The sequence below is a fragment of the Phyllostomus hastatus genome, unplaced genomic scaffold, assembly GCF_019186645.2.
Source record: "Phyllostomus hastatus isolate PE091 unplaced genomic scaffold, TTU_PhHast_1.1 phas_contig_198, whole genome shotgun sequence".
Classification (NCBI taxonomy): domain Eukaryota; kingdom Metazoa; phylum Chordata; class Mammalia; order Chiroptera; family Phyllostomidae; genus Phyllostomus; species Phyllostomus hastatus.
The window spans coordinates 6,230,993-6,368,294 of record NW_025333715.1 but is presented as its reverse complement, the minus strand read 5'-3'; the positions used below and the strand labels follow the sequence as shown (position 1 = coordinate 6,368,294).

At 60.6% G+C, this 137,302-nt stretch overlaps 3 protein-coding genes and 5 non-coding genes across 11 annotated transcripts; 3 read left to right on the top strand and 5 right to left on the bottom strand.

Moving 5' to 3' along the window:
* Positions 1-40,327: 40,327 nt before the first annotated feature.
* Positions 40,328-47,009, bottom strand: RPL3 (ribosomal protein L3). Its single transcript, XM_045835105.1, has 10 exons — positions 46,830-47,009; positions 45,655-45,847; positions 44,749-44,917; positions 44,043-44,178; positions 42,761-42,947; positions 42,168-42,328; positions 41,575-41,676; positions 41,096-41,191; positions 40,617-40,736; positions 40,328-40,428 (listed from the first exon to the last, which is right to left on the bottom strand). The coding sequence occupies exons 1-10, from the start codon at positions 46,830-46,832 to the stop codon at positions 40,384-40,386; spliced, it is 1,212 nt and encodes a 403-aa protein (XP_045691061.1). The 5' UTR covers positions 46,833-47,009; the 3' UTR covers positions 40,328-40,383.
* LOC123816287 lies at positions 41,307-41,399 on the bottom strand. Its single transcript, XR_006785253.1, has one exon. It is a non-coding gene; the product is annotated as a small nucleolar RNA U83B (small nucleolar RNA).
* Positions 42,605-42,698, bottom strand: LOC123816286. The gene has a single exon (XR_006785252.1). It is a non-coding gene; the product is annotated as a small nucleolar RNA U83B (small nucleolar RNA).
* On the bottom strand, positions 44,179-44,232 carry LOC123816290. Its single transcript, XR_006785255.1, has one exon. It is a non-coding gene; the product is annotated as a small nucleolar RNA U82P (small nucleolar RNA).
* On the bottom strand, positions 46,281-46,344 carry LOC123816284. Its single transcript, XR_006785250.1, has one exon. It is a non-coding gene; the product is annotated as a small nucleolar RNA SNORD43 (small nucleolar RNA).
* An 8,078-nt stretch (positions 47,010-55,087) lies between the features above and the next one.
* SYNGR1 (synaptogyrin 1) lies at positions 55,088-82,191 on the top strand. 4 transcript variants are annotated; one of them, XM_045834720.1, is made up of 4 exons: positions 55,088-55,304; positions 71,517-71,754; positions 72,998-73,143; positions 78,503-82,191. In XM_045834720.1, the coding sequence occupies exons 1-4, from the start codon at positions 55,206-55,208 to the stop codon at positions 78,656-78,658; spliced, it is 639 nt and encodes a 212-aa protein (XP_045690676.1). In that variant the 5' UTR covers positions 55,088-55,205; the 3' UTR covers positions 78,659-82,191. The 4 variants fall into 4 exon arrangements, with proteins under 4 accessions (XP_045690676.1, XP_045690674.1, XP_045690675.1 ...); XM_045834718.1 differs by having other exon boundaries at positions 78,441-82,191; XM_045834719.1 differs by having other exon boundaries at positions 78,437-82,191.
* Positions 82,192-99,720: 17,529 nt separating this feature from the next.
* Positions 99,721-121,960, top strand: TAB1 (TGF-beta activated kinase 1 (MAP3K7) binding protein 1). The gene is made up of 11 exons (XM_045834716.1): positions 99,721-99,800; positions 109,383-109,519; positions 109,841-109,994; positions 111,002-111,088; positions 111,608-111,746; positions 112,593-112,706; positions 113,248-113,359; positions 115,085-115,229; positions 116,776-117,001; positions 118,026-118,188; positions 119,781-121,960. The coding sequence occupies exons 1-11, from the start codon at positions 99,768-99,770 to the stop codon at positions 119,986-119,988; spliced, it is 1,518 nt and encodes a 505-aa protein (XP_045690672.1). The 5' UTR covers positions 99,721-99,767; the 3' UTR covers positions 119,989-121,960.
* Positions 102,502-102,638, top strand: LOC123816285. Its single transcript, XR_006785251.1, has one exon. It is a non-coding gene; the product is annotated as a small nucleolar RNA SNORA2/SNORA34 family (small nucleolar RNA).
* Positions 121,961-137,302: the final 15,342 nt, after the last annotated feature.

Sequence of the window (137,302 nt, the reverse complement as noted above, 5' to 3'; positions counted from 1 at the left end):
CAGCGCACAGGCCTGGGTCGCGGGCCGGGTTCCAGGCTGGGGACGTGAGAAAGGCAGCCGATCGATGTTTCTCTCGCACGTCAAAGTTTCTCCCCGTCTCTTTCTCCCTCCCTTCCCTTCTCTCTAAAAATAACAATAAATGAATACAAGGACCTGTTGGCTGCTGTGTAGTGATGGGACCCCAGGGAGGCCAGGGGGGAGGCCAGCGTCACCGCATCCTCGGACAGGAACAACCGCTGACTGGAGGACGCCTTCAGGGTGGACCTGCGTCCATCCTCTCCTGACTCTCTGAGGCCCAGAGAGGGCCTGTGTCTTGCCCAAGGTCGCCCAAGGAGCCGGAGCTCCGCCTGGAAAACCTTTTGCAGCAGGTAGTAAGAGGAACCTCGCACCCAAAGAGGACGCGTCTTTTCAGGAATCCCATGTCTGAGACACCACCCCTGGCCCGGGGCCCCGCTCTGTGGGCAGCACGGCCGCCCCAGCCCAGGCTGCTGCTGGGGTGGGGGTGAGCAGGCTGCAGGTGCACAGTCCCTGGGGGATGGGCGGGGGTCTGCCGGGTCTCTGGCCTGGCTCCTCCCGCTTCCTGTGGACAGGTGTTCTGACCCTGGCCCCTCCCACAACTCTCCCCTTCCGTAACCCTCACCCCCATGCTCCTGCCCCGTGCATCTCCCAGAAGCCCCTGCTCTCCTGCTCTGCCAAGAATCTGGGGTTGGCAGGGAGTTGCGGGGGGCCTCTGGAATGTCGCTTTCCGGTGCCAGCACCAGTGTGCCAGCCTTGGCAGAGCCCTTGGGGGCGGATGGGGGATCACCGGATCTTGTCTGGAACGGGGAGGCTGGCGGCCACGAGCCACGGAGGGGAGGGCCGGCCTGCCTGCCTCGTCTCAGGTGGGGGACATCCTGTACTCCCGCCGCCCTGAACTACTTACTGGCTCTCCACTTACCATCCCTCCCGGAGTGGGGGAGCGGGTCTCCTAGCAACACTGCCCCCCATCACACTCTTCCCTCCAGCTGCTCACACCCACAGTGCCTCTAGGTTTACACTTGAACCCTGCTGGGGGAGGGGGGAGGTAGTGCTCTGTGTTGGAGATTCCTGTTAACCCTTCGGTCCCTGGGTGTGAGGGAAGAGCTTTGGGCTGGTCTGGGTTCCAATGCCATCTCATCAGTGACTGCCTCTCTGGGCCTCAGTTTCCTCGTCTACAAAATGGGGACAGCCCACCGTGCAAGGACTTGGTGTGAGATGTTAATAAGGTAACACCCCCACCCCCCTCCCCACATACACACAGGCCCTGGCTGTTTCCCTCCCTCCTCTTCCCACTCGCACCCGGCTTTCCCATCCCTGACCATTTTGGAGAAGTAGAAAGCTCCTTCCCTGTGCCGGCCTTCGGAGGGCCTGGGGTGGGAGCAAGGGAAGGGGGAGCATTGGAGGGCAGGGGACGAGGGGCACCTGGTCAGGTCCTCACTCGGGAGTCAGGCAGACCCAGGCGTGCGCGCTGGCTCCTGCACTGACCAGCAGCGTGGCCTTAGGCAGGTCACTGCACCACGCTGAGCTTCGATTTCCTCGTTTGTCTGGGGTGGTTGGGGCACTGCCACGATCATCAGTCTCATCAGCTGGCGGGGAAAGAGAGGGTATTGGCGGAAGCTCGTGGCCCTGCAGTGGCCCCGGGTTGTCGGAAGCGTCTTTTGAGGGCGAGGGGCAGCCTTGGTGGCCAGAGTGAGGCCGCCGAAGGCAGTGGGCGGGCACCCAGACACCCTCCACCTGCGCCCCTCGTGGCAGGAAAAGCTGAGGAGCCGGGGATCCTCTGGGGACCCCCCACACTCCCGGCTCTGCCGGTGGTGGTGCCGGGTGAGGCCTCTTCTTGCAGCCAGATGCCCTTCAGCCCGGGGCACGGCCGCCCCCTCCTCCGCGCTGCCAGCAGGGTGCGGGCCAAGATGCCTTTATTTTTAAACCCGAGAACAATGCCTGGCCGGCACAGCCTCCCGCAGAGGACAGAGGGATTGAGGGCGGGCTGAGAGCCGCACGTCCTGGGCCAGGGCCAGGAGCCTCACCTTCAGGCGGGGCCGAGGGGACACGGAGCCAGCTCTCCCTCTGGGAGTCTGCAGTCTCGGGTCCTCCCTGGTCCCCGTCCCCCTGGCTGGGACACATGGCCCCCGTCACAGGCGTGGGCGAGGCACGCCTGCTGTGCTCAGGCCCCCGCAGCGGCCAGGCCCAGGGGCGGCTTCAGGACCCAGGGCACCTGCCCCTCAGACTCTTCCTCCACCCTCACGGCCCCCCAAGACCAGGCCGAACATCGTGCCTGCAGGGGAAGGCTCCCCGCCCCGCCCAGCACCCGTGATGCGCTGCTGCCCACTCACACCTCTCTCTGCTCGTGGCGCTCCAGGAAACTCCTGAGTCTGTGCCGCAGAGGACGGTGCGCCTGGCGGAGACCGGCGGCTCCACACTTCCAAAGGGCGGGCAGGACGGATGGAGCAGGCGGCAGGGACGCCTGTCTAGTCCCCGTTTGGCTGTCAGCCCCAGCTTGACCTTGAGCGGGGCCCTTATGGTCCCTTGTCCCTCAAGTTCCTCTTCTGTGAGACAGAGGTAACAACCCGCCCTGCTCCCACCTCAGGGCGGGAGAGGGCTCCGTGAGCTCTGGGGTGCTGGGTGCACGTGGGGCACGGGGCCTCTGGGTGGGCCAGAGACGCTGGAGATGGGTGTTCCCAACACAGGGTGGTGTCTATGGGGAGCCACAGACACCGGACCCCAGGGCCAGGCAGCCTGGCTGCAGACCCCAGCTCCCCACTGTCAGGCTCAGACTTTGGGCACCCCCCTCCCCGGCACCTCGGTTTCCCCATCTGATCCATGGGACCATGAGAGCACCTGCCTCGCAGGGCTGATAGGCAGATGCGATGGAATGGGTAAACAGTAAGTGCTCACGATAGAATGCGTAGACAGTAAGTGCTGGATGGCCTTAGCTCCTCCTGTGTGTGCAGCAGAACCGAGGTGAGCCTGTGGGCGTGTGTGTGCACCAGCCCGTATGTGCTTGTGCCCGCAGAGAGTGTGGAAGCCACAGGGTGTGTGTGAAAGAGGACGAGCACCAAAACTGGGGTGTGGATGTGACCTCGGGCCGGAGTCCAGGGTCAGCGTGTGCGCTTGGTGGCCTAGGAGAACCCGTGCGCCCAGGGCGCGTTCACAAGGACTGAACCAGCTGGAGTCCCCTCACCCCCACCTTGGGGTGGGGGCACAGGAGCATCCGCGTGTCCCCTCCCTCTGGTGTCCCCTCCTGCTGGCACAGGGCGCACCGGGCCCCTCTCCCAGGCTGCAGGGAAGTCGCTTCCAGGGGACAAGTCTGGGACAAAGCAGGTCACCTGAGACCTTGACATGAGCATGGCCTCTCCTGTCTCCCAGCTGCTCTGATGTTCTGCGTAGCACTCCCGCAGCTCTGTTCCCTGGAGTAACTGTCTGCTGCCTCCCGCCCCTCCCGTGAGGACGGGGCTTTGTCCCTCCTGTCTGCCGCTGCGCCAGGCACAGGACGGCCGCCGAGGGGCCTGGGAAGGTTGTGGCGTCGCTGCCGTCGTCTCTATCCGGGTGTGATGTGCACACCACAAAAGTCACCAGCTGTCAAACCTCAATGCGCGCAGTCGTGTAACCTCCTCCTCAATCAGGATGTGGAACATTCTGTCACTCTGGCAGTTCCCCCATGCCCCTCCGGCCCAGCTGCTGACAGCCACTGGCCTGCCTTCTGACGGGTGGCGTTGCCCTTTCGAAAACCACACGCCTGTGTCCACGGGGGTGGGGCTCAGGCCGCCGCCGCCACATGGGCCCTGGAGAGGAGGGCCAGGGCGATGGAGGCCCCTGCAGCACGGGGGAGGCGACGTGACAGGCCCGACCCAGGGAAGGTGGGGGAGGGCCGCCTGAGGGCTGGGCTTGAGAGGAGCCCTCGGGGCCAGGTAAGCGTCTGGTCCTGGAGGTTGTGGCCAGGTGTCCTGAACGAGCAGCTGGCTAGTGGCTGAGCCGCCCCTTGTGGCTTGGCTGGGAGAGAGCACATGAGTTCATGGGTGTGCACACACAAGCATGCCTGTTGCACATGCGTGGCCACGGGCTCGCATGTGCACACACACACACACACAAAGGAGGGCATCCCAGGCCCAGCCAGGTGGCACAGAGGGGGCAGGCCCCTCGAGGCACAGCCACCCAGCACCTGTCCCCACCTTCTCTGTGGAGGCGGCCTCTCCAGCTGCTCGCGGGGGCGGGGGAGGGGGCACGGGGCTGGTGGGACACGGGGAAGGGGCGCTCCAGTTCACTGAGCTGGTCCCCGGTCCCGGTCGGCAGCAGGCTCGTGTCCAATCCCGACCTTCGGGTGTAGCTGGCACCCGCTCCCTCTCACAAAGGAGGAAACGGAGGTGTGAGGAGGCGCAGCACTGTGGTCACATCCCACGGCGACAGCCCTCCAGCGGGCATCCCCAGCCCGTGGCGGGCGGCATTTCCCAGAGAGGACCGCAGCCATATTTTCCACCCCACGCCTTCTCACAGTGGGACGCTGTTGCTCCCCCACGGAGACACGCTTCAGCAGCTCCCTCTCCTCGAATCTGCGTAGACTTGAACTTGCCCAGGGAATGCCGTGGCTTTTGAGCCTGGTCACAAGATGCAATGCAGCTTCTGCGTGGCTCTCCTGGGACGCCAGCCTGGGCGGCGGGGAGCCGCCACTCGGGGAGGAAGCCCCGCCAGCCCACGTGGAGAGACCCAGTGGCGAGGCCCCGGGAGTACGGGAAGTGGGGAGACGCACCCCGCCAGCCCCTGCTGCTCCCACCCTGCTGTGCCAGCTGCAGCCACTGCCTGCAACTGCGTGAGAGACCCCCCCAAGCCAGACCACCCAGCCAGGCCCATCCCAAACCACTGAAACGACGAGAAATAACAAAAAGATCGTTGTGGTTTAAAGCTACTAAGTTTTGGGGCGGTGTGTTACGCAGCAGTGGTTAACTGGAACCCGACCCATTACAAACCCCGTCCGGCCAGTGTTCCAAACTAATCCAGAATCCAACTGCTTCTCACACCGCCCCGCACCTCCCTAATCCGGACCGCCAACCTCCCCCGCCTCGACAAATGCAGGAGGCTGCCGGCCGGCTGCTCCCCCGCCTCCTGCCCTCCGCCCTGCAGCCTGTCCTCCGCCAGCAGCCAGAGCAGGCCTGCGGAGCGGGGACCCCTCTGCTCAGAGCCCTCCCCGAGGAAGAAGGGGTTCCCATCTTCCTCGAATCCTGCCAGCGACCCGCAGGCCCCACACGGTCCGCACCCACAAACCCTCTGACCTCGGCCCCCCTCACTGCGCTCCAGCCGTTTCCCCAAACACATCGAGCCCATCCCTTCCTCAGAGCCACTGAGCCTGCTGTTCCTCCTGCCCCGGGTTCCTTCTCCCGCGGGTGCCCGCCCGGCTCACGGCTGTCCCAGCGGTCAGCGCTCGGGTCAGACGTCCCCTGTTCCGTGAGGCCTGCCCGGCCGCCCCCACCCCGCCAGGCCCCCGTTCTCACCTGCTTTGTTTTGTTCTCTATTGAGTCCCCCTCCCAGGGAGGAGGACAAGCTGTATCTCAGTTTTTTGTTGTTGCCTTCTTTTGTCATCACATGAGCTCCCTGCCAGCCGCGACTTTGTCTTTACAGCCTTACCCTCTGTGCCTAGCGCAGGGCCTGGCCCACGGCAGAGCCGCGGACGGCCGTCCAACGGGTGGGTCGGTGGCTTCAGCACCCTTCCAGTCAAATGATAGCCCTGGAGGGCAACAGGGTAGAGAATGTGCTGAGCCTCTCAGAACGGGCTGCCCCCTGCCTGCTCAAGGGGCACCCTCAGGCCCCAAGGGAGGAAACCGAGGCCTGAAGAAGGTTCAATCAGCGGCAAAGGCGCAAGCCATCATCAGAGGCAGAGGTCAAGGCCGTAGAGCATCCAACCCTTCCAGCGCCTTTGAATTCAGATTTCCTGACCTCAAGTGCCAAGGCTGCCACTGGCAAGCCAAGGAGTTACCTAACCTCTCTGTGCCTCGGTCTCCTCACACCTAACGGGGGGTAGGCCCCCACTCAAGGCACGGTTCCTAGTTGATAGTTCTGACTGTGTGTGTTTTCCTTAAAGATCCAGAGGCTGGTTCAGCTGCGGGCCCCGCCGTCCTAGGACTGGCCCCTGCCTGCCGCATTTTGGAAACTGAGTGAGCTACTGCCCGGAGCACGGTGCCTGGTACACGGCGAGAGCTCGGCGCTGTGCCTCGGGGCCCCACGTGTGCGGGACTCTGTGCACGGAGCTGGGGGTCAGCGGTGAGCAGCAGGCCAAGCCCCTGTCCCCGTGGGGCTTATGTCCTGAGGGGGGCCGACAGTGGAGGACTGGGCAAGGGGACCGTCGACAGCAGGAGGTGACGAGGGCAGTAGTGAACCCTGGGGGCAGGGAAGACGGACGGGGGCGGGGTGCTGCCGTTCAGAGGGGGCGGGAGACTTCTCCGAAAAGAGTGACGTCTGAAGACGTGAATGACTAAAAGGAGGAAGCCACCTCCGGCGGTGGGGACAGTGGGGACGGCAGGTGCCGAGGCCCCGAGGCGGGAGGGAGCTGCACACGCTGGAGAACCGGTGACCAGGGCAGCAAGTGAGGAAGTGAGCGGCGGGAGATGAGGTCAGAGCGGCCGCTCACTGGGTCCACTTCCCTCTGCTCCCCCGGCCTTGGGGGGACTAGCCCTGGAACGACTGTCCCTTCCCCACCCCGGCTTGAACGGGGCCACTGCTCTGCCACCAGCGCTCCTGCCTTGTGACCTCAGCCCCACCCAGCCCCCAGCCCCCACTTCCCCTTCCAGCTGTGACCCAGAAAGGCAGCAACCCTGTCCTTTTCTCAGAGGCCCCTCCCCTCTCTCCACTCCTCCCCGAGGGTGGGCCTCAGGCAGGGCATGAAGCAGCTGACCCTCAGCCTGTGGCTGACTCCCTCCCGCCTGCCTTCCCACCCCTCACCCCCCCGCTGGCCCTGGCAGAGTCAGATCCCCGGATCCGAGCAGCCCCTCTCCTCTTCCGCCAGTGGGGGGTTCCCCAAATGCACCCGCCATTCCCTGGGCCCAGGACGCCCTTTCTTCCCCTCCTCTCTCCAATCAAATCTCAGCGGTCTCCTCCCCCTGGTAGTCCCTGTGTTATGAGCAAAAGATGTGTCCTGCTCGTCCCTGCACCCACAAGGCCAGGCACAGGGCTTGGCATCAAGAAGAATCTTAGCGAATGAATGAATGAACGAATGAATGCACAGGGAAGTTGTTCCAGTCCAATCAGCCTGTCACTCACTGGCCTGTGTCCCCAGCACTGGGCTGGACACAGAAGCCAGGATGACCATGACAAGCTCACTGGCATCCATGTCCAAAGAGCCCATTCCCCTAACCCAGGGGCCGGCAGCAGGTCTGGGCTCTGCACTACTTCGCTGTGTGGCCCTAGGAAGCCACTGACCTGTGCCCAGCTCCTCGTGGGCCAGAGCAGCAGCTGGAAGAGGCTGCATGTCCTGGGACATGCACATCACAGCCACTAGCGCGGACTCCAGCCAGACGGTCTGGCTTCAAACCCCGGCCCGCTCCCTTGCTGCAGCTGTGTGACCTTGGGCACCTTTCTTGACCCCTCAGAGCCTCCATGTCGCCCTCTGTGAGTGCCGGAGGGCATCAGGGCTGGTCCCACAGGAGGTTCAGAAGAATCGCTGCCACGGCCCCCGCAGAAAGCCCAGCCTCGGGGAAGCGCTGGGCACGCACCCGCCCCATGGTTAATGGGGCCGTGATGAGGTCTGAGGCCCTCGATCTGCGTCTGCAGGGCGGAGACAGGTGTGTGCACACGCATCGGCTACGTGCCAGAGCAGGAGGCGGGGAGTGTCCCAGACTGAGAGTCTGGGGTTCCCGGTGGCACCAAGGACGGGGCCGACTCTCACCCCCAGGCTGCGTGAGTGTGCAGGCCGCTGGTGCACACACTGCCTGCCCTGAAGCACCCTCCACCCTCGTCCCCAATGCCGGACCCTCGGAGGGGTCAAAAGGGACAGACAAGTGCTGAGAGGAACCGGAGGTGATCCCACCACGGCAGGCTGGGCTACCTGCTGGGAAATGCCCCACCCGACCCCACCCTCTCCCCCTCCCAGGGAATGAGGGACTGGATGTGAGGCCACAGGCCAAGGTGAGAGGCTCTGGACAGCCCAGCCCGCAGCGCTGCCTCTCGGGACTCCTGAGTCCCCGCCGGGAAGAGCCTGGAGGAGACGGCCTCACTCAGACCAAGGCAGTTCAGGAATCTTAGTGATCTCCGTGTCCAGAGCCTCTGGCGCAGGGGAAGCCGGCGCCAGGAAGGCTGAGTAACTCGCCCAAGGTCACACAGCAGTGAGGGAAGAACCGGGACCCGGGATTCTAATCCCCCACCATGCTCCCCGCCCCCCAGGGTGATGTGCTTCTGGAAATCACCCCAGTTCTACTTTCCAAAATGAGTCAGCCACATCCGTACCTCTACGGGGGCCAAAAACACCCCCAGGGCACCCTGGCGAGGAGGCTGACCCCTCGCTGAGGTGTCTGATATCAGACCTGGCTTTCCCAGGAACCGATGATAACCGTACCCTGTACTTCATCCCATCCGAGTTCCCGAAAGGCCTTATAAAGCCACATTCTGGCCTTGACCTTGCTGCACCCCTGTGAAACAGGGAACCGGGCCCTGTTTGGCAGGTGATAGCACGGGTGCCTGGAGGTGTGGGGACCCTGGTTGCCCAGGGTCACACAAGCCGCCCTGATTCTGATCCTTGGGGGGCCAGACCCCCAAGCCCAGGACCCTCTCTGGCACCCTGGAGGTGAGTGTGACCCCCTTTCTCAGAGACCTAGGCAGATCACAGACAAGCAACCACTTCCACCCCCTTGTTCTCATTCTTTTTTTTATTTCATGGCTTTACCCTCAAAGCAACAATACATGTCCACTTATAAAAATCTGAAAAATGCGTAAAAGTCAAAATAAGGAAGAAAAATCACCCCCGCAACCCCACCATGCAGAGACAATCATTGTTAAGGTTTGATGTATTTCCTTCCATAGTTTTTTTGTGGGGGGACTTTTTTTTTTTTACAAAACACGGCTGAGATCATACTGTATATTAAACGAAAACAACAAGCCAGTGGCATCCTGCCTTTCTGACTGGCCTTTCTGTCCCGGGCACATTCCGAGATATTCGCCCTCCGTTTAAGCCCGTTCCTTTCCTCTTTCCGGAGCCTCGTTTTTATTGGCTGCCCGGGGATCTGCCAAAGTGGAAGTTCCGTGGTTTACTTAGCCGCTTCCTCCGCGTCGGACATCTTCAGTGGTTCCAGTTCTCTGACGCTGTAACTGATGTGTTTTGGTAGAGCGCGGCCCAGAAAGCTTTCCTTTTTCCACACTGAGGGGCAGCTCCAGGGCCGCGATGGAATCACTGGGTCAGTGAGTCATGTGCGCGGCGGGCGGACTCCGGCGCTCTCTGACGGGCCTGCCTGCGCCCTTCCACCGGGAGCAGAGAGAGGCCCCACGAGGCGCCACGAGCTGCCACTCAGCCGGGCAGCGGCACCTGCGGTCCTTCCTCTGCACCTCACCTGTCTCCAGCATCGTGTGTCCCTCTGACCTTTCATTCATTCATTCATTCATTCATTCAGAGGACACGGTGCACCTACTACGTGCCAGGCGCGGGTCTAGGCCCTGGAGATACTGCAGTGAACAAAGCAGATAAACGAACCCCTTACCCTCCAGGTGTTGCAATCCCAAAGGCTCAGAGGGAAGGAGCAAACAGGAGGAAGGGCAGGTACACCCTCCCCTGCCTTTGCATTTGGTCATATGCAAGTCAAGGTGTTCATTTGCACACCAGCGTCCTGGGCCTTAGAAAGCCACCTCCTGGTCCTATTTGATGTCAGAGGTGAAAAGGCAGAGGGTGACCTCTGGCAGCCCCACTTCAGAGTTCAGCCCAGTTTTCCTGAACCCCAAATTATCTTCGAAAATTTGGCCTTTCCTTAAAAACTGGAAGATTTCACAGGAGCCTGGATTTATGGCATCTCCCGAACGCCACACCCCTGGCCTTGCTGGGCCCGATCTCACCTGATCCCTGGGCAGCAGTGCTCAGCTGAGGCACCCCGGCTGCCCAGGACTAGACGGGCCACCCTGGCCCTGTGACCGTCCCTCCCACCCACCTTCAGTCCACCGGCCTTTCTTAAGGGGAGTTGGGCTGGAGGGGCTCGGTGATGAGGACAGTAACGATGATAACACTATGATGAGTAACAAGAAGGTGAGGCTCTTGGGCCAGGTGATGGGCTGTGACAGGCAGGATTTGACCAGGGCCATGCTGCTCCCGAGTCTGGCCTTTTGAATGCACCTGGCTGGTGGTGTGGCATGGAAGCCGTCAGGTACCAGGAGCCCCGCAGGCGCACAGACGGCCCGGCCGTGGCCAGAGGAAGGCCCAAGGGGTCCCCAAGGACGGCGCAGGTCCAAGGAGCAGCACTGGGAAAATGAGCCTGGCAGCCGGAAGTGACGAGTCAGATCAGAGATTTCCTGTTTTTTTGGACCTGGGGTTCTCTGTGCTCAGAATGCCCTCTCCCTCGTCCTCGACCTGCTTCATGCTTCCTCTTGCCCAACTGATATGCCTCCTCCTCCAAGAAGCCCTCCTTCCTGGGGGAGGTTTGTAACTGGCTCCGGGGTCCAGAGAGGGCACAGGGCCTGGCCAAGTGAGAGAGACAGAGGCACCAGCAACACGCACATTCTCGAGTTCCCACAACCCACCCCCACGGGAGACCCTCACTCCCCAGCCCCCAGCCCCTGATTCTGCTCTGTGTGGGTTAGGACAGACAGGGAGAGTGAACAGCAGCCCCAGGACCGTGGGTGGGGCTGGTGGCCTTGAATCCTGGGTGCGCGTCCCAGCTTCGCCACCCGTTCACCGCATTCCTTAGCCTCCCTGCGCCTCGGTGTCCTCCCCTCTGAACCAGACTGCAGCGGCCTGTGCCGCTCCCCGGCACGGTGAGAGGTGGCTGGCACGGGCCTGGCGTGGACGCCCCAGGGAGAGCTCCCTCCTTTAGGGCGACTGAACAGGGAGCTCGCACCCCGGGGTTCATAGGCTCCCGGGACACCAGGGCTCAGAGAGCCACAGCCCCAGCTCCCACTGAGCAGCTGAGGAACTGAGCCCGGGAGGCAGCGGGGCGGTGGGGAGGCCAGGCCTATACAAGCCCCTTGCCCCCACCCCGCTCACTCTCACCCACTGCCCTGGGTCCTGGTCCATCCCCCAGAAGGAGTTTCTGAGTAGAAGAGACTTCGTGACCCAGGGATGCACAGCCCCCACCTGGCCCCGCCTTTAAAGGGCCAGTGTGTCTTCTGTCCTGAGCCCAGCCCCGGCGTGCTCCCTGAGCCTCAGCCTCTCTGGAAGGAACTTTCCCCCCAGAGACCGCCCGCCCACCTTCCCTGGCCCCGGAGGGAGGGGGTGGCTTCCTGGCCTGAACAATGGGGCCGGGATGTCCCTCTGCCTGTGGCATGCAGGGGTGTGGGGCGTCTGATGAGGATGCCATTACCACTCAGGGAGCCCGGGGAATGTGGAGGCGGGGACGGCAGGCCCGGGCTGGAGGCAGCAGCGCCTCATTCCTGCAAAACGGACAATGACAGAACGTACCCCCCCCACCCCAGGGTAGTGGTGCAATCCACCCGGGCCTTTCTGTGAAGGGCCTAACCCACCTGGGTGGGAGCAGGATCCCCGCACGTGGTGAGGCCGGGCGGCGAGGGCAGCGGCCACACACAGCCAACCCGAGTCAGAATCCCGCTCTGCTGCTTCCCTCGATGTGGCCTTGGGCGGGTCCCTTCCCCTCCCTGTGCCTTCGTTTTCTCATCTGTAAAATGGGAATAAGCACAGCACCTCTGCAGAGGGGAGGTGAAGGTTAACCGAGTCAACCTACAGAAAATGCTTCCAGGGCCCCCCGGGCCTGAGCACTCACCGCCAGTAGCATCCCCTTACCGTCCCCTTATGGTCCGTCTGAGCTTCCGGCGGCTGCTGTAACAAAGGAGCACACATGGGGTGACTCAAGAACATGTTTTCTGATCTTACGGTTTTGGAGATCCAGATGTCAGCAGGGCGGTGCCCCTTCTGGAGGCTCCAGGGGACCGTCTCCTTCCTGGCCTTTTCCGGCTTCTAGAGGCCCCTGCATTCCATCGTCAGAGCGGCTGGCTGGTCTGTTTCTGCCCCACGTGTCCTCTCCGACTTCGGCCCTCTCCCCTCCCCCTTTTTTCTTTTCATTTAGAACGCGCTCCAGCCTTCCAGAGTGGTGAGGGTAAATCAGAGTTCACGTGAGCGGGTCGCCCAGACTCCCTCATGTCGGCATCTGACATAACTGGGCTACGTTGACCCGAATGAGCTCGTTAGCGCTGATACGCACACCCCAGTAGCTACAGACTCCATGCAGATGTCGTCAGCCGTGCCAGCGGCCCTTTCCCTGTTCCAGACCCCGTCCAGGGTCCCACGCGGCGTCTGGTCATCACCACCGCGGTGATGTTCCCCACTCTGTCCGTAGTAGGTGCTCAGGGAGGGTGTTCTGAGTGAGTGTTGGGGGGACGTGACCACCCTCTGGGGCCCCTTGCTCCCCACCCCATGTCGGGGCCACTCAGACTCACTTCCATCTCCCTCTGTGGCCTTGGCGCTGTAGCAGTGCCCCCCCCCCCGATTTCTGGGGGTGGGGGCAGCAGGCATGAGGGGGGCAGAACAAGAGGGCTTTGAAGCAGCTCTATCTCCGGAGGGAAGTGGAGGAGATAACTCGGCTTCTCACGTTCCCAGCTTGTCCCAGACCGGAGATAACCCGGGGGGGACAGGGTGCCCAGAGCCCTGCTAACAGCGGGGCCACCCACCTGCCCCTTGGGTCTCCCACGACCCCCCAGCACAGACTCCAGGTGGAAACCTGAGGAGCCACTCGGAAGGGCCACCTGAGACAGGCAGAAGATAAGCGGGGCCAGAGCGGGCAGGGAGGGGGACCAGTCTCCAGCGTCCCTGCAAAATGACCCATGGGGTGAGCCACCCTTCCCTAAGCCTGGTTGCACCCATACCTCCCCCAGCAAAGTCACCCTGACCCAGCCTAACACACAGCCCCTACCCAGAACCCTTCAAAAGCACCCCGTCCAGCCCTCGGGGTGACCAGTGGAGAAGCTAGAACCAGAGAGGCTGGGGGTTCTTGTCCATGTCACACAGCATCTTGATAGTGGAGTGAGGGCTTGAACCCAGATCCTCCCAGCTGCTGCAAGTTCCTCTTCAGCACAGCGGACATTTGTCCTCGAACACCAGTCAAATACAGCGAGAAGAGGGGAGGGTGGTGCAGAGCATGAGGCCTGGATTCTAGAGGGTGGGGCATGGACCTGAGAGGAAGGGGCACGTGGTGTGGGCAGGAACCTGGGGCCGGGAGCAGGATGCCGGGTTTCTGCCTCTTGCTCTGCAGCCAACTCACTGGGGCAGCTCGACCCAGCCCCTGGTGTCCCCGTCTGTGATGGAGATGACAATGCCCGGCCCCTCACAAACACTCAGGCCTGGCTCTGGCTGCGGCTGCTTCTCTCTCTCTGTCTCTCCTGCTCTACCTGGAGCTCCAGGAGGGCAGGGCTGAGCGTATTCAGTTCTCAGTGTGGGTCCCGGCTCGTGGCATCCACCCCTCCAGCAAGTGTCCTGAGGCGGTGACCATGCTGTGGTGAGTGCTGGTAGCAGGAAGGCACCGGTCTGGGGAAGGGCAGCACTCAGGGCTGGGGGGATGACGGACGAATGTGAGTGAGTGAGTGAGTGAATGAATGAATGAATGAATGAATCCATCAGTGAATCAATGAGTAAGTCTGTTCAGTTTCTGTACCAGAGGGGGCCTCTCAGCCTAGCTTCCTCCCCATCCTGACCCACCCCCACCCCCTTTTCAGCTTCCTGCCTCACCCCCAGGCCCACGGGGAAGCAGCAGGTGGACAGTGGGAAGGACACTCTCACCAGGAACAAATGTGCTGCTTCCCACGGACAAGCGGGCAGCCCAGGCTCCGCCCGCCTGCTCTCCAGCAGCCTGAGCGAGATCTCGCCGCCACAGGCTCAGCACCTCCCCGTGTTCGGTGCCCAGGAGTGCAGGCTGGCTCTCGCCCCAGACCAAGGCCCCTGCCCGCAGCCCACCCTGGCAGGCCAGTGACTGCCGGGCAAGAGACCCAGGGGTCTTGCCTTCCGTGAATTCACTTGTAGCACCAAACCCGATGCTCACAGCAGGATAAAGGCCTGGGTGGATGGGCAGACTGAGGCCCGGAGCAGGAGGTACCTCGTGCAAAGTCACCGGATGAAACAGAGGCAGACAGGAGCAAGACTCAGAGCTCAGTTCTTCAGGCGGCAGCTCCGCAGGGGGCGCCTCACACCCCCTGCCCACCCCCTCACCCAGTCACCCGCACGCTCCACTCCCACAACTTCGTGATGCCGGGGGCCCCTCTCCACCCCACCCCCAGATTCAGCACCCCAGCACGGACGGAGGCCCGGATCTCGCCAACCCTGCCCCTGTCTCTTCTCGTTCCCATCCCTGAATTTCAATTTCCTCATCGTCATTGGTGGAGCTGATCACGTACAAATCTCGCGATGTTTTGAGAATTGATGAGACGCTGCTGTTTGCATAGGCATTTCCCCCATATATGGAAATGGCTAATAAGCACATGAAAAAAAGATGGACGTGATTAGTGGGTGGGGAAATCGAAATCAACTCCATGATGAAATAGCAGTCCACACCCACCAGGATCGCTGTAACCAGAAAGACACACAGTAACAAGTGTCGGGGAGGGTGTGGAGGCATCGCAACCCTCGCACAGGGCTGGTGGGCATGAAAAAGTGATTCAACCACGTTGGAAACAATTAAACAGTTCCTCAAACTGAAATAGTTACCAGATGACCCAGTAGTTCCCCACCTAAATATAGACCCGAGAAAAATGAAAACTTTTGTCCACACAGAGACTTGAACAGGAGTGCTGGGGCGGTATTCTGCATCACAAAGTGGAAGCAACCCGCACGCCTGTCCCCGGAGGAGTGGATAAACCGAATGCGGTGTTGCCACACGATGGAACGTTACTCAGCCAGGAAAAGAGCGAAGCACCAACACGGCCATGGCGTTGTGCCGAGGGAAAGAAGACAGTCACGAAAGACCACACGTTGGGCGATCCCGCAGATATCACATGTTCGGAAGAGGCAACCCCCTGGAGATTAGGTTGGCAGCTCCACGGGCAGGGTCTGCCCATGGGCGTTGGGTTTCTGTTGGGGACGATCTAAAATCAGATCGTGAGGATGGTTGTACAACTGTAAACATGCCCCAAACCATTGCACCCTACACTTCAAAGGAGTTGGCTCCATGGTATGTGAATTGGATGTCGATAATTCTGTTCTAACAAATGAGCAGCTCCTAGCCCGCCTGCTGGGGGTCTACGTGGAGCTCAGGGAGGGGCAGCAGCGAGAACTGGAGTGCTTGTTATTTGCATCATCGTCTCTTTTGTTCTTTACACCAAACACCCTGTGAGGTGGGCACTCGGCAGGGTGTAGCAAAGTAAGGTTCTGCGGGGAGTGGGGTGTCCGACACAGGAAATGAAGGAACCCCAACTCGCCCTGGCCTCCCGGACAAACGAGAGCAGGGTGGGGCTGCCAGGGCGGCATCGCCAGGGGAGGTGGGCTGTGGGCACCGTGAGCTGGGTGTGCACGCTCCAGGCTCTGTGGTAACTGGAGGCGGGGGGGCGGCTGTCAGAACCCCCAGAGTCCGACTGTCCTGCTGTTCCCAACTCCAGGCCTCTGTTTTCCCATCTGTCTGGAGGGCTCCAGCAGAGGTTTTCAAACTGTGTTCCAAGGCACCCTGGGGCCAAGAAGAGGTTTCAACCACCCCTGAGAGAGGGTCCCTGGAGGCCCCTGGACTCCACCCACATCCCTACCTCCCTGCAGGCCTGACCCACCCCTGAGGGCAGGATGTGGCTGCCAAACGTAGGTGGGGAAGAGGAAGGCGTGGGGGTCGTGAGCAGGAACCCGCATCCTGAGGACCAGGAGATGGGAACTCCAGGTGCCTGCAGCCCTGCTTCCGGCTCCAGCCCGGAGAAGAAGCCTCAGCCGCCGCTTCCCAAGATGCAGCCGCCTGGCTCGGAGCCCAGAGCGCGTCCCGGAAACTGTGCCGGCGTTTCCGCTTCCCTTCTGCTGGGGAGACACGCCGGAGCCTCTGCTCTGGGTCTGCACCCCCGGGCCTGGATCCCTTATGGCTCCCACTGCCGAGTCCCAGACACTTCAGAGGGCGGAGCTGGGCCTGTGCTGGGCACTGGGGACTCCGTCCCTGGGGAGTTCACAAAGCCCCCGTGAGGCTGACAGGACTTGAACCCCAGCATCAGAGGCCCTCCCTCAGAGGAGGCCGACGAGATCAGGCAGGGATGGATGCGAGTGAACAGTGCAGAGGGGAGGGGCTGGGGGCCCAGCCCAGCACCCTCGCCTCGTGCAAAGGGGTCTCACCAGCTGTTGCCACAGAAAACAGAAATCTGAATTTTAACATGAAATCGCCAGATGTTGGAAAAACTAGGGGAGTGAAACACACCCCTGAGCAGAATACAGCCCCAGGGGCCGCTGGTTAGCAACATTATCTCATCGATGGCTGCAACCAGCAGCACATGGCTCAGAAAACTAAGGCTGAGTTAAGAGGAGCAAGACGTGCCAGCCTCCCCGTGGGCTGCGTCACGGAGCCTGGGATCAACCCGGGTCTCCCGTAAGTCACCCCCGTGTGCAGCCCAGTCACACAAACGGCCGGACGCCCACAGGCCACAGGCACCGAACTGGACGAGGAGATGCTGCGTGCCCTGAGTCAGGCACCCGCAAGGGGCGGGAGGGCGTCTTCTGCTTGCAGGGTGTGTTTAAGGAGGAGAAAAGAATGCATCTTTGCATGTATCTGGATAGGCCCATATTCAACCGTGTCCCTGGGAGAAGACTCCAGAACTGGACCAGAGAACCGGGCGGGAGGGAAGCTTTCAGGGGGTTTTTTCTTTTTTTTTTTTTTAAGATTTTATTTATTTATTTTTAGAGAGGGAAGGGAGGAAGATAGAGAGAGAGGGACATCAATGTGCAGTTGCTGGGGGCCGTGGCCTGCAACCCAGGCATGTGCCCTGACTGGGAATCGAACCTGCGACACTTGGGTTTGCAGCCTGCACTCAATCCACTGAGCTACGCCAGCCAGGGCTAGCTTTCAGTTTTTAAAATACTTTTATGTACTTTGATGGTTGGACATGTAAGTGTGTTAGCTCTTCAATAAGCAAATAGTTTTTGTTTGTTTGTTTGAATTATCCCCTCTTCTCCACCTCACCCCCCCACCTTGTAATTCTCTGAGCCCGGCACATGAAGGGGAATTTGCAGGTATCCCAGGGGCTGGGGTCTACAGCTCCTTGGGAGCCAGAGCTGATGGGGGAAGGGAGCCACCCCGAACCAGGCCGGCTGTGGGCCAAGCCCCTGCACATCAGCCTCTCCATTCTCACAAGAAGTCCGTGAGGTGAGACAGTTATAACCCCATTTTACAGATGAGGAAACTGAGTCACAGAACCAGAGTTATGGGAGCTGGCTCAGAGCTCAGGCGCCAGGTTCCCAGGGTGTCCCCGCTCCTCGCCTTGGTTGTCCCCTTTCTCCGACAAGGATTCTCAGCCTGAGGTCTGTCTCTGGCCAACCCCAGGCCACAGGCTCCTTCTCCAGGTTCCTTCCTGAGAGCTGGCGTGGCAGTTCCTGGCTCCCCCAGCCAGACCCTCGCACACCTGCCCGTCCAGCTGGGCTCAGTGCAGCTGGATTCCTTCCGGGAATGGCTCAGCCCCAGGTCCAGAGGCCATCTGCATTCCAGCCAGACGCTTTTCCACCCCTGAGCCTCCGGTCCGGGTGGGGACTGCACAGCCCCGGACAGAGCCTGTGACTGGGGAACCCCACGGTGCATCCTGCCCAAGGTGGGATGTGCACCTCAGGAATTCGTGGTGTCTCCATAGAGACAGGCCCATAGACAACACACAGCACCACCAGGAGGAGATTAGTGTCCCATGATTTCTCTGATAAGGAGACCAGAGAGGTTAAGCCATTAGCCTAAAGTCACACAGTGAGTGGGGACTTTGGGCCAGTCCCATCTCAGCAGGGCCTTGGCGTCCTCCCCCGTAGAGGAGGACAGAATGACGCCTCCTGGACTGTGACCGTGGGGAAGGCAGGGGTGAAGGACCACAGTGCGAACACGGGGTGGGGGTGGGGAGACAAACTTCCCTGCCCTTAGAATCCCCTGCTCTCCAGACAAGAAACCAGCCCGCCTTCCAGAGGGAGCAGCTGCAACACAGGGAGTGGGAAGTGCCTTCTTGGGGGCGGGCATCAACCCTCCCGAGGCCAAGGCCACGGCCAGCCCAGGGCAGGACGTCCTCAGGGGACTCCAAGAGGGGCTTTCTAGGCGGAAGTAGAGGTGGGTTCCTCAGGGTCAAGAACGAGGTCAGGGCGTGTCCATCGCCCAGAGGTGATTCCTCCTGGCCAGTTCCTGCCCTGCCCAGAAGGGCGCCCCTACCCCATCGCCGACCTTGTCTGCCGCCAGCCAGTGGTCAGGCCCGGCTGCCCAGTGCCCCCCATGCTGACTCACGTCCGCCCGGCTGGCCCTGGAGGGAGGGGGCGGACCCCACTTCGTGCCTGACCTTATCAGGCCCTGCTTGTGTCCAGTGGCCTGGCCGTGGGCAGGGCCTCAGCAGGTCCCCACCCCCTCCCTGCCCTGGCTAAGCGGGGCCTCCATGAGCTCATGGGAGCCATGGCAGGGAGGGGCCGGCCGGGCAGTGGCCCGAGAAGGGAGGAGGTCAGCAGCTTGGCTCGGGTGCCCTGTGGGGCTGCCCGTCGGCCCCCTGCCTGCTGGGGCAGGGCCTGGCACGGCTATTTTTAGTTCTCAAATGAGGAATGGTGGGACCCGGATGCAGCAGCTGCTACACGGAGTCTTTTCAGTACAGTGGCCTGCCCCGGACATGCGCACACACACGCGTGGACACACCCATGCACACGGCACTTGTGCAAATACTGGAGCACATGCATATGAATGCATTCGAGCACACATGTGCACAGAGACATGCCACACGGACCTGCAGGCATGTGCACAGTTTCTCATGTGTTCACAGACATGCACACGTGCACCTCGTACAGGCCCACCAAAACACACAGAGGCCTGTAGCCCGGGCCCACCCCAGTGTGCGCTCAGGGCCCACAGGCTGGGTGAGGGTCACTGAGCTACGTAAGCACCCCAGGGCACCTGTGTGCACACACACCTGGTCCGGACATCCCAGGCACTTGCCAGCCCTTCCCATGATGCCTCCACGGAGCTCCCTTCATGGGGCCCTAGACAGGCCCTGACCACACAGTGGAACCCACGTCGTGGCAGTGGGTAGAATGGGGGTTATAGAATCACCAAGGAGAAGGCAGTGCAGCCTAGGAAGGCTGCCTGGAGGAGGAGACCCCTGAAGGAATGAACAATAAGAGATCTGCTTGTTTTACTAAAACCTGGAGTGAGCAATTTTCTAGTGCCTATGAAAATAACAACAGCCCTGGCTGGTGTGGCTCGGTGCATTGAGCACCAGCCTGTGAACCAAAAGATCGAGGTTCGATTCCCAATCAAGGCACAGGCATGGGTTGTAGGCCAGGTCCCCAGTAGGGGGCACACAAGAGGTAACCACACATCGATGTTTCTCTCTCTCTCTCTCACCTTTCCCCTCTGTCTAAAAAATGAAATAAATAAAATATTTTTTTAAAAATAACAACAGTAGCAGTCCACAGTCATAACCGCTACCATTTATCTCGTGCTCACACTAGGCCCCGCCCCTCCATGCATCACCTTCTTTCACCGTCTCCACCCAAGTGCCGTCACCGTGTGCAGAGGAAGAGACCGAAACCCAGCGAGGTCCTGGTGCAGGGCTGGTCCGACTGACCCCAAAGCCCATGTCCGGGCCCTGCCGGTGACTTTCCTGGCCATGGGGTGTCCCAGTGCTCCCTCGCGCTGTGACACGTGACCGCAAAGTGCAGCAGCTTATAACCAAAGTGAGCGTTTGCGCAGCTCGCAGGTCTGCACGTTTGGCAGGGCTGAGGAGGAAAGGCGGGTCCCTGCTCTCGGTGGCACCCATGGGGGCCACCCACGGGGTGGGGGGCTGGATGGCCTGTTAGCTCTGTGGCCGTGAGAGCCGGGGCCCCTGTTGCTCTCCTCACAGGCTTTCCGTGGAACTGCTGGGCTCCCTCGCGGCGTGGTGACTGAGTTCCCAGAGTGAGGGTCCCACGAGGGGGACATGGCAGCTGCAGTTCCTCACACCCTGGTCTGGGCTCCGACCTGCTATCGCTACCACCATGCTGCTCCAGAGCCGGCAGCGCCCCGATTCAAGGGAAGGGGACGCAGAGCCTCACCTCCGGTAAGAGGAGCATCAGATAATCGGGGGGTGCAGCGTGGCCCCAAGGTAGGCAACCGCTGTTTAGCCCGGAGCCCCCCAGCCCCAGACCCCAGACCTCCGGCTGGGGCTAGCAGATGAATCCAGGAGAAGTGGCCCGTTCCCTCCGCCCCTCCCCAACCCTCCCCCTTCCCGTCTCCTTCCGCGCCACACACAGAGGGGCCACGGAGGGTGGCTACAGAGGCACAACTGGCCTGGCGCCTCGGCTGGAAAGGGGCAGCCTTGTGGGACAGAGGGACTGGGTGCCCAGACTGGAGAGTGCCTCACCACCCCCTGCCAGAGCTCCCTCAGACCCCGCCCCGGGTCCCAGGGTCCCCTATCTCCTCTGCTTTCTCTTCGCCTACCCCAAGGGGACAGGGACCCAGGCAGGGTCGGGTCCCCCCAGTGAGACCCCAGCACAAATGTCCTTTCCAAGGCCCCTTCCTCTTATGCCCTGAATTTTCATGATTCTGGGGTTGGAAGTATCCAACCCCACATAATCCAAGTGTATTTGCATGCTTCAGAGTCTAAGTTTTCAATTCCTTTTGACTCAGTTTGACAAAATGAATGCAATTGTAGAGGAGCTTGCCCTGGGACCCGGAAATGCTCCTAAGGAAGCTTCTGTGCTCCAGAAACCACCAGGCCAGGCGGGTGCAGAAGAGACGGAGCAGAGCCGTTCCCTCTGGTGCTGGGTGTCATCGAGAGAAGCTGGAGACCGCCTCACGTCCGTCAACGGGAGCTCCTTAAATAAGGGAGGCTGGGGGGACACAACGGATTCTCCGCGGCCGCCCCAGAGGACAAGGTCAGCTGTCGGGGTAAGATCCTGGAGCCTTCACCTAGGTGCACAGGGCGGGGCCAGAGCCATCTACGGAACAAAAACACTCTGTGAGCTGTGCGCCTATTAAGCTGTAAGAGCACACACAAGTTCTGTGCGGACACTACAGTCATTGGCACGTGGGGAGCACAGGGGAGGGACAGGCGACAGATCGTGAAGGGCCCTGGGATCGGGGGGCTGGGGGCGGTGCTGGTTTGCTGAGGCGGCTGGTAACCAAGTCCCACAGACCGGGGGCCTAAACGACAGACACACGGGTTCTCACAGCTCTGGAGGCTGACGCCCGAGGCTCTGGGCGAGAATCCTTCCTGCTTTTCCAGCTTCTGGCAAGTCCCAGCCACCCTTGGCTTGTGGCTGTGTCGCTCTGGTCACTGCCTCTGTCCCACCTGGCGTTCCCTGTGTCTTTGCTTTCACATCGCCCCCTTCTTTCTCTGACAAGGACGCTATCGTTGGATTTAGGGCTCCCCCAGCCCCAGTATGATCTTATTTGGAGATCCTTGCTCTCTTGTTCTGGGGTCCTGGGTAGACCGGAACCCCTGCGGGGCCACTGTTCAACCCTACACGCTGGGAGGACAAGCGTGCCTGCCCTGTAACTATGGATGCGTGCTTATGAATGCAGGCACTACCTGTGTCACTTCACTGCCAGTGTTACAAATTCTAAAATCCCAGGAAACCTGCTGCTCCCGAAGACCCCTCCCCTCCCAGGGTCCGTTCTCGGGTTTTTGGGTTTTCGGGGGCAGCTTCCTCAGGGACGAGGTGGGAACGGGCTAGGTGGGCGGGGCTAGTGTTTCTCCCGCCCCTGCCCCAGCAGGCCGGGTCCTCCACCCCTGGGTGATGGGCCTTCCGTGTCCCTGGAGATGACCCACTGACATTCACAGCCCAGCACCTCCCTGCGGGGGGGGGGAATCCAAGCACCTGGGGCATGGTGAGGATGCAGGGGGGCGGCGGAATGGGGGTTCTGCTTGGCACCGAGGACCCGCTCACCCATGAGGGGCCCCCCAGGGGCTTGGACATTTGCTGATCCCCACCCTTCCCCAGCCCACCCACTCCCACCCCCACCCCCTCCCTTCCTTTCACAGACCAGAAACCCAGGCTGAAAGAGGAGAAAGGGCGCAGCCAAAGTCGCCCCTGGTATTAGGAGCGTGTGCCCTGTCCTACTGCTTCTCAGCCAGAATGGAGTCCCCAGCCCTCCCCCCACCCACCAGCTACAGCCCCAGTGTTTCCACGTGAGAGTCATTCTTCCTGGTTCCCCCGGGAGGCAGGCGGCACAGTGAGGTAGATGAGGGAAACTGAGGCTCAGACTGGGCCCATCCTGTCCAGTCAGTGGTGCTGGGCTCAAGGACTCAGAACTCCCAGAGTGCCCTGCGGGTTCCAACAGACCCCCCCGTGACTGAGGCTGGGAAGAAGGCACCCTGGTCGCCGACACGAGGTGCACTCAACCGAGCCCCCTGGGTCCTGTAATTGATTAACCATCTGGCTGTTTAAAGATTGACGACAGCCGGCCGGATGGCGGGGGACAGGATGACCCATGATGGGGGCGCAGAGGAGGAGCCGACCCCTTCCCTGGTGGCCCCTGGACCGTGTGACGTGGGTGGGAGTATAAAGAAGCCCCTGGCTCTGCACCCCCATCCCTCCCTGCCTCGGCCCCTCCCCATCTCCCTTGGGCTCCAGCAGGGCTGGGGAGCTAGGGATGCAAGATGGGGCAAGAAAGTTTTTCCAAGGACAAGAATCCCGGGCTTGTATCTCAGACCTCCATCCACAGGCACGTATCTGGGCAGCGTGACCTGGGGTCGGTCACGCCCTGCTCTGAGCCTCAGTTTCCTCATCTGTAAATGAGGGCACAGACAGCAGGTTGGCGTGCGACTCCCCGAGATAACGTGGAGGCCATCGGCCCGGAGCTCCTCGGGCGTTCAGCGCCTGCCTTCCGGAGACTGCACACCACAAGTCCTGCCCTTGTGCCCCTCCTCGCCCCCATGGCAGCACAACCCTCTTCCGAGGATAACAGTCAAGTTCAAGGTCTATTCCACCCCGAAGAAAAGGGAAAGTGGCCCTTTCTCCAGGGCCGGCTGGGAAAAGTGAGTCAGCTTCCTCACCTGGGCTGATTCATACCTGTGCCGGGCAGGGGGGGGAGGAGACGGACAGACAGACAGGGAGACATTCCTTCCCATGGTGCGGACACATCCGAAGTCCCAAGCTGGCCCATCCCAGCAGACCCACGCTGGAACAGAGCGGGGGGCTCTGGATGACGCCCCCAGAGGGGGCGATGTGGGCCCTGCGGCTCAGGGAGGGGCTAGCGTGCCCCTCCACACAGCACACCAGGGGCAGCCCCACGGCCACCCTTACCCTCCCTCCTCCGGCACCGGTGACCGTTAGGTAACAGGGCCCAGCCCTGCCCCCCAGCCCTTCTGCCGTCGTCCCTCCCTCCCTCCCGAGGTGCCCCAGGGGTCAGGGAGTGAGGCACCAGTGACTCACGAGTGGGAAAGGCCCATGAAGTCACCCAGCAGCCGGGGCCACCTCGGGAGTTCGGGAGCCTGTCTGGCCCCTGAACTCGCCAGCTGGGGATTTCCCCCAGAACGGGAGCCGTCGGCTGCCCTGGCTGCAGGACGGTGACAGACGGCTGACCCACGGGGACCGGCCTCGGACGCTGCCTGCCCTGCACGCCTCCTGCCCGGCCGGCCGGCCGCCGTCCCCTCGCCCGCCTGGACTCCTTCCCCACAGCCCCCGCCGCAGAGAGGAGCGCAGGCACCTCGCACCGGCCCTTGGCCCAGGGCCCAGAGCTCTGCCCGAGTGGGCCCGGAACCATGACCGTGATCGTTTTTATTACTTGCTGGGCATTCCGCCGGAGCACTTGAAGCTTTTAGCGCTGTGGTCATCAGAAAAGCTAGAAATCAAGTGCTGCCCAGGACCAAAGGCCCCAGACACGGGGGGAGGAGCCATGGGTGCAAACCTGGGTGTGCCTGGCTGCAAGGCTTAAAGCCATTCGCAGCACTGCTCTGGGCCTCGGGGCTCTTATCTGAGAATGGGGGGATCACGAAAGCCCCCTGCCCAGAGGCACGGTCCGCATCCTGGCAAGAAACCGACATCAGGGGCTTTGGGGGAAGAAATCCTGGGGGCAGGACCACTCTGAGCGGTGGGCAGATGGGGCGGGAAGCATGGGGTTGGGGAGGAGTGCCCGAGAGCACCCCGGAGCTGAGGGGCATGACGGGGGGCCGAGGGGCCTGAGAGCCTGGGAGAGAGGAGGTGGGCAGGAAAGGGGCCCGCAGAGGGAAGCTTGGTATCCGCAGCTGGGACCCAGGAAAGGAGCGGGGGGGGGGAAATTCCCCCCCTCCTGGTCCCAAAGCTCTTGTTCTCCATAAACCAGGCTCTCGCCCGTCGGCCAGCCTGAGACACTGGGGTGCAGGTGTGGACTTAGGGAGACAATGTAAATGAACATCGTCATCGGGGGTGAAGGTCAGACTCGGGCAGTCTTCCTCACTGGACGAGGGAGTTCAGAACCAGCCTGGTCACAAATGGCACCGGGAGGACGGAGGCCTCCCCCTGGGGACAAGCCGAGGGAGGGAAGGGAACCTCGGGGTGTGAGGGGTCAGTGCTGCGGCCTCCCGGACCCCACAGGCGTCAGCACGTCGGGCCGACCGGCATCTCAGACCTTCTAAAGCAGCGCATTGCCGGCCCACTGTGTTACAATGTTTTTCATTTTTATTGCCCTTCTGGTTTACCTGAAAAGAGAGGGAAAGAAAGAAAGAGATGCCCCCCGCTGTCTCCCCCCACCCCTGGCCCTCCCATCTGCCAGGGCCTCCACGGGCTGAGCCCCACGAGAAGCCGCTGGGGAGAGCCCAGCGCCCCGAGAACCCACTGGCGAAGGCAGCCAACGGGGCAGGAGGGGAAGGGCGGCGAGAGCGTCGAGGGCAGCCGGCAGAGGATAATCTGAAAGATGGCAAAAAGGCCTTCGTTCAGCGACCCGTCACTGAGCACAGCCTTGGCCAGGCTCTGTCCCGGGCCCAGGGGACAGAGCGGTAGCTAAGACCACGACCCATCTCCACGGGGTGGCCGGGGAGGGAGGAGGCAGTGAGGGACTGGGCAGAGAGAGACGTTTTAACCCGAGGAAGTCCCTCCCTATAGGGTGACCAGGGACCACAGATGGGGAAACTGAGGCCTGGAGGGAGACAGGGACCCGCCCAAGGTCACCTAGCAAGTCAGCTGCATGGGGAAGCCCCGTGAGCCCACCCCTAGCATTCTGTCCCCCAGAGGTCACGCAGGCTTGCAGGGGGTGGGGACCGAGGAACTTCCGGTCTGTCAGTGCCCCCCTTGGCCAGTCCAGGCTCTCAACCACGTGTATCAGGGTGGGCGAGTCCAGTGAGGGAGCCCACCTTTGAGGAGCTGGCCACGGGGGGAGCCACGTGCTCGAATTCCCAGACAGGCCAGCACGTTCCAGCTGGGGTGCCACTGCGCCCCCCCAACCCCCCACCCCCGTGCCCCCACACACTGCGCCCATTGTCTGCCCCAGACACTTTGTGTTGCCACCGCCCCCGCCTCCGACACCACCCCACACCCGCCCGTTTCCGGGTGGGGCTCCACACACCGAAGCGCCCCCGTCCCGGCGCCCAGCCCCAAAAGCAGCCACGCATTTATCTTGGAACCAGGCTGGGATCCGAGAGGGGAGGTGACTTGCCCACGTCGCACAGGCCAAGATCCAAATCCCAGAGCCCCCAGTCAACGACTCTTCCCTGAGAACCCCTCCTCTCCCCACCCCCGACATCCGGTGGGCTGCTGGGCGCCCCAGCTCCCCTCTCCTCCCTTCCCGGGGGCCGGGCCTGTGCTGGCGGCCCTTTCCGTGCCCTGCCCACGTGCAGCGTCCCCGTTCCGCGGCCCGGGAAGCTGGCCCAGAGAGGGAAGGCACTTGCTGCCAAGGCCACCCAGCGAGGAAGCACCAAGATGGGACGGGGCCCACGCCCCACACCTCCTGTGGGGCACGGCCTGGCGCCAGGCAGGCCAGGTGGGCGGCACGGGGCACGCACCCGGGGGCAGGTGGCGTCCGCGCCACACCTCGCTGTGAGGACGTGGGCCCCGTCCACAAAGGCCGGCCGGCCGACCAGCCTGCCCACCTTGACTCGCTCGCCCACCGCGTGTGGGCCGACCCCCGTCCTGGGGAGGCGGGGCTGCAGGCTGAGATTCGGCGGGGAGGACTCGGGGCGGTCGGTTTGGGAGCAAATAGGCTCAGGTCGAGTCAGACACGTGCTCGACAGGCAGTAAAACCGGGGGTTAGAATATCAACCGCTACATAGATCGACTTCCAACGTCAGCCCCTGAAACGACGACTTCTGGTTGCCCTCCCCCAGTTTCTCTTTCTCCTTAGCACTCACGGCGACCCCTTCGAATGCACTGCAGACCTATTTGAACGCACTGGGACACTCATCAGAATATGCGTGCTCGTGCTCGGTTCCCTCCTGCGCCTGCTGTCCCTCCCTGACCCTCGTCCTTCACTCCCCGGGTGGCCTGACCTCTGATTTATGACAAAGTTACCCGTCTTTCTTGCCCGCCCGCCCCCACTCTCCCCTGCGAGGGCGGAAGGTGTGTGAGAGACGGGATTTCGCTCCCCTGCTGTAGGAGGCGGATGAGGGAAGAGGAGAACCTGGGCTGACGATGAGAACGTTTCAACCCGGCGCAGCCGCAAAACCGGCTCCAAGGTTACGACACAGATGCGGTCCGGCCCCCAGAGGTTCCCTCGTCCTCTCTCTGGTCAGTCCCCACCCCCTGTCCCAGGGGAACCATCCTCACGCCCTGAGGTTCTTGACCTTCACGGACACGGGGCCGCACAGGTGCTCCTTTCACGCCCTGGCTGTTTTTGTCCGTGTGAGATGCATCCGGGCTGCTGGGTGATGGGGGAATCTGTCGCTTCAGCGGCTGTGTGGCCCGTGGTACCATTTACCGGGCTGGGGACAGCCAAGCGGGAGAAGCGTGTGGGGGGGACCCAGAGTTCTGTTCTGGGGGCCGTAGGTGTGGAGCAGGCAGCTGGGCATGGCACTTGGGCTGGCGACGAAAGTCCGGATACGTCGGCTCCTCAGTGACGCTGAAGCCGTGAGAGAAGGGGAGTGGGCAACCTACCTGCACCACCAGGGAGTCATCTCGTGTTGCCGCGGACTCAGGGCTCTTTGCCAGGAGGTACCTGGTTTGGAAACACCCCTATTTCAGGAGAGGCATCGAGCCCCTGCAAGGAAGAGTGACTTGCCCAAGGTCACACAGCTGGTTAAGGTGGAGTCAGACCCCTTACTCTGCCCCAAGAAGCTTCCCTGCTCTCTGGGTGCACCAGGTTGGCTTGGGGAGGCCCAACACCCACCCAGAAGAAGATCTAGCCCACAGTGAGGATCTGGGTTAGCTGGGAGGTGCTCAGAGTAGCAGAGTGCCCATGAGGGCTTCCTGCAGGAAGCAGGCCTGGCACTGGGTCTGGCGCCTGTGGCAGGGTAAACCCCACCTGGAGTCACTGTCTTTCCAACAGTGACTTCACTGGCAAGTCAGATGGCTCTGGGCCACAGCTGAAGGACTCGGCATGCTGGGGTGGGGCCACGTGGGCAGATGGAAATATGTCACCAGCCCTGGGGCCAGCCCCCAGCAGCAGCCAAAGCCCCTGGGTGCCTTGGAAACCAGGGGAAAGACCATCAAAGTGCCCATCACCTCAGGTTCAAGCCCCTCGCTCTACAGACAGAGGCCCAGCGCCTCTCCCAAGGTCCCAGAGCCAGTGGGGGACAGAACAGGGAGGGACCCAGCCCTCTCATCTGCCAGCACAGGGCTCCACCCCCCGAGTGTGTTCCCTGGGACCTGGTGCCCAGCGGCGGGCCACTCTTCTGAGTGCAAGAGCACAGGGTCCGTGTTCGAGGGGGGCCCGGAGGCTGCGAGGCCAGGCCGATGGTCCACGCCCCCAGGAACCCACGGGGTGGGGGGCGCAGCACACAGCTCAGAGTCTTCCCCACCGCTCGCCCGTCCCCGGGGCCCTGAGCGGGTCTGCCTGGCACAAGCAGGTGGTGTGTGGGCTCTCGCCTCCGTGCAGGAAAGATTTCACAACGGGAGACTGTGAGGGTATGTTTACTAAGGCTGGGGACAGTGACACAAAGGCTGGCTTGGGACAGAGGAAGCCACCGGAGAGCCCAGGTGGGGCTGCGTTAGCTCAGGGGGACGCCAGAAAACGGGGGCGGGGGCGGGGGGTGAGCCCGGGACGAGTGGCTGCTGCCCGCTGCTCCCCTGGTTGCCAGTCTCGGACCCTCAGCGTCGAGGAGATGCTCGCTCCCCGCACGTGCCCTGGTCCTTTGTCTGGAGGGGTTTTATCTCTCCCGGAGGCAGAAACCCTGAGGGAGGTCTCCAGGGAGGGTTCGCAGAATATTCTTCAGTTCTCCAGGGGTGCCAGCTCCAGTTCATGGTCCGTTCTGATGGGTCGGTGCCAGGCGGGGGCCATCAGTCATTGCAGCTGGTCCTGGAGCTGAACTGCGACGGAGCCCTAGATGTCACCCATAGGGAGGGGGCGTCTGTGTCTGCTGCCGATCGCTCAGTTAGTTTGCTCAGCTGTCTCCGTTTTCCCATTCCTCTTGCCAAGGAATTTTCCTAGCTCCTTACTCCCCCGCCTCACACAGAGCGTGAGCGCCATGGGGACACCCTCTCTGTTCCGCCCGTGGCCGTGTCCCCAGCACCTAGTGCAATGCCCGGAACATAGTAGGTGCTCAATAAACACTTGAATCAGCGAGCGAACCCACAGAAGGGCATCGAGGAACTCCGAGACTGTCATCGCCAGCGCACGCGACGGGATCGAACACGAGGGTTGGGGGACGTGATCGAAACCCACCCTCCACCCTTCCTCCACCCAGACCGGGCTGTCGGGCCTTGGGTGTCCCCCGCCCGTGGCTCCCTCCTGCCCCCAGCACAGCCCTGACATCCAGCCTGCTCCCTGCCCCTTCCCACAGCTCCTCCTTTCCCGGGGGCTTTTTGGGAGCGATCGGGAGGAATTTCTGGCCCCGAGTCAGGGGAGGTGCCCCGGCAGGCGGGAGACAGCACACACACGCCAGGGACCGCTCCAAATTCCAGCTCCCACGAGCCTGCTGGGAGCACGCCAAGCAGGGTCAGGGAGGGGTAGGAAGCCCCTCCTCACGGCCAGAGCTCGGGGGAGCCTGGGGAAGGGCCGGGGATGGAAGCAGCAGCGAGTCCGAGTGGCCCTGGGTGGAGCCCCAGAGGCTGCCAGCTCACGGCCTCCCAGAGCCCGATGGGGAGACTGAGGCCCCCGGAGCCACACCCTGAGTTCCTGATTCTTCCCCATCAAAGATGCTGGAGAGCAGGGGGTCCCGGGGGCCAGAGGGTGGGGCGAGTCACTCTGTGAACCAGAGACCAAATGTCCAGGGAAAAGAGGGGTGTCTGAGGCGCTAGTTAACACGAGACCCCCTGGAAAGAGACCTGAACTGGCAGCAGGCGCCAGGAGGGGGTGGGTCTTGAGCTGCCCCTGCCCCTGCCCCTGCCCCTGGTGGGACCTTCCCACCCCCGGCTGGGCCTGGAGTCCCCAGTGGTTCCCTGGGGGAGCCCAGAACCCTCAGCCACTGCTGAATTCCGCGGGCGACAGGGGAGGGGTCCCAGGGAGAGAAGGAGGTGGCAGACCTCGTGCTAGCCTGCCCACCTGGCCTCTTCTGGGCCCTCCCCCACGGTCCAGCCACCCCCCCGGTCCCGGGTCAGGGCCAGGTGCCAAGAGCTCAGGCAGTGGCCCCTGCCCAGCTGTCAGCACCGGAGCGGCTGCCAACGCCCACACCAGCACACCTGGCCCGCCACTGCGCCGCCCACCCCCCTCCCTCCGCCCCCCAGGTCCTCCTCCCGGCCCCCGGCCCCTGGGGGCCTGTGAACCCAGGGTCTGGCGTCAGAACTGCGGCTGGCCGGACGCAACGTCCAGCGTCACAGTGCCTTTGAAGCAGGAAAGTTTAGAACCATGGGTTCTCACAACCAGAGAATTCCAAGACCATCAAGTATTGGAACATTTTTCACGCCACGACCAAGAATGCTTAGAACCGAATAATTTCAGAAATGCAGCATTGTGACACAAAAGATCAAAACCACGGAAATGGATTTAGGGAATTCTGGGAGCAGGGGCTCCTCGAAGCAGAAAATTCCCAGACAACAGTCCCATTGTCCCAGAGGACGGGGGCCCTGCATTCTTCCCCTCGCCCGGGCCACGGGCATCCAGGACGGGACAGGCCAGACCCAGTGGGGGCCGTGCCACGAGGGCCCTGCCTTGGAGCAGCTCACGTGGGAAGGGAGAGGGGAAGGGAAGGGAAGGGAAGGGAAGGGAAGGGAAGGGAAGGGAAGGGGCGCTTCTGAACTGACAGAAGGAACTGAGGGCCTCTCTTTGGGGCCCTGGGCTGCTACCTTTGCCGAGAGGGGGAAGGAGGAAGAAAAAATGCCATTGATGCCATAGGTTTGGGCGGCAGGTATGTGGTCACAGGGGGTGGCAGGGTCCCTCCCTCCCCAGCAACAAGAGCTTGGAATTTTCTCCTGGCAGGAAGGGCCCACCTTCTCATGAATGGAAACAATCCTTGGCATCTGGCCCCTGAGGTGTGCAAGGCCTGTAACAATCAAGCATTATTGTCCTCCCGCCCCGCCCCCCCCACCCACGCCCCAGTCCAGGGCAGAGGGGAAACCGAGGCAGGTGGGGGCGCTGTCTAAACCAAGAAGACAAAGTTGCCCCCTGCAGATTCCAGCGGTCGCCGTCCCTGACTGCAGAATGTCAGAGCAGAGGGAGTCTCGGGGCGGGGGCAGGGCCGGGGGCAGCCCTCGAAGGGCAGGGACCAGATAGGGCAGCAGATAGCCCAAAGTCAGCCAGCACACTGTAGTTGAGTCTCTCTTTGCCTCCAGGAAGGCTCACATCCAGGGCCTCTTCCTCCAGGAAGCCTTCATGGATCACGCTCCCTCGGGCCCTTTGCCCCCGGAAGACTTTGCCACTGTTCCACGCAGCGTGCTTTAACGACCCGGGCCTTGCTCTCTGAGTGCAACATTGGGTGCAAACATGTCTCCTCTACCCAGCCTCGCTGTCGTGGTGTCTCCCCATCAGCCTGGGACCAGAAGCCTTGGGCTGAAGGCCCCGTGCCTCCTACCAAACACCCGCCATGGCTCCCGACTGCCCCAGACAAAGACCACATGGCCTGGCACTCGGGTAAGGAGGGTCCCGCGTCTGCGCCCTGGCCTCCTCGCTGGGTCTCATGGGGCTCGGGTCTCATGCAGTCCCCTGCAGCCCCCACCAGGCCATCCCTCCCTCGTCGCCCACTTCCTGCAGCCCCTTCCCTCCTGCCGCGGCCAGAGCATCTGCAAGACCTCACCCGAGGCCACCTGCCGGGGGCCGAGGTGCCTCCTCTGGGCCGAGTTGGCCTTCCCTCTGCAGCCCCCACTCCACGGCCACTGGCCTTTGCCTGGGTGCCCACCCTGCGCCCCGAGGCTGGGCTGGGTCTCACCCGAGCCGGATCTGAGACCAACACCAACTGCCATTGCTCACTGAGCTCCCCTGGCCTCAGCCCCTCGCACCCCTCCTCTCATCGTATCCTGGCAGCAATGAGAAGAAATGGGCTTCTTGTCCGGTCACCCCGTTTTTTAGATAATGGGACTGAGGGACGTGGTGGCCAAAGTGCTTCCTCGAGGTCACACAGCTAGTCAGCGGCAGAGCTGGGGTCAGGCCCTGAAAGTCTGGCTCCAGAGCCCACATTGCCACCCCACGGGGTCACACCGTCCAGGGAGCGGAAGGACAGACCGCCCTTCCCTGCCGCCACCCGCACTGGGGAGTTGGAGCTCCCGGAGCCAGAGCGCACAGAGCTCCACGCCGCGGTCCCGAGAGGGCACGGCCCCTGCTCCAGAAACCCCCACCCCACGCGCACCAGCACCACAGGCAGAGAGCGCGGCCCGGAGACAGACACACGCCCTCGGCCTCTGGGGCCGGCTGCAGGAAGCCCTCAGCTGCCCAAGCCTTTTTCACTTCAGCTTTTCCTAAAATGCTTTGGGGAAGTGGCCGCCGCCGCGGAGTTTTCCCCGCTCCCTCACGCGCTCCAGACCACATCCCTTCCCACCCCGGTTCTCGGGAACCCTGAGGAACAGTGACGGAAGACGGAAGACGGGGAGCCGGTGGGGAGGAGGCAGTGAACACAAGGAGCAGGTGCAGCACACAGGCGGTGGCGGGTGGGCCCGCGGCGGAAGAGACCGGTGGTGGGCCCGGCGGGTGCCAGTGCCCGGGGGCGCCGGGCGCAGCGGTCAGCTCGGTGCTCTGGAGGGGCCTCACGGAGGGAGGGGGTCTCCACACATCTCTGGAGGAGGGGCGTTCCGGAAAGAGGGAGAGCCAGGGCGAAGGCCCTGTCGGAGGCGCGTTTTGGAGAGGAGGACGGGGTGGCCACGGACGTGCATGGAGACAGCGAGGAGGGCTGGCCCAGCGTGGGGCAAGCCGGCTCTCCCTCGGCCTCCCGTGAGGGCTCGTCAGCGTTTAGAGCAGGGGAGGGATGCATTTTATTATTATTATTGGGGTAAAATGCACGTAGCACAAAATGTGCTGTCTTGCCCTGGCCAGGCAGCTGAACTGGTTAGAGCAGCGTCCCGATGCACCCAGGCTGTGGGCGCGATGCCCAGTCAGGGCGCATGCAAGAGTCCACCGATGAGTGCACACATAAATCAGTTCTCTCTCTCTCTGTCTCCCTTCCTCTCTCTGTCAAATCGATACATTAAAAGTTTTTTTTTTAAAGTTACCATCTCAACTATTTTTAAGTGTACATTTTCGTGGTATCAAATATAACTGTGTGTATATTCTTATAACTCGTCCTGTAAAACTGGAACTCAGTATGGAGGAATGCAAGCTGACTTGAGTGTCGTCAGCACCGCTCTGGCTGCTGGGCGGAGAGCAGACCTGGGCGTCCAGAGCAGAAGCAGGGAGACCAGACAGAGGGCAGGAGAGGGTGGGGCACTGCCCCGGGGGGCAGGACCCCTGGGTTCCACCGCGGCCATGCTGCCCTGACCATCTGGGCGAGCTTCAGAAAAATCACTTCATTCATTCTAAAATTTGTCTTGTCATGCCTTCAGTCCACTGGTCTTTCAACAGATAATTGTTGAATACCTACTATGTGCTGGGTGCAGAGGGCACAAAAATAGAGGAACGGACACAGACCCGGGCGGGAAGACAGACACGGAGCCAAAAGCAGCACACATGGCAATGCGGCGACAGGCGTGGTGTGGGTGGTAAGAAGCAGAAAGAACGGTGGGGATCAGGGGAGGCTTCCAGGAGGAGGTGATGTTGGAGCCAAGCCCAAAGGGTACGCTGGGGTTACCCACAACGGAAAAGAAGGAAAAGCATTCGAGGCGGGGGAACAGTCTGTGCAGAAGCTCAGAGGCAATGGCCTCCTGCCTCTATAAAGGGCTTCCTCTCCTTCCCCTCCTCCAGGTAAAGGGGCCCAGAGGGGCCTGGGAGTCAAGCCCAGATGCCCCTTCTGTGTGCTCGCTGGGGTTCCTCTCAGTGCCTGCTTCCCCCGGATGAGGAGTGAATGGGCCAATGCGGGGCGAGCATGGGGGGCGGCGCTTGCACACAGCTCGCACACTGGGAGCTGAGCCATGAGGTCGACCCCCCACCCCCACCCACCACATCCTGGTCTGGGGAAGCGGGTCCCCTGTGATGAGGTGCAAGGGAGGGTCTCAGGGAAGACCTCTCACAACCCACCCTCAACCCCCACAGCTTGCTTCCTGCTGCACCTGACATCTCTCAGTTACAAACTCACTCCTCTGGATTGTGCTTTACCACCCTTCCAGAACCATCCACGCTTATTCAGGTTAGCCCCAGTCAGGGTGCTGCTCAGCCTTCACAGGTCAGCTCAAGCCCTCTCTTTCAGGAAGCCTTCCCTGATTGCTGCAGTGCACCGAGCCTCTCTCTATTTCTCTGCCTCGCCTCACTCGGCACTGGCCTTTGGCCTTCAGAGTCTCCACCTCAGCACTAAAAGGGCCCCAAGAAATTTTCAACCCAGCCCTCCCTGAGCCCCCGTGATTCAGTTGAGAAAACAGAGGCACTGAGTTCTCAGGGCAGCTGGGCAGGGGCCAAGCCACCCCGACGCCCAGGCCAGTCATCGCCCAGCACAACCCCCTGCCGGTGCGGACCCGACCTACTGCCAGGTTCATCCCCACGGACAGGGGAAGCGTGAGGCAGCCTCCACGCCTCAAGACCCTCTGGAAAAGACCCCTGCCGGGTGGCCGCTGCACAGCTGGTGCTCCTCGTCCGCCAGGCTGAGGGGACCTGGCTTTCCTTCAGCGACTCCCGGGTCGCCAGACCTTTACACCGTGTCCGGGTCTGTGCTGTTAAAGATAAAAGTGAGCTTCAGACATCCAAATTCAAAGCCTCCTGTACATCAGGCCTGCCCTGAGAGCCACACCAGTAGCTGGGGTTTGACGGGCTGCTGATCGCGGCGGTGGGCACCAGACCAGGCAGGGCTGCCTGCTGGCTGTGTGGGTCTAGGCGAGTCGGCCACCCTCTCTGAGCCCTGGCCTTGTCCTCTGTGACATGTCAATGGTTGTGCCTTCTCACAAAGCTGCCTCCCACTCAGCACACACCAACGGAGAGTGAGGGCTGCACCCTGAGTGTGGACCCCGGGCTGGGAGCCTGGCTGGGCACATCCTGTGCAGGGGCCCCTTGAACCCGCCCCACTGCCCTAGGAGAGCTGCCGGCAGCCCTGGCCGCAGACTGAGCCGAACCCAGCCCCTGCCGGCGCTGCCCCACCTCACGGAGCCACCTCGGCTCAGCCATGAGGCCTGGGCAGCACGACTCTGGTAGCCCCACGTGGAGGAGGGGCAGCAGCCTGTGATGAGGGGCTGGCAGGTATTCTGGGCCACATTGTGAGGAGCCTTGAATGCCACACCAAGGTGCCGCATGCCTAGGAAGTGCTTCATGAATGTTTCGTGCGCTTGGATCAATGCCTGTGCAGTGAGGAGCAGGGGGGCCCGCCTTTGACTGGACATTTCTGCAGAGTGCTCAGGACAGTGCCTGGCCCAAGGAGGCGGCAAGGTGTGAGGCCAGGCGCATGGCCTCAGGGAGAAAGTGGGGCACTGTGTTCCCAGACCCCCGATCCAATCCGCCCTTCCTGCCCCGCTCCATGCACCCCCAGCACGCCTGCCTCTGGGGACCGCCGCAGCCCGCCTGCTTTGCCGCCTGCCAGTGGGGTTCAGCCAGCGGGTGTGGTGTTGCCCGTTTCCCGGGTGGAAACGCTTCCACATGGTGCAGAGGGACTCACAGAGGAAGGGGTGACGGTGCAATGTCGTACTGGGCCCCAGTGTCACCGTGCCACTGCGTTCAGGGCCCCAGCCATGGTGGAAAATGGAGTGCGTGTGTCCTTGCTGTGCTGAGTCCAGGGGCCCTGCTGTGTGATGGGCGGGGGTCCCCTCTGCTCGGGCTCCCCACCCCCGTCATGGGGATCACACTTGCAGGACAGGGCCCAGCCCTGCCTGGCAGGGCGCCCAGAGGGTGGCGGGTCTCCACACCGTGACCTTTGCCTTGGTCCCGGTGCTGTGCCCCCCGGGCCGGGCGGCCAGGCTCCATCCTGGAGAAGCCTGTCTCGGGGTGGGGGCCTGCTGAAGGAGCCGCGGGGCCGGGGCCGAGGTGGGGGCCGGCGGGGATGGGGAAGTCGGCGGCCGGCTATCTTTAGCGCCTTCTCTCACACAGCACTTTTCTCCGCCCGGCTCTGTGCGGCTGGGGCCGGCAGGCGCCACTTCTGCAAAGTCACATGCAGGCAGTGACCTGGAGGCCAGCTGCGGGGCCAGGGCCCTGGAGGGTGGGGCTGGCGGTGGCCCGCTCCCCACCCCCACCTGTCTCCTAGCAGCCCCATCTGTCAAGCCAGCAGGGGCCCATGTGAGCCTGTGAGGGTGTCGCCCCCCCATTCCACCAGAGCCTCCAGGCCCCCACAGCTGAGGGTGGTGCCGTACGGTGGTAACACTGGTAACACTGGATTTCCAAGGCTGGGATCCCAATCCCTGCTTCACCGCTCCTGAAAGAGTCTGGCTGTCGCTCCGTGCCTCGGTTTCCTCGTTGTGAAAGCAGGAGTGGTAACAGGGGCCCCGGCTCACAGCTCACGGGGCTGTTCTGACCGCTCAGTGAGACGCAGCATCTAAGACGCCTGGCAGGACCTACTCTGGCTCTGCGACCTCCGAGGGTTCTGTGACTCTCCCTGGGCCCACATTCCCCATTGGTGCGGTGGGAAGAGCGCCTGTATGGAGTAGGGAAAGGAGCTCTGAAAGGGCTCAGCACACAGTAGGCGCTCGACAGATGAGCACCCCAATCCTTCTCCCTTGCGCTAGAATGTGCTTTACTGACCCCGACAGCAGCAGGAGGGTCAGGGTGAAGGGTGCCAGGCTCAAAGTCCAGCCCTGCCCGTTGTACACTGTGGGCCTCTGGGCAAGCTGCTCACCCCTTCTGAGCCTCAGTTTCTCACCTGTGAAATGGGGACAGTAATAAAAGCCGCCCCAAGGGGCAGAAGGCCAATGTTGTAAGGAGGCCAGTACTTAGGACGTTCCTGAAAGGGGTCAGGTATTCACTGGCTTGGGCACTGCCCTCCGGGGCATTCAAAGCCGTTGGGAGCACTGGTGATTGTGGGCCAGGGGCTGGTGGGGTTGAGCCCTGGGCAGTGTCGTGCTGCTGGGCCCAGGGGGCCGGGGGGTGCCCAGCACCTGGTAATAGCCCTGGCTTTTTAACAGCTCTGATGTGTTAATAGGCCCTGGAAGGTTCCCGGATGCTGCTTCCCTCTCTCCTGGGCTCACGGGCCTTCCTCTCCGGCCTCCGGCGAGGTTTGGGTCGGGCCCCTCTCCGGTCAGCCGTCCAGCCCTGCTGCTGAGCCTGCTGCCGAGCGGGCAGGGAACGCTGTCAGGGCTCCAGGGAACAGGCCAGCAGTCTGGACCTGGCGGCGGGAGGCGTGATGCTGGAGGCCTCAGGTGCTGGCCTGAGCTGGGAGACATCGCAGGGAGGCCGGGGGACCCACGGAAGATTCAGACAAGTGGCTGCTTGCTGAGAGCCGCGGGGCGGGGGCCGGGCACCTGGGGGTGCGGGGCGTGCGGGCAGGAGAACAGAGGGCCCAGAGGGCAGCCCACGCTGTCAAGGTTGTCAGCAGGGATCCAGGGGAAAACATTTTGGGTGAGCCCAGGAGGTGGCAGCCAGCTGCCCAACCCCCTACGCCCCGCGGCCAACCCCAGGTGAGCTCAGCGAAGTCCCTGGCTGTCCTGCCTTTTAAGGCGATGGCGGCTCCCACCACCTCCTTGTTCCCACTTGCTCAGACATTCCCAGAAGGTACTTTTTTTTTCCAGGAGGAATGGAATGAGACTCTTTGTTCAGTCACCGCAGGACTCCAGCAGCGAGGCCTGTCTGGGGGTTCCGGTGGCAGGGAGCACACTCGAGCAGGCACTCAGGGACGCGCCCTCGGTGACACGCATGGGCACGGGCCCCCGACCGCAGGCCCACAGAATGCCTGGGGACCCTGGTCTGCGACACCCAGACACCCGCGCAAGCATGGGTGAGTCCCAGAGATGTGGGGGATGACATTTACTGAGCACCTACTACGGGCCAGGCCCTGGCTAGGGAGGCAGGAGGGAGCCAAGCCCCGAGCCCTTCCGTCACTGAGGTGCCTCCCAGGAGTCTGAGCCCAGAAGCCTTTTCCGCACCGCAGGGCCTTTGCACCTGCCGTTCCTGCTGCTTGGCTTGCTCTCCCCGCGGAGCTCCAGCAGGCTGGCTCCTTAGCACTCCCGGGTCTCAGAGAGGCCTCCCCCGCCCCTCCTCTCGACCCCAGTGGCCTGTTTGGTATCTTCCCAGCACTCATGACTTCTAAGACGGCCTCGTTTGCCAGTGTGCACCGTCTGCCACCCCCAACTAGACCCTTGAGAGAGGGTCTCAAGCTCCTTGAGAGAGCGCTTGGCGCTCACCGCGGCTCCCAGCACCTGGAGGACGGCCGTGTCCAGGTAGCACTCAGGACGTCTTCAGTGGGCTTCGTGCTCACTCTCACACATATGCACACGCACACACATTGAGCTTTCACACTGCCGCCAGGAAACCATTCTTCATCTTAACCACAGCGAATCCAGCCATTCGTGCACCCACTGGGCCTTCCCCATTTGGTGCCACGGCCACCACCGAGGTAGCAAGTCACCACCAGATGGGACCGAGGCTTAGGCCCATTCCAGGTGCCCAAGGTCACACTCACTGGCCAGGCACAGGGCTGAAATGAGGATGGGGCGGGGAAATGGTCAGCATCCAGGGGGCTAAGCCTCCAGGGCAAGTGAGCCCGCCCCTGAAAATACCTTTCTGTGCACATGTCACACGTGTGGGGACATGAGTGGTGACAGCCGTCACTGGAGTTGCACCTGCAGTGCCGGGTGCATGCTGCAGTGTGCATGTTCTCAGCCTGGGAGCACACACTCTGGGGGTAGGGGTAGGGGTGGGATGGGGGTTGTTCTCTGGACCCTGCACCCACAGAACCACCACGGCTGTCTAACCCCGAAGGGATACAGCCCTGGCTGCAATGTCAGACTGGTAAAGCCCTTCCCACCTGGGCTAAGTGAGCAGCAGGGTTCCCGGGCTGGCCTGACGGTGGAAGGCCCACTGGGACAGGCAGGTAGGGCCCGCCCTGGACCTGACCGGCTTAGGTGGGCCCCATGCCTGGATGTGGCTCGAGCAGGTCCCCACAGCTCTGCCTGTGGGCTTCAGTCCCAGGGGTGAGCAGAAGACACCCTGAGGGGAGGGGACTCTGCCCCCTTTAAAGCTGGTAGGAAGGCCATCCTGCAGGGCTGAGGGGCGGGCCCAAACCGGTTGGCACCCCCTCTCACCCCCTGGTGGCTCCATCCTGAAGTGCAGCTCTGGCCCCTCCAGGCCCTGAATCCTGAGCAGATGGAAGGCACTCAGGGGTGGGGGTGGGGGGGGGGGCGCCTGCTGCATTAGCCCAGGGGCCCCGAAGGGACTTCAGAGACAGACACATGGGAGTCCCAGCCCAACTGCTGCGCTCTGCTCTCCAAGCCTCCCTCTCCCTCAGGACCCACGGCCCACCTCCCCTGGACCTCGCCCTACACGTAGGGCCTTCCTTCTCGGGGGAGCTCGGTTCACTGGGAACCAGAGGAACAATGTACACAGGGTCTCAGTCCACCAGCCCCCATTGCTACCCTCTTCCCAGATTTAAGGTCCAGGGGAACCAGAACCTGCTGGTGACCAGGCTGTGTGACAGGGCAGTGCTGCTCCAGCCATGGTCTGAGTTTGCTGGAGCAAAGCACGCCACAGCCAGGTGTGGGGAGCAGCCTCGATCCGCGGGCTGTGCCTGGCTGGCTGAGGCCAAACTGGTCCCCAGCTGGCAGTTCTGAGATCACCCGCCTGGCTGCTGTGAGCTTAGAGAAGCCTAAACACCCATTCAGGGGTCAAGCCTGGTCCATAGCAGGTGCTCAACATGCAAGTCAGCACACAGCACAGGGTGGGCACCTCCTGGAGCCGGAGAGGGGCGGACCGAGCCCAGTCCCTGGGGCAGACCCAGGCCAGAACGGGTCCAATGACCTCCTCCAGCCAGGTGAGCCCATTAAAACCACCAGGGCCCTCCCCCGAGTCCACACCGAGGTGCTTCTTCCCAGTTCCAGGTGCAGCGCAGCCTGTCCTCTCCCAGGGCCAAGGCTGGGCTGCAGGTCACACAAGATCCCCAACAAGCCTTAACTGGAGCCTGCTCCCGCGTGGATTAGCAACTGAACAGCTCAAGTGCACACCCAGCAGATCCAGCGTCTGCCCTGCCCTGCCTGTCAGCTAGCAAGAGCATCGGGGACAGCGAGTCCTTGTCACCTCTTCCCCTTCTCCACAGCTGCCACCCACGCTGTGCAAACACTTCTACAGCCGAGCCCGGCGGCCTCGCCGCAGTGACAACCATTTCACACAAAGCTTCTTTTCCCAGGCTGACTTCCAACGTCCAGGGGCAGTCCCAGGCTCAGCACCCCCCCCCCCAGGCCCAGCCTGGCTCTAGGTCCAGCAGCTGGCAAGGAAAAGGAGACCAAATAGAGCTTAGAGGCTAAGAGGTCAAGGGCAGCAAGCCTCTGGGACCACAAGGGCCACGTGGAAGCAACTAAGACGGGGGAAGATCATGGCAGAGGCAGGTATCACTGGAAAATAATTTTTATTGAGATCCCACCAGCTGCACAGTTTGCTCCCAACATTAGGCTCCTTCCTCCTTTGCAATCCGGTCTTTCTTAAGTGGTCCCTGTGGGAAAAGGGGCAGGCAACAAGGTTAGTGGTGGAGGGAGGCAGGCTGTCAGCAAGAAGAAGCCACAGCCCTGCGGGATCAGGTTCTGGGCCGGTCTCCCCAGCCCCAGCGGGGCAGGAGGGCAGGCTGACAGGGGGCAGCACCAGGGGGCCGCCCCAGCCCCGGGCAGCCAGGCAGGCGCTCACCATGAACGCCTTCTTCTCCTCCATCGTCTGGAAGCGGCCGTGGCCAAACTTGGAGGTGGTGTCGATAAACTTCAGGTCGATCTTCTCCAGGGCCCGCCGTTTGGTCTGCACCAGCAGGGACTGTGGGCCGAGAGGAGAAAGGGTCGGGTCTGAGGAGCAGGGCTTTCTCCGCACCCTCTCATTCCACAGGCCCGGGAGGGCAGAGCATCAGCTCCTACCACCCAGGGGCGGGGGGGTGCGGTGGGGGAGGCTGTGCCCAAGGAACCGGCCTCCACACGTGAACACAGGAACAAACGGCCGGCCAGACTGGAATTTCCTCCTCCCAGGACTTCAAAGACCACACTGAAGGAGCAGCAACCCCCTTGTCCTTTGAACTCCCTCCCTCACAGAGCTCAGCCTGTCTGTGGACCTCGCTCCTCGTGCCAGCAAAGCCCCGCCCCTCCTCCACAGGTTCAGCGCCACCCTCGGCCCCGTCTCACCTTGCGGAGGGTGAGCACTCGCTTCTTGGTTCCCACCACACAGCCTTTCAGCATGACGAAGTCATTGGTCACTTCGCCGTAGTGGACAAAGCCACCCTGGGAAAAGCAAGGCGGTCGGGTCAGGTCAGCGCAGCTCAAGCACAGGGCCAGAAACACGCGAGACACGCAGGACCCCTTCGGGTTCGGGGGTTCGCAGCCGCCCGACCACAGGGCCATCCTCAGAGGGAAAGCAGCGGGAATGTTTCTGCAGTGTGACTCCAGCACCGTGCCAGGCGTGCGCTCCAGACCCTCGTCACCTCTCGCCAGCCAACCCCAACCAGCGGGCGGACGACAGGCCGCTACAGGAAGCAGAGTTGGCTGCTGTGCACGGACCAGCTGAACGACCGCAAACACAGCCTCGCGCAGCAGCCAGGACCCAACAGCACGCAGCCCCAGCCCCTGGCATCAGAGGCTCTGAGAAGTCAGCCCCCATCACTCACCAGAGGGTTGATGCTCTTATCAGACAGGTCGTAATCGGTGGAGGCGTTGTTCTTGATCAGTTTGCCGTCCTTGATGAGGTAGCCCTGGCCTATCTTGTAGATCTGAACAAGGGAACGAGTGTAAACGCTTGTGAAGAGGAAACAGGGCAGGACTCACACACATGCTCCTCCCCTACGCAGAGCAGGCCGGCAAGACTGCCACTAGGGACACGTAACCCCACTAGGCAGTGGGCCAGCGTGCAAAGGACTCCGGGAAGACAGCTCTGACCTCAGCCCCAGGCTCAGAAGATATAGAAAAGGTGGCTGGCTCTAAACAAGACACTGCTCCCGGAGAGTGACAGAGGCCTCTTCAGCACTTCATGGCAAGAAAGGACAGCTCTCACGCCAGTCACGCCAAGGGCTGGGGGCACCAGAGCCACCTTTGAGGGCTGCACCTCACCAACCCTGCCACCCAAGAGCCAGGGCTATGCCCATCACACCAGCAGCTAAATCCCGGAGACGCCCGGAAGCTCCACCTCCAGGAGCGGTGTGACACGGACTGGAACCCCTCAACCCCAGGTACAGGGTCACCTTCCCACCCCCAAGCACCTCACCTTCTTATTGATCTCAGTGCGGTGGTGGTAGCCCTTCTGCCCAGCCCGGGCCACGGAGAAGGCCACCCGGGCAGGATGCCACGCCCCGATACAGGCCACCTTGCGCAACCCTCGGTGGGTCTTGCGGGGCAGCTTCTTGGTGTGCCAGCGGCTGGTGACCCCTGGAATAGACACATGCTGCTACTGGGGTGCCCGGCACCCATGCCACTGGCCCTTTCCTGCTGCGAAGGCCCACTTGAGTTCCAACAGCTGGGAAGCTCCACCCATGGACAGAGGTGGGTCCAGTCTGCATGCCACCCTCTAATGGCCACACCACCCCAGGCTGAACACCCGTCTAGCCGTGAAACCTTCGGCTCTGATGTGCAAAGGCCAGGCCCTGGAGAATGAGCCCTCAACCCGAGGTGGCCACACCCCCAGCCCTGGCCACCCGACCCCGGGCTGTTCTCAGAAGGAAGGCAGCAAGGAACGTTTCCGCAGTCTGACTCGGGCGCTGTGCCCAGCGCGCATTCCAGAGCCTCATCACCGAACGGCCGGGTCGGAGAGCCCTGCTCCCAGAGTCGGAACTCGGCGACCTGGGCCCCTGCCAAACTCACCTTTGTAGCCTTTGCCCTTGGTCACCCCGATGACATCGATCATCTCGTCCTGCCCGAACACCTGGCTCACGGGGACCTGCTGCTCCAGCCTCTCCCGCGCCCAGTCCAGTTTTTCGGCCACCGTGCCGCCATTCACCTGGATCTCCATGAGGTGGGCCTTCTTCTGGCGCAGAGGAAGCAGGCGCATCTAGGAGGAAAGGGATGCGGCTCAGCTCCGAGCTCCAGGCTCTCCCCCACGGAGGAAACCGCCTTCCCGTGTGCGGACTCCCCACTGGGTGCCGCTCCCCTTCGGGCTCGGAGGAGCCGACCCTGACCAGACGCACAGGGTCCACACCAAGGCAGGTCAACTTAGCCAGATCCCGGCACCACTTAGCCACATGCTCCTGATCCCTGTCCTTGGGCCAGTGCCTCTGGGTACTGCCCTCATCCCCCTTGGCCTTCTACTGTGCTCTGTGAGCTGCCCACGAGACGCATCCTTTGGAAAGCAGGATGGCTCTGCAGCCAACAGCATCTACTACAAGAGTTAGAAAAGGAAGGAAGTTCAAGCCTAACGCTTTCAGCTACAAGGTGCCCAGTGTTCTCCCACAGAACTTTCTTCAGCGGTGGGCCGCTATAAACCTGGGGTAACATGGCCAGCGCCAACTGCACAAGGCCACGAGCACTTAGGAATCAGGATGTACGGCCAGAACAGTGTTTGCCTAGACCGCAAAGGAGCACCCCCTCTACCCAAGGCAGCCGAGGGCTCCTGGGGCCAGGTGTGACGTGCACACGGTTTCCAGCCAGGCGCCTGACAATGCTCATCGTGAGCCACCAATTCCTTCAACCCGTTTCCCTGAAAATGGGGTATGGGCTCCTTAATGAAGAGCCAATAGGGACGCAGCGCCCTCTGCTGGCAAGTGAAAGACCAACCCGCAAGTGGGGGCGCTGGAGGTCTTGCTCAGACCGCTGTCCGGTGGGCCTTAGCCTGGCCCCAGGAACCCAGGCGTCAAGGGCAGACTGCGTCTGGCCCGTTTGCTGTATGACTTCACACAACCCCCAGGCTGCTCACTGGCCTATCTCCTCCACGAGGGAGTAAGTCTAGGAACCTGAACCAGTCTAGCCAACCCCCTAAAATCTGAGGCTTGGCACAAAACCAGCAGGAGCTGAGGGTCGACCCAGAAAATAAGTGAAGCTTCCAAGTCAATGGCACCTGCCATTCAAAGCCTCATTCGACCCAAGTCGCCCCCACGACAGGAAGCAGCAGGGAAGCTGCGTTCCCCATGGCACACCGGCAGGTGCTCACCTGGGTGTGCGCGATGACGCGGATGACCTGGCAGTACTTCTTCATGCTGTTGAAGTCCTTCTCCAGCTGCTTCTTGCCGTCGTCGTCCTGCCACTTCTTGCAGTACTTGGTGAAGGCCTTCTTCTTAGACTTATGCCTTCAGGAGCAGAGCAGAGTTGGGGAGGGGCCGGGTGCGGGCCTTCATCACCCAAGGGGTGAGAGGAAGGCACTCGGGCACCACGTGGGGATGGGGCTCATTGCCGGCTTCTAAGGAGCCTTTTCCACCGGCAAGCGGAGCCTGGACGGAGCTCATCGGGCAAAGCCGAGCGGAGCTGAGCAGAGGTCCACAAGGTTAATGAAAGTCACGCACATCCATCCGAACACGCGCTGTTTCTTGCTCCGGTCTAGCCACTGCCCAGGCAGGACTGGGGGAGTTGACACTGCTAGTTTCTAACTGGACTCTCAATACTTTCCAGCAGCCAAGAAAATCCTGAACACGGAGCCCTCGGCCAGCACCCACTAAGCTGAACCTGAAAGGTCTCGAGGTGCTGCTCCCAGCTCAGGTAACCATGGGCGCTTGAGCTCCACCCCCAGGAACTGTTCTGCTCCGGAGGCAACTAGCCCACCCCCAGAACAGCTCCTCCCCTGCTGGAGCCGAGAACCCCGCACAGGAGAGCCTCCCTCCAGCCCGGCCTAGGCAGGGTATGCACGGTGCCCCCCCACTTACCAGTTCTTATAGAAGCGCCTCTTGCATTCGTCGCTGATGTGCTCGGCAAAGACGGTTTTGAAGGTGCGGAGGCCTCGAGGGGTCTCCACGTAGCCCACAACACCCACGATCACCATGGGCGGTGTCTCCACAATGGTCACAGCCTCCACAACTTCCTTCTTGTTCACCTCTGCAAAGAAAGCCCACAGTCGGACTCGAGTGGCTGACCAGGATCCCCAACCAGGGGTGTTTTGTACGAATGTGAGGTGCTCATGCAGGCCAAGAGGTCAACCTGCTTCAGGTAGAAAGGCAGGTCACCGAGGCAGGGTGCACGCCAGCAGCCTGGACTCCCACGGCTGCCCTTAGTGCACAATTGTCTGCACACGCTGACATTTTTAACTCAAATAAAAAACACAGGACCCCCGTAAAGCAAATTAACAGCCTAGCTTCAGGTCTTGTCTATCACTGAGATCTCTGGGGCAGACAGTTTTCTCATTACCCAGGTAATATGTGAATACTAAAGAAGCTTAGTGTCATAGCAGCTCTGTGCTTGGGTAGGTACTAACCACCTGAAGTAACCAGGGCCGTGTCCTCCCACTTGGTGACTTTTCTACTTTGAACCTCACAAGCCAGGGACATAGGCATCATCCAAGCCTTTTAGGTTAGCGTACTTCCCTGCGCTGTGACTCTTGATAATTTACCCACATCCCGCTCCTTAACTTCAATGCATCCCTCCACCTACGAACGGCAGTGCCAGCCATTTGCAGCCTGAGAATATTCATCAGTCCTCAAATATATTAATCTCCATCCTGCTATCAAAACACTGTTGATCTCAGGTCTGCCCTCCGACATCCTGGCCCCAACGAGTCCGTCCCCTCCCCCTGTTCCTCACCCCCCACCAGCTTGGAGGACACAGCGAGTACATACTGGATCCTGGCCTATCGACCTCGCGCACGATGTGGGTCATGCCAGCCTTGTAGCCCAGGAAGGCCGTGAGGTGGACGGGCTTGGAGGAGTCATCCTTGGGGAAGCTCTTCACCTTCCCGCGGTGCCGGCTGCTGCGCTTCCGAGGCAAGAAGCCCAGGGACCCGTGCCTGGGAGCGGAGAACTTCCTGTGAGACTAGGAGAAGGTCGCCAACGTCAGTACTTGAGCCTGTACCTCATTTCCTGATTCCCAGCTGCCTAGATGGTCCCACGAGGAGCCTCGGCAATGCTGAACCAAGCCAGAGACCCAGCAACCCCAGGTACACGCCGAACTGGGTTTGCGACAGGCAGGGTCACCCATCCTGGAGCCGCGTTCAACTCGGCTGGCTGAACCTTCATGCCAAGTCCTCGTCCTCCTCTTACAATCTAGCAAGGTGAATGAACCACCCACTTCTTCCCTAAATCAAAAACCCGCACCACCCGATTTTAAAATAGCTTAACAGGTGCCTTTGTGATTGAGTCACAAGGAGCGACCACAAAAGGGACTTCTGGGACAAATGGCTGGGGAGCCGGCGACCCAAGGCTCCCCTGGCTGCCACGGTACAGAGGCCCCTAGAACTCGATAGAGCCGAATCAGAACATGACGATCAGCACAGAGTCTCTGTCCGCCCGTCAATCAGTTCATCATCTGCGGCTTCTGGGAACTCTAGAGGCCTGGGGAGTTGTCCTGCCCACGCCGCTGCGGACGATTCGGAATGAGGACTCCACGACCCCCGCTGAAGTGTCCCCTCCTGCCTACTCCTTTGATTTCTGCACCTCCCAGGTGAGCGCCCCCACGCCGGGTCCTGCGGGCCCGAGCGCTCATGGACTCCAATCTCGACCGGCCCTAAAATGATGAGGTCGAGACCCAGAAATAATCCGTGGCTTGAAAACTGTCAGGCCCGGCACCCCGGCCCAGCTCCCGCCGCAAGGCCTTTTGCGGGCCGGCGGGTCGGCCCACGGCCAGTAACAGGCCTCCGGCGTTTCCCGAAAATAGGCCTGACTGCGGATGGCGCCGACTACCCTGCGATCGCAGAGCAGGCCCCTGACGCTGGGCGAGCCGAGATGGCGGCGATACGCCGCGGACTCGGCCACGCCACCTCCAGAGACAAGGAAGAAGGCGCTTTAACACTACGTACCATCCTGCCGCCAAACGCCGCCGGTAGAGGTCGGGCGGCGTGCAACGCGCAAAATATAAAGCCCGGCCTGGCCCCGCCCCTTCCGGGGTGCGTGCGCGCACCCGCGGCGGACGTCGGGTCGGGGGTAAAGATATCGGTTGCCGTTTCTGCGCACGCTCGTCCTCGTCTAGCGTCCGTTGCCAGCTAGACGGGCGTTGCGCAGGCAGGAGTGAGAGCCCCCATTGCTAGCGGCTGCGTTCGGACGTAGTGAAAAGCCTCGGGAATGTTGGCGAGGGGCCGCAGTGCAATAAAGCTACGGCGGCGGGCGGCGGCGGGTTCTGTGAAACACGCCGTTGCGCTGAAGATGGCCGCGTCGCTTCTTTGCCTAGGAAATGCAGTCACCTCTGGAATTGAATAACCCAGCCATGGGCTTCAGTCCAAAGCAATTGCACACGTGCTACCCACGTCTGTCCCACATAGCAGATCCGCGTGGTCGCCATTTTGCAGGCACGTCGAGCTGGAACCATTTGCACTGCTCTCACCTACTCTAAGTTCGGGAGAAAAGGCTGAACCCCTGGATTTCTGGCTCCTAACCCAGAGCCGCCTCCACGACCCGAACTTACCTTTAATGTGTCCTGATTTCGGGCACCCCTCCAAACCCCATCTTGCCATTCCGCCCACTGTCCAGCTACCGTGGTTTGGTTCTGATGGTCTCAGGCGGCAAACACGCCTCGCGACCCGGGATCGGGAGTCCAGCTGCCCAGCCGCACGGAACTGGTCTCCCCTGCCTTCCAGAGCCTGTGCAGGGAGGACCCTCTCTGATGTCTGCGCGGGCTCGCCCCGGACGCGGGAGGCTTCTAACTGCTCTCCCAGTCCCCGGGCTCTACCCTCCAAACCTTGCTAAGAATCAAATTTCATCTTGTTACTTCCCATGCCCCCATCCCCATGCCCTCAGGAGGATAAAGCACTAACTCTTGAGGCTGCTTCCCTAATTCGTGTCTCCTTGCCGAGGGCGAGCGCCGACTCTCCCTCCTGCCACTTTGCACCTCCAGTGCACCCGGTCGAGCTCTCGGATTCTGGGCCAGGCCTTCGCTCACACCGTTGTTAAAAAACATTCTCTAACGCTCGCACCCCCGCTGAGCGGCAGCGCCGACAGGTCCTCAGCCCCTTACTGGAAATCTTTGGGGCCAGATGTGTTTCCAAATTCAGCACTTCTCCTGTTTTAGATAATTCCGTGCAATATGGCGAACATACTGTATATTATGTAATCCTCCCCAAACTCTTTGCTGAAATACACTAATTAATTCTATAAAGAAACATGAATATTTACATAAAGTGGGATAAATATAAATAGCCTCCCATCAATCAGTTTAAGGCTGAGTTAGCTGCCTAAAAAATTCAGGTCAACTTGGTTTTTGTCAGCGAATGACTTCAGGAGTTTTTTTTTTACATCAGAATGGTGGAAAGGCCTTATGACCCATATTGTCCCCCTCTTGGCAAGAAAACTAAGCGTTAGGCCAAGAAGAAATAATTTGACAAAAATCACTCAATTCATGAAGGACAGAGCTCAGGTCTGACTGACTGTAGACTGGCTTTTTCAGGACATTGGACTTGGGGTGCAGTAGCTCCTTCACTGGAAAAGGAAGTCTGGGTCCTAAGTCACTCACTCACTCAACAACAAATTCTTACTGAGCCTGCTCGCACCAGGCTGCAGGACTCCAAGGGGATCAAGATGGCCGCTATCACAGGCCAAATAAAAACTACTTATAATTGCAATGATGGTTAACAAATATTAAACAAACAGTGTCACTGGAGGTCCTGGGCAAACTATTCCCGAAAGCAGTTCCCTCTCTGCCATCATGAGAAAGGACAGCCTCAGTTTCCCCATCTGTCAAATAAGGGATTTATTCATCCAGCCCATGTACACTAAGCCTGCTCTGCCTGAGGATGACACTAAGCGGCCCCCTGGATTGGGAGAGGCCAGCTAGGAAGTGGGGATAAAGCAGGAGGGCTTTCATTATCCCACGCGGGCCGTCATGGGGGTGACCTGAAAAGGGGCACTGCAGGTGGATGTAAAGGAGAAGAATCAGGAAATGTTTAGGGTGCACACACAGAAGCTGAAAACTATTTGTATGAGTCGCTGGGGCTGGGGTGCAGAGAGGAAGCAAGTAGGGCCTGAGTCAGGATATCCATTTTGGAATATTGGGTGGGCAGAGTTACTTTTAGGAGGAAGAAGTTAATTTATATGTGTGGGTTTGGCTTCATTTATGAGGCTAGCTGTATCTTTCCAAGGAAGTGTCTAAGGCTACCCACCACGTAAGAAGTCAGGAAGTGAGGGAAGGGAAATGAGATGAAGCCAGAGAGGAATCACACCCAAACCCACACTGGGGGACTCGGATAAGGCCGGAGTAGTTGTCCCATGTGGTTCCGAGTCTCTGCGAGCCCAGATGAAAAAGATGAGTATGACGAGTCACATGCTTTGTTATAGCCACAGGATAAAAACAAACCAGGGGCCAGGAGTTCACTGTGCCCGAAATAAGACCTGAAACAAACTTCTCTGGGGACACGAGGTTCTCCTAAAAGGGCCCGAGTGGGATGCCGCCCACGAGGCCCGGAGCGTCAGCCCTCCGTGAGCCCGCGGTGGCCGTGCACTCTCGGCGCAGACCGGCGAACTCCTGGCGCCTCGCCCATCCGATCTGTGCAAGTGTTTACAAGGGGCCAGAACAAGGGGCTTGGGTTACCTGATCCTGGATTGCCGGTGTAATCCAAAGATAAAAAAACCCAGAGTCTGGAAAGAAATGGATAGACTGTGTTTACAAAAGCAGAAAAGGGTCCAGGGTTTTGCTCAAATACCCGAAGGTCAGATGTTCTCTGCGGCCACGGTAAAACCCGAGGTGCGGTCTAACCACGGTGAAGGTCAGGAGGACATGAGGAGGAACAGAACAGGGAGGCCGGGGCAGGAGAGGAGCTGAGTGAGGCGGCTTTCATCCTGAGGGTGTTTCCACGTTCACCTCCCTTGTCAGACTGGAAGCTTCCTGTGGGCGGAGACTGTGTCTCCCCCCGCCCCACGTGCTCAGACCCAGTGCAGGTCCTGGCACAGAGGAAGCTGTGGTCCACACTGGTCAGACGAGGGCATGGACACAGTAGGCCCCAGCTACAACACCACAGTTTCGCTTTCAAAGGCTGCCTCCCTTGCCCGTTGAAGCAATAATGGCCCCCTCTTTGACGTGAGCTCACATTGTGAGCTTCTGCGCTGTCATTGATTGTTGCAAAAGCCCCTGGCCCAGATGATAAGACAGGGCATTTGGGCCAGAGGATCAGATAACATGAGCTTGTGGCATAAGCACAGTCCCATGTCCCTGGGGCAGGAGCCTGGGCACAGAGCTTCTGGGTCATGAAAGACCCCACCCCCTGCTCCTCCACCACCAGCTGCTGGAGAGATGCCCCTCAGAACGGGAGCCGGCTGGCCAGGGGCGCCTGGCGGCTCCTGCTCCTGCTCCTGCTCGGCCCCGGGTTGGTGAAATTCTATGTGCCCCTGCTGGGGCTGCAGGCCACCATGGCAAATATGGCCTCTCACAGCCTCTCGGTCTATTTGCTGGGCCTCTCCATCCTATGGTGCAGCAGCCTGCAGCTGGGGGGTGGGCTCGCCCTCATCCTGACCCGGAAACTGTGCATGGAGGTGCTGATACCCATCCAACAGGCCTTGTGGCAGCCACTGATCATCGCGTGGGCCTGGGGCCTCCAGTGGCTCGCCACCCTGATCCACGGAACCTGTCACGGCATCCTGAGGCTCCTGCGGTGGGAAGCCAGCCTGGTCCTGCTCTCTGTGGCCCAGTGGGCCTACTACGGCCTGGCCAGCTTCCGCCATGAAAACAGCAAGGCCTTGGAGAAGATGCTCTGGGCTGTGCTCCAGCAGGTGACTGTATCTCTACTGGTTCGCTGCCTGGACAAGCTGTGGATGGCCCTGGGGTGGGTGGCCCAGGCCACACGGTGCAGTGGCCTTCAACCCCTGGGATGGGCCAGGCTATCTGGGGCGACCTCCAAAGACCTGGATGCAGTTACCTCCATCCTTCCAGCTACCACTGTCCCTTTCAGCCAGCGCTTCCCTGGACCTGACCCGGCCACCCTGAGCAGGCTCATGCCAGCCTCCGTCATCCTGTGCCTTGTGGGTGGGGACAAAGATGCCAGCAAGGGAAAAGGGGGCTGCGGCTTCGGGGCCACTGAGGTGCCCATTAGCACCAGGTTCCAGATCGATAGGACAAGCAAAATGGCCTTTAGGTCCTCATCCAAGCAGGCGCTCGCACAGCAAGTCAAGGTGACCTGTGTTCTCATCATTCTTCTGTATATCTATGCCGCGTCTCTCTTCGTGCAAATCTTAAAATAAATGATCCAGCATGAACTGGCCTTCAGTATGTCCCTGGACTACTTTGTCAGCGAGAGATGGAAGGCCATCGGATCTGTCCCCTGGGCCTTCACCGAGCTGGGGGCAAGGGTGGGCGGTATGCAATTTGCAAGCCACATGCGTCCCAGGGGCTGGGCTGGGGGACCTGGTCTCAGCTCAGTCATACTGTGTGTCCTGGGGGAGGTCCCTTCACCCTTCTCAGCCTCAATTCCTTTTCTGCAAGTGTAGATCCTAGGACTCCGGGGGAGCACTCACTGGGTCCTTTGTCCTGGCACTTTTATCCCTTTCACACAGGTTCCTAGCGGGGGCTGGGGGGAGGGTTGCAGCAGAATATTCATCGGTGTTCCAGGTGTGCTGTTTCAGAGTCGTGGTCTCCACTGAACGGCAGTGACAGGGCAGGGGGTCGTTATTCACTGCAGTAGGTCCTGGGGTCTCCCACTTGGTTGTGCTGCCTTTCTGGGCCTACAGCTGAAATGCAACTGATTCCTAGATGTTATCTCTAGTGGGTGGGGGTGACCTTCTGTGTCTGGCTGTAAATTTCTCACCCACTTTGTTCAGCTGTCCGTCTCAGTTTCCCTGTTCCACTTGCCAGGGAATTTCCCTAGCTGCTTACTGTCCTGTCTCAACATCAGCTGAGGTCATTGGGTGTATTCAGCTGGGGCGTGGGTGGATCTGCAGGGTTCATTCAGGGCAGTGGTGGTGATGGCTTGAAGGCTGGGCTCATCTGGGACTCTTGTCCTACGTGTGAACATGAGGTCTCGGTGATCTCAACCGAGTCAGACTTCTTCCGTGACAGCTCAGGGCTGAGAGTTTCCAGAGATGGTAGGTGAAAGCCGGTATTTTCTTAAGGCCTGGACCAGGAAAATGGCACCGTGTCATTTTATTGACCAGCCAATCACAAACTTGCTTATATTCAAGAGAAGAAGGTCAAAGAGTTTGTGACCATATTTCATTGGCCGCCCGTGTTTGTTGCTTCCCTTGGACCACAGGTGGCAAGCATAAGCCCGAAGACTGAGTCCGGGCCCCCCACCTTGTTTCATCCGGCCCGGCCCCTTGTTTCCACCAGGTGGCAGCACCGAGCTCCTTGCCCCTCGTGAAGGAGTAGTTACTTATACAGTCCTGAAATTACATTCGGCCCTCTGAAGGCAACCTCGAGGCTGGTGTGGCCCCCGGTGAAAATGAGTTTGACACCCCTGCCCTGGACTCTGAGATCCTTTTGGGCAGAAACCGTGTGCTCTGTCGCTGTCGGGCCCTCACTGGCCGGGCACACGACGGTGTCGCAGGTACACTGAACGGACGGATGTCTACATCAGCCACGTTCAGCCTTTTTCTTCTCATGGCACACGTGCACTAGTTACTACACGTCTGCGGCACACCAGAAAATGTATTGTATTTTTTGCCAACCTGACAAAAGATACACTTTTGATTCATTCACACCAACGGCTATTGTTGTGTTGGCTGTTGTCTTTTATTTTCTTAACTTGAGAATGTAAGAGAAAAGAGGTCAGTGCACCTGACTTAATGGTCAGGCATTGCGGTTTTAACCGCAGCACTCCGGTTGAAAATCGCTGGTCTAGACCAGCGTGCAATGCCGGGGCTTAGAGCTGAGCATGCGCTTAATCCGCCGAGTGTTCATTCCTCGAGGAAAGAATGGGATCGCTTGGTCATCGGCACATTCTTTCGTCAGCCGAAACGCGTTGCCAAGCAGTTCTCCTGAAAGGTACCAGAGGCAAATTTTTCAGTTTGCAGTTACACTGTGGCTCATCCACCCAAACACCGTGAATGCATTTCTGCCCAGGCAGCTCCCCGTTCCCAGGAAACAGATCTAACACCTGCTATACCAGAGCAGCCTCAAGGGGGCAGCAGAGAAGCCGAGGCAAGATGCCGCTGGGCCTGGGCTAGGACTCGAATTACCTACCCGGCAGAATATGACGAGTAGGTAGGAAGCTCTAAGCTTGCAAAGGGCTGACCTACAAAGAACAGCCAGACTTCCTCCTTTAGCCTTGCCGCTAGCTCGGAACACACACACAGACGGTGGGAGAGGAGGGCGTTTCTATAAACTGCAGTGCTCATGGAGAAGCCTGGGAACCAACTCAAAATTTAGAACTTCGTGTTTCTAAGAAAATGCCTATATACCCTTGTTGTATGAACATCTGGGATGGGGAGGTTGATAGCGTTAATAAGCTAGTTCTTTTTGCATCAGGCACTATTCTAAGCACATTTTGTGCATTGTCTCATTTAATCCTGACAATAATCCTCAGAGGTAGCTACTATGCTTCTTTCTTTTTTTTTTTTTTTTTTTCAGATGAGGAAACAGGCCCAGAGAGGAGAAGCCATTTGCCCAAGGTCTCGCAGTGACCGTGGGTGGGGATGGGAGGCTGGGGTGGCGGGGGGGGGGGGGGTGGTGCGGAGCCATGACCTGAGTCTGCAGCTCAGGTTCCTAAACACCACCCGTTCTGAGATCCAGTTCATTAGTGTGATCAAACTTACATGCTGGCAGATTAGGGGTGGAGTCTAAACTCCCCAGTCCTCACGCCCCCATGCCCAGCACCAAGCCTTGTGCAAGGCGGGCTTCAAGTAAACATCGATTGATTGAATGAATGAATGAATGAATGGCTATTAGTCATGTGACTGAATATTACTCACTGATTTGGCCCATCACACTTGCACACTTTTTTCTCCTATTTTATAATTAAAAAAATTAATTCTAAAAATAAGGTTGCGGTAATAAATGAAATAGTGGATGCAAACCCCCAGCACAGGGCCCAGCACAGAGTTAATAATACTCAATACAGAGCCTAAGATGGACATCGGCTTCTGTTATGTGTGTAAGAGGTGTGCCCTCACACCCACCACGCATTTCCTCTGTCCCTACAGGATGCAGAATGTCCTGTCATCACCGCGGTGGCAAAAGCCTCAGCAGGTATCCGAGTCCGACCTGCCCCTGGAACCAACCGAGGTAACCGGAGGCTTAGAAAGACGCCCTGAAGACCATGCAGGTCGTCAGAAGGCCAGACCTGCCTGGTGGTCCTTCCCGCTGCAGCGAGCACTCTGCCATCCAGACTCAGTTTCCACGAGACCTGGAGCTCTAGCCTCACCTGTGATGGGGTGATGGGGGGCCCAGGATCTATTTATTGAGCACCTACTGTGTGCCATGGCCTTGGCTATAGCAGCGAACAAGATAGACAAAACCCACAGGCTAGCAGAGGAAAAAATGAACAAATAATTACATAATTACTGCATTAAGGAAAGGGTCAGTAAGGGCTGAGGAGATGTCTCCTAAATAGTTGATTGCTCTCCCTCAGCTTCCACCTCTATGCTCAGTGTCTGGCCTGTCTAGGTGGGCGTGGGGGGTGCACAGACTTAGGGACCCGCATGACGTCAGGGTAAGAGCAAGGTGGGAAGGTCTTCGGGGTGGGGGCGGGGGTAGGGCTGTGTTTTGGAGGACTCTGAGAGAAGGCTTATTCAATCGTAATTCATTCACTCATTCGCGAAATCTTAATGCGGCACCTACTGTGTGCCGAGCACCCACTGAGGAGGACAAACGCCGCCCCAGCCCCTCACTGTATTGGAGGTAGACAACGCCAGGAAACAAGCCAATAAAAAAACGAAGACCATTTCAGCCGGAACCTTAGATTCGGAGGGGCTGTGCTGGGGGCCAGGCGGCCAGGTAGACCCACAGTCCGGTGGCGGGGACACATCCTGCATCTGCTGCCCACACCCTCCTTCCCTAACCCCCAATTTCCCAAAGAGGTCACCAAGGTAGCAATAAGCACGCCCTCCACACGGTCTGCAGCAGACGCGCCCGGCGCACGAGGGCGCGCGCGGCCCGCCCACGGTAGTCCACGCCCTCCGCGCACAACGCCCCCTCGCGGGAGCGCTGGGCCACGCCGGCCGCGCCGGCCCCACGAGCAGGGGACGGGGCGGGGGCGCCGCGCACGCGCACGGGTCGGCGGCGCGCGCCGAGCGGGGGGCACCGCGCGGGTGCAGGCACGATGGAAGGGGGTGCGTACGGAGCGGGCAAAGCCGGGGGCGCCTTCGACCCCCACACCCTGGTCCGGCAGCCGCACACCATCCTGCGCGTCGTGTCCTGGGTAAGGACGTCTGGGTTACCTGCCCAGGCGGGGGAAGGGTGGAGACGCCGGCAAGGGCGGCAGCGCGTCCGGAGGGACCCCGACCCCGCCGGACCCTGGGCAGGGCCGCGGCGGCCTGAGGGGAGCCGTCCTGCGGGGTGCCGGTACCGTCCCTCCCCCTCCCTGGGCCCCGAGGGCGGGGGTCTCGACCCTCGCGGGGACGCCCCCTGCCCCTCCCGGGGTCCTCACGTGCCGGTGCCTCCAGTTCGAGCACTTCCCTCCCCCACATCGCCGTGACCTCCAAGCCGCGGCCCTGCAGCTCGCGGCTCGGGTTGCGCACGGCCGCCCGGGTGGACCGGCGACCGTGGAGACGGAACCCGGGTTTCAGGTGGCCTTTTTTGGGGGCTGGATCAGGGCGTGGAACATCTTGCGGGGGTGCACGCCGCGCCTGCGGTGGACGTTAAAGAGGAGAGGACGGAGAACCCGGTTTTTATGGCTTAGTCGGGACGGTGTGGAGCGATGCGTCTGGAGCCAGATACCTGGCGTCCGCCCGGAAACTGCCTCTCCTTCGCAGCGTGACCTTGGGCTGGAAACCACCCAAGAAATGTTCACGGGAAACTAGGATTTATAAATTCCAAGGTGCGAGCATCAGCTTCTCTCTCCTGCCTCAGTTTCCTGATTTGTAGACAGGTGGGAGGAGCCCCCTTGAGGCCTCTTTGAGCTTTGATATTTCATGAATCTGTGACAGCGCCCCCCCCCCACCAACATACACCTGGATCCCTGGGGGGGTTGGGAGACCAGGGAAAAGGTCCCTTCCCGGCAGTGAAAAACATCAGGGCCTGTTCCGGACCTCCAGCCTGGTCGCGGGCAGAACACCCTAGTGCAGAGGGCTGAGTGGGGTCCCTCTGCAGACCTGGGGGAAGGGTTCCCGTGGCCACGCAAGCTCCCCAGGGAAAGAAGGCCTGCTGTTGCCTGGGGAGGAGGTGCCTGGGGCTCCCGAGGGTCGGCTGGCCGTGGCCCAGACACCCTCGCCAGCAGGTCTTGCTACCACAGGCCCGGGGCCGCTTCCTGGGTGCCCAGACCAGAAGATCCTGTATTGGGGATGGTGGCCAGGGGCACTGTCGGTGACAGCTACACCCAAAGCCAGCTGAGGCCTCCGGATGCTCAAACTCCCTCATTTCCTGAGTTTTCAGGGCCATATCAGGGTCTGATGGAGCTACTTTGTGTGTGTGTGTGTGTGTGTGTGTGTGTGTGTGTGTGTCTAAAACCATTCAAACCTGCTGGTGGCACAAGAAGGGTACCCACCGTATGGGGAGTTGTCTGAGCGCAGGGAAGCCCCGTTCTGTTAGTCTCTGGGCTCCCAGTGCCGGCACAAGGCCTGGCACCCCCGGCACATCCATGACGCTTAGTGGCACTGAATTCCTTCGTCTGTGCCAGCCTCCAGCTCCCCGGAGACCCAACAGGCCCTTGGCAGAGATAGCGTTCTGGGCGCCACCTGCCCGATCAGGTGGAGCGGCTGTGTGTATTGCTCCCCTTTGCTGGCTTTTGGGCCACTGGCCTGGGAGGACGAAGCCTCTGGCTTTATGAGGGGGCGTGGGCAGTGTGGCTGCTTGGGTCACTTCTGCCGCCTGTGATGGCTTCATTTAGCAAAGCCGCACTGAGTCTGCTGGGCCCCGAGGGAGGCAGCATGAGTCACATGCAGCCCTCAGCCCCACTGTAGAGAGAGCTGGGCACCCCAGGCGGGGGGGCAGGAGCCAGGGGAGGGGTCTCCTGCCTGCCCTGGGAATCGGAGAGACCTCCCTCGTGGGGCAAGTGATGTCAGTCTGGGCCTGGAAGGGTGAGGAGGGCTTACATATGCACACCTCGGGGTGTGGGGAAGCCCGTCCTCGCAGGAGAGGGAGGAAGTAACTGTGGTTGAGTGTCCGGTGTGGGCAGGGGCGCTGCCACTGCAGCCCAGCCGGGTCCCCCAGCAGCCTGTGCCACACGTGCAGACACGGAGGCTCAGAGAAGGCCACAGTGACCGAGCATGTGAGTGGCAGGCAGAGACATTGAACCCAGATCTTCCTGCCCCCACAGCCTCCTATCCCTGATACCTTTAAAATATAGGGGTTTGCCCTGGCCAGTGTGGCTCAGTTCGTTGCGCATCATCCCACAAACCAAAAGGTTGCGGGTTCCATTCCCCGTCAGGGCACATGCCTAGGTTGTGGGTTCGATCCCTGGTCCGGGCACGTACAGAAGGCAGCCAATTGATGTTTCTCTCTCACACTGATGTTTCTCTACCTCTTTCTCCCGCCCTTCCCCCCTCTCTAAGAAATAAATACATAAATAAGATATATTTTTTCCCAATCATAAAAGTAATAATACCTGTCAGTTATTAGGAAATATAAAAATCACTTGACATGGCTGGGTAACAACACAAATGTACTCACTGTCACCGTGTCACTGAACCATGCGCTTAAAATGGTGACGGTGGTCGATTTTGTTACGCGTATTTTACCACCAAAAAAAAATTGGAAAAAAAAAAATTCATGCGAGATCCCGCCACCAGGGGAGGGCTGCCGCCTCCTTTCCATCTTGCTCAGACACGAGGGGTGCGCTGAGACGTTCGCACGTGTTAGGAAGCGTACCCCTGACCCTGCTGCCGCCTCAGGACACCGGGTGGGGGCCGGCAGGCTGGCCGTGAGCCTCGCCTTCCTGGGGAGCCCAGCCCCCGAGCTAGGGCGACCGGTTCATCCTGGTGGGCGGGCGCTTTCCCAGCTTCAGCGCCCAGAGTGCAGTGTGCCCTGGGAGGCCCCGGTCTGTCTGTCAAGGGCTCCTCTGCAGCCCAGCCGCCTTCCTCAGCCCCAGGGGGGCCAGCAATGTGTGTGCAGGGGGCCCCTAAGTTTGTAAAATTTGTAAAAAAAATCTTTTTTTGTTCTTTTTCTGAAAGAGGGTCCCCACACCATGTAAGCTCCAGGGCCTCACCCACCCTGTGTCCCCCACCCCCACAACCTCAGCCCAGGTCCTGTTGGGGTAGAAGCAGATCTAGGACCCCCTTGTCTAGGACCCCTCTTGACGGAGGCTTTCTCAGCTCCCCCCGGCTCTGCGTGCCCCCCCCAACACACACACACACCCCTACACCTGTCAGGGTAATTAATTATTCACAGCAAGAATGAGGAATGGACCACGCTGGTTAAAGGGGGTGAGCCCTCTGGCAGGTTCTGCCCTGGGCGGGCAGCGGGTGGCTGAGTAGGGACAGTGTCCAGAGCTGCTGCCTCTGACCCATGTGGGGGGCGGGGACGGGGCTGTGCTGGCGGGGGGGCCAGGAGACCGCCCCCTGTGCCCCGGCACCCGCTGTGCACGAGGGGGCCGACTGGGTCAGAGGTGCCGTGGCTCCATGACCATAGACCGCACGCAGCCTGTACTGCCTCCTTCCCTGTGCCGGGGCCGGGGGGGGGGGGGGGCGGGGAACGGGCATCCCAAAGGGCACTGATTTCATATAAAGGACCACCTCATGCATAGAATTTATAGTCTTTTTTTAAAGATTTTATCTATTTGCTTTTAGAGAGGGAAGGGAGAGAGAAAAAGAGAGAGAGAAACATCAATGTTAAAGATTCTGATAAAGACAGTTGCTGGGGGCCATGGCCTGCAACCCAGGCCTGTGCCCTGACTGGGAATCGAACCTGCGATGCCTGGTTCGCAGCCCAAGCTCAATCCACTGAGCTACGCCAGCCAGGGCAGAGTTTATGGTCTTAACTTAGAATTTATGGTCTTAATCTTTAGAGGGTTGAAAGGACCAATGTGGGGTAAGAAAGCATCGGTGCTGATAGATGGGAGGGGTTTTTTAAATTAATGCTCTGTTTTGGCAAAATAAAAAAATAAAAGGTTTGAAGCTTTGCCATTTTCAGGGTTGACCTCTTAAGGGCACTGGCTGTGACACCCCGGATTCTGTAAGGCAGGGGGGTGTCGTGCCCTCAGAAGGCAAGTCGGGCACAGGACAGAGGGGACACGTCTCCTGGCTGGAGTCTCTGCGCTCAGAGCTGCTCTGTGAGCCTGGCCTGCGGGGTCCCCACTCAGCATGCTCCCCGGGGCCCCAGGCGGCAGCTCGGGGTCCCGGGAGGCTTCACACCCTGTTTTTGTATCAGCCCCTAAATCACCCCAAGTGAGCGCAGAGTACAAACGGTGACCTCACTTTGCAAACACAGCAGTTTCAGGATGAGACCCCTTGTCCCGGCTCCCGGCCAGATTGCACGCCCTTGTCCTCGTGCATCAGAAGGTGGCAGAAGGGGTCCAGGTGGAGACAGAGCCGCTGGCCAGCTCTGGCCTTGGTCCATTCATTCCACCACGCGTACCGTGTCCCTGTCGGTGCCAGCCCGTGTGTCCCGCCAGAGATGTCTCAGTCCAGTGAGGACAGCACTGAGCTGACAAGCACCAGCCAGGAGGCTTGGGATGCTACACGGAGCTCCAGTGGGGTGCAGCTGCCTCTGCAGGCTGGAGGCGTGGAGGGCTTCCGGGGGGAGGTGACTCCTGAGCTGATTCTGACAAAGACGTGGGGAGGGGCATTTTAGGTGGAAGGAACGGAATGTGCAGGAGGCCCGAGTGGGTTTTGGAAATGGTATTGCTTAGGGGTGCGCAGGGGTGCGCAGCCCAGGAAGGGCCTCAGGTGACAGATAGACGAGGTGGACTTCACCTGAGGGCCATGGGAGCCCCAGAGAGCGGGGGTGAGCTGAGAGGTGTGTTTCGAAAGCTCCCTGTGGCTGCCACGCGGAAACGGGGCTTGGAGAGGGCTCTGGGGCGGGCGTCCTGGCAGGAATGTGTAGCCTGATCCAGCCTGTCCTCGCCCAGCACCAGCCACGCCCCTGTCCCTCACTCTGACAGCGAGGTCCATGGGGACAGGTCCAACGCTCTTTTGGCATTTGTTGCCGACCGTATTGGCACCTTTCTTGCCTCTTCGCCTGCCCGTGGCTCAGCCTTGGCTGGTCCACCTCTCAGGTGTAGGGCGGGGTCAGCCACAAGCCAGTCTTCAGGAGATGCACCCTGCCAGGCGTCTTGGTATTGCCCGTGTGTGGGGCCAGTGCAGGAGCTCGGGGAGCCCGGGAGGGCTGGGCGCTGAGAGCAGGGCCCCCAGAGTGGGCCCTTGGGAACCCCCAGGCCTCTCGGAGCCTCCGTCACCTCACTGGGACACGGGGCTGCAGAGCCGGGGTTGGGGCAGGTGTGAAATTCGTAGCAGCGAACGTTTAAAAGGCCTGCCACGTGACCCACTCCTCCGGGGCCCGGGACGTCCTGGTCCAGGCGGGCTCCGTGGCCCCCACTCGAGGCAAGAAGCTGAGGCCCGGAGACCTTGACAGGTGGCTGCTGGGACCACCGCCCACGCCGACTTTGAGGACGGCCTGCTTCCTGCGGCAGGGAGTCCGGGCCGCAGGGTCTGCTTGTGCGAAGCCCTTAGGTAGAGTCTGGAGAGAGAGACAATGGGCGGGGGCGGGGCGGGGGAGCGGGGAGGAGGGGCGGAGGGAGAGAGGGACGAGGGAGGGCAGATGGCAGTGCCGGCGAGGGAGCTGCACTCCGCACCCAGGAAGAGCCAGCCGTCTGCCCCGGGGGAAGAAGAGGCAGGGCAGGGCGCTGGGAAGTGTCTCGGGCCACTTTCTGCGCCCACTCAGACCCCGAGTGGCAGCTGACTTGAGCAAGATGCCGCGCTCTCAGATGGGGCCTCAGTTTCCCCACCTGTCAGATTGGAAACGGGTAGTCCCAGTGGGGCTGATGGTTCCCAGCCTTTCCACACTGGAAGAACCCACTCTTGCCCCTGGAGGATTGTGGGTTGGGAAACGCTGGACTGGCTGGTCCTGCAAGAGGTGGTGTCAAGAGCACGGCCCTCCCCGCCCCCCCACTCCCGTGCTCAGTGGGGGCCTGGGCCCCGGACCCACGTCCGTGAGCAGAGCTGAGCCAGTGGAGCCTGGGCCTCTCCCCTCCCGGGTGTGGCCCTCTGCTCAGCTCCCCTCTGCAGGGGAGGAGGACTTCCGGGAAGGGACAGCTGTCTCACTGGGACAGCTCCAGGCTCTGAGGCCCGGACGGTTTAGGAACGTCCAGGAACCCCAACAACCTGGGGCTCCTCAGGTGACTCGGGGACGGCAAGAGGACGTGGCCTGTGCCCCCGGGTCTTCCTTGCCCTCCTACTTGTAGATCGCCCTGGAACCCGGCCTTCCGCTCCCCCCACCACCCAGCTTCTGGGCAGCTCTCTCTTGGGGGCGGGGTGTTCTTTCCCCCTTACCCTGCCTTTGCCCGGCCTGGAGGGGGGCAGGGTCCTCCGCCAGCTTTGCGTCTCAGGCCAGTCCAGGATCCGCCCCTCCCTCTGGTAGGCCCTCCCCAGGTCGCCCGCAGTCTCCCTCCGCGAGGTTTGGACCCTGCGCCGCGCTCTCCAGCACCATCCCGCCTTCACCTTCCTTCCTGGTCATCGCGGTGTCCACCAGCCCAGCCCGCTGCGATCCTTCTCACACCTCGGCCCCTCTCGCTTCCTCGGCCTCCGCTCCTCCCACATCCTTGACCTCCTCTGCCTTCCCAGCTCCCCCTGCGCCTGCCCTGGTCCCAGCGGTGCTTGGGCCTGGGACCCTCCTGCTGTGCCGGTGGTCCTCCCTGTCACTAGACCCCGCCCTCTCACCTGCGCATGGACTCTGACCCAGTGGCCTGCCCTCTCTGCCTCCCGCTCCTCCACCTCAGTTCCGCCCTCCCCTCTCGGGCCCTGTCCATCACCTTACAGGGGCTTATTTCCATCCTCTCACCCCTTCCTGCCCGTCCCCCCCCCCCCCCAGAAGATCAATCTATGGTCCCCATCCCCAGGGCTTCCCCTTCGGTTTTCTCTCACCTGCACCTCCCCGGGCTTTCTCCCCAGCTCTCCCTCGTCCGTGACCCTCAGGCTGCCAAATCCCACGGCTGACTGTTATTCATGGATGTCTCAGCGCACCTGGCAGGCAGCGAGGGGTGTGTGTGTTCCCCCTCGGACCCCGCAGCCGCAGGACAGGCACCGGCACCCTGGCGCCTTCTGTCTGTGTGCGCAGTGAGCACGTGCCGGGCGCCTGCTCCTCGGCGAGGGGCTGAGGTGGAGAGCGCAGTTACAATGTGGAGGTGAACACCCGTCACCCGTCAGGGGTGGGAGGTGACAGTGGGGTTGAGAGGGGTGGGGCCGGCGGGGGGAGAAGGGCCCAGGAGTTCCAGGCCGATGGAAAGGCCCAGTAAAGGCTGAGAGGCTGCCCGGACCGAGTGTGTGACATCACTGTCGCGTCCCCAGGGCCGGACCGAGCCCCCCCCCCCCCCCCCGCATCTCGTAAGGACTCTACGCGCGGGCGGACCGAGCTGCGAAGTGCGCCGCTCCGCCCTCCTCCTCCCACCCGCCGTCCCGTGCAAGCTTCCCACCCGCCTTACAGGCCCAACTCAAATATCGCCTCCCCCTTGAAGACCTTCCAGGACTCCTCCACGCTCACTTCGTCCTCCCCCTTCCCTTTTGCTCTGCGCGGCCAGCCGTAAGAACTCTCACAGAGGAGGGCCTTTCCCCCTGGTGTCTGTCTCCTCTTCTAGAACGTGAGGCAGCGCCTGGGCCCAGACCGTCTCTCTGCAGAGCTAGAAAGTCCCCAGGGGCAGAGACGCAGGGGGCTGGCGGGGCGGAGGCAGGCCCTGGGGCGCGGAAGAGCGGACGGTGCCCGGCGGTTTGCTCTGTCCCCTTACCAGCCGAGGGACTGGGAGAGCCCCAGCTTCCCGACCTGTAAGGGGGGCTCCCTGAGGTCCTGCCTGGGAAGGGCTCAGCCGTGCCGGGCTGGTGCTACGACCCTCTCCCAGGGGTGGCGCTGCTCACCACGGCCCACCTGCTCCCACCCCGCCTGGACGTAGGTCAGGAGGCGGGCATCTGGGTAATTCTGCCACCGAGCGTGACCCGTGGCCCCTCTCTGGGCTTCAAGCCTCCCCCTCCTTAATGAGGCTACTGACTCCCTTGTTGCACAGCCACCGGAGGCTGAGGATGGGGACAGTGCGGAGAGAAAGGGGAGCCTGCGGATCACCCAAGCTGAGTCTTAGCACTTTGGGGGCCTGGGGCTGCTCGCCGCCCCGTGGAGCCCGTTCCCCACCCCCACCCCCAAGAACCAGAGGAGACAGCTTGTGGGAAGATTACGGCTTAATCCCCAGCCGGTCACACCCAAGGCTGCAGAAGGTGGTGCCCGGGCAGGGGAGGAGGGAGGGGACCCCGGGCGCCCCGCCCGCCCCGCCGCAGCCCTGCGGCTCTGCACGGGGCTCCTTCAGGAAGCCAGTGGCCGCCCAGCGCCCATCACGCGCCTCTGCCTGCGCTTCAGCCGTTTTCCTCACATGACCTCGGGGGAGACAGGGCCCGTTCCCATTGGGAGGGGGACCCTCGGCAGCCTGACTCATCCCCCAAAAACCCGAGGCTCCCTGCTTCTTCCCCCCTGTCCTCCCTGGAGCCCTGGAGGCAGGAGGCAGGACTTCGGCAGGGCCCCTGGCAGGCAGGCGGGCTCAGCTGGACTCATCAGCCCCCCCGGTCACAGTTTCGGGCTGAGTGAGCTCCCCGTGGTCACAGGCGTGTGAGTGGGGGCGCAGGCAGGGATGCTGACGGGAGAAGGCGCCTTCCGCCCGACTTCCACGCCGCCTGTGCCTCTCTCCACCCGTCAGGCTCACTGTCCGCCCGCCTCCCAGCCTCTCCCAGCCCTTCCCCTGGCTCTGGGGATGGACACCCAACAAGTGAACCAATAAATAGCAAAACAGAAAAAAATTAGATAATGATATTACCAAGAAAATACATCAAGTAATTGGAGTTTATTATAGACCTGGGGGCCTGGTCTGGAGGGCTTCCCTGAGGAGGTGTTGTGCCCTGAGATTAGGATGTTGGGAAGGGACCAGCGGGGGCCAGCCAGGAAGATCTGGGGACCCTAGGTGTCCCAGGCCGAGGGGACAGCCTGGGAGGCGGCGGGAAGAGAAGAGAATGGCAGGAGGGGGATCTGTGCCCCAAGGTGGGCAGGGATTTCACCTAGGGGTGGGGTGGAGCAGGGGTGGCGACTCGGTCTGACTTAGGTCTAAAGAGAGTCTCCCGGCTGCTGTAAAGGGGACAGTGAGGGGGGCGGGAGTGGACACAGAGAGACTGGGCAGCTTCCGTCTCTGCCTAGCAGGAGGTGATGCTGGCAGGGGCCAGAGTGGGGATGTGGAGTGGTCCAGGAGCTACCTGCGGGAGGCGGGAGCAGCAGGCCTGACCGCCACACCGGGTGGGGTTCCGGGAGGAGCTCCATCTGGGGTCTGAGCAGCTGGGCGGAAGCCAGAATGAGGGCCGCTTGAGGTCACTGGGAGGCTGGGAGAGGCTGGAGGTGTGGCCAGGAGCCCGAATGGGGGGATTGCAGAGCCCGCCTGGGGGAGGGACTGGCGAGAGCCGGGGTTGGTGAGCTGGAGCAGGCATGCGGGAGGCCAGAGGGGCGGCCATCCTGGGTCAGGGAGGCAGTGTCGCCGCCTGGAAGCGGGCGCAGCCGGGACCGCGAGGTGGAGAGCAAGTGAGCAGACCCACCCAGTGCCCGGGGAGCTTTCCTCGCGGCCGCCTGTGCAGGCGAGATAGACGGGCCTCTACAGCTTATCTGGGCAAGCCCGGCACGTGCCGAAAGAAAGACTTTTAAAGCCAGGCCTCTGGGAAGTGCCTGACCAACAGTGGGGGCCTCTGGCCCCGCCCCCCCCCAACCCTGGCGGGGCCCCTCTTGCCCCGCCCGGCAGCCTGGGTTAGCTCAGGGGCCACCTCCGTGTGCAGATGTGGAGTACGGTGGGCCTGGCCCCTCCCACACTGCGGGGTGGTGACTCGCGCTGGGACCGCGGGCGTCCCTCCTGGGTCTCGTGCTGATCCTGGGGTTTGGCATCTGGAATCCGCTCCTTCGGAGGCTTGGCCCCCACTCAGGAATGGGGCAGAGGGGCAGGCCTGGGCAGAAGGCCTGGCACCATGCTTACCTGCTGTGGGCGGGCCGCAGTCTGCGGCTTCCTGAGCCTCAGCTTCCCTCTCTGTGAAATGGGCTACGTAAGCCCACTTTGCGGGGGTGTTTTGAGGTTTATTTTCTATTTAGAGGGTTCGGTGGGGATTAAATGAGGTGATTTTTGTCAGACGCACCCGTGGGTGCAAGGCCCCTGTGCAGGCTGTGGGCTGTCTCGGGGTGTCATGGAGGAGGCAGGCCGGTCAGCGAGTCTCAAGCAGAAGTGTGTGCGGGGTCAGGGTTGGGGAGAGTGACTGGGAAGGTGGGCGTCCCAGAAGGCGGCAGGGAGTCACCACCTCCCGATGGGGTTTTGAAGGGTGAGAAGGAGTTCGCTCCTATTGGAAAGATGAGAAACCTGGGAAGGGCATCTGGGGAGGTGGGACCAGCAGCTGCAAAGCCATGAGGCAGCGCCCACCCCAGCCCCCTGGGGTGGCTGAGGAGGGGCGGGGAGGGGAGGCAGGGGCTGGGCCTGGCGGTTCTCTGCCTCTGTTCCTAGCGGAAGCCAGTGGTGCAAGATCCTGACACTGGGAGATTGTGAAATTCCTTCCAGCTTGTTTTTCTGACTTCGGCACAGCTCTGCTCCCAGTGCCATCTGGAATCCATTTTTAAAAAGAACCGGGATTGGTGGCTTATAAAGATGGCAAAAAAAAAAAAAAAGTGCCTTGGCCCGTTTACCTTGGTCGGGTTTTTTTTTTTTTTTTTTTGATTGTTTGGGTTTTTAGCATTTGTCTGTAGCACGAAGGAAGGAGATGCTTTTTCCTGGGCCTGCAGAGACCAGCGGCCTCTCCAGGTGCCCCCCGCACCACCGCCCCTCCCTCCTCTCCCGCCCCTGCAGACCCGTCTGGGTCCCTCACGGACCCCAGGCCTCCCCTGCGCAGCCCAGAATCTCGCTCCAGCTTAATTTCCGGTTCGCCGCTGCCTGCTCTGCGGGCTCCTTGCTGCCCCTGCTGATCTGGAGCTGGGCCTCGCAAGACCTCGCAGAGGCCCGAGAGCACCGGCTTGGGTTTGGAGACCCGGGTTTGAGACTGGGCTCACCCTCAGCAGCCGTGTGCCCCGGGCAGGCTCCCAGAAGCGGCTGTAAAATGAGCTGTAAAACGAGAACAGGGACTCGGACCACGTGGAGTGAATTAAGAGTCCCACCGTGGGTCCTGAGGGAGTCCCCCGTTGCCTTGCCGTGGGCTGGAAGCGGCTGGGGAACAGAAACTGAGGCCCATGCCAGCTCCTGGGGCGCCCCCTCCCACACGGGGTGGGGAGGTGGCTGCTCGAGGCCCACATTAAACTGGGGCCCAAGCCCCAGGGAGGGGAGTTGGGGAGACCACAAGGGGCAGGGGGCGCGTCCTTGGCGACATTTCTCCCCTTTTCCGAGCCTCGGTTTCTCCATCCGCAGCCTATGGGGCCTGGTCCAGGTGCGGCCGCCTGTCCCGGCCCAGCCCTGCAGCCCGCAGGTGAGCTGACACGCACACCTGACCGTCAGCCCCTCCCCGACCTGCTGGGCCTTGTCGCCTCACTCCCCACAGCAGACCTGTCAGCTGGTGCCGGTGGTGGCGTTACCTTCAAATACATTCCGCTCCCCACTGCTGCCCACTCGGGCCCCGGCCCCTCCCCCTCCCCAGGGCGCTGCTCTCACCTTTGCCCCTACAGTCTGTTGGCAGCCAGGGTGATTCTTTCAAACCTCAGCCTGAAGTGGCTCCTGAACTCCCCCTGCTCCTCAAGGCGCGGGGGCCAGCCCCTGGCACCGCAGCTAGCTCACCTCACTGGCTGTGCCCCAGCGGCACGGGCCTGCACGTGCCTCCCCAGCCGCTCAGGCCCCAGGGCCTTTGCGCTTGTGGTTCCTTCTCCTCGTGACACTTGGTCTTCTGCTCAGAGGCCCAGTCATCAGAGCCCCCCCCCGCCCCCCCGAGTTGCCTCTCGCCGTCTCCCCTCGCCCTGCCTAGTGCCTTTTCGGGACACTTGTCAGGACTGACCTTCGTATTTGTTGGCTACTGTCTGTCCCCCTCGGTGGGAACAGGGACCTTGTCGCCCCCGCGCCTCGCACCCAGGGCCTGGCCCACACCGGGTGCTCGGGAAATGCTGTGGGGTGAATGGACGACTATTATGGACAAGCCCCAGTGCTCTGGCCCCCAAGATGAGACCTCCCAGGTCCGGGCACTGGGCGCCCCGTGGGCACAGATCGGTCAGCTGGGACAGTGCATGCCCAGCGGGGGGGCCACCCGGCAGCTCACCGCACCTCCACGGAATGTAAACGGGAAAGTTTGTTACAGCTCAGGACCTGGGGCGGGGAAACCTTCCTTAGTGACAAGGCCTGGGGCGTGAGGGGGTTGGGGAGCACGTGGTTGGTGGGAAGTGCAGGGAGGTGAGGCCCTGACCCCCCGCCCCCCTCCCCCAAGCTTGAATTGTATCCAGAAGGCAGCGGGGGAGCCGCCGAAGCCGCCGAAGTGCCTGGAGTGCTGCGGGAGAGGCGGGTCCCCGACCGACCGCAGAGCCAGGTCTCGTCACTCCCTCGCCCCGTGACTTCTCCCTGCGGTTAAACAAAGTGTCCCCACTGTGGCACCCCCCCCCCCCGGGCCTTGTCCCTCCTCCCCTCCCCGCACCTCTCCGGCCCCAGCTCCCCAGACGCCCTGCCGCGCCCCTTCTCCCGAGTTTGGCATTTGCCCTTTCTGTTCTCTGCCCAGAACACGGGTTCCCCTGCCCTTTGTCCAGCGGGCCCTTCCCAGCTCGGCCCAGAAACCACTGCTTGGGCCGCCCCCCCGTCCCACCGCCTCCCACCCGGCATTCACCGCGGCCGGCCCGTCACGGCCCAGGCGCCGGTCCCACCCGTCTGTCTGGTGCCGGCCCAGCACGGGCGGGCCCTTGCTGCACGTCGCATGCGTGCCCTGACCTCGGTCTTCCCTCACAGCAGTCGGTGGTTTAGGTGCCGTTGTCGCCCCGCTTTGCAGACGAGGGAGCTGAGGCTCGGGGGAGCTAGGGCACTTGCCCAGGGGCACCGGCTAGACAAGTGGCCCGGCCAGGTCTCAGCCGGCCCAGGCGGTCACCCCGGACCCTGGGCCCCCTTCACTCCTGCCCCTCCGGACGGTCTGCTCCCCCACAGCAGGGTCGCCATGGGTGTGGTTAGCCCTGGGCGCCCGTCCCGGGCCAGGGCCAGGCACCGAGAGGCCTTTGAGCTGTGGCAGACACCGGACCGAGGCCCGTGTGTGCCAGCGGACGTGGGGCAGAGAGGAGGGCTGGGCGCCCAGGGGCCTGAGGGCAGGCGGAGTGAGTGGGAGGAGGCTTCCCACCAGCTCCGCCTGCCCTGGGCTTGCCTGTCCCTCGGAGGGTGTTTTGATCTTGCTCCGCACTCTCTCGGGGACGCATGATCTCCAGCACTTTCCTCCTGGTCTCTCCAAGGACTCCCGCTCCTGTCCCCCAGGAGGGCCCTGTCTTAACGGTTCCTCCTCTGCTGTCCCCAAAGGGACTGCCGCCCTCTTGCTTCCCCTCCCACCTCCTCTGCCTGCTTCTGGAAGGGCCCCCCCCCCTCTGGCGGCCGACCTCAGGGAGGGTCTGCCAGGAAGTGCCCTGAAGCCAGGACTCCCCATCTGTCCCTTCCCACGCCGCCGAGCTCCGGAGCGGGCACTGAGTCACACCACCTGACCCCGCGGGTCTCAGGAGACAACACCGCTCCTTCTCCAGGACCCACCTCCTGGGGCCCGGAGCCGGCCGGGCCAGAGACCTGGGTTCCAGTTCAGCCTGGACTGCCAACGACAGTGTCACCGCTCTCTGGGCCTCGGTTTTCACTCTGTGAGTGAGGGCAGCATGAACCGCCCTCCCGGGCACACGACAGTGAAGGACAGAGCACCTGGGCCTGGCGGCGCCATGGGCCGGGCGGCTGCCGGGGCCGGAGGACTGGGTCTGCGGGCCTCCAGAGTCAGGGCCGGCCGGCGGGCAGCTCAGGCCCGTCTCTGCGCCCTCGGTCAAGCCGGACACAGCTCCACAGTCCTTCCTTTTTCTTTTCTCTTAATTGCAGAAACATTCACACAACATGCACCAACCCAGTTAAAAGCGTGCAGTTAATGGCATTTGGTGCATTTACAATGTTGCGTACGCACCACCTCTCTCTACTTGTCACCCCATAAAGTACCCCGGGCCCACTGAGTAATTCCCCCCACCTCCCCCCCACCCCCAGTGACCCCCAGTCTGCTTTCCGTCTCCATCACAGACGCAGTGCGTGAAAGGCACCACGTGACGCTGACTTTCCTTGTCCGGCTTCTTTCACTGCTTCCACTTGTTTTAAGGCTCATCCGTGTGTGGCACGCATCAGAACTGGGGTCCCCCTGATGGCCGAACAAGGTTCCTTTGTGTGGCTGTGCTGTCGCTTGCTTCTCCATTCACCCACAGGACGTCCGGGTCAGGTCCTCCTGACCACAGAGCGATGAGCCAGGGGCCCCAGGCATGCCTTCGGGAAAGGTTTCTGAGTCAATGCTCCCATTAAATGCAGATTTACTAGAGATATATATATGTGTGTATATATATACACATATTTATACATATATATCAGTGTGTATATAGACATATATACTGATATATCTGATACGTTGTAAAACCCATGTAAAGTGCAGATACCTTAAAAAGATGAGATGGAAAAGATAAGACGGCTTCTCACGTTTTTCCCCACGCCTGCCCCGGAGTCACTAGCCGTCCTGGGTGTCAGCCGAATGTGAAAATATGTCTGGCTTATATATTTTTTTCAAATATTTCATTTATTTATTTTTAGAGAAGGAAGGGAGGGAGAAAGGGAGAGAGAGAGAGAGAAACATCAATGTGCGGTTACTGGGGACCCTGTGCCCTGACTGGGAATCGAACCTGCGATGCTTTGGTTCACAGCCTGCTCTCAATCCACTGAGCTACGCCAGCCAGAGCGAGACTTACATTGAAATTACAGATCTTTTGTAGAACGATTGAGAAGTGGAAAGTGGGTGATGGAAATCCCCTCCGGCCGGGGCTCCGGCCTCGTGCTTGCGTGTCCGTGGGGCCCGGCCTCCTCATCCTCCTCACGCAGTTCTGGGACAGGCAAGAGGCAGGAGGAAAAATCACGGACCTGAGAGTCGGGCCCCTGGGTTCGAAGCCAGCTCTGCCACTGACCAGTTGTGTGACGCTGGGCACATTAACCAATACCTGCACCTTAACTGCCTCACCTGCAAAATGCCGATGACACTGACATTGTATTAGTCAGCTACTGCCGTGTAACAAGTCACCCCAAATGGACCAGCTCCAAACAACAGACATTTGCTGTCCCACGGTTTCTGTGGTCAGAATCTGCGCAGCTTAGGTGCCACTGCCTCAGGGGCTGTCGCAGGCTGCCGCCGGGGTGGCAGCCAGGGCTCTGGGCTCACCTGACAGCTGAGGGTGGACCCATTCTCAAGTTCGCTTACACGGTGCTGGCGGGACTGGCTTCTCTGTGGGCTGTGGAAGGCATCCCTCCCTCCCTCCCCCGCCAGGTAGGCCTCTCCAGGAGGCAGCTCAAAGCATGGCAGCCGCTCCCGTCGGAGTGAGCGGGCGAGACGGGCCAAGAGCCAGAGTCTCTCTAGCTTCCTCGCAGCAGTGGCTCGCCATCCCTTTTCGCCACGTTCTGCAGCACACCGCTGGGCCCAGCCCACAGCCCAGCGGGTGGATGGCAGGGGGCGGGGTCACCGGCCGTCTCAGCTGGCTGCCCGCCGAACCGAAGTAGCTGTGGGTCCAAGGGGGTGCCACGCGCGCCTCACTCGGGGGCAGGGCGGTGCGGGCCGCCCCGCGATTGGCAGGACTGTGCCTGTTGTTTGTTATTCTGTCCTTCATCACTCAGGGCCTGGACAACAGGGAAGGGTGGGGCCCGAGCCCCCACAAGGGCCCGTGGCTCTGTGGAGGGAAGGGGTGCGTGAGATGGGGGCGGAGGCTCAGCAGGCCCACAGCCCCCGGGGGCACGAGACCACCGGTTCTGGGAGGCGGCCGCAGTCCGAGAGCAGCCTTGGTGTCAGCGCCCAGGGAGACTTCTCAGGACCCGGCTGGAGGGGGCGGCCGCATCTGCAGCGGGCGGGTCCTCCGTGCCTGGGCTGCAGACGCAAGCGATTGACCCTGCTCTGTGCTGTGTGACCCCGAGCAAGTTGCCCTCCCTCTCTGGGCCTCCCCTCCGAAATACCTGCTCTTTGGGGAGCTGAGGGCTCACAGGAAGGCAGGCAGCAGGTGGAGGGGTGATGGGACACCCCCTCGCCCCAACGTGGGTCTCAGTCCCCCTCATCCCTCTCCCGCCCAGGTGTTCTCCATCGTGGTGTTCGGCTCCATCGTGAACGAGGGCTACCTCAACACCCCCTCGGAGGCCGAGGAGTTCTGCATCTACAACCGCAACCCCAATGCCTGCAGCTACGGCGTGGCCGTAGGCGTGCTCGCCTTCCTCACCTGCCTGCTCTACCTGGCCCTGGATGTGTACTTCCCGCAGATCAGCAGCGTGAAGGACCGCAAGAAGGCCGTGCTGTCAGACATCGGGGTGTCGGGTGAGTCCCCAGCCCCAGAGGGCCGTCCCAGCCCTGGGCCCGCTAATCCTCGCGCACACCTACGAGACAGGTGAAGGGGCAGGTGTGAAGGGGCAGGCTGAGGGTCACGCGGCTGGCTGCAGGGAAGGGTGGGACCAGTGCTGGCCTGCACCCTCGGAACAGCCCCAGCGGCACAGCGGGGAGGGGAGCACAGCGCCCCGAGGAGCCGTCTCCATTCTCAGTGGCCGCCGCCCTGGTGGGCCCCCAGGAGCCAGAACCTGGAGCTGGGAGCTCAGGCGACGGGCTGCCGTTGCTTTCTGAAGCTGCCCTGCAAGTGTGGAGAGTCTGACTGGCAGAGGCGGAGGTTAACAGCGGTAGACTCAGCCTCACTAGCCTAAGGCCCTGGTGTCAGGCCCTGGAGTCAGGCCCGTGGCAGGGACCTCCCCCATTTCCAGGCCTGAGACTCTCAGATGAGCCCAGCAGCAAGGTCTCGGGGCCCTTAGACTGGAAGGAACTAGGACAGAATCAGTAGTTCTCAAACCGTGTCCCGCAGAACCCCAGGGTTCCCCAGTAGTGCCTCTGTGGGGGCCGGGCTCCAGACACCCCATCCTCTGGGCACCTGTGTGCACCTCCCGGGCAGACCCCCGGCGCCTCAGAAGGCCTCCCTCGAGGCCCCGGTGCCCCCACTGCTGCGCTCCCCTGACCAGCCGGGGGGGCCCTCACAGGGCCTCTCACTGCCCTCAGGGACTTGGGGGGCTGCAAGCACTTTAGAGGTCAAGGCTCAAACCCACTGGTTTTAAGACACACACCCTTGTCCTAGCCCTCACCTTCCCCTGGCCCAGTTTTTTTTTGGGGGGGCGGGCTGCAGTCAGGAGTGAGGGGGCATCGGGGCGCTCCTCCCAGAAAGCCACGGGCCTCGGGATGGACAGTCAGGAATAGCTGAGAAATCTGTGTTTGGCTGAAGTTAGAGAAATTCTGGCCTCGGCTGATTGACGTTCTCTCTGTCTCTCCCTCCCTCCCTCCCACCCTCCCACCCTCCCTCTCACTGCCCCTGGCCCTTCCTGGGCCGTGGCTGTGCCTTGGGCTGGCCTCTCCGTTCTCGCTCACCCTCCCCCTGCTCCCCTCTCTGCCCCCCCCGGGGGTGGGGGAGCGCGGGAGATGTGCTCTTGAACCTCTGCCGGGCCCCCGGTCTCCCCATTTCCTCCCACCTGCCCCCCACCCCCCATGTGTGGACCGTCCCGCCTGCCCCTGGTGGACACGCCAGCCTTCTGGGCCTTCCTCTGGTTCGTGGGCTTCTGCTACCTGGCCAACCAGTGGCAGGTCTCCAAGCCCAAGGACAACCCACTGAACGAAGGGACAGACGCGGCCCGGGCCGCCATCGCCTTCTCCTTCTTCTCCATCTTCACGTGGGTGAGTACGCGGCCTGCCGGCCGGGCCCCGGACCTGGGGCCTCCCCGCGCCACCGGGGCCTCCGTGCTGCCTCTGTCCTTGATGCCCACGGAGGGGCCGGCCCCGAGGAGGGCCGTTGCCACTGCCAGAGAGGACAGTCACGTGGTGACAGCGGACCCTTGCCTTGGGGCAGAGCGCCCGCCGCGGTAGCTGGGCAGGGGATTGACTGTCCTCTTCGGCGGGGACTGATCCTTGGTGAGGGAGCTGAGGCCTGCACAGCAAGATGGGGCTTGGAGAGTCCGAGGCCGGGAGGGAGCCCAGGCCTAGGAGTCGGGGGACCCGGGCCGCACCTCGGGGCCCCGAGCCTCTGTCTCCCTGTCTGTAACGTCGGAGACTGGATTTGGGGGAAGGTGTCACAAACCTAGCTGCCCACCTGGCAGGCAAGACGGGAGGAGGCGCGGGCAGGCCAGGTGGCACGTCCACCCTGTCCTAAACGGGCACCCTGTCCTCGGCCCCGGGTCAGAAGCAGGAAGGGGGACCTACAGAGGCCAGGGCTTCTGTTCTCCAGAGAAGCCAGAGAGCTGAATTTCCGCGTGGAGTCCGATCTTTATGTGTCAGCAATGTACTGAAGTTAAAAAGTGTGTATTGCGTGGCGCAAGGAGAGCCTGTCTCTGTGCCGGACCTCCTGTGGGCTCTGAACCCGGGGTCCTGAGCGCCCACCAGCGTGACAACAAGGCTGCCCGCGGAATTGGGGTCCAAGTCACCTCGATTTATTTCTTCTCTCCTCATCTCCCTCTTGCAGATATCTGGGGTCCCCTCCGCTCTCACCCCAGGGCTCCCCCCAACTGCCCGCAGCCCCCCTCCTCCAGGCCCTTGAGCCGTCCTTGGCCTAGCCTTCTGCGAGGAGGGGCCCGGTGCCCGCACCCTTCTGGGCACGCCCTGGGGCAGCTGCTTTCTCTCTTCGGGGGCCCCTGGATGGCCATTTTCCCATCAGGCCCCTCACCCCAGTACAATATTGGGAGCTGGAGTTTGGGAGAGGAGACCTGTGGTTCAGGCCCCAGCGGGCCAGCCGCGGTCACTCCAGGTCGTCTCTGTGTCCTCAGGGCTGGGAGGGAAAACCAGGTGGCCCCAGGGTATCTCAGACCAGAGGAGACACCCCGGACGTGGGGACCCTCCGGGCCTCCCGGGAGCAGCAAGCCCAGAGATGGGGCTGGGCCTCACAGAGCCGAGCAGGCCACTGCACACCAGGGCTCTCAGGGCCGGGCGACGGCGCCCCCCGTGGCCGCCGAAGCCTGCCCCCTGCTGGCCGGGCTGCCCTTCCTTCCCAGCCCTTCCCAGCGGGCCTCACCCCTGCTCTCTCCTGGCAGAGCCTGACCGCAGCCCTGGCCGTGCGCAGATTCAAGGACCTTACCTTCCAGGAGGAGTACAACACGCTGTTTCCCAGCGTGGCACAGCCCTAGTCGGCCCGCCCGGCTTCCGGAGGCTGCGCGCCCGGTGCCCTGCCCCGTGGCGAGGACGGGGGCGCAGCCTACTGCCTGGACCAGCCTGGATGCCAGGGCGCCCGGGGCAGGGAAGCCTGGCTTGAGAGGCCAGTTAACACTCGCCACTCATTCATTGCCTCCTTTGTTTATTCTCCATTGTTGTTCGTTCATTGAGTAAACATTTATTGAGCAGCTGTTTCGTGCCTAGTGATGACTCAGATGGGGTCCCTGGCCCAGGAACCCACAGGCTGGGGAGGGGAGGCAGACAAACCAAAATCTGCCCGAAGGGACCGCCACGGGCCGTTAGAGGGTTGGAGGTGGCCCCCCATGTGGGCTGCCGGGGCGCTGAGCTGTGGACGCGGCGTGAGAGCCTGCCGCATGCTTATGGCGTGAAGGCTGGTCTCACAGCCCCAGCGGAGGCTGGCTGCCAGGGGGGGCCTGGCTGAGGACACGGAGGACGCCTGGCCTGGCTCCGCTGTCGTGTGCTGTGGGGCCCCGGCGACCCCCTGCGCCTCGATGAGCCTCAGTGTGATTCCCTGGGCTGAGGAGTGATGACAAGCCAAGCTCTCCGGGCTGTCGTGTGGATCGAAACAAGGCTGGCACAGAGACGCTCAATAAATGTAGGCTCTTCTGTTGTTGCATTTGTTCACTCACTCATTTATGCACTCTTTCACTCACTCACTCATTTATTCATTCCTTTATTCATTCACTCACTGGTTTATTCACTCCTTCATTCACTCACTCATTTATTCACTCACTCATTTATTCACTCACTCATTCACTCACTCATTTATTCACTCCTTCATTCACTCACTCCTTGGTTCACTCACTCCTTCGTTCACTCACTCCTTCATTCACTCCTTCATTCATTCACTCCTTCGTTCACTCCTTCATTCACTCACTCCTTCGTTCACTCACTCCTTCGTTCACTCCTTCATTCACTCCTTGGTTCACTCCTTCGTTCATTCACACCTTCGTTCATTCACTCCTTCGTTCATTCACTCACTCCTTCGTTCACTCACACCTTTGTTCATTCACTCCTTCGTTCACTCACTCCTTCGTTCACTCACTCCTTCGTTCACTCCTTCGTTCACTCACTCCTTCGTTCACTCACTCATTCATCCACTCCTTCATCCACTCATTTATTCACACATTCATTCACTCACTCATTTATAGACTCCTTCATTCATTCACTCACTCCTTCATTCACTCACTCACTCCTTCGTTTATTCATTTATTCACTCCTTCGTTTATTCACTCCTTTATTCACCCTTCATTTATTCACTCCATTCACACATTCATTCATTTACTCATTTATTCACTCCTTCATTTATTCGTGCATTCATTTATTCATCACTCACTCATTTATTTACTCCTTCATTTATTCACTCACTCATTTATTCACACATTAATTTATCCAAACATTAATTTATTCACTCACTCATTTGTTTACTCCTTCATTTATTCACTCCTTCATTTATTTGCTCCTTCACTTATTCACTCCTTCACTTATTCACTTATTCACTCATTCATTCGCTCACACATTTATTTATTCACTCATTCTGCCCTGGGAGCCAGGGACACTTCCACAGTCTCGACTTCAGAATGATTCTTATGTGGCAAGTTCTTATTCTTCCAAAGGTTTTGGCCTTCAGTCCTTGGGGCCCTCAGCTCCTGGGCAGGAACCCACCCACCCCTCCCTCTGCAGCAGCAGTTGAGGAGGTAATGAACGTGTCCCAAGCAGGCCCCCAGAGCAGGGCGCACAGAGTGAGCTTCCGGACACTGGAGGCGTACAAGTGCAGGCTGCTTCCGGTACGGTGCAGAGGCTCAAGAGAGGGCACTCGATCTGAAGGAACAGGGCCAGGAGGACCACCAGGTTCCTGGGCTCTGAGCAGAACTCACAGCTCCCCACTCTGCACCCCAGTCCAGCAGGGGCCCATGTCCCTCCTTTGCTCCGGTCTGTGGCTCCTTGAACCGGATGGCCAGGGAGGCCGTGACTCAGTTCGGGTGGAGGAGTGCCCACAGAGGTAGCCACAGCATCTGAGTGAGAGGCCTCTCCCTGAAAGGACCCACGGAGCCACCTGCTGCAGCATCTGTCTCTGTGCAGGGAACCGGCCTGGGCAGTGGAGCCAGGGGGCTCGGGGCACCGCGTCTGCAGATGTTTCTCTCAGGGACTCGTTCATTCGTTCATTCATTCATTCATTCATTCATTTATTGCGAATGTGCTCTTGTGGGCTTGCCGCTGGCTCCGGGTTCCGAGGACCACTACCCCAGGGGGCTTTTCCCCTCCTGCTTCTCCAGGTGCCTGCGTGTGAGCCCCGGGCAGCCAGGACCTCACACCGACGTAGCAGAAAACACGAGAGGGCCCCACCTGATCTCCTCAGCCCACCCCCTTAGGCCCGCCTCCCCCAGGCCCCCGACACTAGGCTTCGCACCGCCACTGCCCAGGAAGGGCCCCCCCCCCAGCTTTCTCCAGGGACACAAATCGAAAGTGAATGCCTAGTCCCCGGGCTTCTGGAACTTTCTGGAATTAAACACCAAGCACATGCCCCTGACCTGAGGGCCCTTTGGGGTTCCTGGTTGATTTGGTGCCCTGTCAGGGGGCTGATGGGAAGGAGGGAAGGAGGTGGGGAGGGGCCCTGGCCTGGGAGGGCCTGGGTTCAGGTCGGGGGTCTGGCGCTGACTCTGCCTGAGGCCCCCCCTCTCCAGGCTGCCACCCTCCCAGCTCAGAAACAGGGCGTGGGGGCATTCGCACGTTTCTGTCACGTTACCTGGGCTGGAAGAATCTCTGGGGAGGCTTTCAGTGTGAACCTGTGAGCTACTTTCATAGTGACAGAGTTAACGTACTCCCTAGCTTGGCGTGGTTAATGTCCTTGTCCCTAAAAACAGTATAATTGCTTTTACCGAAAAAGAATTTCCCACCTATGCACGTATGCCACAGACAAGCTTTTCCCAGCTGAAAGAAAGGGCTACAGAGGTCAGATAAGGTTGGCAGGTATAGCGTGTGGTCTCCCCGCAGGGGACCCCAGTGTGCGTTAGATGCTCGAGGCTCTGACAAGTCCTGTGGTCCTGAGTCTTGTCTCACTCTGTTTAACTCAGTTTCCCAAACTCATCAGACCAACTTGTCTCAGTTAGAATTAGTTTCGGCAGCAAATGACAGAAATTGCAAAAACAGTGTCCACGGATGAGAAGACAGCCCAAGGCTGGCATAGGCTCCAGAAGTCTTCAGTGACCTAGGCCTCTTTCATCTTTATCATTTGGTTCCTGGACCTCATGGTCCATCGTGGCAACTAGAGCTCCAGCTATCACACCTGTGCTCCAGGCATCATGTCAAAGGGCAAACAAAGAACTTGGAGTGATCCATTGGCCAGAACTCAGTCATATGGCTGCACCTCGCTGCAAGAGAGACAGAGCAATTTCAGGAGATGGCGACAGTTCTCTGTCCCACCAAGAAACTTTTTTTCCCCATTCCGTAACACTTCTGAGCACAGTTTGAAAAGGGAGTTGTAGGCTTTTGAGCTGTTTTAACACTCCACAGTGGAAACTAGAATTTCTGGTGGCCGAGTGACCTCTGGGATGAGGGGGCCTGGGGCCGGTGACTTCCAAAGTCCTTTCTGGCTGGACGATGTGGTCCCAGGCCTCCCAAGGGCTGGCTGCAAGGACCGCCTCCCTTCCCATCAGTCAGGTTTGGTTGTCTTTGGTGCCCTGAGGATATTTAACCCTCTATTGTCTGTGTCTAGTGAACTAACCACCACTAACCCGATGCTCTTGTCTGTCTCTCTTCTAACCACCCCCTCCCTCCTGTCCTTGTCCCCACCGGCCCTCGTCCCCAGGCAGGCCAGGCTGTGCTGGCCTTCCAGCGGTACCAGATTGGCGCCGACTCAGCCCTCTTCTCCCAGGACTACATGGACCCCAGCCAGGACTCCAGCATGCCTTATGCCCCCTACGTGGAGCCCAGCGCCGGGCCAGACCCCACCGGCATGGGTGGCACCTACCAGCAGCCGGCCAACTCCTTCGACACCGAGCCCCAGGGCTACCAGTCGCAGGGCTACTGAGCCGCAGTGACCGCCTCCTCCTCTCCCCTCCCCACCCCCGCCCCTGCCTGCCCCTGCCCCAACTGGCCCCCGCCCCTCCCTCCACACCCTGCCCCTTGCTCCCTCCCAGGCTGCCCTGCCCGGCACCTCATCCACCTCCCAATGGTTCCACTGAGTCCAGGGCAGCTCGGGATGGGAGGGGGCAGCAAGGTGTTACGGGGGGGTGTCTACATGTGTGTGTAAGTGTGTTCAGCAGGCGCCTGGGTGTTTGCATTCATTCATTGTGTCATCGAGCATTCATTGAGCACCTACTGTGTGTTCAGCCCATGCTTGGCATGGGTGTGGAAGACAAATGGTCTCTGGGGAGGGGGAGACGAGAGTGGAAGGGGCCCTGTTGGTGCCAGAGGTAGGAACAGAGGGAAGGACAGACCGAGGTGATGCTGGGAAGGTGTGGCTGCAGGGTAAGTGTGAGCACCTGCCACCCTGGGGGCTGTCCCCTGCTAGGAGTGACCCAACAGCCCTGCTAGGAGTGTTGGGGCTGTTTCCGCTCTATGGTTGTGGAAACTGAGGCCTGGACAAGTCAAGGCCACTCGTCCAGGGTCACTCAGGCAGCCAGCGGTGGAGGTGGGGCCGGGCCCAGGCTGCGTGACTGCAGAGCACCTGCTGTCCCCCGTCTCCGCCTCCCCCAGCCGGGGGCTCCACTGCTCAGTGCTCCCAGGGCTCTGGGAGGCCTGGGGGGCCTCAGCCCGTGAGACACCCTGATTCTACTGCAAGCTAGGGGCCCATTCTGCCAGCAGGACAGTCCTGCCTGCAGGCCCTCTGCCCACACCCCCACCAGCCCCTCCCAGGGTGGGAGTTCCCCTGCATGCCACACCGTGCTGTGTGTGTCCCTCTGGGAGCTCGGCACCCCCTCTGTGGCCTCCCAAAGGACCGACCGCTGTCCCTGCCCCTAGGAGAGGCTCACTAAGACCCTGCCCAGGGCTAGGCGATAAGGCGGTGCACAGGGGGAGCGTCTGGCCCAAGGTCCCAGTGGGTGGCTGGCAGGGCTAGGCTGGCTGCCTGTGTTTCTTGGCCCCAACCACCCAGCAGGTGTCCCGGTTCCCTGCTCTTGTGACCTCCCAGGGAACAACTCTTCTGGGCCACCGTCTCATCTTTCCCTCCTCTGGGGTCAGCCAGCGGCCTAGGGGCTACAGTAGCCCAGGGGATGGAAGGCCCTTCCCCTGGCCTTCCCCAGGGCCCACCCAGGGGCCGGTCTCCCTGTGGGAGGCTGGGTGGAGAGAACAAGGACTTGAATTCTGCAGGGCCAGCCCGGGAGCTGTCGCCATAGTACAGACCACCCTGAGGCAAGCAGTGAGAGCCCCTGGTGTATGGTAGGCTCGGGGAGGCCACAGGCTGTGGAGGAGAGGGTGGCAGGAGTCCCCAAGGTGCAGGGATGGTTGGGGGGCTGTTGCACAAGGTGGGCTCTTCATTGAGCCTTAAGGACCAAGGAGGCCTTAAACAGTGGGAAGAGATGCAGGAAGACCCGGGGCCCAGCGCCTCGGGGTGCAGGGCAAGGGGACCATGGGGCGGCAGGATGCTGGCTGTTCCCACCACCGGCACCCCATGCCCCCACACCACCCCTGAGAGGCAGGTGGCGTGCAGCGGTGATGGGGCGCTGTGCGGGGGCCAGGAGCTGGCAGTCTGTCAGAGACGAGGGCTCAGCCTGCAGCTGCCCCAGGGGTGCCGGCGGGCTGAGGCGCCCCAGGCGGGAGCCGAGGGTGGCAGCAGTTGGCACAGCAGCAAGGGGAGGAGAAGGAACTTCGTAGGTAGAGAAGGGGCATCACTGTCCCCACTTAACAGAAGGGGACACTGAGGCTCAGAGAGTCTGCACTAGCAGTAGGGCGTGGATCCGAACTCAGGTCAGTTCAAGTCCTCCCAGCGGGTGGCAGGGAGGGGAGTGGACCCCCGAGCTCCAGGCAACAGCTGGGTGTTGCTGGCTGCCGTTTTCCACATCAGAGGGAGGGTTCTCCCCCGGGGCAGTCCGAGTGGTGGTTTGTGCCCGGCTGTACCAGACCAGAAGCTGGCGGAGCAGATGAGGGGCGGGTGGGGGTGGCTGTGCTCAGTGTCTGTGCGGGAGGCTGTGAGAAGCGCTTCCCCGCACCCACTCCTCACCGACAACCTCCCCTGCTGAGGGACACTAGGAGACCCTGGGGGGGCGCCATCTGTTCTGCCCGAGCACCCGCCAGCTCTGACGACGCTGGGCTGGAGGGCAGGGCACGTGTAAGCTGCACCCTGTCCCTGGGTGTTCAGTGCAGACTCCCCGTGCCTCCCCAGACTGGGACGTTTACACGACCGGGGTCAAGAGTTGGGGTCGCTGAACCAGCTCGCTCAGCATTCCTCACTCGTCCCGGGGGACCACCCAGACATCCCACCATCAGGCAGCGGCCAGCCCGAGGTGGGACTGAGAAACAGGGCGAGCGATGTCAGAGGGCAGGGTGCGGACGAGAACAAAGGCCCCTGACTCTCTCCTGGGAAGGTGGTGGGGAAGCCGTGCTGCGTCTGTCGGCCGAGGACAACCCCCTGGAGGGCCCGGGCTGAAAGCCTGTGCTCATGAGCCGAGGACAGAATCCCCTTTCCCCCGCCCCACTGCCCCCCATGCCGCCTCTCTCACGCTTCTGAGACTTTCCCTGGAGAAGGGCCCCCAGCATCCTGACCTTGCAGAGTTTGGGTCTTGTCCTCCCATCAAGCACAAGAGACAGCTCAGGAAAACTGGGTTCCACGCGAGTTTAGAGCTATAGGGACCCTCAGAGACAGAAGAGTCTGGGCCAGGAAGACAGCGTCCAAAGTCAGGCACAGACGGAGGTTCAGGATCCAGGCCTCCTGTCCCCGAGTTGAACTCACCCTACGCAGTCACGGGCCGCCCTCCCGGCTGCGGCTCTAGGTCTGCCCTGGGCGTAGCAGTTGACTAATGCCCTGGGTGAGGGACTAATTCCTGGGGGACTGGCATTGGCTCCCCCCTCCAACCTTCCCTGGTCATTCTTGATCTTCAAAGACTCTTTTGGGGTCCCAGGCTTCCCCCATGTAACCAAGAGCCCCCACTTGCTACCCCGTGGGGGCCCCCCGACCTTGGCCCAAGATCCCTTCTGATTCTCTAAGGAGCACGAAGGGGGAGCACCCCCCCAAGAGTTTGCGGGAGGACGGGCTGGCCCAGCTGCCTCCCCGAGCTGCCCCTTGACGTGGCATTCCCCGTCCTCTGGTGCCCACAGCCCTCGTCCGGGTGCCCCGGCCCCTCCCGCAGCGTTACTGCCTGTGTATAGTATAAATATATATTTTTTCTATATATAAGATGTATAATATAAGGCTCCACAAATATATCTCTGTGTGCGCGTGTGTGCGGTGAATGGTGGTCCCCATCCCGGGCCCCTACTCTGGACTCCCCCACCGCCTGGTTAAGTCTCTCAAGAGTGAATCCAATTGCCCCGTGGCGACCCCCTTTATGACACCCGTCCATTTGTGGTAAACCAAGTGAAGGTGGTGACTTCTGGTGACAGTAATAATAAAGTGAAGACTCCAAACCCACCAGCGGATTGCAGCGCGTGATGGTGTTTTTGTTCTTTGAGAGTGTGGTTTGGGATCGCCGATCCGCCATCTCCACTCACCGCCGTGCTTTGTTTAGTAAAATGTAAAATCGTCTCAGGTGAAGCCAGTGGCCACGCCCCCAACTGTACGTGTGCATACACGCACATAGGCATACACCGTGCACACGCACGTCACCATTCCCTATCCTGGTCCCTTCCCCAGCGCCTGGAACCACCGAGATTGGGAGCCTCATCTCATTCCTTCCAGATCGTTCCTGTGCTTCTGTGCGTGCATGTTTGCAGGGCACTTTTTAAAGTTGGTGGCCCCCAGCAGGCACGATATTTATCCAGACCCTGTAAAGTGCTGGGCACCTCACTGGGCCCCAGGAGTTCAACACCGAACAAGGCAGACAGCCCTGCCCTTGCAGGGACGTTTCTCGCAGGGGAGATGGACAGTGAGCCCACGTGCAAGCCCAAACGTAAATCGTGCTAAGCGCGGAGAGACTGCAGGCAGATGCGGTGCAGACCTGGGCGCAGATGCAGCCTCTCTGGGCGGGTGACCTGGCACCTGAGCTCTCCGGGACGAGCAGGGCTTCACGCGGGCGAGGAGGCGGGCTGGTGAGCGTACAGGAGTCAGGAGCACACACGAGGTCCCTGGCCTGGGGAGAGCCAGGCAGAAGGAGATGATGAGGGATGGGCCAGAGGACACCAGGGTCCCACCGCCAGGGCCTGGAGGCCTCCGAAGGAGGTTTGGTTCGTACTCGCTGATGTGGCACCCACCGAAGGGTGAACGACCATCCCGGCGTGAGCTTTTGAAAGACCACACCGGCGGTCAGATGGCAGTCAAGAGGTTGCTGCCCGTTATTCAAACAGAAAGCTCACCATGGCGATGGAAAGAGGAGAAGCCAAGATACAGTTGAGGAAGTGCCCATCAGTAAGTGATGGGCTGAGTAAAGGGGGGTGAGGTAGGTGAGAAGAGCTCCCACATGGCAGTGATGCCAGGAGCAGGAGAGCTCTGGCCTCCCTGCGGGGCGTCAGTCATGGTGCTGGGCGTGTCCATGTGCCAGTTCATCTGCCAAGTCCCACCTTCAACCCTGTATGGGAAGTGTCCCTAGGCCTCTGATTGGACAGAAGTGAACAGCTGAGCCACAGGCCGCCCCTCCATAGGCTGATAGGGCCTACTGTCTCGGTGATTAAGCCAATCAGATTGCTTTCCTCTACGATAGGGCGCTGGGATTGGTCAACTGGGGAGCTGGGCGGAGACTCCAGAACAGGTGAGGGTTCAGAGAGAAAGGGGTGAGTGGCAGGTTCCAGCCTCTGCGGGCTCTCCCCCTTTGCTTTAAGGCGGCTTAAGGGCTGCAACCGCTGACGATCAAGAGTCCTACCACCCTTGGAAGGCCCACCCCGAGACTGCTGCCCACCTGAGGACACAGCGGGGCTGGGGTCCAACACCCAGTCAGGCCCCCCACCCTCGCTGGGCCCCAGCCTCACCTGTAACAGCCCTTCCCCGCAGTCTTCAAGACGAATGGAATTCATCTTAACACTTAGCAGCGATCACTAACACTCACACCGGCCCTCCATTTGCACTTTCTGTCTTCCTCATCATTTCCTCCACTCTTTACCTCAAAAAGGACTTCACAATTTGACGTCAACCTCTGAACCCCTGGGACGTGCCACCGGTGGGGGCGGGGCGGGGTGGGGCAACAGGCCAGAGTCTCAGAAAAGGACGAGGACATCCCAGAGGAGAGTGGCAGCCTTCTGAGTGGATGCGGGTTTTAAAAAGTTATGACGTGGTTATCATTCATTGGACTGGAGGGAAGTCAGTGAAAACTGGAAAGGGCTTTAGCAGAATCGGGAAAATTTGGGGAAATACAAAAATCCTTTCAAGGAAATACTGGTTTTCAGAATCGGAGACCCTACATAATTTGCAGGCCTGGCTCAAAAGGAAAAGGCACGGCCTGTCGTTCAGGAAGCAATGACAAATAGTGCAGTCAAAGGCGCTAAAATATAAAGGTTTTTCCTTCAAAATATCTTATTACTTATAAAATGTAATGAGGTTAATAGTGGCACATGAGTAATATATAAACCTAAAATGGCAACAATATATTTCGTCATAATTTTATAGAATATAATAAGTTAATAATATGATATCTTATTTTAAAGATTTTATTTATCCATTTTTAGAGAGAGTGGAAGGGAGGGAGAGAGGGAGAAAAGCACTGATGTGCAGGAGAAACATGGATTGGTTGGCTCTTGCACTCCCTCCACTGGGGACCTGGCCTGCAGCCCCGCATGTGCCCTGACCGTGAATCGAACCAGTAACCTTTTGGTTTGCAGGATGACACCCAACCCATTGAGCCACACGAGTCAGGGCTATTAATATGATACCTAATTGATCATTAGAGTTTCCTGCAAATTCATTTATTTGGTCATCCAAATGTGTACTTTTGCCAACTGCATTTCAACTGACATATAAGCACACCTCGCTTCATTGCGCTTTGCTTTACTGAGCTTCACAGACGTGTTTCTTTACGAACTGGAGGCAAGCCCTTCCCCCGGGGAAAAGATGACAACTCGCCTAGTTGCGGTGGTCACTATATTACAGTGCTCTGGAACCCAAGCCACTCCGAAGCACGCCCATTATTCAAGTTCCGACAGGCGTGCCTGGCAACTGCAAGATCACAAATAAGTTTTTACAATTTTTAACTTGGGGAGGGATCTTTCTGAAAATGCAGCTGTTACTGGGGTTGGTAAGAACATTTCATGGGCTGTCACATTAGGGGACATTTCTTTTTAAAAAATATTTTATTTATTTATTTTTAGAGAGAAGGGAAGGAAAGGGGAGAGAGAGAAACATCAATGTGTGGTTGCCTCTCACGTACCCCCCCCGGGGACTTGGCCTGCAACCCAGGCATGTGCTGTGACTGGGAATCGAACCAGTGACCGTTTCATTCACAGGCCCAACCTGAGTCCACTGAGCTACACCAGCCAAGGCAACATTTCTTCTGATAAATTATTTCAAAATACAAATTTTAGTACATCAAGAGCTGATGATTCTTGTGGAACAATTTTTCTTAAAAAAAACTTTAAATTTTTAAAAAGTTAATTTTATTTATTTTTAGAAAGAGGGGAAAAGAGGGAGAAAAAGAGGGAGAGAAACATCAATCAGTTGCCTTTCGTAGGTGCCCTGACCAGGGACCAAACCCGAAACCCAGGCGTGTGTCCTGCTGGGAATCAAACCTGCAGCCTTTCGCTTCGCAGTATGACTGCCAATGAGCCGTGCTAGCCAGGGCTTTTCTAGAAAAATTTAGCTCTCTATGCAAGCAATTTCATATAAGTCTGAGTTTAATTTTATATGTAAAAGTACACGGTGACACTTTAATGTTTCCTCTAACACTTTCTGTAACTGGTGGTACAAGAAACTGAAAGTGAATCCATGATTTGTATATAACTTTAATAATCTCTTTGTGCATTTGATTGCTGTATCTTCGATTACAAGGAAAACTTAATTTTAAAATTGCCTCACCCATTAATAATGAAACCTCACACAAAATAGAATTGTTTTCTATAGAATTATTATTCTAGAGAATGTGATCTTTAAATGTAATGTTTATTTCAAAGCCTGTGACTATTTATTTGCTTTGCAATGTTGCTGCAGTTTTCAAAATCAGAGATGCTAAACACTGGAGAATCCTAGCTCTCTGAGATGCTTTTATGCAACATCCACGTGGACGCCCTGGTTTGTAAATAATGTGCTCACAGTTCACCGCCTGAGTGCCGGCAGGCCCCGCCCCAGGCTTGGGCTGCAACGCTTGTGTTTGTGTAGCTGCCGCACCACAGGCTCTTCCATGTGGGGCCCCTTCTCTCACAGCGGCCTTGGTGGACCACAGCCCATCCTCTGCTGCTGCCGGTCTGGGCACAGATCCTGGCCCGGCTGCCCCCTGGCAGCCCCACCGTGTCCCAGACTGTCCAGCCATGTGGGTGCACGTCAGGTGGCCAGGCCAGCTGCTCAGCACCCGCGGAACCCACCGCTCCGCCGCGCCTGCCGGCGGGAGCCTGCTTGCTGCCACCTGGTGTATCCTCTCTGCTCACACACGTGCTTCATTGCCGAATTGCACTTCTATTACAAGATACAAGTTCAAAGACGAAATATGAAGAATTTCAAGGTGGTGAAGACAGAGATTTAGACCCCGAGCTGAGCCTATTCCGAGAGCAGTGCCCTGTGCGGCTGCACGGGTCACTCGCCCATGAGCTCAGCCTGGCCCAGAACATCGATTCCAGTCCCCTCTCCCCTTCCCTTCATCCTATTGTGCGTCTTTCTTTTCTTCTGCTTTTAGCGTCCTTGTCAATTAGACAGCTACGCTTTGGTTGCGGGCCTATAATATTGTGCTATAATGAGAAACACACGTTTGATCTCCATCCTGTCCCAGTTCCTGGCACAGAGCTCTTAAAATCTTTGGAATGTCTGCATGCTGGGGGTTACGAGGAGCATCTTTTGTCGTTTAGAAAGCGGCCCTTTCAGCTACACCTGAGTGTGTTTTCTTGAGGTACTTTTTGGAAAGCCCCTAAAAAACGGGATGGAGGAGGGGCGGTCGCCAGGACAACCAACCTCGAGAGTCTGAACTCTCAGCCCTGCGCCCTGACCTTGGGAGAGGAGAGAGGGGCTGGCGATTGAGTTCAAGCACCAACGGCCAATGGTTCAATTGGTGATGCCTGTGTCATGAAGCCTTTATAAAATCCTAACCGCAGGGGCTCCCAGAACTCCCGGGGCGAACACACAGAGGCGCTGGGAGGGCAGTGCACCCAGAGATGGACGGGAAGCTCAGCATCCCGCCCCCCCCACTTCTGCATGCCCTGCCCGATGCATTTCTTCCATCCGGCAGTTCCTGAGCCAAATCCTCTTAAAATAAACAGGTAAGTGGAGCATTTTCCTAAGTTCTGTGACCCACTCCAGCAAAGCATGGAGCCTGGGGAGGGGGCGTGGTCACGAAGGACTCTGGATTAGCCTCTGAAGCGAGGAGGCCCCAGCGGGGCGGAGCCCTTGCCTTGGGGGATCTGACCCTGACTCCGGAGGAGGCGGGGCCGCGGGAAGAGAAGCAACTGCAGGACACCCAGCGGGCATCAGAGAATCAATCGGCTGCCATGGGAAACGACCCTACACCTTTGGCATCAGGAGTGTTGGTGGTTCTTCTTTCGGGGCCAGAGCTCCGCTGAGCACTTTGCTGGCATTTTCTATTGTATTTCACTTCTTTCAAGGCCTGTGACGGAGGCACTAAGCTGCTTTGTGCAGACGAGGAGCTGGGCCAGAGAGGCGCGGCTCGGCCGGGGACACACCGGGCAGGGCCTAAAGAACCACCATGCCTCCGCCTGCCACACTCACGCTCTCAGCCACCCTGCTGCCTTGTATTAAATCACCTTCAGACACCCTTAGCAACGCATGTGTCCTTAAAGCCAGGGCTGTGCAAACGCTCCCTGGCTCCGCATGTTTGGGGATCGGCAAAGGCTTCAGCTCTGGCTCCCCACCCATCCTCCTCGGTGCTTACCCACCCCTGTGTCTCCCCCAAGCCGGTCCCCTGACATGTCCTAGAAACACTACTTCGAACATTTGAGCCGGCTCCGAGGAGACCAAAAGCCCTTTGCCTCAAGCGTTTTCAAAAGTCTGCAGGCCTGTCAAAAGGGACATCCACTGGGCCGTGGCATCGGGCGGAGCCCTCGCTGTCAGCACGGCAGACTCCCAGGCCCTTCCTTGCTGGGTCCATCTGGCCTCGCGGCTTTAAATAGTCACCGTGCTCGGACCCGTCCCAACTGCGCGTCCCAGCTGGGGTCACTTGTGTGTCCAACTGCCTTCACACGGAGATTTCTAGTTGTCGTCTCTGATTTAACACGTCCAGAGCTGAACCCCTCCCGTCCCTCCCTCAAACGGCCCCTCCCAGCCTCCTCATCTCAGCAAATGGCTACTTCACCTTCCAAGCGCTCGGGACAAAAGTCCTTGGAGCTACCGTGGCCGGTCCAGTCCAGGCTGCTGTCACCGCTCTCCCAGACCGCTGCAGCAGCCGCTCCTATGACATCCTGCTTCCACCCTGGCCCCTGCAGTCTGTCCTCGACACCAGCAGCCCTGGTGATAACTATCGTCATCATAACTGCTCCTGTCCTGGCCGGTGTGGCTCAGTTGGTTGGGCATCGGTTGTCCTACAAACCGAAAAGTAAGCGGTTTGATTCCCGGTCAGGGTACGTGCCTGGGTTGTGGGTTCGATCCCCAGTCAGAGCGCGTGCGAGGGGCAACGGATTGATGTTTCTTCCTCACGTCCATGTTTCCCTTCCTCCCTTCCCCCTCTACAGGATCAAGAAAATAAAAAAATTTTATTACAAATTAGCCCTGGCTGGTGTGGCTCAGTGGACTGAGCGCCAGCCTGAAAACTGAAAGGTCGCTGGTTTGATTCCCAGTCAGGGCGCATGCCTGGGTTGTGGGCCAGGTCCCCGGTTGGGGGCATGCAAGAGGCAACCGACGATTGGACTCACATCGATGTTTTGCTCCCTCTCTTTCCCCTTCCCTTCTCCTCTCCCTAAAAGTAAGTAAATGAAATATTTTTTAAAAATTTAATAATAGCCCTGGCTGGTGTGGCTCAGTGGATTGAGTGCTGGTCTGTGAACCAAAGGGTCACATGTTCGATTCCCAGTCAGGGTACGTGCTTAGGTTGTGGGCCAGGTCTCCAGTAGGGGGTGCACGAAAGGCAAACACACATGGATATTTCTCTCCCTCTCTTTCTCCTTCCCTTCCCTTCCCCTCTCTCTAAAAATAAGTAAATAAAATCTTTAAAAAAAATTTCAAGCATCCTCCAGATCCTGTTGATCCAGCTTCCTAAACATTTTTCAAACCATCCACTTCCCGCCGTGGCCTCAGCCGCCGCCCTGGTTCTGCCCTTCTGCAGCGGATGTCTAGAATGCCTACAGTAGTACACCGAGTTTTCAGACCTGAGTTTTCCAGTGTCCTCTCTGTCTTCACCCTGCTCCGTCGATCCCCAAGTCCTCCCAGCCCAGGTCCACGCCAGCTCCTCCTCCAGCGCTCCTCTCTCTGCAACTCGGCCACCATCCCCCTGGCTGCCTGAGCCGGGCACCTGACGTCACCCTCAGCTCCCCTCTCTCCCACTTCCCACCCACACTGCCAGTCTTTCTCCGTTACCTATCTCAGTATTTCTGAAAACTGCTCACTTGCTTGCATCCTCACGTCCTCAAGGCCACAGCCCTAGGCCAGGCCATCACCCACCGCATCTGGGTGTCTCAACAACCTCCCAGTACAGTACTGGTCTCCCTGCCCGCTGCCCAGCTCCGGGCGATCGTCCTAAAACGAACAAGTGTGATCACAGGACTCTCCCGCTTCACTGAATCTCTACCCTTTCCTGTGCACTCGCTGCACGCTCCCTGGTGTGTCACCCCCAGCTTCCAGTCACACTCAGCTTCCTCCATGGCCCCCACCACCCTCCCCCACCCCCACCCCCACTGGACACACACACTCTGATCACGCTCTTCCCTTGGCTTAGGACGCCCTCTCTCCCTTTTCTGCCTGCCTAGTTCCTCCCCCTCCTTAGACCCAGCTTCAAGGTCACCTCCCCTGTGAAGTCTTCCCTGATCTCCTCCCCCACTTCCCCCACATTGAGTCATTACCATCTTTTTGGGGGAGGGGGGGCAGGCTCATTCAGCAAGGTCACATTGACTGAAGTGAAAACAGACCCAAAAGCAGTTTGGGGACCCAACAGTGAGGCCTTAGTAAGCACCTTCTGTGTGTCTGGATCTGTTCCCAGAATCCCAAGATCAAATCAAACGGTGGCAGCATATGGCAGAGGGGTGGCAAATGGGTCTGGAAGTGAGAAAGAGGAGGGAAGAGAACCAACATGTCTGGAGCGGATTCTCTGTTCCCGTGCGAAAGGCTTTGAAAATACCGCTTCATCTGATCGTCAGAGCGTCCCTGGGAGCTAGGCATTTGGCAAACAAAGGGCCCGGTGTATAAGATTTACAAAACTAATAAAGGTAGCATTTCAAAACGTGAACGAAAGAAGGGATTATTCAATAAAAGACTTTAATACGAAATTGGCCCCGTGTCTGGCAATGGTCGAGTTGGGTCCCTTGCAGTGCGTTAGAACTCCAAGTGGAGTAAACACACCACTTAAGTGAATGTTGACATGAATTCGGGGTCGGGAAGGTCTTTCTCTGCTTCACACAGAAAACAGGGACCATAGTGGAAACAGAGACCATACTGAGAGATGTGCCTACATAAAAACAGAAATGTGTAGCGTGTCAGAAATAAATGAAAAAAGTTAAAAAGAAAGTGGAAAGCTGGGAAAAGTATTCCCCACCTGTGAGCAGACAGAAAGAGAGGTCCCCGATCAACACAGACAATTCGCGGAGGAAGAAAGTTCAATTTTCCTAGCAGCCCTAAAAATACCAATGAAGTCAGATCGAGGTACCATTTTTCATCGGCCACATTATCAGACGTTCATTTTCATAAAATGGTAGTGTCAGGGAAGCCATGGGAGACTGTATCTTACAACTGCTGATGCCAGAAACTGCCGTTTCAGAGGTTGTGAACAGCTTTTGCATTCTGGGGCAGAAGGGGGCATCTGCGGAGGAGACCTTCCCTCTTTGTTCTAGATCATTCTGGAAGGACCGCCGCTGTGGGTCGGGCAGCTGTGAGGTCAGAGCCTCCCGTTGCCCTTGGGGAAGCCCACAGCCGGCTGCTCTAGGCTAAGATGTTACGTGTTCCATTCGGCTGTACAAACGGGGCCTGTTAGTTAAAGAACTTTTTCCTCTGATCTGGGTTTTGGACCGCTCTATGCAGGGAAATCGCGTGCTCACGCACACGTGTGCATGCGTGTGTGTTGGTTCCACCACGTGCAAACGGGGGTGGGTGAGGGAGGCAGGCCGCTGGAGGGAGGCTGCCCGGGTTTAACAAAGAGCCACTACTGGTGTGGGCAGTCGGGCTGCAGGCGGTGGAGCCAGCCTGACCTTGGGACGCACAGCCACGCGTGTGAGGGTCTGGCCTGAACAGGCTCCAGGAAGAGGCCGGGGGTCCCCCCAAAGGAGGGAATATTCCCACAGTCAATGCTGCAGGAGCAGGAGCTGAAGCAGGCTGTGGACCAGGTTCCTCCTGCCCTGGGCGGGGGGCTGTGGAGGTCAGCACTCTGGGCCATAGGGACCCAGTCAAGGGCATTCTCACTGCGGGAGGCCAGCCAGTCCCTGCCCTGAGGCTAAGCGGGGCTGGGAAGCGAGCGGCCGCTGCGGCCCAGTGGAGAATCTCAGACTGTGGACTCGGGGCGGTAGCAGCGCCCTCGAGTCTAAATGCACTCTCTGCTCTCCCCAACCCTGTGTACCGCTTTCCTGGGCCGGTGGTAGTTGTGTTTCAGGGAGTTTGGGGAGGGCGCTGAGCTCAGAGAAGCCATCCTGGGAGCCGAAGCCTGGAGATGTCACCAGATGGCAGGACGTGACTCATTTCTGGGGAGCGGGGCAGTTGTCCAGAGGAAGGGAGGTGGCTGAAGTGAGGAGCGGCAGCGTGGTCAGAACAAGGAACCGGCAGCATTGCTTGGGAGTCGCCGGATGAAGGCTCGGCTTCACGGGCCGACCCGCAGGCTGTTTTCACGTCGGATTTAAAGAACGAGCAGAGTGGCCCAGGAGATGGAGAGTCTGCGGACTCCTGGATACAGGCGGGAGGCAGGAAGGCACACCGTTTGTAGACACTGAGTGAGCAGAAATTGCAGCTTCAAACTGGACGACAACCTGCCAACTGCTAACAAAACCCTTACAAATGTCCATAGTCTATGACCCAATAAAAGCATCTCTAAGAGTATCCCTGGCTGGTGTGGCTGAGTGGATTGAGCACCAGCCTGCAAACCAAAGAGTTGGCGGTTCAAATCCCAATCTAGGGCACATGCCTGGGTTGCAGGCCAGGTCCCCAGTAGGGGGCGCATGAGAGGCAACCACACATTGATGTTTCTCTCCCTCTCTTTCTCCCTCCCTTCCCCTTTCTCTGAAAATAAATAAAGTCTTTTTTTAAAAAAGCATTTCTAGGAGTATATCCTAAAGTCAAAGAAAGGTTACTGTATAGCAAGGATCTGTGAACCATTCAGGGGAACAAAAACATCAGGGACCGCTGCAGGAAACGTAGCACTGCCTTCCCTTACCGAATGCAGGCAGCAAACCCCAGCAGAGAGAGCAACACCTGCGGCGTGGCGGAGACCTGGAGCCCTCACCGCTGCTTCAAAGTTCCGTCCCGTTGGCCCCACTATGAGACCTTGCTCTTAAATGCACGAATAAGAAACACATCTGCAACTACAGCCCTTTTCTTGTTTGTTCCAAAATAGACTTTATTTTTTAGAGCTGTTTTAGGTTTGCATACAAATTGAGCAGAAAAAAAAACCCCAGTTCCCATAGAATTCCTGTCTCCCTGCCCCCAGAGCTTCCCTATTTATTAACAGGCTGCATTGTTAGTGGGATACATTCATTCCCATCGATAAACCAATAATGATACGCAGTATTCGCCAAAGTCCAGAATTCACATCAGGGTTCACTCCTTATGTTTCCAGTCCCGTGGGCTTTGACAAATGTGTGTCACGTCCCCACGATCACAGTAGCTCACGGCGTGCTTCCACTGCCCTGAAAATGCCCTGCGCTTCCCCCACTTCCCCCACCTCCCTGGACCCCTGGAGCCACCAGTTTCCCACTGTCCCTGGTTCCGCCTCTTCAGGAAGGTCGTACATACAGTTGAAGTCACACAGCATTTAGCCTTTCTCAGGTCGTTTCCTTTCATTAAGCAACATGCATTCAAGGCTCCTCCAGGTCTTTTCGCGGCTTGCTCGCGCATTTCCTCTTATCTCTGCTGATATTCCGATGTCTAGATGTACCACAGCCGTCTGTCCCTTCGCCTGCTGAAGGACATCTTGGTGGCCTCGGTTTTGGCGGCGACAAGCAGAGCTGCTAGACACACGTCCCTGAGCGTGTTTTCATGTGGACGCAACTTGCAGCTCGTTCGGATGGATGCTCAGGAGCGCCGTGGCTGGGCTAGACGGTCAGGTTACGTCTAGCTTTTTTAAAAATTTTTATTTATTTTTATTTTTTAGAGAGGGAAGGGAGGGAAAAAGAGAGAGAGAAACATCAATGTGCAGTTGCTGGGGGCCGTGGCCTGCAACCCAGGCATGTGCCCTGACTGGGAATCAAACCTGCGATGCTTTGGTTCGCAGCCCATGCTCAATGCACTGAGCTACACCAGCCAGGGTTATGTTTAGTTTTTTAACAAGCCAGCAAACTGTCCTCCAAAGTGGCTGTGCCATTTGGCATTCCCGCCTGCAACGCAGGAGAGCTCCGGCTGCTCCACATCCTCGCCAGCACTGGAGGGTGACAGTGTTTGGGATTTCAGCCATCCTGGTCGGCGTGTAGTGGTGTCGTTTTGTTAAATGGGGAACTCCCTGAGGACGCAGGATGTGGAGCATCTTTTCATACGCTCATGTGCCATTCCTGCTCCGCGTTTAACGACAAGCTCAGGCGCAGCCTTCCTTCCGGTGGCAGATACCCTCCCTCACCACAGCTGCCGGCCTGGGCTGCGGAACACGCTCTTCCAGAGCTCAGTAGCTTCAAAACAAGGATCGTAGCCCTGGCTGGCGTAGCTCAGTGGATTGAGCCCGGGCTGTGAACCAAAGTGTCGCAGGTTCAATTCCCAGTCAGGGCACATGCCTGGGTTGCAGGCCACGGCCCCCAGCAACTGCACATTGATGTTTCTCTCTCTCTTTCTCTCTTCCTTCCCTCTGTAAAAATAAATAAATAAAATCTTTAAAAACAGGCTTTATTCAGAAACAACAACAACAACAACAACGATTGTGCCCTTGGGGGCGTTGTGGGGTTCCGCTGACTGTGGCTGGGTGGGGCTGGGTGCTCCTGCTCCCCCTTTAGACCAGTGTAGCCCAATTTAAATATATATACTTTGATAAATGCACTTCAGTAGAGCTGGTCTCTTTGGGAATCCTGTGCACAGAACTTCATGCGTCCAGCCCCATCCCGGCCCTCGCCACACTGCTCTGCCAGGGCCCGGTTCCTCAGTTCCTTGTGTGTGTGTGACTCCCTGGGCTGTGGGCTCCCTGAGGGCAGGGGCTGTGTTTCTGTCTCTGGTTTTAATTTTTTTGTGATGAAAAATGTCAAACAGACGCAGAACGGGAGAGAAGAGCACCGTGAGAGCCCACACCCCCGCCATCCCAGCTCACACAGCCTCCGTCCGTCCATCCGCCCCGACGCTCCGTCCGTCCGTCCGCTCCGATCTGTGTCTTTGCTGAGCGAGGAGAGAGTGAGGAGGGGAGGGCGAGCCGCTCCCCCGCACATCGCATCGTGCTTCTCTCACGAGCCCAGTCACGGCGTGTGAAGTCCTGAGTCACTGTTTGTGGCACCGCTGTCGGTCGCAACCCCAGCTGGGAGCAGGCGTGTTAGCGAGCATCTCCAAGGGAGCGTGTCACCAGCCAAAGGCCCCGCCCATGCAGACAAACGGCTCCGGGACCACGCAGTCGCGTGGCAGAGTGCTTGGGACCAAGAGAAACCCAGGAAGGCAAGGAGCTGGGTCCGAGGTGCTCTCTCCACATGCCCGTTTGGCCGCCGAGCCAAGAGACCTGCCTGGGTTCCTGGAGAGAACGGAGGAGGCCAAAGAGGAAGGTGAGGATGAGGATGGTGAGACGATGGGCAGAGGTGTCATTCTCCCTTCAGAACGTTCTTCAGTGGACTTGACGTCATCTTTCCAAGCTGGTGTCTACCAGCCAGCGTTGCCACAGCGGCTGGCTGTGAGGCCCCACGAAGGACTGAGGGAGTCTTCGCGCTCCGTGGGGGCACTCCGGGGCACAGAAAGCCCACTGCAGACCTTCCGACAAGGAGCAGGCCTCCCTTCTCCCCGCCCCTCTCGGTTCTGGAAGGAGGCCGAGAGGCCGAGGGGCCGCGTGGCTGTTCATCCTCCCTCCCGGAGGCTGGGGTTTGGGGAGTTCACTGCACGGCGGGGAGTGATCTGATGTTCCGGCCACAGGTGCACCTCACAGCGCCTTGGGGCCCTCGTCCCCCAGGCGGCCCGCCCACCTGGGCGCCTGTGATGGGGCCTGGAGCTCACTCAGGCTGTCTAAACGGTTTTCAGGGTCAGTAGCTGTGGTACCTTTGTCCCTCCGGCAGAAGCCCATTTTGGATTGAGTGCAAACCGGTGTGACCCACAGGCTCGTCCTGGGGACACAGGGTCCACTTCACAGCTTGTCTCCCAGGCACACTGTCCCTAGAGGAGAAGGGGCCTGTCCACTGCAGTTCCTTCGCACGTGGCCCTGCAAACAGCAGGTGCCAACTTAATGCTTATTCTTCCCAAGTGCCCCTCTGGGCCCAGTGTCTTCCTGCTACCTTGAAAATGAGCCCTGAGAACTTTTGGAAGGCAGACCTGCCATAGTGTACTGTTCAGGGAGTCAGGGGTGGAAAGAGGGGTGAGAGGGTCTGGAAGCCCCAAGCTGTAGTCCCAACTCCCCTCTACTTCACTCGGGGACCTTGGGACTGCCTGTCCCCCAGTTGCGTCATCTGCCAAAGTGTCCACCCACCTGTGCCTGACTCTTCAGCCGATGTGATGCCACGCATTGGCTGAGCGGCTTCCCTGGCCTGTGAGGAGACCCAGAGCTGACTGCCAGTCCCGTTCCTGCCCTCGGGGAAGACACGGCAAATAATAACCATTTTTTAACTTTATTTATTTACTTTTAGAGAGAGGGGAAGGGAGAGAAACATCAACGTGTGGTTGCCTCTTGTGTGCCCCTCACTGGGGACCCAGCCCACAACCCAGGCATGTGCCCTGACTGGGAATCGAACCAGCAACCCCTGGGTTCTCAGGCTGACACTCCACTGAGCCACACCAGCCAGGGCCATAACTATGTTTTTAAAGGATCAAAAATGACTGCGGGTGTAGGCATCAAGAGAAATTTCTGGGAAGGGCTTATATTTTCTAAGAGCCTTAAAGACGGGGTAGAAATGTACCAGGCGGTCACGTGGGGGAACAGCAGGTGCTAAGCCAGAGGCAGGTTGCCAGGAAAGGCCTCGGAGCCTTCAACTGAAGGGGGTTTTACCTACAACACAGAAAACCCTGCCGACACCAAACGTGTGGGTTTCCCACCGCAAGCAGCTCTCCAGTTCTCTGCAGACACCAGCTGGGTGCGCGGTAATTTAAACCGTTTTCACACTGACTGGTGGTGGTGAGAATCAGGCCCTTCCAGGGGATGGCAAGGGAAGCATTCCAGGGACCCCTGTGGGAGGCGTGGTCTTGCGGTAAGGTTCATTCAGGCGGAAAGATGCCCCTGCATCCCCTCTCCATCCGTCCTGCCATGGAAAAAGTCCAACCGTGTCTTCAGCAAGGCCAGAAACAAGGCCAATGGCCAGAGTTCCTGCTTCGCATTAAAGCTCAGCCTGCTGGAGCCCAGGCCATCTGCCGCAGGCCCCGGGTGAGAGGGCGCAGAGCGAACAGGGTGAGTGTGGGGGTCACAGAGGGGGAGGGAGGGGGACGCTGCTTTGTTCCCTTGGTCCCCTGGGGCTCTCATCAGGAGATTTTTCAAAACAACCGAACAGCTTTCCAAGCTCTCTCTGGCTTCTGATGGTTCTACCCTCTAGTTGGACGGACAGGCCTCTACAATCAAACACCTCCCCCTGCGCCATTCTGACTTCTACTGCACGTGCGCTGACCTCCCCCTGCTGCCCCCAGCAGTCTGGTCCCTGAGGGTGGACAGTGTTCCTGGGGGTATTTCCTGTACTCCTAGGATTCCCTCTCCACAGTGGCAGTGCCCTGGAGAGTGGGAATGAGTCTGTGAACGCTATAGTTTCTTGGCTCAGCAAGCGGACTTCTGCTCCCCAATTTGTTAAGCTCAATATCCAGTTCCCTTTGTTCCCTTCCTTATTAATAGTTAGCGACCTATCTACAGTAACGTAAGTAAGTACCCAGGGTGAGTGCAGGCCCCACGGGTTAAGGGCGGATGCCTGCCTCTTTGGACACCAGTTGCAAGCAGTGGACCCCCAGCTTGCCCGCACTGTTCAATTTGGCTACAAATCAGGAGTTCCCATGACCCCCTCCTCAGATGCCACACTGTGCTGTAAGAGCTCACAGAACTCAGGGAAACCTTTACTTGTTGTTGCCAGTTTATTACAAGGATACAGACAAACAACCAGATGAAGACGTAATAGGGTCCTACCCAGTAGGGCCCACAGAGCGCAGGAGCCTCTGTCCCCACAGGGTTTGGGTTGTGCCACCCCCACCCCCCGGCCTGTGGATGCATTCAACCATGTGGAAACTCTACACCCCTTCATCAGGTCTTTATGGAAGTTCCATTCCATAGGCATGATTGATTAAATCACTGGCCACTCGTGATTAACTGCTTCCCAGTTCCTCTCTTCTCCCCAGAGGTGGGAGTGGGGAGCGGGGAGCGGAAAGTTCCAACCCTCTAATCACAGGGTTGGTTCCTCTGGCAAACGGCCCCTCCCCCCACAACCTGAAGTCTTCTAGGGGCTTCCAGCCACCAGGCATCTCATTAACATAAACTGCAGGATGGTGACAGGTCCTTGTTATGAGTAACAAACGCTGTTCCCATCATCTCTATGACTAAAGGAAGACAGTGAGTCCATTCCAGTCAAGTGCCTCCCCTTCAGCCTTCTAAACCATCAGCTCTTCTCTATTAAGCTTTTCCTTCAGCATTTAAACAGGCTCAAGTTTCTCCCAGCTTTAAAGCAAAAACCATCCTCAGTCCACGGTTCCCTTCTTTTCCTCTCCCCGGTGCACCAGTGGGGAGGAGCTGCCCGTTCTCAAGGCCTCCACGCCTCCGTTTCCCAGCCATCCCCAACTCTCTGCATCTGGATTTTGATCCTACCACTCTAGCTGAATTGCTTGGGCAATTAGCTAAAGACAGCCACGTCTCATGGACTTTCTTCAGTTATCTTCTTTAAAAAAAAAAAGATTTCATTTATTTATTTTTAGACAGAGGGGAAAGGAGGGAGAAAGAGAAGGAGAGAAACATCAATGTGCAATTGCCTCTCATGCACCCCCTACTGGGGGGCCTGGCCCGCACCCCAGGCATGTGCCCTGACTGGGAATCGAACTGGTGACTCTTTGGTTCTCAGGCCAGCACTCAATCCACTAAGCCACACCAACCAGGGAGTTATCTTCTAACTGGACCTCTTGAAAGCATCTCTCAGCGTTGCCTACACCCTCCCTAGACATGCCTCACCCTGGGTGCTGGGCTGCCTCTGCTCCACCTGCCTTTACGGCTGCTCGCTCGCTGCCTCCTTTGCCAGTTTAGCCTCTGCTTGGAGCTCTGGCCCTCCCCACCTAAGGATGGACTGGACTTCTTTTCTGGCACGTCTCAACCGTCCGAAGTCAAACCCAACATGTCCAAACTGAACTCATAGCATTCTTTTCTCCCTCCCCCCAAATTTACCTTTTTCACCAAAAATCTGAAAGATTCTAGCCCTGGCTGGCATAGCTCAGTGGATTGAGCGTGGGCTGTGAATCAGGCATCACAGGTTCGATTCCCAGTCAGGGCACATGCCTAGGTTGCAGGCCATGCCCCCAGCAACCGCACATTGATGTTTCTCTCTCTCTTCCTCCTTCCCTTCCCTCTCTAAAAATATATAAATAAAATATTTTTTAAAAATCTGAAAGATTTTTTTATATAACTCTTCCCATCCCCACCCACAACCAATCCTTGCTCAAGCCTTGTCAATTTCAACTTCTAAATAAAGCCCATTCACTGCCATCAGCCGACTCAAACCACTATCCTCTCTCCTGTAGCACTGGTACAACAGTCCCCAAATTGGTTTTCCTGTCTCTACTCCAATCCCCCTAAAAATCTTTTCTGTACACAGTAGTCAAAGGGATATGTCTACCAATGGGATCATGTCAATTACTTGCTCAGAAGTCCACAACTTCCTTTTTTTTTAAGGTTTCATTTATTTATTTTTAGAGAGAGGGGAAGGGAAGGAGAAAGAGAGGGAGAGAAACATCAATGTGTGGTTGTCTCTTATGTGTCCCCCACTAGGGACCTGGCCTGTAACCCAGGCATGAGCCCTGACTGGGAATCGAACCAGCGACCCTTTGGTTCGCAGCCCGCGCTCAATCCACTGAGCTACACCAGGGCAAAATGTCACCTTTTTGAGGCCTGTCTTGCTTGATGCTTCACTCCTAAAAGGCCAAACAAGTACTCAATGACTACTTATTGAGTGAATGAATAATTCACCCTCTGCCGCCCCAATGCTGTTCATAAAGACGTCTAATCTAGCGCTTAGGCAGCCTCACCTGAAACGGGAAAGAGTGCAAATAGAGACGGGCCGGGCGCAATCACAAAGGACGTCTGTAAGTATCGCACTGGTAGAAGAGCGCGCCTGCGCACACACGCCCCGCCACGGCCCAGCGCCACGCCACTTCGGCCGCGGCGGGGCGCTAGGCGAATGCTCCTGGGCCGGGCGATCCTCCGGGCCGGCTGCCGGCCGCTCTAGCCGCCCTTCTTCTCGCCTGCTCCGTCGGGAGGCGGGAGCGCCCGCGGGGTCCCTCCAAGATGGCGGCGCAGAGGAGGAGCCTGCTGCAGAGTGTGAGGAACCGACCCGCTCTCCGGGCCGAGGGCTGGGAGACTCGGGGTGGGATGGGGGTCTGTCTGGTGCAGGTGCGGCTGCCTCTTCGCCTCGGGCCGCCTACCTCTCCCTGGCAGGGTGCGACCGCCGCCCTCCCCTGCCCGGGCCGGCTCCCCGCCCATTGCCCCCGGACGGGGCGCGTGCGCGCTGCCCGCCCGGCCGTCCGTCAGGGGCTCGGACTCCAGGTCCAGACTGCCGGAGCGTCCGGGGCACGTCGGGGGTGAAAGAGTGCCGGAGCCGGAAGGGCATGTGGCGCCGGCAGCGGAGAGCGCAGGGGTGGTCAGCCGGACGTGGGGTGATGATAACCGTAGCAGCACTTGTGCGCCGCTCGCTCCATCCCAGGCTTTGTGCCGATTGCCTTCCATTTGTAACTTTGGTTTTCCTAACAGCCCCATGAGATGGGTATTGTGGTTATTCGTATTTTACACACGAGGAAACTGAGGCACAGAGAAGTATCACTTGCCGAAGACCACACAGCTGGTCAGCGGCAGAGGCAGAGTGAAAAGCAGGCAGTTTGCTCTTAACCTCGGACCTCCACCGAGTAACGAGTGGCTTCCAGCAGCCTGGGTTCCGGGCTGGCTGTCACTCACTGTGCCTCAGTTTCCCTATCTTTAAGGTGAGAGCAGGCAGTGGGAGCATTGCCTTGAGACGTCTCCCTACCCTCAGTCTGGACCCTCATTGGTTTGTCCTGGCGTCTTCCAGCCCCTACATGCTCGGGGCACTTGCCCGTGTAGAGGCACATACATGTCAGCACCTGCCAGGTCAGGGTGGCGGTCCCTTGGGTCCTCCGCAGACAGGGCAGTCTGTTGTAATTGCCTGTGGACTTGTCTGTCTCCTGTTCTGGAAAGGGAACTCTTTGAAGACAGAGACTTGTCATTTACAATGAACGGTGTCACCAGCACCTGCCACCACTAGGTGCCAGGCATTCAACAAATATTTGTAAAATAACGAGTAAAGCATCTGTAGCCAGGTCCAGTGCTCATCGCTCCAGGGGCGCGAAGCATCAGAATTGGGGTGTAGGGGATGAGTTTCACTGCTGCATGTGAATGGCAGGCTTTGTGTAGACTCAGAAATCACTTTTCCCGGACAGCCGCTCCCAGTTTGGTGGGGGAACATGTAGATCTCTTCCTCTCCACACTTTTGGCTGCCCCCTCCTTTTTTTTACACTGCTTGGCATGGAGTTAGGTGGACCTGGCCCTCTGCTTGGTAAGCGCCCAGAGGGCAGGCTCCTGTGCAAAAGCCCCCATTCTAATGAACATTCCAGAAACGCTAGCTGGGGCGCAGCAAATGCTGAAAGCGATAACGGCTGCAGGCTGACTGGGCCTGCGGAGGGGACCGGCTGCCAGCCTCCCTCCTCTGTAGGCACATGGAAGCCCGAGGGCCTCGGGTTGGAGAGTGGGCGAGCTTTACCAGCTCCAGGATGTGTTCCTGGGTGGGGGCCCATTCTTTGAAGAATAGGTCGCTATAAGCACATAGCATGACATGAAGGGCAAAGGGATGCCAGCATGTCTGCAGCAGGCCCCTCCCACCGCAGTGATGACGTTGGCGTTTCTGCTCACAGGGTGGTTGGTGCGCGGGGCTTGCTGCCCTGCCCTCCGCCGTCCTGAGTCTGGGGAGAGCAGCTCCAGCACCATCATTCAGCAATGACTGTGAGGGCTGCAAGCGCAGGCCTGGTGATAGGAAGCTGAAGGAGGCATTGGCCCGCCCTCGCTGCATTTGCAGACCAGCTTGAGAGAAGGAGCCACTTAGCACTTACACAGTGTGCAAGGCACCCTGGTGTCGGTGTCTTGAGGGGCTGTGGGTGGCCTGGCTGGACCGGGCCAGTGGAGGCTGGCAGGAGGGGCTGGCGAATCCCAACATGGTGCTGGAGGGGTGTGCTGGGGCCAGGTGACAGAGCACTGCCTGGAATGACATCCCAAGGACTCTTCCCTTTCGTCCCCAGGCAGTGTGGTGCCTTCAGAGGTCTCTTGAAGAAAAGAAGAGCTTTTGAAGATAGCTGGATGTGTTAGGAAGAACCGAGGCCCTTTGCCACCTGATAAGACAGAGTATGGATCTTGTGCGGTCTTGGGCAGGTCACTTAACATTCCTGAGCCCTGGGTTCCCAGACTGAGAGGACTTCCAGAAGCGTTGTTAGTGTTAAGTGAGCGAACACGTTACACGCGGAGCCTGGCAGGTCACGCCGTAGCTGTGAAGTTCCACCTATAGTTCTGGGGTTCATCCCCTCCAGCGTCACTGAGACCCCACTAAGTGCCAGGTACCATGCAGGTGCAGGGGACACGGCCTTCACGAAGCGTATGTTCTGGTCTAGGGAAGGAGACAGGAAACGGAACAGACACATACTGCGTGAGATGTAATAATATCTATGACGCGACATCAGGTGGGGTGCTGTGAGGATTAGTCTGGATTCACACACGAAGGGCAGTGGAGGGGCCACTTTAGACCAAAGTAGAGGCAGACCTCTCCGCCAGATGAGCCCCGGGCAGGCAGCTCAGTCGGTTAGAGCGTCGTCCCTGTACGCCAAGGTTGTGGGTTCAATCCCCAGTCAGGGCATGTGCGAGAAGCCACCAAGGAATGCAGTAAGTAAGAGGAAGAGCAAAGTGATGTTTCTCCCTCCCTAGAAAATCAATCAGTACGTTTAAAAAAATAAAGAATATTTGATGATTGGCCCTGAATCAAGGCCAGCAGTTGGCTGAAGCTGCTGGTTTCAAGCAGGAGCCTAAAGCATTGTCTTTCTTTGGTCTGTTGGCCATTTCAGAACATAGGAGATGTAATGGTCAATTCATTAGAAAGAAACATCTGGGGGGAAAAAAAGAAAAGAAAAAAAAAACCCACAAATATTTGATGAAAGGAGGTCGGGGACGTGGGAGGGAGTGTTCCTCCCTGAGGGAACAGGACGCAAAGGCCTGCCCGTCTGGGGAGCCATGAGGAGGCCGGCGTGCTGGAGTGGGGTCCACGGGGGAGCAGGAGTAGCCAGGGCCCGTGCGAGCCTGTGAACCTGTGCGTGGACTTTGGATTCGGTTCTGAGTGTCACGCCAGACTCCCATCTGGCTTTGAGTAGGGGCGTGATGTGGTCGGCCTCGTGATCAGAGAAAGCCCTCGGCTGAGAAGCTTGGGAGTGCCAAGAGCAGAAGCCCGGGACCTGCCGAGGGCGACTCCGGTGTCCAGGTGTGAGGTTCCGGAAGCTTGACCAGAGTGAGGGCAGCGGAGTGGCGAGGAGGACCGGGCTCTGGCTGGGTTTTGGAGGAAGACCCGACAGGCTTTGCTGGCAGATCGGGTGTGGGGGGCGGGGCTGAGGAAGAAGGGTGGAGAAGGACTCGGAGGTTTCCGTGGCAGCGACAGCAGTGCCCTGTACTGAGGCCGGGGGGGTTCTGTTCAGGAGCCCCTTGCAGGCGGGGACAGTCAAGGGCTTGATTTTGCCCCTATTGTTTATTGACTGAGTCGTTTTAAAAACCAACTTGAAATCACTTTTTGTTTTAAAGATTTTATTTATTTATTTTTTAGAGAGGAAAGGGAGGGAGAAAGAGAGAGAGAGAGAGAGAAACATCAATGCACGGTTGCTGGGGGTCATGGCCTGCAACCCAGGCATGTGCCCTGACTGGGAATCGAACCTGTGATGCTTTGGTTCACAGCCCGGGCTCAATCCACTGAGCTACACCAGCCAGGTGAAATGACTTTTCTTTTTAACTTAGACATATCCTGGGCAATTATATCTACACAATCGCAGATGCTGGCTATGTATTTTTCTAATGTACGTGAAAATGATTGTATGCCCATTAAAATAAAAACCTCCACTAGGCCATCGCCTCCCGTAGCTGGCGGAATGCGGGCCAGCTGCTCCAGCACACAGGGAGGGAGTGCTCCACGCCACTGTCTCCGAGTGCGCTGGGGCCGTGTGTGCGATGAAAACATAGGAACCTTTGATGAAAGCCCTGGTGGGAGAGGTGGGAGCCCCAGTGTGGCGCCGGTCCCAGGGGAGCAGGGGAGGAGAAGGGGGTCATTCAGGAAGACAGAGACGGCAGCAGGCATCGGGCGTCCCGAGCGTTTTTTGGACAGAGAGGGCTGCGGCCCCCACCCCGAGCCATCTCCCCGGGGGCGTTATCCTCCCTCTCTGAGCTTCCTTTCTGCCTCCAAGGAGTTGGGTGCTTTCACCACAAAAACACTCGGCCTTTTCATGCTCCAATTTGATATTCAAGCTGTGGCCTGAACTCAGAACCGAGCTTTGTCCACTTCTGCTTCCCGGGAGTCCGCGATGAGCCCCTGTGGGCACTGGAATGAACCCTTTTTACGCGATGTGCCCGCGTGAGTCTGTGCGGAGCCGGTGCTTCCACGCAGGTGAGCAAGGTGTTCGTGACACCCTCAGCGGGTGCCACACAGCTGGAGCACAGAGAAGCTCTGCATTCCAAGATACGAATCTTGGAAACTCCTTCCCACAATCAAGTCAAAACAAGGCTTTTTGAAACGGCGCCTTTTTCTTACCGTATTTTCTGTTACGTTTCTTGTGAGAAAGTAACGCGTCAGCCACCAAAGAGTTAAAGTCGTATGGCCGTGCGTGTGTGTACGCGGCTCTGCGAGGAGGAGGAGGAGGCTGTGCGAGCCGGAGGCGCCTGCCCCCTTCTCAGCTTCCCAGCCCACGCGCGCCCGCCGGGCGCAGGAGCGCCACTCGCTGCCGGTGTCGGGCCTGGCATTTGGGGCGTGGGAGAAAGTATGCATCAGTGTGTGCTGGGGCGGAGAGGTGGGCGGTTTGTGTGAATAGAAAATCCGTGACCTTTCCAAAAATTGTTCAGCAATGTGGAGGAAGGAAGCAAGAGGCCCGGAGTCTGGTGCGTTGGGATGGAGCCAGCTGTGGCAGTTGGGTGTGGAAAATCCCCGGGGAGGAAGGGGGAAGTGGGAGACCACGGCCCCCAAACAGCCCACCCGGCCGCAGCAGAGTGGGAGTGATAGCGGGGCCACCACGGACATCCGGGGGTACCACGTACTCTGCCGCCCCCACACGGGTAGAGCCTCCTGTGACTCTGTGGCCACACGTTGCTGGACGTTTGAGGTGCCTGGGGAACCGCACTGTGGGCAGGCCCTCCCACTGAAGGAGTGCTCACCGGTGTCTGAGAGGTTGCCTGTATGGCACTGGATCTCAGATGCTGTTAATTGTAAGGACACGTCATTATTTTACGTGAAAACGCACTGCTAACAGCTGCAGGCACCAGCCTCAGAGATGCTGAAGTGTTGGAAACACGTGTATCTGAGTCAGTGAAGTGAGGTCTCTCATCAGCAGTCCCGGCCACAGCAGCAGGGCTGCCACAAAGCCAGGGGGTGAAGGGCTGCTGAGCGGGGCGCCCGTAGGCACCGTGAGGCCACGGGGATGGATTTCTCGGGGAAGGGGCCCCGTGGCCCGGGCGGTGGTTCCCCAGAGTCTGGGACACGCACAGTGAGGTGGTTTGGTGTGTCCTGGAGTGGGGCTCGTCTTCACACGTTGTGGGGGTTGTTGGCCTTTCGGCTCCTTTTCACGCTCCCCGATGACGTATCCAGAGGAGGACTTGGTCTGGTCCCAGTGTGTGTGCCCTAACACCCTCCGGTTCCCGCCGATCGCTCCTGCGCATTAGCAGGGAGAGCAGGGCTCCAGCTCAGGATCCGCTGCGGGTGGTCGGCACAACTGGAATCTGATAACCTTGTTGTGCTTTAGTTTTCTTGCTGTCTTCAAGACACGGCAAAGAACACTGGGTTTCCACTCGTGATCCTGAGAAAGGTGTATGTTCACAGTGAAACCATTTGAGTAAAACAAAGTGTGTCTATCTAAAGAAGAAATATGACGTGGACAGTTTCTTGAAGATGGTGGGTGGGTGGTTGACGTTTGGGAAGCACGGCCTCGGGCCCTGGTTGGGCCGATGGACCGTTGTGGGTAGGGGGGACCGTGAGGGAGTGCGGGGAGGACAGCAGAGGGGAGGGGGGCCTGGCCTCGCCGTGGAGAGAGGTGTATATTTGGCAGGCAAAGTCATGTATTTGTGGCGCTGGTATAAAAATAGTCTCAGCTGCTAACTTCGGTTGTGTCGCTGGTGCCGGTGTCACCATGGATACTTTCTAATACGCTCTTTGGGCAATCTTTCTTATTTCTTCTTTATGTTTAAGCAAGCAAAGTCAAATCGGCTGGGAACTTCATGTGTAAAGAGGGCCAGTGTGACGTGAGCAGAGCTTTGCTCAGCGGTGTTTGTGCATGTGACACATGGGCCTGTATGGGAGCGTGGGCTTGTGTCTGGGACTGCCCTCGGGGGTCAACAGCCCCCTGCGTTGGAGGCCCCAACCTGGTACCGGCCCCTCAGATGATGCAGACCGTCGGTGGAGGTGCCGCTCCCGCGCTGTGTCTGGTGTGGGCGCCTGCCAGGGGCGGGCTAGCTTTGCACACTCTGTGTCTGCTCACGGCCTTTCAGAAACCGTTGTAGACAGACTCTGCCTGTACGAGCGAGGTAGCCGAGTGAGACTGGTCATCTGTCAGAGGGTGATATTCAAAACCACGTGAAGGGCATTTAATTTTCGACCAAGGTGCAAAGGTAATTTATTGGAGAAAGGGTAGCGTTTTCATCAGACAGTATTGGAACAATCGGACATCCATATGCAGGAAAAAAACATTGAACTAAACCTTTCTCGTACAGAGAGTAACTGAAAATGGATCACAGGTCTAAATGTAAAACTGTAAAACTTGCAGGAAAAAGCAGGCGGAGACCCTGCGACTTGCAGCTGGACAGAGAGCTCGGAGACCAAAGCGCGGACAGAGACAGTTGGTAAAGTGGGCTTCATCGGAAGCTCCAGCCTCTGCTCTGCAGGAGACACCGTGAAGTGAAGGAAATGGCAAGCTACAGACTGGGGAACGTGTTTGCAAATCGCCCGTCCGACAGGACCTTTACCCAAATGTGTAGAGAACCCTCAAACCCGACAGTTAAGAAGACAGACAGCCCAGTTTAAAAAGGGACTTGAGGCTTCGCTGCTGCACCAGCGAAGATACGTGGATGGCGACTGAGTGCACGAAAAGATGCTCCACGTCGTCGTCATCCGTAGAGAAGCCGCAGTGAGACCCCACGCACTCTTACGACGTCTCAGTCAAGTTGGAAAAAAATGAGCACGTGGTGGCGAGGACGCGGAGAGTTCTGGGTGCTCACAGTGCCGCTGGGCACGCACGCCGGGCGGTGTCTGGTGAGGGCGGGCAGCAGTCTCCCTCCTGGGTCCTCGCCCCAGAGAAACGCAAGACTGTGTTCACACAGAACCCTGCCCAGTGATGTTGACCGCAGCTCTCCTCGTGATCGCGGAGGGCTGGAGACAGCCCGCGTGTCGTCCTGCAGCGGGTGAGCGGACACGGGGTGCTGCCTCCGCGGGTCGGAGCCCTGCTCTGCAGCACAAGGGACCGAACAGGGAGCAAGGGACCGACCGCGGATGCAGGCGACAGCGCGGGCGGTCGCCAGGGCTGACAGCCGCGTGAATGAAGCCTGTCTCAAGCGGGGGGTCATGTACTTACAGGCTCAGGGGCCGTGGCGGTCGCCAGGGACTGGGGCGAGGGGAGGATGAGGCATCAGTACTTCACGGGCGTAGGGTTCCGATCCGGCGCGATGAGGAGTTACGAGGATGGGTGGGGTGACGGCCGCACACCATGTGAACCTGTTTAACACCACGGAAGTGTTCTCTCAAGATGGTGAGTTTGACGTTCTGTGTGCTTTGTCCCAATGAAAAGCAACAAGAAAGGTTATGTACTGCGTGATTCACTTACGACATTCTTACGAGGACAGTGCGGTGACAGAGCCGAGGTCAGTGGTCAGCAGACGCCCAGGGAGGGTGTGGCCACAGAGGGGCAAAGCCAGGCTGTGTCTGGGATGGTGGGGGTGCACCCCAAACCCCCTTTGCGCTGTGTGCTGACTCAGAGGTGAAGGCAAACTCCCGTTCCCTGCGGAAGTGGCCGCAGGTGCCAAGCAGAGACTCGGAGCTCCTACAGGGCGTCCAGCCTCTTGGCGTCTCTGGGCCAGGCCAGAAGAGGAGGAGAGGTCGTGGGCCACACATCAGACAACCAAACACTAACGAAAACTGGTGAGCGAAGAAACGGTTTTAAGCAAATGTACGGTTTTGGGTTGGGCCGCACGCAGGGCCATCCTGCTGGACGTCCCTGCACCACTAAAGCAACTAAAATGCAAGGAGAGAGGAGAGAAAGCCATCGAGTCGCTCCCGTCAATATGCAAACAAGCAGGGGAGGAAATGCGCCGCACCGGCTAACCACGGGCTCTTTGCATGTCCGATTGCACAAGCCCGCTGAAGTGGTTTCACATCCTTCCCGCGGGGGTTGCCGCTGGCTGGTGAGAAGTTGCGCGCGGCGCCCACGCTTACTCAACATTCCGGTAGCGCTTCCAGTCCCGGTTCTGTTCTCCTGCAGCTGCACTTTGATTCTCCCGATCGTTAGCTCCTGTTCACCACAGCGGTCCTGGGGGTGCCCTGGGGGACCGGGCTCGGCTCTCGGGCCGGGGTCGAGGGGGGAGGCTTTCACTGAGGCAGCGGGTCGTGCGTTGGAGTCGTTTCTGGGGCAGAAATGCAGGTGCCCAGAGTGCACCCTAGGGAGGTTTGGGAAGTGCAGAACCCGCGCTGGGCTGGGGCCTGCACGTGTGCACGCGCCCACGCGTGTTCAGGCTCTGCCGGGATTATGCTGGGCAGCCTGGTGTGAGATCCGTGGGGGAGACAGGACTCAGACCCCGATAGATGGGCAGGCGTGAGGGAGACAGGGGTCGTCGGAAGACACCAGAGAGAGGGCTGTCGGCCGAGCCGGGGAGGGTCTTTCTGAAGGATGGCTTCCCGGGGGTGGTGCTTCCTGGGGGCGGGAGTCCCGAGGGACATGGGGACTGCTAGAGAGGGACAGGAGGGCGTTCCCCCTCCTAGAGGAGGGGGAGAGTGGGGTGCGGGCCGGGCACTGCCCGCTTGTGGTGCAGGCGGAGAAGCCGTGGCGGGGTGCAGACAGGAGGGGACACCGAGGAGCAGGGGCCGGGGAGGAGAGGCCCCAGGCCCCAGGGGGAGGCTGGCTGATGAGTCGGTTTCTCAGAGTCCCCTGGCCGGAGCTGACTACGATGCAGATTCCCTGGGCCCTGTCGGGAGCAGACATTCTGGGGGCGGGGCCTGGAAATCTGCACTTGTATCCAGAGCCCGAGGGACTGGGGTCAGAGCCGCTGCAGTGAGCGGGGAGGAGCCGCCCAGGCGTCGTCTCCCAGAGTTCACTTCATCGTGTGTGTGTCTTGTTCACGTTCGTGACATCGCTCGCTCCTGCAGCGCGCTGCTGAGCCTTGCATTTGGGGACGGGGTGGGGTGGTCTTTGTGAGGGAACAGGTTTGTGGGCTAGCCACAAAAAACGCCAGCCCTCCACAGGTGTGTGTGCACACAAGCATTGTCGTTTTGCAGAAGGAGGTGGGACCCTCCGTGCGGGCCCTGGGCCCGCTGGGTTTTCGCTGGGGAGGAAGAGGAAGGTGTGGCGGGGCCTGCCTGGAGGAAGAGGCCACAGACACTTCCTGATTTCTCAGTGTCCTTCCCAGGAGCAGCAGCCAAGCTGGACAGATGACCTGCCGCTCTGCCACCTCTCTGGGGTGGGCTCAGCCTCCAACCGAAGCTACTCGGCTGACGGCAAGGGCACGGAGAGCCACCCGCCGGAGGACAGCTGGCTCAAGTTCAGGTGGGGGTGCCGGGGGTGCGCGCCTGGGCGTCGGAAGCGGGCTTGCCAGCAGGACAAAGCAGCAGCGTTGCAACTGTCTCCCGTGGGGGGTGGCCTCTGCTGCCGTCCCCTCCACGCCAGACCTCACACCAGCCTAGCAGCCTAGAGCTCGCTGCACTGGGGAGCATCCCTGAGGGTCACGGCCAGGGTAAAACGATGGTCACAGTGGTCCCAGCGGGCACCTTTGCCCCCCCCCAGTTGTCCCTCCTCCCCCTCCCCCCGGGAGCTGGCACCGCTCCCCTGGGAGCCTCTGGTCTCAGGCGCCTCCCGCCCCTCTGTCAGGAGCGAGAACAACTGCTTCCTGTACGGGGTCTTCAACGGCTACGACGGCAACCGGGTGACCAGCTTCGTGGCCCAGCGGCTGTCCGCGGAGCTCCTGCTAGGCCAGCTCAGCGCCGAGCACGCCGAGGCCGACGTGCGCCGCGTGCTGCTGCAGGTACATGTGCGGCCGGCTGCCTGCCGCCGGGCGGGTCCCGCCCCTTGGGAATGCCACCCTGCAACCTCGACGTGCGGGCTGAGCCAGGGACGGTCTGCAGACCCTGCCCGCTCCTTCTCTGCTGCAGAGGAACCCGCTCTGGGAGCCCCCCTCAGCAGCAGGGGCCCCCCACTCCTGGGGGTGCAGGGGCAGGCAGCCACAGCAGGCCTGACCCCCAGCTGGCCGGGCTGGCTCTGGAGGAGGTGGTCCTGCGGAGCGAGGAAGTAGGGGGAGAACCTCAGACAAAGGGGTGCAGCGGGGTGCTGATTCAGGGTGGCCCCTTTCCCTCGGGCATGGCTCGGGTGCTCGGCCTCGGGGGCTGCCAGCTCCCTGGGCCTCTCCTCCTCACACCCGGTCTCCTGGTGCTGGCCAGCCAGCCCCGCGTTTCTGCCGGCCGCTGTCTGGGCGGTTTTCTCCTGGCGTCCCCTCCGGAAGCACATCTGGAGGCACTTAGTGCGGACGAGGAGGACCGGCTCCCGTTCCTCGAAAGCGGGGCTCCCAGCTGTTGCCCTGCCTTCGCACCTGGGGGCCCGGGGCTCCCTCTGCGGCCTCCGCCACCCCCGTGCCGGTGACTCCCGGCTGGCCCCCCCGGACAGGCAGCAGCGTGACCGGTGCTCGGGGGCCCGCAGGACGCAGTGATGATGCCGGCGGTCACTGATGCAGACTCGCCCCGAGCCGGGCGCTGAGTGCCCCGCCACCCTCGGGACAGCACTCGCCTCTTCACAGACGGGGGGCCGCCGAGGCGGCCGACTGGCCTCGCCCCAGGCCTGTGTTCCCAGCCTCCGTGTCCTCCGCCTCTACCTCTCTGGTCGCGCCGCAGTGCCACGCGTGAAGCCCCACCCACCACCTGGTGACCTGCTGTTAATACAGTGTGTTGCCACTAGTTGGGGCGATTCAGCGTCAGGTGGCAGTGGCGTTCGGAACCGGCGGCTGCCCTGAGCGCTGCCCCTGTCCCCTCTGTGCTGCAGGCCTTTGACGTGGTTGAGAGGAGCTTCCTGGAGTCCATCGACGACGCTCTGGCCGAGAAGGCCAGCCTGCAGTCCCAGCTGCCCGAGGTAACCACCCCCTGGCTTGCTCCCCAGTGGGGGGCGCGTTGGTGCCGGCCCAGCCAGGAGCGTGGACTCATCTGCCATGTCCCTCCCAAGCCAGGGGCACCATTGGGCCGGAGCAGCAGGAGTTGGGGGACATTCCCGACTGGGGGGTCTGGGGGACGATGGGTTTACCCTCCAGGGAGCCTCCCGGGCTGCTGTGGGCGGCTTTGTCCAGGCTCAGCACGGGGCGGACGGTGAAGGGTGTGAGCCAAGCCCCTTCCGGGTCAGACTTCAGCCTGGGTCTGCCCACGGCCTGGTCACCCGCCCATGGCCTGGTCACCCGCCCACGCACTCGCATCGCCCGCCAGCACTTCTGGGGCCCACGGAACTAGTGCAGGCACCTCGGGCTTTCTGGAAGGGCTTGCCTGGAAGGGTGGCCTCCACCATGGCCAGGGCCCCAGTGCCTGCCCTTTGGAGGGTCAGGGTGGTTGGTGAGGGGGTCTCCGGGGACCCGGCCTGCACTGACCCCGGTGGTGGCTGCAGGGCGTCCCCCAGCACCAGCTGCCACCGCAGTACCAGAAGATCCTCGAACGGCTCAAGGTGCTCGAGAGGGAGACCTCGGGGGGCGCCATGGCCGTGGTGGCCGTCCTGCTCAACAACAAGCTCTACGTCGCCAACGTCGGTGAGCCGCCTGCTGTCCCGGGGCAGGGAGGGCCGGGAGGAGGCCGGCCTCGGGGGTCGGGGCGTGCTTCAGGAGTCCCCATGCCGCGCCTGCCCGGCTTGTGGCCTTGTGGGAGTTGGGCCCCTGTCTGGGTCGCCTCGGGGGCTTCCTGTTCTGGAGGGGACCGTTGTCTGCAGAAGACCCTCTTGGCATCCCGCGGAGGATGGGGAGGTGGTCTGGGCGTGGGCCGGAGGGTGAGGGGTCACAGGGACGTCGTGTGGGTGTGGAAGAGGCCGCCTGGGGCCCTGAGAAGGCCGAGGCCCCAGAGCGCCAGGCACCGCAGGAGCCCTGCGGAGACCTCGCTGACCGTGTCCCTCTTCCCTGACTCCCCTCATTAAGATTCCATTATGGAGAAAAAATTACTAGTTAAAAAAAGACAGTGACTGGCCTGACGACCCCTCACGCGCCTGTCCCCAGCGCCACCAGGCGTGTCCCCTCGGCCAGCCTCCTCTCACCTGCAGCCTTTGTCCCTGCGTCGCTGCAGAGCACACACCAGGCACCGTGGCCCGGTGCCTGTAAACACTGCAGTGCGTCTCCCCGGACAAAAGATGCCGAGTTAAAACCGTGATCATAGTCTTCCCGGGGCGGCGCCGGAGCAGTCTGACCCAGTTCCTGCCGCCGCCGGGCTCCCTGGCTGGGGGCTCCCCGGGGGCCGTTCTCACCGCGTGTTCCAAGGCTCTGCACGTGCGAGGGGCCTGCCTCGCACCTCTGCCCCCCCTCCCCCTGAACGTGGCGGCCTTTGCTCCCCATGCCCGGCCTTTGCTCCCCATGCCCGGCCTTCGCTCAGCCGCTCGACTCCCGCTGCAGGTACGAACCGTGCGCTGCTCTGCAAGTCCACGGTGGACGGGCTGCAGGTGACGCAGCTGAACATGGACCACACCCCGGAGAATGAGGATGAGCTCTTCCGCCTCTCCCAGCTGGGTGAGCCGGGGACGGCGGGCGGCGGGGTGCTCGGGGCTCGCCCTGGCTCTCCCCCAGTAGAGACGCGTGTGCAGTAGGTAGGCTGTCACCCTCGCTCTCCCCCGGTGGTCCTGTAGAGACGCGTGTGCAGTAGGTGGGCTGTGCCGGGGGCTGGGGACCAGCCTGCCTGGGCCTGAACTGCAGCACTGTGGCTCACTAGCTGGTGGTGCTGTTTGGAACTTCTTCTGGTTTTCTGTGCCTCGGTTTCCCCATCTGCGTAATGAGATAGCAGTACCACGTGCCTCAGGCTTGAGATTGCAGGCACCGCCGCGGCCACCCCCCCTTCCTGGGCAGGGAGGACTCTCAGTCAGTGGGTGTTCTGATGGGGGTGGGGACGGAGGACCCTGGGGGACGTGGGGTTGGCCGCTCTCCAAGGCACCTGGTGTGGCTTCATTTCCGTGGGTCCCTGGTGCCTTGTTTCGTGGCTGTGTCTGTCCCCTCTGTTTTGTCTGTCGTTATGAGCAAGGTCTGGTTTGTCCTGCCCCCCCCTTCCCCCCGGTAGGTCTGGACGCAGGGAAGATCAAGCAAGTGGGGGTCATCTGCGGGCAGGAGAGCACCAGGCGCATCGGGGACTACAAGGTCAAATACGGCTACACTGACATCGACCTGCTCAGGTAGGTGGCTGTCCCGGCGCGCACCCCAACCCACCCCTGCAAGGCTCTCAGGACAGAAGGTGCAGTTGGGGTGGCTCAGGGCCCAAAGGGACTCTTCTTTCCTCCCTGCCGGAGAGTCAGGCGTGGGGCCGTGAGTCAGGGGCCTGCAGAGCGAGAGCAGCATGGGGTCAGAGCCCAGGGGCAGCAAGCACCCCGTGCCACAGGGCCTAGCAGCAGAGGCCAGGGTTAGCCCGAGATGCCGGTGTGGACAGGGACAGACTGAGGGTCCGCTGGCCAGTGCGGGGTGTGGCCCGGGCAGAGGTGCAAGACGAGCTGCCGGCCCCCCCTCAAGCCCTGCCCTTCTGGCCGCCGCCCAGTGCTCAGTGCCCGTAGCAGCGCTCGGGCAGTGAGAGCCTCCGGGAGCCGGGACTGTGGCAGCCGCGCACAGAGCTGCACATGCCGTCTCCTGCTCGGGCCTCGCTCAGGCCCTGGGACGCCGGCGCCCAGAGGTGTCTTCACAGGGGGAACTAGACTGGCGGCAGTAGGCAGCCTGAATTCTGAGCACACGTCCTTTAACAGGCATGTGCGTGCATGTATGTATGTGTGTCTCACCACGGCGTGTAGTGTCACAAGCAGAGCCGGGGAACAGTCACGCCACAGACCCACTGTTGGAGGCCAGACCGAGACGTGCCCTGTCTCGGAGGCGCGAGTTAGGAGTCTGCTCTCACGGGCTAGGCCGCTGCGTCCGGAGCTGCGTGTTTCTAATTCTCGGGGTTCTTTGGCTTTGTTGGAAAGTAGGCCTGCGGTTTAAAATAATTCAAACAGTGCCAGGGATGTGCCGTGCAAAGCGTGTTTTTCTCCTACCCCGAGTCAGGACTCCTCCCCCAGAGGTGGCTGTTGCTCATGCGCCCTGCCCGGAGTTCCTGTGTGCGTGCACATGAACGTGTGTGTGTGTGTGTGTGTGTGTGAGAGAGAGAGAGACAGACAGAGAGAGACAGACAGAGAGAGAGATGGGAACGGGGCCGGAGTGGGCGTCCTTTCCAAACCCCCCACGAAGCGCCACTTCCCTTGCCCATGTGCCGCACCTCACCTTCCCCATCCGGCACCCATCCTCTGTCCCTGCGCACCCATGGGTGGGGCTGGCGGCGCTCCTCGGAACAGCTGCGGGGCATCCGGTGTGTGGCTGTGTCCGCACTCGCCCTCGGGCCCCCACCGATGGGCCCTCAGGGTGTTTCCAGACTCTGCTCTCCCAGAAACATCTCGGAGTTCCTGGGTGCGCATCACATGCAAGAACAGGACCCCGGCCGGCCCTGACAGCGCGCCAGAGGGGCCCCCATGCAGGCCAGGTGTCCGTGGGGTCCCATCTGCGCGACACTTGCTCTGGGGGAGCGCGGGAAGAGCGGGCTTACCAAGAGAACCCCCCTCTCTTGCTGCCCCACCCTGCCCCTGTCCCTGCCACTGCCCAGGTTCCCTGGACAGGAGGTGCCGTGTGGGGCCAGGGTTGGACATTCCACCTTTGCCACCCTGATCCCAGCTGCCCTCTAGCTTTTCTGGCCCGCAGAACTTGACTTTAGTAGCTGCCCTCAGAAGACAGGTCTGTTTTTCTGCTTTTCTGCTTTTCTCTCTTTTCCTCCTCTCAGACGTGTGCTTCGTTGTGTGACTGGGTAGATTCTGCCCCTCAGCAGAACAGGTGTCCCCTGGGGGCCCGTCCAAGCACAGCCATCCCCCCGCTCTCTCTCCCCGCAGCGCCGCCAAGTCCAAGCCGATCATCGCGGAGCCGGAAGTGCACGGAGCACAGTCCCTGGACGCGGTGACCGGCTTCCTGGTGCTGATGTCCGAGGGGCTGTACAAGGCCCTGGAGGCAGCCCACGGGCCCGGGCAGGCCAACCAGGTGAGCTGGGCCTGAGCAGAGCGCGGCCGGCCCGCTGCCGGGCGGCGTGCTGCCCCGGGGACCCGGCCGGCCCTCCTGCGCGGCACCAGAGCGCCGAGGGACCCGCGGTTCTGGCTGTGGTTCTGAAATGCCTTTGCCAGATGCCCCCGGGTCCAGAGCTGGGGCAGAAAAAGCCCGGAGCTCTGCTTGTTCTGGGCTTGAAGCAGCGTCAGCTCCCTGGGCCCCGAGCACAGCCCGAAGGAAGAGGGTGAGGCGGCTGTGCCCCTGTGGGAAAGGTCCTGGCCGAGGAGGAGGTCGCAGGAGGGGGGCGGCCGGGCGCACGGAGCGCTGGCCCGGGAGGAGTGCCGGCCGCACCCGAGGGCCGCCCCGCCGCTGCCGCTGTCTCATCTCCTTCTGAGCTGCGGGTCATTCCCAGTTCGTTGTCACCCCTGCGACGGGGACGACAGGACGATGGCACCTCGGGCCTGTGGTGAGGGCCGGGTGTGGCTGGCGTGGGCCCCCCACCCGTGGGAGCTGCTGCCCCTCCCGCTCCTTGGAGCACACACATGTCTGACAGTCGCCACTGGCGCAGCCACTCCGAGGACGGCTTTGCAGGGAGCCGCCCCCGCCTGACCCCGGGTCGCTGGGTGGTTCAGATGAGAGCTCGGGCCGTGTCTCTCCTTCCATCTGTGAGTCTTGTAGGAGGGGAACCTTTTCTGCCTTGTCCTCTCTAATGAAAACCTACTAGAGAGAGTCTTCAGTGCCAGTCTGTCGATAGCTGCGCTCAAAGCCCTCCACCTGGTCTATCTCGCTGCTTCTGGCAGCCTCGGGGAGGAGGGGCAGCCGCTCGCCGTCACGCCCGGTTAGAGCGCCGGGCGCGGGAGTTCAGGGCCTGGCCTGAGGCGATGGCTGGTCGGGGAGGGGGCCGCGCCCGCCCTGGCCGGCCCCAGGTCCCTTCCTGTTACCGGCGCCTGCCCACTGCCTCCAGGAGACTCCAGCCAGCCACCCCCCGGAGGGTTTTGTGTGCTCGGTTTTATCGATACGATCCTTCTCTTCTCTTCGGTCTTCCCAGTAGAGTTACCCAGGGGCTCCTACGGGGTTCTAGAATGCACCGGACAGGGGGCTCCTCTGTGGGCAGAGGCCCTGTCCGTGCTCATTCTGTAGCCCCGTGTTCTGACGGCACGGGCTGGTCGTGGCCGGCAGTGCGTCTGTTCCGGGAGGAGAGCTTGGGGACGGCCACGGTCTACACGGGGCTTTTCGGGGGTGCCCAGGGCTCCCTCACATCCGTTACGTGATTTAAGCCTCATAACCATCCAGTGAGGGTTCGAAATGAGAGGGATCGAATAAGAGGGATCGAAAGGTCACGCTGTTTCTAATGTGAAAGTTCCAGAACGATTATCCTGAATGCCTTGAATATCCCAAAAGTTCGGATTGTAGGTGTGGCTGGTGGGGACTCCCTTTACCTGCGCAACCAGCGACCCCTAAGTGCCCCGATCAGGCTCTGGAGTCACGGCCCACAGCCCTTGGGCCTCCGTGCTCCTTACCGGAGGTGCGCCCCTGCCCCCAGGAGATCGCCGCCATGATCGACACCGAGTTCGCCAAGCAGACGTCCCTGGACGCGGTGGCCCAGGCCGTGGTGGACCGGGTGAAGCGTATCCACAGCGACACCTTTGCCAGTGGGGGGGAGCGCGCCAAGTTCTGCTCGCGGCACGAGGACATGACCCTGCTGGTGAGGAACTTCGGCTACCCGCTGGGCGAGATGAGCCAGCCCACAGCCTCCCCGGCGGCCCCAGGTGAGCGTACGGTGTGGGCAGGGAGCCCTCCCGGCGGCCGTCGGGGCTGGGCAAGGTGCGCAGTTCGGAGTGGCCGAGGCGCGGGGCCTTGCGGCCTGGAGCGGAGGCGGGAGAGGGAGGCCTGGCTCCGAGCCTCCCTGACCCGGGCACCCTGACCGCCTTGGTTCCCTTGTCCTTCTCACCTGAGCAACAAGGAAGAGCCCTCCGCCCCGCCCCCTCCCCGTGGCCTACCTGCCTGTGAAGGGCTCGCGGGGACGCAGGGCCTGGGATAGGGACGGCAGCTCGCACGACTGCCTGTAGTCCTCCTTAGCAACCCCCAAGAGGAAGGCACCCCCTTTTGCAGAAAGGGAAACAGAGGTCCAAGAAGGAAGAGACTCAAAAGAGGCTGGGCACCCTGGCGGAAGGCCCCCGAGGCGGGGCTCTGCCCCTGGGCTGAGCGGGGGTGGGAGCCGTGCGCCTGACTCCCCCTTTTCTTGGTTCTGGGGTCGAGTTGCTCAGGAGGCAAGGCGCTTGTTCTTGCTGCACTTCCGGCCCATGCTGCTTGGTTCTTGGGGCCTCCCTTCTTTTTTCTTTTTTCTTTTTCCTTTTTTATTTTCTCATACAAGCCTTAAGGCTCAGGCATGCCCGGGTGGGTTTGTTCTCCCGTGGACACCAGGGTTACTGGAGTTTCTCTAGCTTGTTGCTATTGCGACCATATTTTTGCTGGGCCAGCCTCCGCTAGGAGCCTACGTATCCCCTCAGATTAAAGCATCGTCGCGGGAGCCGGGCAGTAACCCTTCTGTTGAGCAGCTCAGCACTGAGCTCACCTCCGGCTCTGAGCACCAGCGGCGCCGTGCAGCCGAGCGCAGGCCCCTGCCGGCCCTGCAAGTCTCAGCTGCAGGACACTCTCTGTCCCAACGGGCGCGAGGCCAAGCTGCAGCTTGGGGAGCCAGGCTGTGTCACCCCCTTCCCCTCAGAGCCCTGACACTGCCCTGCCGCACCGCCCAGCCAGTCCCTGTGGCCCATCCCTCTCTTCCCCCCAAAGCTGCAGGAGGCCGCGTGTACCCCGTGTCCGTGCCTTACTCCAGCACCCAGAGCACCAGCAAGACCAGCGTGACCCTCTCCCTCGTCATGCCCTCGCAGGGCCAGCTGGTCAACGGGGCCCACAGCGCGTCCACCCTGGATGAAGCCACCCCCACCCTCACCAAGTAAGCCCTCCCCGCACCCCCGGCCGCTCTCGGGGCACAGCCCTTGGCGTCTGAATGGGAGTACCTCGGGGCCCAGTCCTGCAGCGGAGGAGTGACCTTGGGCGAGAGGCCCTGCAGTCCCTGCTTCTCTCTGATGCCCCATGTCCCTTCCTGGGAGGCAGGAGGTGGCAGCGCTGCGGGTCCCCACAGCTGGGTCCCCACAGCTCGGGACAGAGAAGCGGGGCCTGGGAGGGGGCAGCTTTCCAGGGCGGAGTGGCTGGGGCCACTGGGAGGGAGCAGGCGGCTGGTGCCGACAGCCTGCCAGTCACAGTTCCTCGTGGGTCCAGAGCATGCTCTCTGAACGGGAGGGCTGTCCTCTTGTCCGCTGCTCCCGCCCTGAAGCGTGTGTTGTAGGGTGGCCTCCCCGTGGCACCCGTGCGTGGGGGTGTCGTTCGGCCCGTCCTGGCTCGTCAGAGCCGGTGCGCTCTGACTCAGATGTCTGGTTCGGCTTTGGAGTGAGTTCTCCGGGGCACGGCTGGGGGGAGGGGCCGAGGCCGCAGGAGGTCTGGAGCCTGCGGTGGGGCGGGCGGGCGGGCCTCTTCCCGGCCACAGACCTGCCTGCAGGTCCGGTGTCCAGCCCGCCCCCTTCACTTCCGTGGAATGTGTGCCCCCCCACCCCCAAGACCAGGATCCGGTTTCCACATTCCAGCCCAGCCCGGAATAATGGAGACGCCACACCCAGCCCACTCAGGGTGCAGCCAATCGGAGGGGCCGGCGGGACGGGAGTGGTGTGGGAGTGGTGTCAGGAGGAGGGGTGCTGAGTCCCTCTGCCTGGAGGGGGTCCTCCCCTCCTCCCTGCCCCCACACTGCTGCCGCTGCCCGCACTGAGGGCTGAGGGACTGACTTGCCGCCCAGCTGAGCGAGGCAGCCTGAGCGCAATCGGGGTGTCTGTCTTCCCCACCCCAGTGGGGCTGCCCAGAGGAAGCCACTGGCTGTGGCCACAGACCAGGCAGAAGAAACAGCCATCTCCCTGCACCCCCGACTCCCTGGGCCCCTAAACAGCCCCTTTCCTCAGCTGTGCACCTGAGCGTTAGCTGGGCCCCACTGTGGGCTGGCCCGGTGCTGGGCGCCAGGTGCTGGGAGTTTGCAGGACCGCGGGCTAGCGGGCAGTGCCCAGCTGTGCACTTGGGGACAGCGGGTGGGTGTCCAGGGAGCTCTGAGAGCGGGGGAGGTTTTCTCGGGGAAGAGCCTCTGCCGGCCTGCGGTCGGCGGGGTCTGGGTCGGGACGGGCCGGAGAAGCTGGCGTGGGCGACCTCCAGCCCAGCGCCGCCTGGAGGGTCCCGAGGTGGGCACAGCAGCCACTAGCCATGCGTGGTTACTGAGCACCGGAACCAAGGGGTCCGTTTTAATTCTGGTTCATGTAAACGGCCACGTACAGCTAGAGCTTAGAAAGCACGTCGGACTTTTCATCCACTCCTAAGGGCACGTGGTCGGCTGGCTCTCTGTTAGGGAGGCCTGTGGCCTAGGGCAGGGGCCTCCCCGCCGCCCCCCCCGCCCCGCCCCAGCCGGGAGCCGAGGCCCCTGACTGGCCCTCTCCCCTGCCGTCCCTGCAGCCAGAGCCCGACCATGACCCTGCAGTCCACCAACACGCACACCCAGAGCAGCAGCTCCAGCTCCGACGGCGGGCTCTTTCGCTCCCGGCCCGCCCACTCGCTGCCGCCCGGCGAGGATGGCCGCGTGGAGCCCTACGTGGACTTCGCCGAGTTTTACCGCCTCTGGAGCGTGGACCACGGCGAGCAGAGCGTCGTGACGGCCCCCTAGCCCCGCCCAGGGAGAGCAGCCGGAGCAGGGTCTCGCCTGAGCACGAGGGGCCACCGCTGGGGCAGAGTGGGCTTCGTCCCGTCGCGTCCGGTGCCACGGGGGCCGGCGGGGGCCTGGTCCTCAGCCTGCGCCCCCGAGCGCTCCGTGCCAGTGCAGACGGACCCTCCGACGTGTGCCTCGTCGCTGCACAGGGAGCGGGAGGCCGCGCCCTCGGGCAGCCCCAGCCGGGTCGGGCCCGTGTCCCAGAACAGAGGGTGCAAGTGCGGAAGCTGGGCCGGCCTGCAAGCCCACCTCGTGGGGCGGAGTGTGAGGAGGTTCTCCTGTGGCCCCACAGCTTCCTGCCTGCCCCCCCCCACCCCGGAGGGGCCTATGGCCAGTGCTAGTGCCCCTCGCCACTAGGCAGGGGCTCCCCCTTCTCCAGCCTCCAGAGTGAACCCCAGTTGACAGCTGCACCTCCAAAGCCTGCCCCTTGCCCAGGCCAGCCCGGTTGTTTTCGGTGGAAAACGTTCGGGAAGACCGGGGAGATGTCGGGGGCCTGGGATGGCTGCAGAGGGGCCAGGTCCAGGAGAAGGGAGCCGGAGGTGACTGGTCCCGGAGCCCCCAGAAAGGGTGGGCTGGGCTGGTGGGCTTCCCTGGAGATGGGGGGGCAGGAGAGGTGAGGATGCGCCCGGCCCCAGCCCGGGGCTGTGGCTGCCCTTGTCAGGCCCCTCTGGGTGGCAGAGGCCCCAGATCAGGGGGAGCAGACTCTGCGTGGCTGTGCCCTCCCAGGAGCTGGGGAGGGCTGCGGGCTGGGCAGCCATGAAGAGGAGGAGTGGTCTCCAGCACTAACGACGGTCCGTGCTGGCCCCACAGCAACCAACGGGCCTCGAGTTGGGCCAGGCTCGGGCCGTGTGAGCGAGGGGACAGTGGGACGGGGCTCTGAAAGGGGACAGGTCCTCTGGTGCCCACTGCTCTGTGGTCGGGCTCAGGCTCGGGCTCGCGATGCTCACCGCTTGTGCCGATGCCGGGGGCAGGCTCGGGCCACCAGGCCGCAGGTGAGACCGCGTCCTGGTGCTCCCTGCCCGCCGTGGGGAGGGGCTGTGTCCTGCGCGCGCAGGGGAGCGGGCCCGGGAGACTCGCCGCGTGCCTGAGGCACAGGGTCCGAGGCTGGGCAGAGCTCAGGCCTCCCGCCAGGTCCCAGGTGCCCCGGCTTCTGCCGGCCCCTCCCCAGCGCCCAGCCCCCGGGCACAGCTCAGCAGGGACTAGCCGCCATGGGCGGCCTCCGGGGGCCTGGGCTCTGGAACGTCAAAGGCCTGTTCCAAGGCCCCGCTCGGCTGTGGCCCCAGAACACAGTTCCCTGGGGAGCCTGGCCTGGTCTGGCCGGAGCGATGGAGGCGCAGGTCCCCCTCCGGAGAGAGCCCGGCCCCTGCACTGGGACGCCATCTGTGCCGTTCGGGGGAGCGACTTAAAGTCGGCCACAAAGGCTTGGAAACAAAGGGAACTCTCTTCCAGGAATGGCTCGGTGGTGCTGTCTGGTCCCTAGAAATAGAATCACTTTTTTACCACAGGAAAGAAGTAATAAACAGTGGTGCGTGCATCTTTGTGACGGTGTCTGCAGTGCTCTTCCTCCTGTCTCCTGCGGCTCAAGTGGCCCGGGGTCGGGCTGGGCCAGGTGCCTCCTGTCCCCCAGCTGCCCGGGCTGGGGCTGGCCCCTGCTGACGGCCCTGGGGGAGAGTGCTGGGTCTTGGCATCCTCCGGCCCCCGCCCAGCTGCAGAAGGGGGCAGTTCCCTCCGCAGGCCTGGCCCTCCGGGGGTCCGCGGGCCGTGGTGGGCTGTGGCGGGGCCCCCACTGTTCCTGACTGCGGGCGGCCGCGGCTGTCGGAGCTTCAGGTCACCAGGACCGTGGATGTTCGTGGGCGTTCAAGGGGTTCCTTTGCGTTATTTTGGTTTTGTTTGGGTGGAGGACATTCTATAAATACCAATCCATAAAGTGCCTCTTCCTGCCTCGGGAGACTTGAAAACTCACCGGCTCACAAGAGCAGAGCGTCTGTGGCTCAAACTGAAACCTGCTGTGGCGGAGGATCAAAGCAGACGCGGTGGGCGGTGGGCGGTGGGCTCCCAGCCCTCCCTCCCCCGGGCCTCCTCCACCGAGCCCCGGGGGGGCCTGACCACCTGGAGGGCGTGTGGGCCCAGCACCCTGGGGGGAGGTGGCGGGTGTGTCGTGCAGCTGGGGCACAGTCGGCCTCGTCCCAGCACAAATGGCCCGTGGTTGGGTCTCTGGGGCCTCAGGGCCTCTCCCACCGGCTGCTTTGCCCTCGGCATGTGGGGGCGGGGCACTGCCCCCGAGGTTTTGTGTCTCCTGTTCCCTTGAGTCTGTCTCCTGAGGGCGAGCAGGGCGCTGGGTCAGCCTTGGGGTGAGGGGGAGCTGAGGAGTCTGTTTCAAGATTTAACAAGGGGCAAGGGCCAGGACGAGAAGAACCGGGACAGCCAGCCAAGGCCGCAGGGCCGTGGGCCAGTCGGCACCCACCTCGGAACACAAGGTGGACGGGTTGCCCACACTGAGCCGGGAGCCAGCTGGAGCCCACCCAGCCTTTGATCCCTTCTGTGGGGGGGGTCCATTTTCCCTGAGGCTGGGTCAGGGAGAACCAGAGGAACCCACCTCCCACCTGCCGCCTGTGTCCACTGCTCCCTTGAAGACATCTGGTTTCCTCCCAGCACAGGACTCGGTCACAGCCTGGGCTGAGGCCCTGGCCTGGGTCAGACCAGATGGGGCCAGGCCTTTGGAGCCACTGCGTGGCCCGGGCCAGAGGCAGGTGGGCAGGGCGGGAACGTCGGGCAGGGCCGGGAGCTCTGTGGTGCCTTTGGGCATCCTCACTGGGCTTCGTGTTGGTGCTGCCACCCTCATCTGGTCCTCTGGTCCCCACGACCCGGCCCGTGGGCTTGGCGGGCAGGAGCCACTCAGGCCAGTGACCTTGACTTCCTAGGAAAAGGCACCTGACCATGCTCCTTATGTGTCAGCCTCCTTCCCTCGGCACAAGTGCCACCTCCTCAGAGAAGCCCACCCTGGTCCCATGCCGCCTGCCCCTGCCCATCTCCCCGTTGGCTGCACAGAAGCTCACCGCCCGACACTTCTGGCCCGGTTGTCTCTGCACCTCACTAAGACGTTCACTCACGAGAGTGCGTCTTTGTGCACCTTAACCCACCGGGTCCTGGCCCCAGGGTCAGGGTCAGGGTCAGCCCTGTGGTCGCCCTCCACGTGTGTGTGGAATGAATAAGTGAGTGGCCACGTGACCTCGGGCAAGCTACTGGACCGTGCTGAGCCTCCATTTCTTCATCTGCAAAGAGAGGACCTGGCCCGCGTCTTCGTAACATGGCCTGACCTGCGGGAGCCACAGAGGCAAGGGCTGTCCTGTCCTGCAAATGCGGACGTGGGCGGGGACACGCGGCAAAGGCGTGAGCGGAGATTCCCGCCCCTCCACCCGCGCCACCGCACAGGTGTGCGCTGTTAAGCGGCCAACAGGGAAGGCCGCACCTGGGGCCTCCCTGTCCTTCCGGGCCCGTCTCACCTTGGAACCAGACGAGGACACGGGCCACTGCCGCTTCCGGCGGGCTGGGCATGAGCGCCCGCTTTGTTCCCACGCAGAGGTGACGCCAGCCCGGAGCAGAGACGGACGGGCACTTGACACTTCCCTGGGCCTGGGCCGCCTCCCCGGGGCACCGTCTGGCAGCCGGCTGTCAGGAAGCTGGCGCCAGCTCCCAAACCCCGCCCCTTCCTGGAGAGGGGTCGGAGGGGTCGGAGGACCCCAGGCCGTGTGGACCAGTCGCCTTGTGCAGGCCCTTCTTTGACTCCTCGTCCCGGATCCCAGGGTGGGCCCCTGAGCCCCCCCTCCACTGCCTCCAGGCCAGAGCCCCCTGGCTGTTCCCACACCCTCCGAGGTCAGGCCCCCACACTTGTCACCTCACCCTTCAAGACCCGGCTAATGTGACCTCCCTCTCCAGGGATGACCTCCCTCCCCAGGGATGCCTTCCCTGCTCAGCCCCTCTCCCAGGCTCCGTGGCCCCTGTGTACACAGGGTGTGGCTGCAGTGGACCTGGGGCTCCTGGTGCGGACCCGAGGACCCGGCTCCCAGCACCCAGCACGCAGCAGCGTCTGTGGCGTTGAAGACTGCTGGCCCCAGCTGTTCTGAGGGGAGGACTAGGACCCCACTCAGACCCAGGGCAGGGGCAAGGACACATTGGGACCTTTGTGGCCTCTCCTTCCACTGAAAGCTGTTAAAAAATGACATTTTGCCCTGGCTGGTGTAGCTCAGTGGATTGAGCGCGGGCTGTGAACCAGGCATCGCAGGTTCAATTCCCAGCCAGGGCACATGCCTGGGTTGCAGGCCATGACCCCCAGCAACCACACATTGATGTTTCTCTCCCTCTCTCTCTTTCTCCCTCCCTCTCTAAAAAAATAAATTAATCTTTTAAAAAATGATTTAATAAAAGAAATTGAAAACTTATAAAAAATGACATTTTGACTGCATTGGCATAAAGACATTTATTATGAAAACTTTTTAAAACTTAATTTTCTGATTTAAAGGAAACTATTTCCGTGGACCCAGAAAAGTGCAGTGGGCCTGGGGCTGCACGTCCATGCAGGGACCACCGGGGCCTCAGGGAGCTTCCTGGGGTGGGGACGGGCCTGCCACCCAGGTCCCAGCCCCAGGCCTCCCGAGCTCCCGAGCGCCCCTGCGGTCCTAGACCCAGGAAGATGGTCCGAGAAGGGTTCATGAGCGGGTGACAGAACATCCCATCCCGAGGTGATGCTCTTTGTCCAGACTGTCCCGTCGCCCTGTGGTGCCCTCCCTTCCGTTCTCTCTCTGGCAGCAGAGCAGGGGGAGCACTGCTGTGCGCGGCCCCCACCAGGGACTGCCCGCGCCAGGGACTGCGCTAGGAGGGTAGAGAGAGGGGAGGGCCATCCATTAGTCATTGACTCTCCTGCCCTGGAGGGGCTCCCTGTCTCCCGGGGAGATGAGCCAGCACCTGGGGTTCCGGACAGAACGGGCCCTGAGACCCGGGCCGAGGGGCGGGTCCCCTGACGGGTTCTGGGAAGCTTCCCAGAGCAGGGGCCTGGCCCTGGGCCCCGGAATATTTCTGAAGGGCAGGGGCGTCCCGGCACTGCCAGGCTGGAGACGGCAGATTACACCCGTGTACCCAACTTCTCCCCCTCGAAAGCCCCGTGAAGACCACAGGTGGGGGTTTCTTTCTTTTCTTTTCTTTTTCTTTTTTTTTTTTTACGATTTTATTTATTCACTTTTAGAGAGGGAAGGGAGGGAGAGAGAGAGAGAGAAACATCAATGTGTGGTTGCTGGGGGCCGTGGCCTGCAACCCAGGCATGTGCCCTGACTGGGAATCAAACCTGCGACACTTTGGTTTGCAGCCTGTACTCAATCCACTGAGCTATGCCAGCCAGGGCTCTTTTCTTTGTTTAAGGCGTCAGCCCCCAGGGATGGGCAGGCAGCGCATCAGCACCATTTCTGGAGCTGGAAAGTTGATGCTGAATGCCACGGGCCCAAGGGACTCGGGAAAGCCACGTCCCGGCGAGGAGGGCTGAGCACCAGCGTGATGTGCCCCACGGAATCGCCAGGGGTCCTGCCCCCAGCTGGCAACCCTAGGCTGGGGCAGCGGGCAGGAGCAAAATAACCATCAGTCAGACCCTCAAATCCCCTCCCAGAACTGCCAGGCAGTCCCCCTCTCCGACCACGGCAGCATACTGGTCTTTCTCTGGTGATGGCGAACCAGGGCTCCCCAGCCTGGGGAGAGGGAAGTCACCCCAAAAACAGGGAGCCGACTCCCTGGGGCTGCTGAGTGCTGGAGTCCCTGCCCAGCCCCTGCCCTGCTTCCAGGGGCAGTGACTCCCTACCCCTCAGACGAGACACTGAAGCATCTTCCCTGGGGAATCTGGTGTTTCCGAGAACAAAGTCCAGAAAATACTGACATGGGGGGTCCCCAACCAGCACCCCCAGACCTCCCCTCAGGGGTGTTCAAGGGTCTCTCCTGAGGGTCACACCCTGACGAGCAGGCCGACTCTGCCAGTGTGTATCTCTGATTTCGATGAATAAGTAAAGTGAATGTTAGACAAACAGAACCGGTGTTTCCTTATATGACCCAGCAGTTCTGCTCCCGGGAACTGCAACGCTACATCTGTGCAGAAATCGTACGCAAACGTTCACAGCAGCATCGCTCCCAACGGCCCAGAGGCGGAGACACCAGCAGAGGAGGGGAGGGCGAACCGGCGGGCGTCCACCCGGGCACTGGACTTGGCCACAAAGAGGCACACGGTTCTGACACGTGCCCCCGACGTGGGTGAGCCTTGGGGTCCTGCTGCCCGGTGACAGCAGCCCGGCCCCAAGGGTCGCACACTGTGTTGTTATTCCCTTTAGAGGCATGTCAGGAACGGGCCAGTCCACGGACACAGAAAGCAGATGAGCGCTCGCTAGGGGCCAGCAGCGGGGGGATGGGGAGTGATTACTCAATGGACACGGGGCGTTTCTCTGGGGTGATGGGAAGGCCCGAAACTAGAGAGCGGCGGCGGTTCTCAAGCGCCGGGAATGGACTAGAAGCCACCGAGAACTGCACAGTTCAAAAGGGGTAATTGTACGTTACAAGGAACTTCACCTCCATTCTAGATAAGCGCACACAGCGCCGGCCGGCCACGGTTCCTGGGTTTCCGGGGGCCCGTGGACTCGGACACAACACCGGGATTGCACCGCCAGGCGGATTCCGACCCCGAGATCCTGCGAGCCACAGACTCCACGCGAGATTCTCCAGCGGCCACACTTTAAGAAGCAAAAAGAAACAAGTTGCAATTAACGTTCAAGCTATAGTTTCTTCAACCCAATATAGCCAAAATAGCATCGTTTTAACCCAGCAGCATGACTAGTTACTGATCAAGATCTAAAACTCACTAAGGAGATCTGTCTTTCCTACTGAGTCTTTGCACCACAGGCTCCCGCGCCCACAACACCCACAGGCCCCCTGGGGCCGCGGGCCGCTCCGGATGTCTCACGCTGGAGCCTCAGGACATCATCCGCCGTTTATGAGGCTTTTAACGTGCTGGGGTCTCCGAGTCTCTGGGTTAAAACAAATGGGCTGTAGGGCCCAGCCGGGGCACTCGGTTGGTCAGAGCGCTGCCCCCAGGCACCAGGGTTGTGGGTTCAGTCCCTGGTCGGGGCACATGCAAGGCTCAACCAGTGAAGGCATGATGAGTGGAACAAATTGATCTCTCTCTCAAATCAATGCATCATTAAAAAAAAAAAAAAAAGCACTGCAATAAAAATGACTGGGGACAACCCCAGAGTCCACGTGAAATTTTCTTTTTAAAAGAGACGTCCTGCCCTGGCTGGTGTAGCTCAGTGGATTGAGCACGGGCTGTGAACCAAAGCGTCGCAGGTTTGATTCCCAGTCAGGGCACATGCCTGGGTTGCAGGCCACAGCCCCCAGCAATTGCACATTGATGTTTCTCTCTCTCTCTTTCTCCCTCCCTTCCAACTCTAAAAATAAATAAATAAAATATTTAAAAAAGAGAGAGACAGAGAGGCATCCTGCACTGTAGGTCTGGAGTGGTGCTGTGCTCTGGTTCCCGGGTCTGTCCCCCTGAGTCACAGTCGTCTGTGTCCCCACAGGGTCACAGAGCCAGGCTCAGGTTGGCACTAGAGCCAGGCTCAGAACTGTTTTCTGAGTGTGTGAGCGAGTGAGTGGACACATGAATGCAAGTGGAGAGGAGGGAAGAATTCATTGTGGGGCTGGGTGTGGAGGGGAAGAATCAGGGAGGTTCTTCCAGGGGGAGGGGGCGCATCCCCGGCCTGCAAGAGGGAGTTTGAGGAGACAGGGTTTGGGCGGCCTATTAGGGCAAGGTTTCGGGGCCTGCCCAGGGCGAGGAGACCAAGCTGGATTCTGCCCTGCGATGTCACACTGGGGACCCGACCTGAGCCCAGCTGTTGGGCTGGGTGGCCAAGGTGCTAGCCTTTCACAGATGCCCCGCTGGGGAGTCAGCCCCAGGGCCCTCTTCCTCCCCCCACCTCGGACCGCACCTGTCCTGTGGGTCTCGCCTCCCCTCTGCGGCCCCGCCCCACGGGGCTCGGCCTCCATCGCCTCTCCCCTCCATCCCTGCGCCTGCCAGTCTGGCCCCGTCTGCCCCCCTCCGTCCAGCAGTGAGGATGCACCCAGCGCCCAGTGCGCCCCGGTTCGGGCAGCACTGATTAGGCCCAAGCAAAAGCCCTGTGTAGCGGAGAGGCGGACCCGGAACAAGGAAATGACAGAGACGTTGTGTGACAGCGAGCGGCACGACGCAGGGGGGAAACAAAGGGAGCCGGAGGGAGGGGTCCTTGCAATGCCTTCTCCGGGCTGCACCGCAGCCGCCCAGGGAAGGCTCCAGCAATGCGGTGAAAAAGCTGGACTTCCTGAGGCCTCGGGAAAAGGGAGGCTCTGGGAGGGCCACTCGCCCAAGGTCACACAGCAGGGGGCACGGGGGTGAGGGCTGGCTGGGGGTGCTGCTCAGGCCTCTGACCTCACTCGGCCATCGAGTCCTGGGCAGGTCACCGTCCACAGCTACCAGCTTCCCCACCCTGGGATGGGCTCCGGGCCAGTGGGCAGGAGCAGGCAGGAATCAGCGGGGCCTGGACGTCTGCTGGGAAGCTGGAGGGGGCAGCCCAGGGAGGGAGGCCTGGCTGTCATCTCGACATGATTCAGAAGCAGCCCCTCTGCTGGCCCCAGGACCAGACACTCCAGCATCTCCAGGTGGTTCGAAAACACAGACTTAAGAGGCCTGGCCCGTGAGCCCAGGTAGCAGGTGCCCCTCCTGCAGCCTCAGGGTTGGCCATGTGACCATCAAGGCCTCTTCCTGCCCTCAGGGCCCAAGTGCCAGCAGGCCGGGGACAGTGGGTGAAGGGCACCGGAGGACACGGGATGGGAGAGCAGGAGCTCTGAAGCCTGCCCGACAGGCCTGGGTGCAGGGCTGGCTGCACGTGCACCGGCCCTGGGGCTCCAGGACCCCCCACCACCACCCAGCCTCAGTTCGCTCGTCTGCAGAGTGAAGATGGGCCACCCTGCCCGGAGGTGGCCGATCCTGACCTGGAGGAGCAGGTGCAGGTAAGGTGAATCGCCCTCAGCTGGGAGTGAGCGTTTGTTTGACCCGGTGATCCTCTTGGCAGCACAGGCGTGGTGGTCACTGGAAATGGGGTGGGGTTAGCCGGCCGCCTGGCATCCTCCCCTCAGCCCCAGAAGAGCCATTTCCATTTCCTGTGAGCTGCCGAGAAGTGATCAGGAAGCCGGGAAGGAGGGGGCTGAGATTGCAGGCTCAGCTTGGCCTCCCTCCTGCTGTGTGGTGTGAGCAGGCTGCCCCCCCTCTCTGGGCCTCTGCTTTCTCTTTGGGGTCTGGACTTGAAGACAGGTCGGGAACCAGCGCCTCAGGGGGCGCCAGTCCCAGGACCCAGATGCTTTGAACCACCTCCGTCCCTGGGGGGCCCTAATGTGAGGACAGGGCTATCAGGGGGCAGCCAGCAGTGAGTGGTGAGCATGGAGTCCAAGGTCAAGAGGAAAGGGGCTGGGGGCACAGCTGGGCATGTGGGTGGAGGTGCTCCACCAGCCCCCGGGAGACGCACACCTCGGGTTTGTAAAAAGGCCAGCTCGCTGTCAAGAGTGGCTCCCGACCCCTCCATTCCTCAAGATGCCTCTTGCTCAAGCCCTTTCTGTGTAGAAATCGGGTCCCACAGTCCCCAGGGTGGGGAGTGAGCACCCCTGCTTCTCTGCTCGTGGCTTCTCAAACGGGAGAGCGGAAATGAGCTGGGGCAGAAGGGGATGGAATGCGGCGAGAGGGGACAGCGGGTGGGCTGGTGGCTGCCTCCTGCTGTGTGGCCTGGCCTCTGCCCCTCTCCTGGTTCCGGGACTCAAAGCTCTGCCTGGACCATCTCAGCCCAGTCCTTCCACGGCTCCTGGCCCCACGGGAGCGGCTCCCCTAGGGACACGTCGGCAGCCCAGCTTGGTGCGCGGGTGGAGGTATGGCAGGTGCTGCCAGCCCCCGCCACTGGCTGGTGGCCACTGGCCACCTCCAGATTTCTCAGAACAGGAAAGGACCGGATGGGGGGGAAGGACATGTGGGGGAGCTGCCAATCTGAGCCACAAACACCTTGACCTCGGGGGAGTCGCTTTGTCTCACGTTGTACACCTCACCAGAGAGCGTGGGGCTCAGAAGTGGTGTCGCCCCGTGCAGACAGGATGCCCAGCAGACCCCGCAGCAAACGCCCTCCACGGGGTCCTGGAACCTCCAGGTCCCGGGAAACTTCAGCCACCAGGGCAGGCGGCCCATCTGACTCAGTCCTGGAGACCCTTTAAACCCTGGAGACCCAAATGCCAGGGGCCTGATGACTCTCCTGAGGTGGGAGATGAGAGCACCCTCCTGGGGCCCCACCCTGCCCACCTCTGCGGGGCGGGTGGAAGCGCTGGCCCCAGCAGGCATTGTCTGTCTGTCGGGAAGAGAGAAAGCAGACTGGGTGTTCCAGACGTTGCCTTCCAGGCCCAGGAGATGTGGCGGCGGGGCTGTGCCCAGCGCCCTCTGGGGAGGCGGAGCAGCTGGGCCTCCACACTTCGCTCCCGCTCCTGCCACGCAGCCTCTGGGCCACCTGCACTCCCTCACCGTGCACCCTCACCCCGGGCCACGTGGCGCTGTCCTCTCCGTCTGGGGGGAAACCAAGTCCCGGGGAGCTGAAGTCCCTTGCCCAGGCCACGTCTCTGTGAGCCTGAGATTTCAGGACTGGAAGTGTAGCAGGCATCCGTCGCCGAGTAACAGGCAGCCACCGGTGTGGGTCTGCACACAGTTCTGTAGCCCAGACAGAGCCGGGTGGGACCGCTGGACCGCTCGCGCAGGGCAGGCTGGGTGGGACGCTCTGGCGGGAGTGGCTGGACAGCCACGGTCCTCCCTCCGTGGACTCTAGGGCTGCCCCCCGCCTCCAGTGGCCTCTCTCTAGCAGGGTCATCTGATTTCCTCGCACGGTCTCTGGCTTCCGAGCTGGAGGGCATGGGTGCTGCGAAGGCCCAGGCCTGGAATCTCTCAGTCACTGCCGCCTCATCCTGTTGGTCAAAGCAAGTCGCACCCAGGCCACCTGCTGTCCATGGGCGGGAGGGGCGGGGAGGTGGTGGGCCGCGGGCCCGAGTCACCAGCTGGGGAGGAAGTGACGGCAGCCATCTTGGCAGACACAGTCCCACCCAAGGATCCTGTCTTTGGGTCATTGCCTGCGGGCAGGCTCCTGACCAACCACGGGTGGAGAGTGGATGGTGGCCCATGAGAAGACGGAGGGAGCTGGGCCCAGCAGGCTCCGGGCTCAGCTGCACGGGGACAGGAAGAATGGGCTGGCCCTGGCCAGGCCCAGAGGGACCAGAGGCCTCAGAGCCCCCTCTCTCTTCAAGCCCCGGGCTTGTCCCCCCGGGCCTCCCCCACCCTGCCCTCTGCCCTCGGAGGGTGAGGTGGCCGAGCCCCAGTGGGGAATGAGGCCAGGCCTGCCCTTCCTGCCAGTGACGACGCTCTGTGGGCCCGGCCGGGGCTTTGCTGGGGACGTCACCCTGGCTGGCGGGGAGCCCTGCTGGGTGGGGTGCCCCCAGCCGCCCTGCCCTGCCCTGCGCCTGCCAGGTCTGAGAGACATCCTGCCAGCAGCTCTGCCTCGCCCCACCCCGGTGTCTCAGGTTCTGAGAAAACAGTGTCCCCGGATCACGGCATTCACGGGTCAGCGGGGAGGAGACGGTGCAAAGTCACCCCTGACCTCCACCCTCTGTAGGCCTCGGGAACGGCGCGGTGGCCCCCAGCACGGGCCTGGACCCCAGTGGCCCTCTGCCTCTTGTTGCGTCCTCAGGTCCTGGGGCCCTGACCTCCACCACCCTGGTCCTGGCTGGGGGCAGGGGTCACACATTCTGCAGAACCTGGGGAAGTGGTCTGGCCTCGGCCTTGAGGCCACAAGCACTGCCACGGGTTGAAGGCCAAGGTTGTGGGGTCTTGTCCTAGCAGCGTCCTACGGCCCCAAGCAAGCCCCAGCTTCCGTCTGAGCCTGGCTTCCTCACTGGGGCCATGGGGGTAGGCTGGAACCCAGTGGCCTTCAAAGTCCCTCCCACCTAGAAGACTTCCATGACCCTGACCCTCTAGAGGGGGAGGAGAAGTCACCGAGAAGGACTGGGCAGACGAGTTTCGGGGCAATGACCACCGAATAGAGGTTGCAGTATCGACAGCACCCACTGTGTGCTGAGCCGTCCAGACTCACTCAGTCCTGGGGACAATCCAGTGCAGCAGGCACAGTCTGATCCCCCCACCCCGAAGAGGAAACCGAGGGGTTCCATGACCAGCCCAAAGCCCTGCTGGGGGCAGAATTCGACTCCTGCCTTCTTCACCCGTGTTCTCAGCCGGACGGAGTCCTCCTCTACCATCCTGTGGCTGAGGTGTTTTGAACCAAAGGTTTTCTGAGCCCCTGAGCTTTTCCAAGTGCCAAGTTCCTGTCCTTCCTGTCGCAGCTTGCAGGAAGCAGGCAACAGCGGCCAGAACCTTTCACGGGGGCAGCAGGCTGTGGGGACTGGAAGGTGGGCCGGGCGGGGGGCCAAGGGGCCCTCTGCGTCGTGTGTCTGTGCTTGTTGGGCCACACCTGGGTGGGGGCGGGGGGCGGCCGCACAGGGGACAGTGGCTGGGATGGAAAGGTCTGGAAACCCTGTCTGTCAGGGGAGGAGCCAGTGGAGGACCTGGGAGGAGACACGGTGGAGGGACTCTCGCCAAGCCTCTGAAGGACCGTGGTGCCAGCGCAGAAACCGAGTTGCTTTGACCGGTTCCAGGCGGCGGGGTCCAGGATTTCTAGTGTTCAAATGTGACCCATGATAAAGAGCTGCTGTGGGGGACAGTGAGTGTCACTTCAGAGCTGCGTGGGACAGGGGGACCGGAGAAGATGACCTTGAGCAGCACCCCCCCGCCCCCGCCAAGTTTTCAGGTGTGAGGTTCAATAGGGCCATGTTTGGAAAGTCCCCAGAGCCTCAGCGTGTGCGTGTGCATGGGTTAAAGGTCAGCGGCGGAGCCTCCTACTGCCCACTGCGGCCTGCAGGCCGACAGCCAGCCCAGCGGGCTTTTCCTAACTCACCGCACCATTTGTGGGTGATTTTCTCGCTTATTCTAGTTCCGCCCACCAGCCTGGCTCCGGCTGAGCAGTCCAGCCCCCGGACTGGGGCTCCCAGCAGGTCATTAGAGTTCTTTCTTTCAAAAACTATTTTATTCCTTTATTTTTAGAGAGAGGGGAAGAGAAGGAGAAAGAGGAGGAGAGAAACATTAGTGTGTGGTTGTCTTTCATGTGCCCCTTACTGGGGACCCAGGCATGTGCTCTGACTGGGAATCGAACCAGCAACCCTTTGGTTCACAGGCCAGTGATCAATCCACTGAGTTGCACCAGGCAGGGCTTGTTCATTCAATTTCTGGTCATCAAAAGGACCAGAGAACTTCAATCCTAAGAACCTGACCCAAAGGACCTCGAAGACCCCTAGTGGGCCCCCTCCGGGCCCGTGGCCAAAGACCGCCTTCCAGGTCGAAGAGACAGATGTGGCCGCGGGGCTGCGGGCAAGGACTGGGCAGCCGTGAGGACGGAATCTTGGTGATGGGCCCCAGGAGCTGAAGCGGCTACAGGACAGGCTGGGAGCTGGGGTCACCAGGCCATGCCCCGACCTCTGTTTTGACATCTTTGCCAAAGCAGGTGCTGGCTGCGGGGTGAAGGCAGGGGGCGGGTGTCAAGAGAGGGATCTCTGGGGTGCCGTGACCCGCCCTGCCCTCCCTGTGACGGCCCTCTGGACGGTTGCCTTATGAGCTTGTGGGGAGTGCCAGCCTGGCTTTGTGGGTGCAGGGAGGCGTTCCTGTGTGCGTGCACGTGGGGTGTGTCTGCAGGCCAGTGTGTACGAGGTTTGGTGTGAATGTGTGAGTGTGAGAGTGTGTGTGTGCAACACTAGGGTGGGGAGTCTCCCAGTGGGCGCCCCTGCAGGCAGATGGGAGCTCACCCCGTAGGTGTACCAGGCAAGTGCACGTAGGTCTGGGTGTCTCTACTCTTCTCTGCTGGCGTGACCTCTGGTGTGACCCAGCCTGGTCCCCCGGGGGTCCAGGCCCCAAGCCTCACTCCGGCAGGCCACGTTCCTGGGCCAGCCGCGGGCGGCCGTGGGTGTCACTTGCTCAGCGTCCGCCTCGTGACCGGGGCTAACTCTCAGCCTCTGTGGCGTCCTTGGAGCGTGTGGGGTCCTCAGGATGAATCGCTCCCTCCGTGCTGCCGCTTCCCTTCCGGCTGCAGAGCAGGCCATGCAGGGGGCCGGTCTCTTCGGGCTGCAGCACCGCAGCCGCTCTCCCGGGGACTGGGTGTGCGAGGCTGTGTGGGCGGGCGGCCTGGGGAAGGCAGAGGCCTGGAGACGGAGCAGGCTCTGGGTTTCCAGGGGCGGTCACCGGGGCCCAGTTAAGTGTTGGCCTCCTCTGTCTCACACCCATCTGCCACGCCACAGCAGCGCCGGCCCTTATGGGAGGACTTCTCCCGTCCAAAGGTCTCCCTGGCCTGGAAGACTGGCATTGTTCTCTCTGCGCTCCCACCGGCCCTCACACCCTCCACAGAGGAACTTACAGACGAGGGGCGTCCCCCCAGACACGCTCACAGAGGCCAACGCAGGGAGTTACTGAGGCCCCTTTCCCGGGCAACCGCATTTCCCGGGCAGCCCTGCGTGCGGGACTGCGCTAGGAGCCGGGAGCCGCCAGTCAGGTCGGGACAAAGATCCCTGCCCTGGTAGTGGTTCTGTTCTACGGGGGAGACAAGCGAAAGAACAAAAACATGGAAAGGACCCAGTGTGATAGCAGGTGAAGAGTGCTATGGCAGGAAGGACAGCCGCCCGAGGGGTGGGGAGAGGGGAGGCCCTGAGCCACGTGATACCTGGGGAAGAGCAGTCCAGACAGGGGACGGCCAGTGCAGCCAGTGCAGAGCGCGGGAGGTGTGAAGGGAGGCGCCAGGCCAGGCCGGGCTGGGTGGGCCCCTGTGGCTCCTGAAGGACCCCGGCTGCACCGTGGGGAGGACGGGAGCCACAGCAGGCTCTGAGCAGAGGAGGGAGGTGACCGGACATGTGCATTTCAGGATCATCCTAGCTGCCCGGTGGGGCAGGGGCAGGAGCAGGAGCCAACACACCAGAGGGAAAGTTCTGGCAAGAAGGCAGTCAGGAACCAAGGCAGGGATTGCAGCAGGATCGTAAGAAGCTAGGAACATTCCTGGGCACATGGAACTGAAATCAGAAAAGCCTGTCACTACCTGACCCAATAGGCAGAGGCAGGGATGGAATCTTTGTGGGCGCTTTATTCCGACGGCCGGCGATCTGAGAAGACGGCAGGTTATGTGCCCTAACAGATCGTCTTAAACTCCATTTCAAACGGCCCCTTTTTATAGAGAGAAGAAAAGTGTGGGTGAGGGGTGTGGAATTCAGGGAAGAGGTGATCAGATAAAAGCTGCAGCATTCTTTCATCTGTGTCCTGGGCGCGGGGGGGGGGCGTCTCCCCCTGGAGCACAGAGGCTCAGACACCATCCTGACCTCTCACAGGCCTCCTGGGGCACACAGGTGGAACTGATAAGGTCTCCTGGAGTCAGGGCGGGTCAGAACTTCAGTTCCTGGAACCATAGCTTTTGACGAGCTTATTAGTGTTACCTGAACTAAAATTTTCCAACCCTTGAGTCACCCATCAGAATGGGAAACTCAGACAAGAAAATGAAACACGGCCAAACAGTCCCAGCAAATTGACAGCCAGCTGGTGAATCGCAAGACCTTATCTTCCCCATCCGGAGAATCCGTAACGTCCCCGGCTATATAAATCTCGGGCGTCCGGAGGAGAGAGGAATTCAGCACACTGGACTGGCAATTCAAAGCTTGCGTGTTCAAGTCCTGCCAGAGTCACCAGAACTAAGCCTGGAGGGCCACGGCGTCCAGGCCTCCTGCCGCCTGTCGCCCCTCGGCCCAAAAGCCGAGACAGGGATTGGGTTATAACTGCGCTTTTATTACCGTCAGAGACCAGCAGTCTGAGGAGGTGGCGGGTTAGAACCCTAACGTCCTCTTCACGTTGAGCTTTCAGAAGCTAGTTTATAGAGGGTGAAAGTGGGCGAATTCGGGAGGGGGACATTCCTAGGGGGAGTGCAGACTCGCTGCTTCTCTCCGGAGAGGGAGCTGGAAGGGAAGTCAGCAGCTTCTTCCTGAGCTGCCTCCTTTGTTCTGGTGTTATTTCTCCATTTGCATTAGAATTCCTCTCTTCCCCCGGACGCCCGCCAGCGGTTCATGGCCAGGGAAGTTGCCGATTTTCTGAGTAGGGAAGATAAGGTCTGGCGATTCACGAGCGGGCTGTAAATTGCTGAAACTGTTTTGACCTGATTTCATTTTCTGGTCTCAGTTTCCCCATTCCACTTGCCCAGACATTTTCCCGGCTTCTGACTGTGGTGTCCCATTGCAGAGAGCGCAGTCCTGGAGCGGCCAGGATTCCCTGCTGGGGGAGGAGGCAGGAGGAATGGGGGCGGGGGGGGGGCCTCTGAAACGGCGGGAGAGCCAGGCACCCTTCACCTGGCTCCTGAACACTTTGAGAACCCGGTAGCAGCCAAGGGCCCTCTCCCAGAAAAACGTGCACACGTGTGCACACGCGTCCACACACGGAGACAGGCGCACACATTTGCACGTGCACGCACACACACCCACACGGGAGTATAGTCATTCCCGAGTTTCCACACAGGCATGCACACTCACACGCTCACAGACACGCCATGCTACAAGGAATTTTAGAAGCTTCCTGGGCCCCGTCCCCCAGGTAAGGAGCCCCCGTCGAATCCATTCCCCCTACTTGGCAAGTGTGGAAACAGACCAGCTGAGGGGGACTTGTCCAAGGTCACGCAGACAGAGAGGGTCTAACCCGCAGGCCTCGGCTCGGACACCCAACCCGGGACGTCAGGAGACCCCCTGCCTTAGGGCCTTTGTCCTCGGGCACTGAGCTGGATGCCAGGGGACACCCCACTCATCCTTGTGCCCAAGGAGCTCACGGGGAGACCCGGGGATCAGAAAGGAGGTGCTCAGCGTCCTGAGAGGTCCCTGACCCTGCGGGGGGCCAGGCGGGAAAGCTCGGGAGGAAGAAGTGGGTGGGGGGGCTCTGAGATGAGGCACCCAGGCCTCACCTCGGAGGCCGAGGTCGTGCAGGGCACACTGGACGGCAACTCGGGGAAGGTTCCAACTTGTGGAGAATCTTTGGTGAGTTTATTTGAGCCAAACTGACGGCAACTGCCTGGAAGCAACA

Excerpts from the sequence above, each read along its gene's own strand:
- SYNGR1 (XM_045834718.1), top strand. The coding sequence starts at position 55,206 with ATGGAAGGGGGTGCGTACGGAGCGGGCAAAGCCGGGGGCGCCTTCGAC. Across the intron at positions 55,305-71,516 it reads TCCTGCGCGTCGTGTCCTGG|GTGTTCTCCATCGTGGTGTT; the intron begins GTAAGGACGTCT and ends TCTCCCGCCCAG. Across the intron at positions 71,755-72,997 it reads GTCAGACATCGGGGTGTCGG|CCTTCTGGGCCTTCCTCTGG; the intron begins GTGAGTCCCCAG and ends TGGACACGCCAG.
- RPL3 (XM_045835105.1), bottom strand. Across the intron at positions 42,329-42,760 it reads CAAGGGCAAAGGCTACAAAG|GGGTCACCAGCCGCTGGCAC; the intron begins GTGAGTTTGGCA and ends TGTCTATTCCAG. Across the intron at positions 40,737-41,095 it reads GAGTGCTCACCCTCCGCAAG|TCCCTGCTGGTGCAGACCAA; the intron begins GTGAGACGGGGC and ends CTCGGCCCACAG.
- TAB1 (XM_045834716.1), top strand. The coding sequence starts at position 99,768 with ATGGCGGCGCAGAGGAGGAGCCTGCTGCAGAGT. Across the intron at positions 99,801-109,382 it reads GGAGGAGCCTGCTGCAGAGT|GAGCAGCAGCCAAGCTGGAC; the intron begins GTGAGGAACCGA and ends TGTCCTTCCCAG. Across the intron at positions 111,089-111,607 it reads TGCAGTCCCAGCTGCCCGAG|GGCGTCCCCCAGCACCAGCT; the intron begins GTAACCACCCCC and ends TGGTGGCTGCAG.